The sequence below is a fragment of the Mustela putorius genome, unplaced genomic scaffold (genome assembly GCF_011764305.1).
Source record: "Mustela putorius furo isolate JIRA1106 unplaced genomic scaffold, ASM1176430v1.1 tig00003867_pilon_pilon_pilon, whole genome shotgun sequence".
In the NCBI taxonomy this organism is placed as follows: Eukaryota; Metazoa; Chordata; class Mammalia; order Carnivora; family Mustelidae; genus Mustela; species Mustela putorius.
Genome location: NW_025422019.1, coordinates 31557303 through 31701481, shown reverse-complemented (window position 1 = coordinate 31701481; position 144179 = coordinate 31557303). Strand labels below are relative to the sequence as shown.

The following is a 144179-nucleotide window of genomic DNA, read 5'->3' as shown; positions in this document are numbered from 1 at the left end:
TTTATTAAATAAATTATAATAGTAGTTATAAAATATTTTAAGTACCATATGTTATAATTTTTCATGTGACAATATTCTTTCTATTATTTAACCTTTTGTTGTTTTGGTTATATTTCAGTTTCTTAAAAAATTGATATTCATTACCCTGGATCCTGCTAGAAAATATTAATTACATTTTAAAAATTCTCTTCCATTCTTTACATTACCTCTATATGTTTTGGAATCTGGTTCAACTTTTTTGTTCTGATCTTTCTCTTTCTGCTGCTGGCTATCTTCAAATATCTGTTAATCCTCAATTCTAGTTTTCAATATTTACAAATGAAGGACTATGTTGTTTAGTATCAGTACTGTTATTTTATTCTTCTGCAATAGTGGAGGGTTGCAAACAAATTACAATGATGGGAGGTTGCAACTTTCTTTGCATTATGCAAGGAATAAACCCAACCTGAAAAATGGACAAGTTCTAAGTTCAGGCAGCCTTCTACTGAGGGTATGTTATTAGGGAGATGTGTAAGACCCTTCAAATAATAATAATAATAGCGCTATTCTAGGACTAGCATACTTAATATTTATTTCAAAGGTGAGAGACATGAAATCCTTTTTTTTTCTTCTTTGACTAATTTTGGGATTGAAAATTGTCTTAACCTCTGTCTGCTCTCCAATTCTCACACTAGTACCCTTCTGTGAAATGGCTATTTAGAAAGTATTTCTTGGTTTTAGCTAAGGGCAAATGTTACAGCCTGTTGTTCCTTATACACAGAACATATACACTTCCAAAGAGAGGCCTTTAATTTATTACCATGAATTCTTCTCCAATAGTCCATCACTGCATTCGGATTCTCTACTGCATTCTCTTCTATGTAAAATCAGAATTACACATTCTTTTCAGGGGTCTCATTCAATAATCATCCACTCTCTCTCTCTCCTCTAGAAATCTGTCAATGTTTCTCTTCTGTTGATGGCACTATTTCTTATTTAGAAATGGATTTATACTTTTATTATTAGTATTTTGTATATATCAACTCTCACTTCACTTAGATTTTATTGAGGAGAAAGGGTAAATTTGTACTCTGTTAGCTTGAATCAGATACTCATTTGTTTTTAATATTAATTTTTGATGGTTTGTCTTGACCACTCATTTTTTAAATGTGTCTATTTTTTTAGTTTCTGTCTTTGTTGTGTCTATTAGATTTTTCCCTCTGTAATAATACATATTAATTATAATTATTTCAAGGTTTTATCAATTTTTTTCTCTTCTATATGATGATGAGAAACACAATGGGCAAAATTAATTAATTAACTAATTAATTAATTATGGGCAGTAACATATGATTTAACTGGCTCCATTTGATGAAAGAATTAGGGAGAGTTCTGGAGGGTAGTGCGTAATGAAGAAAGAATAAAATAGTAGTGCGTAATGAAGAAAGAATAAAACCAGAATGGCATGGACCTGGGTTTTAAGTAGATTATACTATAATGAAAATGCAATTAAAGCATTTATAGGATATCACAGCCCTATAGGTCTCTGAAGTGGCATGGGTTATAATCAATGTGAATAATTTAAATATTAAGAATCTACATATTTACATCCTCTATCTTGGCATCACTTCCAGAAGGAAACTACAGAGTGAGGAAATGATGGTGCAGACTCCTTGGCTTCACCTGTCATCTGGCTTTGGGCTATTACCATCTTGCTGATTCATTTAATCTTATTCCAAGTTTTTATCAAAATAGATCAAATAAATCCAGAAGAAAAGTCACTATACTGACCATACAGGGTTTTTTCCCGAAATTTTGGATTCTGTTAAACTCTCTATGGAATTTTTTTTTAAGATTTTATTTATTTATTTGAGAAAGAGACAGTGAGAGAGAGCTTGAGAGAGAAGGTCAGAGGGAGAAGCAGACTCCCCATGAAGCTGGGAGTTCAGTGTGGGACTCAATCATGACCTGAGCCGCAGGCAGTTGCTCAACCAACTGAGCCACCCAGGCGCCCTCTCTATGGGAATTCAATGAATGTTCGATTTGACATATTTATGAGATGAGTCTTTCTTTGTCCAACACTATGAGATCTTTCTAAATTTTCCTTGGGACAAGTCTTCTTTTAAAAGTAAATGGTTAGTTTAATTTAGGCATGCCACATTAAAAATTGCATGTTATTTTTTTTTACTTACAACTATTATTCAAAGCCTTTAAGGTTCAAAACAAAATTCAGGGGAAGGTACAGAGATTTCCCAAATACCTTCTGTCCCCACACAGTTTTTTTAAACCTAAGAATCTTGGTTTCTCCATCTTCACCCTGATCCACCCCATCCCATCCCCATATAGGAGACCTCATTCAATTACATACATATTAAGTGGTATACCCAGACTTGCTTTTTATATCTTGGTTTAGTCTTTCTGGTTTTAGGTTCTTTTGCTTTTTGTCTTTATGTGTTTCATTCTTTCCAAATATAGATTGTTTTGAAGCTTTACTAAATTTTGTAGAAAATTTATTTATTATTTTAGAAAAGGTGGGAGGGGCAGTGGGAGAGGGAGAGAGAGAATCTCAAGCAGATTCCCCACCAAACATGCAACCTATGTCGGGCTCAATATCATGTCCCATGAGATCACGACCTGAGCCAAAACCAAGAGTCGGATGCTCAATGAACTGAGCCAACCAGGTGCCCTTAAGCTTTACTAAAGTTGAGAAGAAAACCTTTTATGTTATTTAAGCCAACTTGAAACTAAATTCTGCTGATCAGCAATATCATAAATGAAAGAAAATCTATTGGCCAATCCCACAAATACTCTCTAGCTACTTCCTAGACTTTTATGATATATACTGGAAGTTCGGTGCTGATGAATAATAGTAAAATATCTTGTGTATTTTATATCAGATCATGTATTTTCTTTATCAAAAATAATAGCTTCTTTAGTTTGCCATTTACAGTCAACAATTCAACAATCATATAGACATTTATAACTTTGTATTCTCTTTAAATGTTGTCAATGTACATCACCATTCATAATTTCTTTTATTTTCCCTTTCCTCATCTACTCCTAGCATACATTTTGTCCAAAGTGCTCTTTCTTCTCAGTTACCTCTTTTCTGAATGAATTAGTTGTACAAGCCAGAAATATGGAAGTTATTTTTGATGGCTCCTTCTTCTAACTTCAACATTTAATTAATCAGTGAGTAAGACCTCTGTATCATTCAAATCCACCTATTTTTCTCCTTTACATGGCTATAGTTTAAGTTCCTACCACCATGTTTTCTTGTTTTCTGAACCTCAGTTTCTTGCATTACTCCTGTTTACATAATTTCACACACTGCAGCTACAGACATTTCTTTCTGTATTATTTTAATCTATAATTAAAATATATTAACCACAAAATAAATTATTTTCCTAATAACCATACAAACTTAATCAATAAAGTGTGTTTATCATGTTTGTATTTATGGATTTTATTATATATCTTTTTCACTCCTACACAATTGTAACTTTTATATATGAGTACATTTTGTTAGTAATTATTTTTATTAAAGTTGAGGCATCTCGTACAGTAGAATCAAGCATTAATATATGAGAAATGTGCTCAGGTATACACTTACTAAATGTATTTTCAAAACTGTTAAGTAAAACTCATTTCATTCTTTAAAAATTTGTGAATATTTATTTTTTAATATGTCATGATAAATTGAAACTGTAATTAAAATTTCATGATATTTCAGAACCAGTACCATGGTAACATTATATTCAGGGATAATTTAGACATAATGAGAAATATGTATTTTCTAGACAATTATGCATAATAACCTTGATCAAAATTTATAACAAAATAATATTCTGGGAACTAAACTATCACGAATGAGAAGATGAGAATGAGAATGAGAAGTGAGACTATAAGAAAAATTATTAATTCTGCATATTTCTATATAATCTAAATCTAAAAGATTATTATAGATACTATATATTATTAAGAGATTGTTGCTTTGGATCTACTGGCATCAGGGTATAATTCTTAATTATTTAAATTTGCAGAAATAAAAGAATGACTTACTATTGCCCACCTCCTATTTAATAATGAGCTGTATTAATTTCCAATTATTTCTTCATTTAACTTGTCAAATTGTAATATTGGATATTAACATTGCTATTGCAATTTTGACAGTAGTTGTACATTCTAGCAAGGCTATAAATATCATAATATTTTAATAAACTGAACTTGAAATTCTATTCTGAATGTATTCCTATAATATTAGGATTAATAAGGGAAAAGCACCTTTTTAAAAAATTTTTTGTGAATGCTCTTTTAGTGTCCTTTCCTTCAAGTGCAAATTCTGGGACATTTCCTTCAAGTAATTTACCTAGGGAAACAAATAAATTTGAGAACCTGGCTTACTAATAAAATAATATATTCAAAAATCAGTTTTCTTTTTTTTTCCTGATTTACCGAGTCTTTACAAGAAATCTAGTTCAACCACAAAAAAAAAAAAAAATTACCAAAAATGAAGCATCATAGAGAAGGAAATTATAAAGACAACTCCAGAGGTCAACAGCTTTTTGACAAAGAAGCTACAGCAATTTAACTAAGAATAGTCTTTTCAACAAATGGAGCTGGAACATCTGGACATCCATAAGCACCCCCCCAAAAAGAAAAAAATTCCCAACGCAAAACCCCAAAAAAAACCCAAGAATCTAAACTTTAAACTTTTCCAAGAATTAACTCAAATGGACATAAATGGAAAATGCAAAGCTACTTTTACTCCTAGAAGATAGGAGAAAATCTAGCTAACCTCGGGTCTGGTGATAACTTCTTAGGTACAGCCCAAAGTATGATCCATGAAAACCAAAAAATTGATAGACTGAAATTTAATAAAATGAAATACTTCTCCACTGTGAAAGACAGTTAAGAGAATGGAAAAACAGGCCACAGACTGGAAGAAATATTCATTAAACACATAGCTGATAAAAGACTACTATATATATGCAAAGAACTTAATAATACAAAAAATTTTTTAAAAAGCTCATCAATAAGAAAACAAATAACTCAATTAAAAAATGAACAAAAGATTTGAACCAAAAAAATATACAGATGGTAGATATACATATGAATAGATGTTCAACATCACATATCATGAGGGAATTACAAATTTAAAAAACTAAACTCCACTACACACGTATAGAATGGTTAAAATCTAAAACTGACCTCAAATCTTAGTGAGGATGTGGAGCAACAGGAACTTCTAGTCATTGCTATTGAAAATGTAAGACTGTATAGCCACTTGAAAGACACTTTGGTGAGTGTCCTACAAAATCAAACACACTATTAACCACATGATCCAGCAGTTGTGTTGTTTGGTATTTACCCAAATGAACTGAAAATTTATATTTTCACAAAAGACTGCACACAAATGTTTATAGCAGCTTTTTTCATGATTGTCAAAACTTGGAAGCAACCAAGATGAACTCCAATAAGTGAATGAATAAACAAACTGTAGTATATTCACAAAATGGAATAATATTCAGCACTAAGAAGAAATGAGTTATTGAGTCACAAAAAGACATGGGAAAATTTTAAATGGATATTGTTAAGTGAAACAAGCCAATCTGAAAAGCCTACATACATTTCCAATCATAAGACATCTGGAAAAGGCAAAACCAAAAATACAATAAAATCAGTGGTTTTCGGGCGTTTAGAGGGAGGTAAGAAAGGGACACAAAAAGGAGGGAGGAAGGAAAGGAGGGATAAAAATGTGAATTACAGGGATTTTTAGGTCACCAAATCTACTCCCTCTGAGACTATAATGGTGGATACATGTTATACATAGGTTAAAAATGATAGAGAATTTAACAAAGTGAACCCTAATGTAAATTATGTACTTCAGTTAATAATAATGTATCAATATTGGCTCAACCATGTTAACAAATTTACCACAGTGATGCAAGATGTTAATAATAATGGAATGAGAATGTATTTGGAAATTCTCTATTTTCTGCTCAACTTTTCTGCTCTATACACCTACATTTGTTCTAAAAAATAAATAAATAAAACCTTTAACCTAAAAAGCAGGGGAACTGCACAAAGAAGATAAACCAAAGGCCAATAAGCATATGAAAAATATTCATCATCATTAGTCATTAGGAATATTTCAAAACCACAGTGAAATACAACTTCATACCCACTAGGATACCTACTATGAAAAAACAAAAATAAAAGACAAGTTTTGGTAAGGAGGTGGAGAAACTGAAAGCTTCATACAGCACTGGTGGAAATATGAAATGGTATAGTCTCTATGTAAAACACTTTGACAATTCTTCACGAAGTTAAACATGGAATATACCATTTGACCCAGCAATACTGCTTCTAAGTATATATCAAAGATCAATTTGCATCTTTATTGATTCACAGTCTTATATGCTTATAGGATTCTTACACTATGCTATATAAAGTTGTTTAGTAGTATTTGCGGGTAGAATAAAGATGCAACCTGTATTCTTCAGAGCATTGACTAAAAATATATCAAAGAGATACAGATATGAATCCATAGAGGAGATAGCATGGAACGCTAAAGTTTTTTTTTTTTTTTTTTTTAATAGATGGGGCAAATAGAAAATCAGAGCAAACAGTGAGTCCCAGAAAAATATATCCTAAGACAGGTTCTTCCTTGAGCCTTAGTGTCACTTCTTCTTTCAAGATATGTTCAGTTGTCTCAGTTTCAAAAACCTTTTATAATTTTTTTGGTCTATATCAGCTAAAATCTCTACCTCACCTCACTTCCCAAAAAGTCAGGATTCAGCTCCTATAGCTGTAAAGGGAATTTCCTTCTCGACTGAAATAGCCCTTTAAATTAACTCTGAACCATCTGTTACATAAAGCTCATTTAAATCCTATGTATACTCATCCTATGCTCAAATATTCTTTTTTTATTTTTTTAGGTTTGCATTTCTATACAATAAGTATTTTGCTATAATTATCTAGATGTAAGAGGTAAATCTGAAGGTTATTTTTGAGGTACTACATTAAAACTAATTTCCATTTAAACATAACTCATATTTTTGTTTCTGTTTTGTGCTAATTGTTTGAATACTATCACTGTTTTCCTGAGTCTCCGGAATCCAAGCTTTATATTCCTCTTTTTGTTTCAGAATTTACTTCTGGATATTTGGTCATCCTTTCCCTATCAATTTAACATTGGATTTAGTTTAAAAAAGAAAAGAGAGAGAGACCTGCTTACAGAAGCTTTAACAAACAAGACCATTTTTCTCACGCAATTAGAAGTCTGGATAGGAAGTCCAGAGCTCATTTAGCTGTCCAAAAAAAAAAAAAAAAAAAAAAAAAAAAAGTCCTTCTATCTTTCAGCATTTGAACTCTGTGACTTTTTTCCCTCGTGGTCCAAGAAGAGTATTCTGACCAGTCTATCGATGTTTCAGGTATAAAGAAAACAACAGGAAGAAGCCAAATTCTTCCTAGAAACTCAGATCTACTGATTTTACATCTTTTTATCCAGAACTGTAATACATGACCACACTAGCTGCAAGACAGTCTGAGGAGGTGAATATATTTAAATGAACATATGCCTCCCTGGACAAAAGTATGGGTAGTAAAGAGAGAGGGGACACTGGAAATCCAGGATGTAATTAGTATACCCAAATGTTTATTTTAGTAACTTCTTTCTGGGTTCCTCCATACAAAGTAATAGAATCTCCTTTTATCTGTATTAATAGCTTTTGTTTTCCAAGGCAAACAAAGAAATCCCTTCCACATAAACATTATTCTCCTGTCAAAATATCTGAAGGTCCACTAAATGTTCCTGTCGTCCATCTGAGGACATGCATATACTCAATAGTGGTATTGCATTTTCTTTCTTCATGAAACCTCAAGTTTATATGAAATTAGAATCCAGATAATTCAATTTCTGATTCTTTTTCCTCCAATCGTATATTGTCCATTTCAGAATGCTACCTCACATCTGAACTGTAAAATCCTTGATCTATAACAAGAATTTATTTAATCTGCCCATATGCTATATCATGAGAATTTAAAAAACACTATCTTGACTTCTACATAGATATTCTTAATATTCTAAAGTTCTGCTGAGAACAAGTTGATGTATCTTACAAATTCAAAATGTGTAATATCTGGTTATTATTTGATTTGTCATTTGTCATTCTCCATCAGTCTGAACAACAACTTTTTCTTTTTTCTATTGGGAGCTGACATAACAAACTGCATCAAACTAAAATAAACTTTTAAATCAAATATTCACGGGTTTTCTTCTTATAATTTTCTTACCATTTAGCTATTTGTGGCTCTTTATTTTAAATAGGTATCCCATAATTCATTTTATCTTTTCCTTCATGCATTTCAAAGTGAATGCAAGTATCATACTTATCTCTGAATACTGGAGTATGAACAAAGTTCAATATTTGCTCAAGCTTTTTTGATATAATATTCACATGCAATAAAATACATGAATCTTAAGTGTACCTTAGTTGAGTTTTAATGAGTGAATATTCCTGTGTAACCCAAATCCTTATCAAAATAGAGAACACTATCATCAGACAGAAAGTTCCTTTATTTCCCTTCCCACTCAGTTCTCACCCACATTCCTTCAAATGCTTGCACTTGCATTGCCATGATTTTTCCTCCATAAGCATTAGTTTTACTTGTTCTACAAATTCATGTAATTGGAATCATTCAGTATACATTCTTTACAGAAAGCTTATTTCACTCAACAAAACGTTCTTGAGATTGACCCTGCTGTTGTGTATTATCATTAGTTTGTTCCCTCTCATTGCTGAGTAGCATTCCATTGTGTGAATATACCACATTTGTTTAGCAATTGTCCTATTGTAGGACACCTGGTCTGTTTCCATGGTTTTTCGCTATTATGAAACAGAGCTGCTATTAACATTTATCTACACCTATATTTTAAAAATAAGTTTCATTTCTTTTGAATAAATACCTAGGTGGGGACTGCTAGGTCAAAAAGTAGTTTATTTTTACTTAAAAAAGAAAAGAAAAACTTCCACATTGTCTTCCAAAGATGTTTCACCATTTTATATTCAACCAACTCTATACTGGCTGGCTATGCCAATCAAAAATCAAATAGGTCTGGTTATTTCACATTCTTGCTGACATTTAATGTTGGCAGTCATTTTAACTGTAGACATTTTGATAGATGTGTAGCAGATCTCATTGGAGTTTTAAATTGCATTTCTCTAATAAAGAATCAAGTTGATCTGTGCTGCTTTGAGTCTGCTTTAGTTATGCATGGTTTCAAAGTCAGTCAGGGACTTTTTTCTAAATTTATACATAGGATTGGAGCTCCTCATTTCTGAATTTTCAGATCTAATATTTCCACTGGATTTTTTTTTTTTTGCTATTTCTGCTGATACTTGCTATATTTTCTTCCATTGTTAATATATTTTTCTTTACTTCAATGAGCATAGTCAAAATAGTTGTTTTAAAGTCTTGGTCTGACAGTTTCAACATCTGAGTTAATTAGCATTTACCATGTGTTGATAGTTTTTTGATAGTAGATTACATTTTCCTGACTGAATAATTTGATTTTGTTCTAAGCATTACGAATAGCACATTGGGTACATCCTAGATTCTGTCATCTTGCCTAGGATATAAAGGTTTTTGTTTTAGCTTGTTTGATTTAAACTGCTGACTCATCATACCTGCACTGAATGGCAGCTTGGATTTCTGTTCAGTTTCTTAATTGTTGGTTGCAAGTTGTTTTCAATTTGACCTTCATATGTCTTGTTCAGGGATCATTCAGAGAAATGGACTGTGTTTAGGAAATAGTCAGGAGTTTTCTCCTGGCTTTCTTTTTTTCTGGTGACTCCTTCCCCAACTCCAGTAGCTCTGGTTTACTGGGGTTCCTTCATTGAGTTCCTCCAGCTTGAAAGATTTCACATTTTCCTTTAAACTTTTGGAATCTGGTGCTGCCACTTTTGGAACTATGGTGGGAATTATTCAATTTTGATTGATTCTCCTAAGTTTTGCCTCCCCCCACCAAAAAAAAAAAAATCACCTACATTTTTTAAGTTATTGAGCACTAAAGTAGTGTTTTATTTTCCCCCAGCGTTACTAATAACTTACCAGTGTAAGGACTAGTGTCTTAGATGCTCATTCCTCCAAGCCAAACAACAAATTCTGGCAGAGTATGTATAAGCTACTTTTAGCATTGACTAAAACCTTAGCATTTAAAGTGTCACAAATATCAGCTAATTAGTAAGGAGACTAGCCTATCTAGAGGAGCCTGCTTCCTCCTCTCTCTCTGCCTGCCTCTCTGCCTACTTGTGATCCTTCTCTATCAAATAAATAAAATCTTAAAAAAAATTTAAAAAAATATTTGATGAACCATTGTCTAACATGCTGATTAAAATCAATTTCAAGTGTCAATTTCTTTCATTTTCATATCAAATGGATTTTATATCTTGTGAACTAATAAAGACATGTCTAATCCAGAGGTATTTTTATGGACCTTTTTCTTTCATTTAACTATATTACTGAACCACTGTCAAATGAATTCAAGACCTTTATCCTGTATCTATTATAAACAACCATTCTATCAGTCCAACTATTTCAGTAGTAGCATTTATCGCTACAACTCTTTTTTTTTTTTTAAAGATATTTACTTCAGCGATACAGACGAAGAGAATCCACGTGTGAGCACATGGGGGAGGGGGTAGAGGGGGAGGGACACAGAAGGTCTAGCAGACTCCAGGCTGAGCCCCACGCAGGGCTCAGTCTCACAAAACTGAGATCATGACTTGAGCAGAAAACAAGAGTCAGATACCAAACTGACTGAGCCATTTGTATGACTCTTACATTTAGACAAGTATGACATTAAAAAAAGGAGACAGGATGCAGATAAAGGAACTGGGAAAAATGAACATTAACATATGTCTACAATGTACTAAATATTTTGTTAGAGATATGAACCCTAAATGTCTGCTACTGCCTAAACTTAACCTACCTACTGAATTTTTCCACATGGCTCTGATAGCAAAATATGCAAATATGTGATATACAAACAGGACTTAAGCAGAATAAGTAAATATATTCTCTTTACTATGTAACTGTCAACTTAAAAAGTTTTCACAGTAATTTAGTATTTTTTTAATCAATGTTAAGTTGGAACTTTAAGATACACTTCTGACACAAAATGGGTTCATAAAATAAGTAAACTTATAGAATAATGTCCACATACAAAATTTAAAAAGTCAAAAAAAGAAAGGATTTTATTCATTTGTATACAATATGACACCAAGAATAAATATGCCTTAAATTTTACCTAGGTTAATATTTGATGAACCTGGGCATCTAGGTGGCTCAGTGGCTTAAAGCCTCTGCCTTTGGCTCAGGCCATGATCTCAGGGATTAAGTTCCGCATCCGGCTCTCTGCTCAGCAGGAAGCCTGCTTCCTCCTCTCTCTCTGCCTGCCTCTCTGCCTACTTGTGATCCTTCTGTATCAAATAAATATATAAAATCTTTAAAAAAAATAAAAAAATTTGATGAACCATTGTCTAACATGCTGATTAAAATCAACTCAAGTGTCAATTTCTTTCATTTTCATATCGAATGGATTTTATATCTTGTGAATTAATAAAGACATGTCTAATCCAGATTTTAGTAATAATGGACTTAAATATTATTTAACTTAATATAAATCTCAGACTTCCTGTGATTATTTCATAAGTATACAACTTTATGTATTTTGCAATAAATTTAACTTAAAAATGCAATTATTCTTTTGAATTATTCTACTACTATTTTAATACATTAAAAATCACATTAAATTTAATATCAGTCTGAAAAAAAAGTCCTTCTGCTTAGTGAAATCCAATCATTTTTGCTTCATACTACTTTCATAAAACCTTTACATATGCTCGCTTATGATATCATCAGACGTCATTCACTTAGAATTAATCATGTGCCACCTGTGATCTTTCATTTGTGGCATTATTTCTATTTTTCACACAGTTATGTTCTGTTTTCCCAAATGAATTTAATGTCAGGGAGTTTACATTGTCCTTCAAGTTGTTTCTATACAGAGACACACAACAGACATACATATATAATCTAGTGCCTACATACAAAAATGAAATATATCTCGGTTTGAAAATATGAAATGAGGTCCCTGGGTGGCTCAGTCATTAAGCATCTGCCTTTGGCTCAAGTCATGATCCCAGAGTCCTGGGATCCAGCCCTACATTGGATTCCCTGCTCAGCTGGAAGCCTACTTCTCCCTGCTTTTGTTCCCTTTCTCACTGTGTGTCTCTCTGTCAAATAAATAAATAAAATCTTTAAAAAAAGAAAAAGAAAAAGAAAATATGAAATATCAATGCATATTTTGGTTTGGATAGAAAATTTAAAAGAAATATTACATTTCTAAAGATATAAATAAGAGCATTCTATAATCTCTAAAGCTGAATTTAACTGGTTATATATATTCTGTCATCTTAACTGTTTTTAATTCTTAATTTAAATTCAATTTAGTTAATGTACTATGTTGTTAGTTTCAGGGGTAGAATTCAGTGATTCATTGCTCATTATATTAAGTATGCTCTTAATGCCCATCACCCAATTACATCAACCCCCACACACCTCCCCTCCAGCAACTATCATTTTGTTCCTAGAGTTAAGCATCTCTTATTCTTTGCCTTTCTAGTTTTCATATTTTATTTTTCATTCTATTCCCATATGTTCATCTGTTTTGTTGTTTTGTTGTTTAAATTCCACTTGAGTGAAATCATATGGTATTTGTCTTTCTCTGACTTATTTTGCTTAGCATAATACTCTCTCACTCCATCCATGTTGCTGTAAATGGCAAGATTTCATTCTTTTTGATTGCTGAGTAATACTATATATATATATGTATATATAAAATATTTCTTTATCCATTCATCTGTCAATGGACATCTGGGCTCTTTCCATATTTTAGTTATTTTGGACATTTCTGCTATAAACATTTGGGATGCATGCATCCCTTAAAATCACTATATTTGTATCCTTTGTATAAACACCTAGTAGTGCAATTGCTGGGTCATAGGGTATTCCATTTTTAACCTTTTGCAGAACCTCCATACTGTCTTCCAGAGTGGCTGCACCACTTTGCATTCCCATCAGCAGTGCAAGAGGGTTCCCCTTTCTCTGCACCTTCACCAATATCTGTTGTTTCCTGAATTACTCATTTTAGCCATTCTGACAGGTGTGAGGTGGTATCTCATTGTGATGTCGAGTGACATTGAGCATGTTTTCATGTATCTGTTGGCTATTTGTATGTATTCTTGAAGAAATATCTGTTTATCTCATCTGCCCATTTCTTGAATGGATTTTTTTTTTTTTTGTTTTCTGGGTGTTGAGTTTGATAAGTTCTCTATAGATTTTGTATACAAGCCCTTTATTTAATAAGACATTTGCAAATATCTTCTCCCATTCTGTAGGTTGCCTTTTAGTTTTGTTGACTTTTTCCTTTGCTGTGCAAAAAGCTTTTTATCTTGATGAAGTCCCAATAGTTCATTTTGCTCCTATTTCCCTTGCTTTGGTCATATGTCTACCAAGAAGTGGTTGCAACCTAGGTAAAAGCGCTTGCTGTTTGTGTTGTCCTTTAGGATTTTGATTGCTTCTAGTCTTACATGTAGGCTTTCATCCATTCTGAGATTTCTTTTTGTGCACATGTAAGAAAATGGTCCACTTTCATTCTTCTGCATGTGGCTGTCCAATTTTCCCAATATCATTTGTTGAAGAAATATAAAATATTTCTTTCTTTTAACTAGAAGACCAAATATATATATAATAAAACACAATACAATGAAAGGAAACAAAAAATAAATATATATAGCATATATATGAAAATACAAATTGAATTAAATTAATATGTAAATAAAACTTTAAAAATTAAAAAAAATTAAATAATTGAAAACACAATACTTAAAGACTAAAGAATAAAAAGAAAGAATGCTATGTACTGTTTTCCCCCAGAAGCTGAAGTTTTGCAGTCCTCTATGACTAGTAAACTCAGTGCCAGCCAGTTGTTCCTACTGGTCTTCTGGGAAAGGGGCTTGTTGCACTGATTCTCAGGAGCACTTGCCCTATTGCAAATGTGCATTCCTTGCCAGGAGGTTACATGCTGTGTAAGCAGCTGTGAATTCCACTAAGTGGTGCTGTTTTGTTCCCTGAAGGCTTTCAGCACTGAAGGTGGGATGAATATGGTGGTGACAATGCTCTAGTCCCAAAGCTGAAAGTTCATGCCCCACACTCTTCAGTGAGCCCTCACAGAAATGTAGTTATCACTCTTGTCTCTTTGGTTCCCATCAGAACTCTGTGTTTCCCTGCCTGTGACCAAGAATTTTTATCTCAGGTATAGTACTGAGTTTGAAAACTCCAAATCCCAAACTCTGAAACTGTGCTGTGGATCCATGCTACTCAAGCAGGGGTCGTGACATGCTTCTGCCTTTTGCTAGACTCCTGCCATGAAAGCAGTTGCACAACTCTGCAGTGGTTCGAAGTTTATGGCAACACAAAGCAGAAAGACAGCACCTAGACTCACTGTTTTCAGCTGGCCTCCTCACTCCTATGCCTGGAAACTGCCACATGCAGGTACCCCTATTTCTCTTATGACCCTGGAGATCCTAAGACCACCTGTCACACCTGGAATTCTTCCCTGCTCTGCCACCTGAGTACTTTTAAGCCTATAGCAGACTTCTAAAAGTTCTGATTTTTGGAGTACTTTTGTACTTTTGTACAAAGTACTTACAGTACTTTGCAATAGCCTCTGTATTCACATGTATATCAGTCTGGATTCAAATCTCCACACCTCCTACCTTTGAAAAAGTGGTTGCTTTTCTACTTGTAGTTTTGCAGCATTTGTGTTCTCAGACCACTCACTGATTGATTTCTTAGTGTTCAGGAATGATTTGACAACTATCTAGCTGTATTCAAGGGATGAGACGAACTTAGCATCCCTTAATCCTCTGCCATCTTAACTTCTCCCCCATCATCCTAAATGTGTATATTCTTTACGTTATTAGTTGGTGTGGTTTTTCGGTGGGTTTTTTTGTTTGTTTTTTAAATAATTTTGACATGTTATATGTTGTAAATTCAAGGAATACAGCATGCTACTTTAATACATTTATATATTGTAATATGATTGCCATTGAAGTAATGTTTATCACATTATATCATTATAGTACAATGTTATTGTCTATATTAATCACACTGTGCATCAGATCTCTATGGCTTATACCTTTAAACACCATTAATTTAATCCCCTCACACTCCATTCCCTAGTAACCATCATTTTACTATTTTTTACAAGTTGGACTTCTTTAGATTCCACAAATAAATGATGTCATACCGTATTTGTCTTTCTCTGTCTCACTTATCTTGCTTAGCATGATATGCTCAAGGTCCTTCCATGTTGTCATAAATGATAGGATTTCCGTTTTTTCATGGTTGAATAATATCTTATTGTGTATAACATACCTTCTTTATCCATTCATCCATCAGTTAACAAGTTAAGTTTAATTTGTTCCTCTTTTACTATTTCTTTGAGATACAAAGTTAGGAGATTTATTTGATATTTTTCTAATCTCTTTATACCAAAATTCCTATAAAATTCCTTCTCAGAACTGTTTTTGCTGCATGTCACAAAGTTTGACATGTTGTATTTTCATTTTCTTTTTTTCAAGATAATTTTATTTCCCTTTTGATTTCTTCTCTTATCCATTAGTTGTTTAGAAGTATGTTGTTTAGTTTCCCATAGATTTGAAGATCTATTCGCTTTCATTCTGTTGATTTCTAATTTCATGCCACTGTGGTCAGAGAAGATAGCCAATATGATTTCAATCTTCTTAAATTTGCTAAGATTAGTTTTATGGACTAATATTCATTAGGACCTATCCTGGAGAATGTTCCATGCGTGCCTGAGAAGAATGTGTATTCTGCTGTTGTTGGATGAAATGTTCTATATATGTCTACTAAGTCTATTTGCTCTAAAGAGTTGCTCAATTCCAACATTTACTTCCTAATTTTATGCCCAATCTACTCATGCTGACAGTGGGTACTAAAATGTCCTACTGTTATTATATTGTAGTCTACTTATTAATTAAGGTCTATTAGCATTTGCTTAATGTATTTCAGTGCTTGGATGGTAGGGAGCATATATATAGTTGATCCTTGGATGGTAGGGAGCATATATATAGTTGATCCTTGAAAAAAAGAAGTTTGAACTGTGTGGGTCCACATTTTTTTAATATAAATATAATATGGTACTGTAAATGAATTTTCTGTTCCTTATGATTTTATTAATAACATTTTCTTTTTTCTGGCTTACTATATTGTTAAGAATACAGTTTGTAAAAATATACAAAACACATGTTAATCAATAGTTTATGTTATTGGTAAGGCTTCCCATCAACCGCAGGCTATATATAGCTAAGTTTTAGGGGAGTCACATAGAACAGATTTTCTACTCCATGGGGGATTCATAATCCAATCCCCTATTAAGAGTAAGCTATATTTATGTTTGTTATATCTTCTTGATGTTTTGACCCTTTTATCATTATATGATGACTTTTTTGTTTCTTGTTACCATTTCTGGCTTGAAGTCTATTTTTCTCTAAGTATGACTACATCTGTTTTCTACCATGTGATTTCTACCCCTTTACTTTAAGTCTGTTTCTGGACCTAGAGTACACTTGTTTTATCATCCATCCAGCCATGCTGTGGCTTTTGACTGGTAAGCTCAATCCATTCACATTTAGGGTGATTTTTAGTATATGAAAACTCACTAATGCCATTTTATCTTTTGCTTTCTGCCATTTTATATTTTGTTTTCTTGGTATTGCAAGAAGCCCCATTGTTTTTCTTTGTGTTTTTATTTACTTTTTTGGTTGGTGATTTTCTGTGATGATTTACTCAATTTCCCCTTTTCACATATTTGCTTTCTTTCTTTCTTTCTTTTTTTATTTTTTTTTTTTAGATTTTTGTTTTGTGGTCACCATAAGGTCTGTATAAAATGCCTCATAGATAAGATAGTATTTTTTCTGATCACAATTTGTCTTCATTTGCCTATACAGGTTCTGTCATTTTCCTTCTACGTTTTTATATTTTTGTTGTTACAAATTATCCTTTTTACGCTGAGTCTGTTACCAATTGTAATAGCTATACTTATTTTTTAAAAAGATTTTATTTATTTGACAGAGATCATAAGTAGGCAGAGAGGCAGGCAGACAGAGAGGGAAGCAGACTCCCTGCTGAGCAAAGAGCCCAATGTGGGGCTTGATCCCAGGACCCTGGGACCATGACCTGAGCCAAAAGCAGAAGCTTTAACCCACTGAGCCACCCAGGAGCCCCAATAGCTATACTTATTTTAAATGTCTTTTTTCCTTTAACCTTTATACTACTCAATTTACTCAATTAAATTTAAATTTAAATTAAATTTAAGAGTATTCTTGGCTGGCAATTTTTATCTTTCAGTACTTTAAATATGTCATTCCACTCACTCCTAGCCTATAGAGTTTCTACTGAGAAATCTGCTGATGGTTTAATGGGAACTCCTTTGTAGATTACTGTCTTTTTTCCCTGGTTGCCTTTAAGATTTTTTTTTTCAATCATTGACTTTTGACAGCTTCATGTGATAATGTATGTTGGAGAGGGTCTTTTTGTATTGAGATAGTAAAGTGACCTATTAGCTTCATGGACTTGCATGGTTAATTATCTGCCCCCATTTGGAAAGTTCTCAGCTATTATTTCTTTACAAACCTCTCTGCCTCCTTCTCCTTCTTCTTCTGGTATACCCACTATTCCTATAGTGACTTTCCTAATGGAATCTGATAGCTCTTATAAGGTTTTTTCTTTATTTTAAATCTTAGTTTTCTCTCCTCTTCCACCTAAATCGTTTCAAGATTCCTATCTTCTAGATCACTTACTCTCTCTTCCATCTCATCTGCTCTATTTCCAATGCCTTCTAATGCATTCTTCATTTATTGAGTTCTTAGTTCCAGAATTTGTTTGGTTCTTTTTAAAAATTTTCGGTATCTTTGGTAAGGTACTCCTTCTGTTCATTAATTTTATTCCTGAGCTCATCAACTTGCCTTTGTTTTTTCTTGTAGCTCACTCAAATTCTTCATAACATCTATTTTGAATTCTCTGTCAGTTAGATCCCACTCTTCTATAAATTTGATTTGGGTTGCTGAAGAATTTTCATTTTCTTTATTTTTTTAAAAAAAATTATTATGTTCAGTTAGCTACTGTATAGTACATCATTAGTTTTTGAGGTAGTGTCCAATAATTCATTAGTTATGTGTAACACCCAGTGCTTATCACAAAACGTGCCCTCCTTAATACCCATCACCCTGTTACCCCTTTCTTTACACCCTCCCCTCTGAAACTCTCAGTTTGTTTCCTGGGGTCCATAGTCTCTCATGGTTTTCTCTGATTTCTCCCCATTCAGATTTCCCTTCCTTCCCCTATGGTCCTCCGTGATACTGCTTATGTTCCACATATGAGTGAAACCATGCTTGACTTACTTCACTTAACATAATCCCCTCCAGTTTCAACCATGTCGATGCAAATGGTTGGTATTCATCTTTCTGATGACTGAATAATATCCTATTCTATATATGTACCACATCTTCTTTATCCATTGATCTCTTAAGGGCATCCTGGCTCCTTCTACAGATATATGAAAAAAATGCTCAACATTACTAGCCATCAAGGAAATATAAATCAAAACCACAATGAAATACTCTTACACCAATTAGAATGGCAAAAATTAACAAAACAGGAAATGTGGAGAAAGGGGAACCCTCTTACATGGTAGGAATGCAAGCTGGTACAGCCCCTCTGGAAAACAGTATAGAGGTTCCTCAAGATGTTAAAAATAGAGCGACCCTACAACCCAGCAATTGCTCTATTAGGTATTTACCCCAAACATACAGATGTAGTGAAAAGAAGGGACACATGCACCTCAATGTTCATAGCAGCAATGTCCACAAGTCATTTTCTTTTTGTAATACTGCATTACTGTAATTTTTTATGGTACCTGATGAAATATGCCTCTGCCAGTGCATCTTTTATTTATGTAAAGTTTTGTTTGATTTTAATAGTTCTACAGGTTGGGAACTAGAGGCCTTTCTTTTATTTTCTAGCAGATGACACCACGGCACAAGTCTTTAGTTTCTATTACCTAAGCTTGTATTGTGACTGTATTTGGAAGTGTGCACTTTCCCCTTTCCACCCCCTCTGCAAGAAGGGCCACTGGCACCAAGGTCATTGCTCATGCTGCTAGGGTCCTCAATGCCACTGCCACTGCTGGGATAGTCAAGAGTTGTGGGTACTGTTTCTGTTACCAAGGTCAGAGGTACCGTTGGTGCTCCTGGAACAGACACCAGGTGCTCCTGGTTTACAGACACCAGTACAGTCACTACTTCCCGGCTATGCTGTCTCCATGATGTCTAATCCACCCACATTCAGATATATATATCTGTGCATCTCTTCAGCATCCAGGTATGCAAAGAAACTTTTGTTGGGTTGTGTGTGTCCTACCTGTTGTAAATTTGAAGGAGAGATACAAAGGGAATGACTTATACAGGCATGATGCTGATGTCACTGCTGAATCATCTGTTCTATTAAACTATATAGTATGTTTAAAGAACAACTGAATCTATATACCTATTATTCATAATATGTTCCATCAATCAACTCAGTACAAAAATGTGAAGACTAGCATGATAAATCATTGAAATAGTTGGGTATTAAAAATATCTCATGCTTAAAATACGTGGAAACCAATTTTTAACTGACTTGGATTACTTCTTTTGTTATTTAGTTACCTATATAAATTCAACATTGAAAGGAAACAAAGATCTCATGGCTGGGTATCTCAGAAAATTTCTCTTTAAAAAACAAAATAAATCAAAACATAATGATTCAGACATAAGGTTCTATCTGCTACCAGCCTGGGTACTGCAAAAATACTTGTTTTTCAAAAGAATCAGGGACCAGTTTAAGAAAAAAATGGTATTCATTTGATATTAAACGGTCTCTGAAAACCCATTCCTATCATAGAACAAGAACCCAACTTAAGATCAGGTCCCTATATTGGTTCCATAAGATGGTGTCAATAATATAAATGGAGTGTTCCAAATATGATTTTGCATGTCCATGGTTAGTCACCAAGTATTTACAATGGGATTATATATTGCACAGATTAAAGGAGCATTTTTGTTTAGAGAACATAATAGTTAGAATTTTCTTTGATCTAACTTTTTAGAAGTATAAAACTTACTTCAAAATATCAACTTCTTGTGAAAAATCTACTAGTTTTATTGTTTTACTAGCTGGTTAAATTACAGCATTCATAATAGAGACTGTTATATATATTACATAAGACAAGGTCTGCCCTCACATTTACCCACATAGAACTATGTCATATATAGAGTCAAACATAATTACATATTTAGAGAACTATACTCTTAAATCCATGTAAGAACCCTGTTGCTAATATGTAAAACCAGCACACTATAATCTGAATTATGAATATAGTACAAATATATATTCCTTACTTGTTTTAAAATGTTAGACACTAATTAAAACTTGAATATTATAAAACAGAAATGTTTTTATCCTATAAAAACTCCCACAGACATTAAGCTTTAATGAAAGTATCATTGGAATTTCTCTTCACTGATGCTCATATCTTCTCTTCCCCCATATTTCCATTCTCTGTAACTTGTTTAAGCCACAAATGTGGATGTGATCTTAACTCCTCTCTTTGCTTTGTTTACACTTATGCTAATTAAATAAATCACAAAGTATTCTTTATTCTACTTCTTCATTATTTCTAGAATCTATACCTTTTCTCCATCAGCAAGATAATATTCAACTAACCCCATGATCCCTAGCTTGTTATAGCTAGCTTACTGCAACAGCATGTGAACTATAGGCTACCTATTTCTTATAACTGGACTCTTGTAATTCATCTTTGTACTGCATTCTTTCGCTCATTCATTGAATCTACTATTTATTTAGCTATATACTATAAGACAAGGCACTGTGTGACTAATCTTTCTAAAACTCAAGAGTTGATCATATTATCTTCCTTAAAACTCTTCAATGAGCTCACCTTTTTCTATGAAATACAGTTATTTTGAATTCTGTATAGCTCCTCATTACTTTGATTTCTCTCAATACTGATCCATTGCAAATGTTTAGATGTCTTCTCTGGCTAAAATCTCCTTTTCCCCCAGTGCTTTGTCAAGACTCTTCTATATCCCCACATAGTATTCATGAAGAGCAGTCACTGTACTTTAAGTGCCTAGCTAAAATGTCTCACCTATTGAAAATAAGTTCCTTGAAAAGGAGAATGTGTCTTAGGTGGACTATTTAGTAAGGTCTGAAAACATTAGAATCCCAATAAATAATTACTGATTAAACAAAGTCCTGCCTACCTGAGTTTTATAGAATATGTTAAGTTTACTTTTCCAACATTTATGTTAAACTTTCAAATCTTAAATACAATTTTAAAGTATATACTGATGATACTCTCAATAGATGCAGAAAAACCATTTGACAAAATATAGCATTCCTTCTTGATCAAAACTCTTCATGGTGCAGGGATAGAGTATACATACCTTAATATCATAAAAGACACCTACAAAACATGCACAGGAAATATCATTCTCAATGGGGAAAAACTGACAGCTTTTCCCCTAAGGTCAGGAACATGGCAGGGATGTCCACCATTACAACTGCTATTCAACATAGTACTAGAAGGCTTAGCCTTGACAATTAGACAACACAAAGAAATAAAAGGAATCCCAATCAGCAAAGAAGTCAAACTCTCACTCTTTGCAGATGGTATGATACTTTATGTGGAAAATCCAAAGGACTCCACCCCAAAATTACCAGAACTCAAACAGGAATTTAGTAAAGTGTCAGGATATAAAATCAATGCACAGAAATCAGTTGCATTTCTATACACCAACAAGATGGAAGAAAGAGAAATTAAGGAGTTGATCCCATTTATAATGGCACCCAAGACCATAAGATTCCTAGGAATAAATCTAACCAAAGAGGCAAAGAATCTGTACTCAGCAAAACTATAAAACACTCATGAAAGAAATTAAGACTCAAAGAAATGGTAAAACACTTCATGCCCATGGATTAAAAGAACAAATAATTGTGAAAATGTCTATGTTACCTAGAACAATCTACACATTTAATGCAATACCTATCAAAATACCCAAAATACCATCAACTTTTTCTACAGAGCTGGCACAAATAATCCAAAAATTTGTATGGAAACAGAAAAGACTCCAAATGCCACAGGAATGTTGAAAAAGAAAAGCAAAGCTGATGGCATCACAATTCTGGACTTCAAGCTCTATTACAAAGCTGTAATCATCAACACAGTAGGGTACTGGCACAAAAACAGACACACAGATCAATGGAACAGAATAGAGAGCCCAGAAATGGACTCTCAACTCTATGGTCAACTAATTTTCGACAAAGCAGGAAAGAATACCCAATGGAAAAAAAGACAGTCTCTTCAAAAATGGTGTTAGGGAACTTTTGTATCAACAGGGATGGGACTGGAAGAGATTATGCTGAAGGAAATAACTCAAGCAGAGAGAGTCAATTATCATATGGTTTCACTTATTTGTGGAGCATAACAAATAACATGGAGGACATAGGGAGATGGAGAGAAGGGAGTTGAGGGAAATTGGAAGAGGAGGTGAACCATGAAATACTATGGACTCTGAAAAACAATCTGAGGGTTTTGAAGGGGCGGGGGGTGGAAGGTTGGGGGAGCCAGGTATTGCCCAGGAGGGCACATATTTCATGGAGCACTGGGTGTGGTGCAAAAATAATGAATTCTGTTACTTTGAAAAGAAATTAAAAAAAAAAAAGAAAGAAAAGAAAGAAAGAAAGAAAACAATACAAAGTAAAAAAAAAAAAAAGGTGTTGGGAAAATTGGACCACCACATGCAGAGGAATGAAACTGGACCACTTCCTTACACCACACAAAAAAAGAGACTCAAAATGGATCAAAGACCTCAATGTGAGACAGGAATCCATCAAAATCCTTGAAATGAACAGAGGCAGCAACCTCTTCAACCTCAGCCACAATAACTTCTTCCTAGAATCATCGCCAAAAACAAGGGAAGCAAGGGCAAAATTGAACAACTGGGACTTCAAGATAAAAAGCTTTTGCACAGCCAAGGAAACAGTCAACAAAACCAAAAGACAACCAACATATTGGAAGAAGATATTTGCAAATGAAATATCAGATGAAGACCTAGTATCCAAAATCTATAAAGCACTTATCAAACTCAACACCCAAAGAACAAATAATCCAGTCAAGAAATGGGCAGAAGACACAAACAGACATTTTGACAAAGAAGACATCCAAGTGGCCAACAGACACATGAAAAAGTGTTCCACATCACTCAGCATCAGGTAGATACAAATCAAAACCTCAATGAGACACCACCTCACACAAGTCAGAATGGCTAGAAGTAACAATTCAGGGAATGACACATGTTGGCAAGGATGCAGAGAAAGGGGGGCCCTCATATATTGTTGGTGGGAATGCAAGCTGGTGCAGCCCCTCTGGAAAACGGTTTGGAGATTCCTCAAAAAGTTGACATAGAGCTACTGTACAATCTGGCAATTGCGTTACTGGGTATTTACCCCAAAGATACAAATGTAGCGATCCAAAGGGGCATGTGCACCCCAATGTTTATAGCATCAATGACCACAATACCAAACTATGGAAAGAGCCTAGATGTCCATCAACAGATGAATGGATAAAGAAGATGTGGTGTATATACACAAGGGAATATTATGCAGCCGTCAAAAATGAAATCTTGCCATTTGCAATAATATGGCTGGAACTAGAGGATATTATGCTAAGTGAAGTAAGTCAATCAGTGAAGGACAATTATCGTACAATCTCACTGATATGAGGAATTTGAGAAAACAGAGGATCATGGGGGAAGGGAGGGAAAAAATGAAACTAGACAAAACCAGAGAGGGAAATAAACCACAGGAGACTCAGGAAACAAACTGACAGTTTGTTTAGAATGGAGAGGGTGGGAGGGATGGGTGGCTGGGTTGGACTTGGGGAGGGTATGTGCTATGGGGATTACTGTGAATTGTGTAAGACTGATGAATTACTGACCTGTACTCCTGAAACAAATAATACATTATATGCTAATTTTAAAAAGTATATACTGACAATGTTTATTAAGCAAATTCCTAGTCTCTTTTTTCCGTAGGGTCTCTGGACCACTCAGGAAGGACAGTAAATGAAGAGGTACACAATCCTCATAAGAAAGGCAAAGAAAAATTCTTGGGAGTGGCAGAATCCTTACTATTTAAGTGCAATCTAGGAAGTCATATATATTGTGGTAGTATGAGAACTCACACTTCACTGTTCCTATCAACAGAGGCTTTTTATTAGAGAAAACCGGAAATACTACCTTCACTAGATAACTAAGTAGTGGGACCAATTAACTTCATCATCTAATAAGATATACTGAGAATAATACAGACAGCATTTGTGGTATTCTAGTCAAATATGCTTAACCTGAATCTAACCACAAGGAAATATACAAAAACAAAATGAGGAAAATTCTACAAAATAACTGTCTTCACCTAAAATTATATCAAGAACTCAAAAGACAAGTAATGACTAAGGAACTGTTACTTATTCAAAGTAGTGAGGGACACAAAGTAGACATGACTTCTTTAACACATGATCCCAGATCCTGGAATCCTGGATCAGATCCCAGATCCTGAGGCCTGGATTAGAATTTATTTATTTGCTTGTTTTGTTTTGTTTTGCCATAATAGCATCTTCAGACAACTGGCAAAATTTAAATGAGATATTTGGATTAGAAGGCAATATCAGTGTTAATATCAATGTTAAATTTCTGATTTTGATTACTGTAATATTTATATAGAGAATGTCCTTGCATTTTAAGTAATTATACACTTAAGTATTTAGCAATAATGATCTATCATGCTTTCAAATTACTATCAATTGATTGAGAAAAATCTAATAGGGGCAAATATCTGGGAACTTACAGGTGTGTATGGAGAGAGAGAGAATAAATGGAAAATGGAAAATACTGGAAACAATTGGGGAAACCTCGAATTTCTTGTGAGGTGGAGAGTATTTCAAAATTTAAAAAGTATAAATAACATCAGAAAAATGAAAAAGCAACTTAGTAAGTTGAGAGAAATACTTGTAAATATCCTTAAATGGAAAACTTTACAGGGAGTAAAAGACAATACCATAAGATAGCCATTTGCTTCAACTTGATTTATAGCTTCAATGCAATTCCAATCAAAATTATAGTACAATGTTTATTCTTCCAATTCATGAGCATGGAATGCTCTTCCATCTTCTTCAATTTCTTTCACAAGTGTTCTGTAGTTCCTCAAGTATAGATCCCTTACCTCTTTGATTAGGGTTATTCCCAGGTATCTTATGGTTCTTGGTGCTACGGTAAATGAAATTGATTCTCTAATTTTCTTTTCTATATTTTCAGTGTTAGTGTATAAGAAAGCAACTGATTTCTGTACATTGATTTTGTATCCTGCCACATTAGTAAATTGCTGTATGATTCTAGTAATTTGGGGGTGGAGTCTTTTGGGCTTTCTTCTCTCTGCGAAGAGAAAGAGTTTGACTTCTTCTTTGCCAATTTGAATCCATTTTCCTTCTTTTTGTTGCCTGATTGCTGTTGCTAGGACTTCTAGTACTATGTTGAATAACAGTGATATTGTTAAAATGTCTATATTACCTAGAGCAATCTATAATTTCAATGCCATCCTGATCAAAATTCCACCAGCATTTTTCAAAGAGCTGGGACAAACAATCCTAAAATTTGTATGGAACCAGAAGAGACCCCGAATTGCAAAGGAAATGTTGAAAAAGAAAAATAAAACTCGGGGAATCACGTTGCCTGATTTCAAGCTTTACTACAAAGCTGTGATCACCAAGACAGCATGGTACTGGCAATAAAAACAGACACATAGACCAGTGGAACAGAGTAGAGAGCCCAGATATGGACCCTCAATGCTCTGGTCAAATGATTTTTGACAAAGCAGGAAAAAATATACAGTGGAAAAAAAAAAACAATCTCTTCAATAAATGGTGCTGGGAAACTTGGACAGCTATGTGTAGAAGAATGAAACTCAGCCATCCTCTTACACCATACACAAAGATAAACTCGAAATGGATAAAAGACCTCAACATGAGGCAGGAATCTATCAAAATCCTAGAAGAGAAGATAGGCAGTAACCTCTTCGACATCGGCCATAGCAACTTCTTTCAAGACATGTCTTGAAAGGCAAAGGAAACAAAAGAGAAAATGAACTTTTGGGACTTCATCAAGATCAATAGCTTCTGTACAGCAAAGGAAACAGTCAACAAAACAAGAGGCAATCCACAGAATGGGAGTAGATATTTGCATGTGACACTACAGACCACAGGCTGATATCCAAGATCTATAAAGAACTCCTCAAACTCAACACACACAAAACAGATAATCACATCAAAAAATAAGCAGAAGACATGAACAGACACTTCTCCAAAAAAGACACACACATGGCTAACAGACATATGAAAAATGCTCATCATCATCAGCCATCAGAGAAATTCAAATCAAAACCACATTGAGATACCACCTTACACCAGTCAGAATGGCCAAAATCAACAAGACAGTAAACAACAAGTGTTGGAGAGGATGTGGAGAAAGGGGAACCCTCTCACACTGTTGGTGGGAATGCAAGCTGGTGCAGCCACTGTGGAAAACAGTTTGGAGATTCCTTAAGAAATTAAAAATAGAGCTACCCTACTGCCCTGCAATTGCACTACTGGGTATTTACCCCAAAGATACAGATAGAGTGAAAAGAAGGGCCATTTGTACCCCAATGTTCATAGCAGCAATGGCCACTGTCACCAAACTGTGGAAAGAGCCAAGATGCTCTTCAACAGATGAATGAATAAAGAAGATATAGTCTATATATACATTGGAGTATTATGCCTCCATCAGAAAGGATGAATACCCAACTTTTGTATCAACAGCGATGGGACTAGAGGAGATTATGTTGAGTGAAATAAGTCAAGCAGAGAAAGTCAATTATCATATGATTTCACTTACTTGTGGAACATAAGTAATAACACGGAGGACATTTAGAGATGGAGAAAAAAGTGAGTTGGAGGAAATTGGAGAAGGAGAGAAATCATGAGAGACTGTGGACTCTGGGAAACAAACTGAGGGTTTTGGAGGGGAGGGGAGGTGGGTATTAAGGATGGCATGTATTGCATGGAGCACTGGGTGTGGTACATAAATGATGAATTCAGGAACACTGAAAACAAAATAAAATTTAATTTTAAAAAATTTAAAAACTACAGTATAGGAATGTAAAAGCTAACTCTAAAATTGATATATAAATGCAAAGAGCTAATATAGCTAAGATTGTTTTGAAGAAAAAAACAAATCTGGAAGTTGTACAATACTAGATAAGTCTACAGTTATTAAGAGTGTGTGGTAAAGGTGCAAGGATAGACAAATAGCTAAATGAAACAGACAAGCAACACACTGATTCATGTCTTGTCACCTGATTTATACCAAATGACCTCTGCATGAAATGAGAAAAGGTAATCTTTTCAATAAGCAGTGCTGGATCAGTTGGAATCTATGTGAAAAAAATAGAGTTTTCACCCCCACCACACACAAACATCAATTCCACATAGATTATAGACATAAATTAGAAAGTGAAAATATAAAGCTTTTAGAAGCTAACATAGGCAAATATCTTCAAGACCCTAGGATAGGCAACAAACCTCTGAATAAGTATATAAGTTGTAAGGTATTAAAGGAAAGATAAATATATTTAATGTCAAAAACTAAAAGACTCTATTTATCAGAAGACACCTAAGAGTGAAAATCAAGCTACAACTGACAGAAGATAGTTGCAATACATGAAAACAAGAAAATACATATCCAGTTACACGAAGAACTGCTAAAAATCAATAATTATCAGGCAGATATCCCAGTAAAAATTCAAAAAACCTGAACAAACTCTTCACAAAAGAATATATACAAATGGCCAAAAGCATGTGAAAAAATGTGTATCATTAATCATCAAGAAATGAAAATTAGATACCAATGCATGTCTACCAGAAGCGTAAAACAGAACAACAACTGATTATACCAATTTTGGGTGAGGATGTAGGGAACTAGAACTTTTTATGCTACTGGTGGGAGTGCAGATTAGAAATCCACCTAGGAAAATAGTTTGCAGTATTTCCTAAGGCTGAAAATACTCATGCTGCTGCTCACCAATTCCATACCAGGAATATATATGTGCATCAAAGAGCGTGTGCCATAATTTTTATAGCAGCATTATCTGTAATGTCTCTAAACTAGAAAAAATCCAAATGCTCATCAATAATAAAATGGAAAAGTACAGTTTGCTATATTCATACAGTGAAATACCATTCAATGAATTACTCGTATATGTAACAACAGGGATTAATTTTACAAACACAATATTGAATAAAATAAGCCAAGCACAAATGATACACTCCATTTATATAATATATAAAACATTCAAATTCCATCAATAATGGCAGATGTCAGAATATTTTTCTTGGAGACATCATTGACAGTCTTCTGGGGAGCTGTTAACATTCTACATCTTGATGTACGTGACAGTGACACAGGTGACTTAATTTTGTAAAACTCAAGAGACATACGCCTAATATTTGTGTATTTTACTAGATATAGAGTATGCTTCAATAGAAAACATTAAATGAACAATAAGAAATCAAGACCCAGCTTCTGCACAGTTTGGTCAGCTTCACTGTAATCTGTAGTTCAGCAAAGATTGACAGCACTAAGCAGAAATCTTCTATTTATTTTAATAAGTTAAAGAAGCTGTTATAATTCTTTTGAAAATGAGAATCAAAAATGTGAAATGCGAATTGATGTTAATATATGATGCTCAACATTTAACTAAGAAAACATTTTAAGACTGCAACTTGGACTGACTTTTATACCCAAGATACAAATACAAATACAGGAGGAAAACCTGGAAAGGAATTACTAGCACAGTATCATATTAAAGTTCTGATCACTTATTATTTGATTATTTTTATTTCATTTTTTATAAGTACATACTGCATCATTTTTCCTAGAAATAAGGCAAAATGCTTATTTGATCAAATATAAAGAAAACATAACTGTGCTAGATTATCTCTTATCACTTGTCTCTATCAGAAAATTTTGGTAAGGATAAAAATTACTATTTCTGAAAGCTTCCCTAAGTGGCTCTAGGTTAGAATTTGCAATGCAAGTAATCTGTGTGAACTATGGAAGGCAGAAGTGAAGAAAAAGCCATTATTTTCAGAGATCAGTTATAATGTTTTAATCAGAGTGACTTAGCAGATGACTTTATAGGCTCACAATGTCCATTGTGGCAGACTTTGCAAAACTCTCCATGAAATGCCTCTTCATGTCCCCATCTTTTGGCTACACATATCTCATTTTTGGATTTCCTTTTGAATACTAGCTTTTCCTCATGTTCCAGTGCTTTACGCTAAAGTTGTTATTGTTTCACTGCTCTGGAGCATTCCAGATATTCATACTAGCTCATCCTGCTTTTGTGTAAGCTCTAATTCCTTTTATTAAATATCTTACTCCCATAAAATTTTAGTGGCTCAGTATTGCCTGAGAAACCACTTTGATATTTCACATTTTAAAAGTTTTCTAACTTTACTGCCACATTTATGTATTTTTTATTAAGAAAAAGAGAACAGGATAACTTATTGACAGATTATTCAAGTACTTCAAAATAATTTAAAGATATACAACTCAACAATGTATGAATGGTAGCAGGGAAAGAATATTTTCTATATTCTATATGCCAACTTCAGCATTCATTATTGTCTACATTTAATAATGTAACAATCTTCCTACTTATAAAAGTGACTTGGGGTGGCACCTGGGTGGCTCAGTTGGGAGTCTGCCTTTGGCTCAGGTCATGATCCCAGGGTCCTGGGATCCAGTCCTGCATGGGCTCCTTGCTCAGCAGGGAGCCTGCTTCTTCCTATGCCTACTTCTCCTTCTCCCTCAACCTGCTGCCCCCTCAGATTGTGCTCTCTCTCCCTCTCTGTCAAATAAATAAATAAAATCCTTAAAACAAAAAGTGAGTTGGTTTCCTTTATCAATCTATCTTTTACAAACTGCAAACTATAACTGTAACTAAGATGTACTTAGTTTTGTGAAATGTGAAAACTGTTGATAGCGTCTTGCATTTATTTTGGTCTAATGACTTAGTGGAAAATATGTTCTTAGCAAGCATATTTCAACAAAAAAGCTACAAACCACAAACTACTACTATCTGGGTATTCTACAACAAGCAATGAAAGGAAGAAATAAGGAAAGAGAATGAGTGGAGAGCGAGGAGACAGGAAAGGAGAGAGAATGAAAGAGGATAAAAATCAATAATGTGAAAGATTTAGATAATTCAATTTATGGTAACATTGCTATGCTGGAGTAACACACAAAATTTTGCGTTAATTTGACACTAACCTTCTTCTAAATGTTTAATTCAACGGCACATCACTAAGAGTTCACATTTATTTAATAATAATATAAAATGTACTTCCTTCACATGTCAACTACATTGTTTAATATTACCAACTCAGAGAAATTATAAAGTAATTATCACTATTTTTATAATACCAATAATCATCATAAAAATTAAAAAAAAAAGAATATCTCCGTTTTGTTCCTTTTTTTTTTTTCATTAGTCATTGATCTCTGAGAAGTGACCCTTCTAATTGACATAGTCTCCTTTTAGATAACATCCCACATTTTTAACTCCTGGATTACTGTTTTCGTATATAATGTTAAGAACATAAGCTATAGAACAGTAAAAATCTGTGTCATGGCCTGTCATTCTTTTCTCTCATTCATTATTTCAAGAGTAGGTACATCATTAAATCTGTAGTAATAACTTTGTTGCATACTTTCTTTGACTGACTGAATCAGAATATATTTTTTTAATTTTTTATTTTTTATAAACATATATTTTTATCCCCAGGGGTACAGGTCTGTGGATCACCAGGTTTACACACTTCACAGCACTCACCAAAGCACATACCCTCCCCAATGTCCATAATCCCACCCCCTTCTCCCAAACCCCCTCCCCCAATCAACCCTCAGTTTGTTTTGTGAGATTAAGAGTCACTTATGATTTGTCTCCCTCCCAATCCCATCTTGTTTCATTTATTCTTCTCCTACCCACGTAAGCCCCCATGTTGCATCTCCACTTCCTCATATCAGGGAGATCATATGATAGTTGTCTTTCTCTGCTTGACTTATTTCGCTAAGCATGATACGCTCTAGTTCAATCCATGTTGTCGCAAATTGCAAGATTCCATTTCTTTTGATGGCTGCATAGTATTCCATTGTGTATATATACCACATCTTCTTGATCCATTCATCTGTTGATGGACATCTAGGTTCTTTCCATAGTTTGGCTATTGTGGACATTGCTGCTATAAACATTGGGGTGCACGTGACCCTTTGGATCACTACGTTTGTATCTTTAGGGTAAATACCGAATAGTGCAATTGCTGGGTCATAGGGCAGTTCTATTTTCAACATTTTGAGGAACCTCCATGCTGTTTTCCAGAGTGGCTGCACCAGCTTGCATTCCCACCAACAGTGTAGGAGGGTTCCCCTTTCTCCGCATCCTCGCCAGCATCTGTCATTAACTGACTTGTTGATTTTAGCCATTCTGACTGGTGTGAGGTGATATCTCATTGTGGTTTTGATTTGTATTTCCCTGATGCCAAGTGATATGGAGCATTTTTCATGTGTCTGTTGGCCATCTGGATGTCTTCTTTGCAGAAATGTCTGTTCATGTACTCTGCCCATTTCTTGATTGGATTATTTGTTCTTTGGGTGTTGAGTTTGCTAAGTTCTTTATAGATTCTGGACACTAGTCCTTTATCTGATATGTCGTTTGCAAATATCTTCTCCCATTCTGTCCGTTGTCTTTTGATTTTGTTAACTGTTTCCTTTGCTGTGCAAAAGCTTTTGATCTTGATGAAATCCCAATAGTTCATTTTTGCCCTTGCTTCCCTTGCATTTGGCGTTGTTCCTAGGAAGAAGTTGCTGCGGCTGAGGTCGAAGAGGTTGCTGCTTGTGTTCTCCTCAAGGATTTTGATGGATTCCTTTCTCACATTGAGGTCCTTCATCCATTTTGAGTCTATTTTTGTGTGTGGTGTAAGGAAATGGTCCAATTTCATTTTTCTGCCTGTGGCTGTCCAATTTTCCCAACACCATTTATTGAAGAGGCTGTCTTTTTTCCATTGGACATTCTTTCCTGCTTTGTCGAAGATTAGTTGACCATAGAGTTGAGGGTCTATTTCTGGGCTCTCTATTCTGTTCCATTGATCTATGTGTCTGTTTTTGTGCCAGTACCATGCTGTCTTGATGATGACAGCTTTGTAATAGAGCTTGAAGTCCGGAATTGTGATGCCACCAACTTTGGCTTTCTTTTTCAATATCTCTTTGGCTATTCGAGGTCTTTTCTGGTTCCATATAAGTTTTAGCATTATTTGTTCCATTTCTTTGAAAAAGATGGATGGTACTTTGATAGGAATTGCATTAAATGTGTAGATTGCTTTAGGTAGCATAGACATTTTCACAATATTTATTCTTCCAATCCAGGAGCATGGAGCATTTTTCCATTTCTTTGTGTCTTCCTCAATTTCTTTCATGAGTACTTTATAGTTTTCTGAGTATAGATTCTGTGTCTCTTTGGTTAGGTTTATTCCTAGGTATCTTATGGTTTTGGGTGCAATTGTAAATGGGATTGACTCCTTAATTTCTCTTTCTTCTGTCTTGCTGTTGGTGTAGAGAAATGCAACTGATTTCTGTGCATTGATTTTATATCCTGACACTTTACTGAATTCCTGTATAAGTTCTAGCAGTTTTGGAGTGGAGTCTTTTGGGTTTTCCACATATAGTACCATATCATCTGCGAAGAGTGATAATTTGACTTCTTCTTTGCTGATTTGGATGCCTTTAATTTCCTTTTGTTGTCTGATTGCTGAGACTAGGACCTCTAGTACTATGTTGAATAGCAGTGGTGATAATGGACATCCCTGCCGTGTTCCTGACCTTAGCGGAAAAGCTTTCAGTTTTTCTCCATTGAGAATGATATTTGCGGTGGGTTTTTCATAGATGGCTTTGATGATATTGAGGTATGTGCCCTCTATCCCTACACTTTGAAGAGTTTTGATCAGGAAGGGATGCTGTACTTTGTCAAATGCTTTTTCAGCATCTATTGAGAGTATCATATGGTTCTTGTTCTTTCTTTTATTGATGTGTTGTATCACATTGACTGATTTGCGGATGTTGAACCAACCTTGCAGCCCTGGAATAAATCCCACTTGGTCGTGGTGAATAATCTTTTTAATGTACTGTTGAATGCTATTGGCTAGTATTTTGTTGAGTATTTTCGCAAATGTGTTCATCAAGGATAGTGGTCTATAGCTCTCTTTTTTGGTGGGCTTGTCTGGTTTTGGGATCAAGGTGATGCTGGCCTCATAAAATGAGTTTGGAAGTTTTCCTTCCATTTCTATTTTTTGGAATAGTTCCAGGAGAATAGGAATTAGTTCTTCTTTAAATGTTTGGTAGAATTCCCCCGGGAAGCCGTCTGGCCGTGGGCTTTTGTTTGTTTGGAGATTTTTGATGACTGTTTCAATCTCCTTACTGGTTATGGGTCTGTTCAGGCTTTCTATTTCTTCCTGGTTCATTTGCGGTAGTTTATATGTTTCTAGGAATGCATCCATTTCTTCCAGATTGTCAAATTTATTGGCATAGAGTTGCTCATAGTATGTTCTTATAATAGTTTGTATTTCTTTGGTGTTAGTTGTGATCTCTCCTCTTTCATTCATGATTTTATTTATTTGGGTCCTTTCTCTTTTCTTTTTGATAAGTCAGGCCAGGGGTTTATCAATTTTATTAATTCTTTCAAAGAACCAGCTCCTGGTTTCGTTGATTTGTTCTATTGGTTTTTTTTGGTTTCTATTTCATTGATTTCTGCTCTGATCTTTATGATTTCTCTTCTCCTGCTGGGCTTAGGGTTTCTTTCTTGTTCTTTCTCCAGCTCCTTTAGGTGTAGGGTTAGGTTGTGTACCTGAGACCTTTCTTGTTTCTTGAGAAAGGCTTGTACCGCTATATATTTTCCTCTCAGGATTGCCTTTGTTGTGTCCCACAGATTTTGAACTGTTGTATTTTCATTATCATTTGTTTCCATGATTTTTTTCAATTCTTCTTTAATTACCCGGTTGACCCATTCATTCTTTAGAAGGATGCTGTTTAGTCTCCATGTATTTGGGTTCTTTTCAAACTTCCTTTTTGGTTGAGTTCTAGCTTTAGAGCATTGTGGTCTGATAGTATGCAGGAAATGATCCCAATCTTTTGATACTGGTTGAGTCCTGATTTAGGACCGAGGATGTGATCTATTCTGGAGAACGTTCCATGTGCACTAGAGAAGAATGTGTATTCTGTTGCTTTGGGATGAAATATTAGAATATATCTGTGATGTCCATCTGGTCCAGTGTGTCGTTTAAGGCCTTTATTTCCTTGCTGATCTTTTGCTTGGATGATCTGTCCATTTCAGTGAGGGGAGTGTTAAAGTCCCCTACTATTATTGTATTATTGTTGATGTGTTTCTTTGATTTGTTATTAATTGGTTTATATAGTTGGCTGATCCCACGTTGGGGGCATAGATATTTAAAATTGTTAAATCTTCTTGTTGGACACACCCTTTGAGTATATAGTGTCCTTCCTCATCTCTTATTATAGTCTTTGGCTTAAAATCTAATTGATCTGATATAAGGATTGTCACTCCTGCTTTCTTCTGATGTCCATTAGCATGGTAAATTCTTTTCCACCCCCTCACTTTAAATCTGGAGGTGTCTTTGGGCTTAAAATGAGTTTCTTGGAGGCAACATATAGATGGGGTTTGTTTTTTTATCCATTCTGATACCCTGTGTCTTTTGACAGGGGCATTTAGCCCATTAACATTCAGGGTAACTATTGAGAGATATGAATTTAGTGCCATTGTATTGCCTGTAAGGTGACTGTTACTCTATATGGTCTCTGTTCCTTTCTGATCTACCACTTGTAGGCTCTCTCTTTGCTTATAGGACCCCTTTCAATATTTCCTGTAGAGTTGGTTTGGTGTTTGCAAATTCTTTCAGTTTTTGTTTGTCCTGGAAGCTTTTAATCTCTCCTTCTATTTTCAATGATAGCCTAGCTGGATATAGTATTCTTGGCTGCATGTTTTTCTCGTTTAGTGCTCTGAAAATATCATGCCAGCTCTTTCTGGCCTGCCAGGTCTCTATGGATAAGTCAGCTGCCAATCTAATATTTTTACCATTGTATGTTACAGACTTCTTTTCCCAGGCTGCTTTCAGGATTTTCTCTTTGTCACTCAGACTTGTAAATTTTACTATTAGGTGACGGGGTGTGGGCCTATTCTTATTGATTTTGAGGGGCCTTCTCTGAATCTCCTGAATTTTGATGCTCGTTCCCTTTGCCATATTGGGGAAATTCTCCCCAATAATTCTCTCCAGTATACCTTCTGCTCCCTTCTCTCTTTCTTCTTCTTCTGGAATCCCAATTATTCTAATGTTGTTTCGTCTTATGGTGTCACTTATCTCTCGAATTCTCCCCTCGTGGTCCAGTAGCTGTTTGTCCCTCTTTTGCTCAGCTTCTTTATTCTCTGTCATTTGGTCTTCTATATCACTAATTATTTCTTCTGCCTCATTTATCCTAGCAGTGAGAGCCTCCATTTTTTATTGCACCTCATTAATAGCTTTTTTGATTTCAACTTGGTTAGATTTTAGTTCTTTTATTTCTCCAGAAAGGGCTTTTATATCTCTCGAGAAGGTTTCTTTAATATCTTCCATGCCTTTTTCGTGCCCGGCTAGAACCTTGAGAATTGTCATTCTGAACTCTAGATCTGACATATTACCAATGTCTGTATTGATTAGGTCCCTAGCCTTCAGTACTGCCTCTTGTTCTATTTTTTGTGTTGAATTTTTCCGTCTTGTCATTTTGTCCAGATAAGAGTATATGAAGGGGCAAGTAAAATACTAAAAGGGTGGCAGCAACCCCAGGAAAATGTGCTTTAACCAAATTAGAAGAAATCCAAAATCATGAGGGGGGAGAAAGGGGATAAAAAGAGGTTCAAAAAGGAAGAAAGAGAAAAAAAAAGAAAAATGAAAAAAAAAAGAAAAGAATTAAAAAAAAGAAAACACCTAAGAAAAATGTAAAAAAGAATATATATATATTAGATAAACCAGTAAAAAATCATTAAAAAAGAAAAAGGTAACAGTTAAAAAAAAAATTACCCGAAGGCGAGAAAAAAAAAAACAAAAAGTGAAAAAGAAAAAACTTAAATTAACTGCAAGACTCAAAAAAAATCACAGGGAAAAAGCCATGAGTTCCGTCCTTGGCTTTCTCCTCCTCTGGAATTCTGCTGCTCTCCTTGGTATTGAAACCGCACTCCTTGTTAGGTGAACTTGGTCTTGGCTGGATTTCTTGTTGATCTTCTGGGGGAGGGGCCTGTTGTAGTGATTCTCAAGTGTCTTTGCCCCAGGCGGAATTACACCGCCCTTACCCGGGGCCGGGGTGAGTAATCCGCTCGGGTTTGCTTTCAGGAGCTTTTGTTCCCTGAGCGCTGTCCATAGAGTTCCGGAGGACGGGAATACAAATGGCGGCCTCCTGGTCTCCGGCCCAGAGGAGCCGAGAGCCCAGGGCCGCACTCCTCAGTGCGCCCTCAGAGAACAGCACCCAGTTACTCCCGTCTGCCTGACCTCCGGCCGCGCTCCGAGCTCACCGAGCCTGTGACCAGTTCAAGGTAACCCAGAGCTGCGAGCTTACTGTCGGCTCTGTGTCTGTAGCCGGCTTTCCCGTTCCAATACCCACAAGCTCTGTGACACTCAGACACCCCTATCCTTCTGTGACCCTGCGGGACCTGAGGCCACGCTGACCCCTCATGGGCTTCGCCCCGGTTTAGCCTCTGGAGCGATGTCCCTCAGCGGAACAGACTTTTAAAAGTCCTGATTTTGTGCGCGGTTGCTCCGCCGCCTGCCGGGAGCCGGCCCCTCCCCCTGGGGTCTATCTTCCTGTCGCTTTGGATTCACTTCTCCGCCGGTCCTACCTTTCAGAAAGTGGTTGTTTTTCTGTTTCCAAAATTGCTGTTCTTCTTCTCTTCGATCTGCCGATGGATTTTCAGGTGTTTGCAATCTTTAGATAAGCTATCTAGCTGATCTCCGGCTAGCTGAAGTAGTCTCAGCCTGCTACTTCTCCGCCATCTTGACTCCTCCCCCAAACGGAGATATTCTGAAGTAACCATTGGCAATGTCTATTTAAGAGGTGATGAAGGAAAAAAAAGATAAATGATTCATTCATTTACTGAAGTTCTATTTGTTGAATACATACTATTGTGTTTTTTTTCCTTACTAATAATTACTGGGCACTGTTCTAATTATTGAAGAGTACACTGAAGGAGACAGACAAAAATCTTCCCTAAAGAAATTTCATTTTCTGAGACATTGCCATGTCTTCACACGGTCTTCCTTCTGTATCTGTTCCTAATATCTTCTCATAAAAGTAACAGTTGTTTTAGATTAACACCCATCTTAATGACCTCATTTTAACTTAATTAACTCCTTAAAGACCCTCTCTCCAAATACAGTTAATTCTGAGCCACTGATGGTTAGGATTTCCACATATGAATTTTAGATGGTCACACTTCAACCTGTAACAATGCCCAAAGTTTTATGGTGGTTGATCATATAAGTACCTGCTGCCTAGTACATACCAAATGTCCAGACTCCCACACAGAAAGCATGCATAAACCACATTGGTTTTATAAGCAGTCTAGGCACAGTGAACCAGTGTTATCAGTTCTTGAACAGTCAACTGCCAAATTCCCCAATCCCAGTCAAGAGGGAACCTTTCAAGCAGACTTTGTTTTTTAAAAATACCAATCTCAGGTCTACTGCATTAACTCTTTTATGCATAGTCAGGCTGACAAGTTCAGTGCTATTTTTAATTTGGAATACATTTTAGGCCAAATATATACGTATGTTTATTACAATTACTAAATTTTGCATTGATTTAAAAAAAAAAAAACAATTTTCACATTGTTTTGCAATTAGTCCATAATAAGCAACTTGGCCACTACTTTCATTTTACTTATCCCATAAGCTTATGTAAGTTTTAAAATAACAGAAAATTATCCAGTGATTTTGCTTAAAGTCAGCAGAGTAAAGGTTTCAAAAACAAAACAAAACAAAACAAAAAACCAGAAAAGAATCTCTATTGTTTCTGAAACAAAGAACATTAGAAAAACTAATTCTAGCCATTTCTTAAAACCACAATCTATGAGAAAGGATTATCCAGGATAAAAAGAAGACACTAACAGCAGGCATATACCTTATCAAGTCTCTGTTTGTGGGAGGATAAATCAGTGTAACTGCTTTGAAGGAAACAACACTATCTATAAGACATATAGATGAAATCAACACACTTTCAATCCAGAAATCTATGTAAAAGGATGCTCATTATAGAATTTTTGAAACAGAAAAAAATCTAGAAACTCATAAATAGGAGACTAATTTTAAAAACTATAGCAATTACAGCATTAAATAGGACTTTATGCAGTTCAACTTTTTAATAAAATCAGAATATGCACAGCACCTGCAATGTTAGCATCTAAACTAACACAATAAGCAATTACTAAAGCTATAGTGATTGGAAGTTCAATCTTTACGTTCAGCAAGTTTAAATCCATTCATATGTGATTTTTGAAACTTTATTTATTCATTGAAAATATTGCTTGCTGACAAAACTTTCTCAAACGCTACAGTTGAATGTACAAGTCAAGTCACTGAATTGCCAATACAACAAAGATAACCACATGTTTGAAGGCTGCAATGTGCCAGAAATTCACTGAAAAAAAAAAAATACAACTAAACAAAACTCATGCAACAAACATCTGAGAATCTGGACACTTCTTATCAGTATTTTTGAAGTGTGTCATTAACATCTTAAGACAAGTGTATCAAAACCTTGGCATGATTTAATATCAAGTCATCGATTTTATTTTGCCAACATCAGAAAGTTATGTTTACAACGCTAATGCTTGGTCTGCTTAATTTGACTTAAGAGTTTAGTATGACTCAACATTAAAAGCTCACACTATCCTGCAACTAATAACTTCACAAATACAGTGACATTCAACATTCAAGTGCCAGTGTTTTTATATTGTCTTTTGGTCACGTTTCTTTAAATTTTCAAAGAATCACTTTTAGGCTTACAAAAATAAACATTTTTCAAAATATTTAAATTAAATTAAAAAATTAAATCAGTGTACTCATATGGAATGATCTTCAAAATATATCAGTTAAACATGGAACATGTGGAACTCTAAACACTAAATGCTTGATAATATAAATTTGTATATGTTGGGGAGGAAGAATTTCCTCCGCCCTTCAAAATCCTTCTAGCTGGACTAAGAATCAAATTGACATGAGACATATTAATGGGGGAAAATCAAATTTAGTAGCATAGGTATGGGGAATCCACACAAATATGGAAATTCCAAAGTGGGGCAACATGATGCTTACCTGAACTAAAAAGAGGATAGGGGCCTGAAAATTTAAAGGTGAGAAAGATCATTAGGAAGGTAAAAGGAGATGCTTAGAAACCAAAGGTTGACTATTATTGAGATAAAGTTTCTTAGGTATAGAGGAATCTCCGTTAATAGCTTTCTTCCTGGTACAGACAGCTGAGGGGGAGGTAAGAGCTTTTCCTGAATCTGCTGTGTCTCGATTGCTTTTAACTCAAAATAATGTTCATGCCAAAGTGGCTCACTGAGCAGAGGGGCTTCCCTTGGCCCCTATACATATATATATAATGACACACAGAATACTGTTGTTTGATTCTAGGTTGAAAGACTTAGCATCTGGCAATAAGGGTAAATTATTTTACTTTACATTGCTTTGATTTTTACCCATACATGTTATTACTTTACCATTATAAAATTCTGCCTTCTGTGCTTCTGAGGGACACCAAAATGATTAAATCAATTATTAGAAGGGTGAAATTTGAGGACTTCCATAGAAATCAATATGTCCTACACCTTAAGATAATGTAAAGGGTCAAACTGATAACTCAGACTTAAAGGACTCAAACATCTTACTAAAAATCAAGTTTTACTAATAATTCCAAGAATACAGGTAATTATAGGCACAGGTGGAACCAAGAGGTCCAGGACCCCTAGTGCAGTTCCCCAAGTTCTATCATATTGCATCAGAAGCACATGTTACCCCTGGGGATAAAAATATATGTTTATAAAAAATTAAAAAATAAAATATTTTAAAAATAAATAAATAAATAAATATGATTATCCTAAAAAAAAAAAAAAAGAAGCACATGTTAATAGATGAGATTTTTAGGAGGTTTGCAGTTACTTACTTTACTTTCATATAACCCACTCAGCTTACGAGACACTTATATTTCATATTGAGAGGGTTGTATTGATTATGTAACGTTTTTCAACCAGGCATTATCCATAACTCTATATATTACAGTTTATCATTAACAATTCTAGACAATAAGGTGCATCCTGCTAAAAGAATTCCATATAAAGTCTCTTCTGTAGCAAAAACCTTTGTTGTTTCTGGGCCAGTAAGATTGCCATCAGTATATTTATAAGGGGATTAGCTCAGGTAACTTGCCATCTTTCATTCCCTGGAGCACCCCCAGTAAAAGAAGAGACTGTATTACAGACCTGTAACTTAACTTCTTTCTTTTCATATGAGAAGCTACCTTGGACATACTATCAAACATATTCACACTGAAATGAGAAGAGTGGTGGTTAAATCTTAAGAGCCAAGAAAGAAATTAGAATTTAATCCAGAATGTATTCTGGATTAAATTCATCTGTATTAAGAACAGAAAATGACTAAAATAGATAAAAGTAAAATCTTTTTTTAAGATTTTATTTATTTGACAGATGGAGATTACAAGTAGGCAGAGAGGTAAGCAGAGGGGTGGGGGAAGCAGACTCCCTGCTGAGCAGAGAGCCCGATGCGGGGCTCTATCCCAGGACCCTGAGATCATGACCTGAGCTGAAGGCAGAGGCTTATTAACCCACTGAGCCACCCAGGTGCCCCAGTAAACACAAATTTTGATTAACAGATATATGGGATCATAGTGAATTACTGTAGTATAGAGTTTAGAGATTATATCTTTAACAACTGAGATAGAATTAAGAAGAGAAATTGGTACATTAATCCTGTCCCTCATGTTTTATTCAAGTTCTGTCATGGTCATAACGGTACACAGTATAGATAATGAAGTCAGTACCATGTGGTGGTTTTATTGTTGGTTTTCTATTATTCTCCCTAATTTTATACTAGTGCAGTACAATGTGAGAAGTACATAAGTGCACAGTTTGTCAAGGTTCAAGGGTAGAGAGAACTGGAGAAAGGTGGTCAAAAGGTACAAAGTTCCAGTTATAAGATAATATAAGATAACCATTATAATTATAATTTATAAGATAATATAAGATAACCAGGGATATAATATACAACATGATGACTATAGTTAACACTGCATGTAATATATAGGAAAGTTGCTAAGTAAGTAAATCCTAGAGTTCTCATCACAGGAATTTTTTTTCTTTGTTTCTTTTCCCTTTTTATTGTATCTACATGAGATGATGAATGCTAACTAAACTTACTGCAGAAATCATTTCACAATATATGTAAATCAAACTATCATGCTGTATGCCTTAAACTGTTACCATGATATATGTCAACTGTATCTCAATAAAACTGAGGAAAAAGATTTAAGATGTAAGAAATTATTTTAAAAATGATGAGGAGAAAAATAATTGCTTACCTATTAAGAATTCCTTAAAACAAAGCCAATTTCAAAGTTTTATGAGGACAGGCAAATTAATTTTTCCAAGCTCAAATTTCCTCTTTGTAATAACTGTCTTACATGTTGATGAAAGGTTTTCATGATACACACCTTGCTAACTACCTAACACAATGAATGGTAGGTACACTGTAAGCATTAGTTTTCTATGGTTATGTAATAAATTGTTCCCAAATTTAACAGCTTAAAACATCAGACACATTTTGTATCTCATAGTTCCTATGCCACAGAAATCTGGGCATAGTTTAACTGTTTACATCTAGTACAAGGTCTCTCAGAAGACTGTAGTCAAACTGTTGGCCAGGGATGATATTTTAAAAACAAATTTCAGTTACTTGACTAATAGAGTAAAAATATTGACAAACCATAAGTGACTCTTAATCTCACAAAACAAACTGAGGGTTGCTGGGGGGAGGGGGGTTGGGAGAAGGGGGTGGGATTATGGACATTGGGGAGGGTATGTGCTTTGGTGAGTGCTGTGAAGTGTGTAAACCTGGTGATTCACAGACCTGTACCCCTGGGGATAAAAATATATGTTTATAAAAAATAAAAAAAATTTTAAAAAATTTATTTTACTGAATAAAACTTTTCAACAATTTCAAAAAAATTTCCCCCAAAACACCAAATGTATTCATCATAATCCCATTAGTAACAGTGATTAAGATTGTGAGGGCAATGTATTCCAATAATCAAAATGAAAAGAAAAAAATCTTAATTATCAAAAAGTCCAGTCTCTCAATGTCTCTATGATTTTAAGCTAGAAGACAGGGTACTGTGCCTCGTACTACACTGAGCAGGGCAGATTGCCCACTATTAAAATTAATCATGCCCTCATTCACCATGATCAAGTGTGATTTATCCCTGAGATGCATGGATGATTCAACATATGCAAATCAATCAGTGTGACACATCACATTGACAGAATGAAATAAAAGAACCAAATGATCGCCTCAATAAACACCTAAAAATCATTCAACAAAATTCAATATTCATTCATGATAAAAACTCAACAAATTAGGCACTGAAGGAATATACTTGACATAATAAATGTTATCTATGACAAGACCACAGCTAACATTATACTCAATGGCAGAAGGATGAAAGCTTCTCCTCTAAGATCAGGAACAAGACAAGGATGCCCACTCTCATCATTCCTATTCACCATAGTACCAGAAGTCATAGCTAAAGCAATCAGAAAAGAAAAGGTATCAGAATTGGAAAGAAAAAAGCATAAATGTATCTATTTGCAGGTGACATGATTTTATATACAGAAAATTCTAAAGACTCCACCAAAAAAGTGTTATGTCTAATCAATGAAGTCAATAAATTTGCATTATAAAAAATTAATACATAAAAATTAGAGCATTTCTATATACTAACAATGAAATTTCTGAAAAAGTAATTTAACAACTAATATCATTTACAGTAGCAACAAAAACAATAAAATAATTAGAAAATTTAAGTAAAGAATAAAAGATCTCTACACTGGAAATACAATAGTACATTGATAAAAAATAGAAGACATAAATAAATGAAAAGATATCACATGTTCATTGATTGGAAGAATTGATGCTATTAAAATGTCAATACTACTGGAAAGCCATATGTAGATTCAATACAAGCCTTATCAAGATTCCAACAGCATTTTTTTAAGTAGAAAAAAACTCTTTTAAAAATTATATGAAACCACAAAAGACTCAAAATAGCCACAAAAATCCTGAGAAAGAAGAACAAAGCAGGAAGTATCACACACTTCCTGATTTCAAGCTATAGTATAAAGCCATAGTTATCAAAACAGTATGGTACTGAAATAATAACAAATAGGCCATCAGAAGAGAACTGAGGGCCCAGAAATAAATCTAAACATATAAAGTCAACTAATACTTGACAAGGAAGCCAACAATACTCAATGGAGAAAAGAGAGTCTTTTCCATAACTGGTCCTGGAATAACTGAATATTCACAAGTACATGAATAAAACTCGAACCCATATCTTATATACTCACAAAAATTAACTCAAAATGGAAGACCTGAAACCATGAAAGTCCTAGGAAAAAACTAAAGAAACAAAGCTCCTTGACATGGATCTTAGTAATGATATTTTGGCTATGACACCTGAAAAATAAGCAACAAAATAAAAAATAAAGTGGGGCTACATCAAACTAAAAAATTTCTGCATAGCAAAAGAAACCATCAACAACAACCTACAGAATGGGAAAAAATATTTGCAAACAGTATTATCTGTTAAAGGGTTAATGTCCAAAATACAAAGAATACCTATAACCGAGCAGCAGAAAAACCAAATAACCCAATTTAAAAATGGGCAGAGGACCTGAATAGACATCTCTCCAAAGAAGACACAAAAGGCCAAGAGTAACATGAAAAGATGTTCAATATCACTGCCATAAGGGAAATGCAAATTAAAACCACAATGAGGTATTAAATCACATCTGTGAAAATGGCTACTAACAAAAAGACAAGGAATAACAAATGCTGGTATGGTTATGGAGAAAAACGAACCCTGTACACTCATGGTGGAATTGTAAATTAGTATAGCCACTACGGAAAAACAATATGTAAGATCCTCAAATAATCAAAAACAGAACTACCTAGGATCCAGCCATTCTTCTGAAAATATATCCAAAGGTAACAAAAAAACTAACTCAAATATCTGCACCACCAAATGTACTACAGTATTATGTACAATAGCCAAGACATGGAAACATCCTAAATGTCCATCAATGGATCAATGGATGAATGGATCTCTTTCTCTCTCTCTCTCTCTCTCTCTCTCTCTCTCACACACACACACACACACACACAGAGGAATATTATGTTGTCAGAAAAAAAATGAAAATGCTACCATTTGCAATAGCATGAATATGCCTTGAAGGCATTATGCTTAGTGAAATAAGTCAGACAGATAAAGACAAATACTGTATGATCTCTCTTATATGTGGGATCTAAAACAAACAAAACAAAAAACACAAAACTCATAGAAAAAGAGATCAGTCTTGTAGTTACCAGAGATAAGGGCAAAGGGAATTAGAGAAAGGTAGTCAAAAGGTACAAACTTCCAGTTTTAAGATAAATAAATACTAAAGATGTAATGTACCACATGATGACTATGGCTAACATTGCCAGAGAACACACAGTTAACACTATATAGAAAAGTTGTTAAGACAATTTTCCTAAGAGTTCTTATCACAAGGAGAAATTTTTCCCCTTTATTCTTTTCCTTTATTTATTATATCTATATGAGAAGATGGATGTTAGCTGAACCTACTGCGGTGATCATTTCAACCCAATCAAACCATCATACTGTATGCCTTCAACTTATACAGTATTATGTCAATTATTTCTCAATAAAACTGGGGGATATCTTTAAATTAATTAATTAATAATTTCCCTATTAATGCTACTCAGTCAAAATGATGCTAATAATTAAACTGTCATTGATTGAGCATTTCTATAGACCATGCATTTTGCTAAGTGCTTTTATAAATTTAACTCATTTAATAGTCCTATAAGTTAACATTATACAAATTTCATTACTTTTTATTTAATATTTCACAATGATTTATTTGTGCTGCCACCAGAAACACATATATTGAGAATATATGAATAAATATCCCAACCAATATTTAATTTGGTCCCCTTCTTTCTGCATAGTCTGCACCATTTAACAAATCAGGAATCTGTATTCAGTGTCAGCTTTTCATCAAGATAAGTATGATATTTTCTAAAACAATGCAAATATAAAATATTTAAATGGGTGAAATACTAGCAAAGAGATATACCTTATAATATTAAAAGATACTGTGCAGTCCTTGCCAGATGTGTGTGTGTGTGTTTGTATGTGGGTGTGGGTGCATGTGCACGCACTATTTAGCAATGACTAAAAGGTAATCAGGAAATCAGCCTGAGTGCCTAATAAGCACTGGGCACTGTTGACCCAGGGGATCCAAAAAATGTAACTCCATCAAAAGCACCTAGAGTCTTATTGGGAGCATAAGACCCAAAGAGAGTCATCAAGTAACGAGAGATAAGAGCCAGGCAATATAAAAATCAGGGGCTAATTTGTTCTGCTGTAAAGGCAGTGCTGTATTAATAATGATAGGGGCAAAACTTCTCTTAATAGATTTTTTTAATATAAATTTTCATTTTTTCTTTTGGAAAGATGACAATTACTTAAAAAAATCTAAAGCATTAGTAAATAAGATACTTTACAGAAATACAGGAAAACAGTTAACATTTGATAAGTTATGTATCTTGAGAGGATGGGTTACTTTAATATTTGAGTCAGTTTTGTCAGCAATATAAGAAGTAATGTTTAATCGGAGGCAGTAACTAATCAGAAGCTAAGTAAGCTTTTATCTGGCAGAAACAGACCACTTCAGAAAGCATATGAGGGTGATACTTATTTATTCTTTTTGCCTACCTTTACTGAATCAATTATGGGAGGTTAGATAATTTTATTCTATCTAAGTTTTGAAATCATTTAGAAACCATACACATCATGATGACTCTGATATTTATAATTTTTGCTATTTCTAGACAGATTCTCATTTTAAGTCTTCTGTCTAATCAATAACCTAATAAAGCCTTTTTGACATATCAATATATCAAACCTCCTCCATTTGCAGGATATTCTGTAACTTTTTGTACTTGGTTGAATGGTGTCCCCCCCAAAAATTTAGTCCACTCAGAACCTGACTATGACTATTACTTAGAAATAGAGAATCATCGGCATCCTTAGAAAATGTTACACTAGTGAAGATTTGCACCAAAGCACACTAATGTTCATCCCCTCTTGATGCTGGAAACCCCAAGACGTCCATGTAAAAAAAAGTATGATCTAAATACCTAGAATATGAAAAGAACATCTGGAGAGAGTGTTCCAGCAATCCCAACCATTACAGCCATCCCAGCTGAGGCCCTGGACATGTGGCTAAAACCATCCTAGATGATCCAGCTCAAGCTGAGTCAACTCTGACTAAAAGAAATGTCAGCGAACTCAAGGTTGTAAGAAATAATCATTATTTAAAGCCATTAAATTTTGTGAATGGTTTGTTATGAAGGAAAGGGCAAGATTGCCTCTGAAAAGAACCCAAAGTTTGTAAAATTTCAAACACATCCTCCTCTGTCATCTCCAAGAATACAACAAATACTTCTTTATACATACACAGCCAGAGAAAGATCTGAAAACACTACATGCTGGATTTGAAGTGGAGGACAGGGAAGCTTCTAGAAGCCATAAAGAGAAAGGACACAGATTGTGTCCTACAGTCTCCAGAAGAATGCAGCCTTGTCAACACCTTGATTCCAGCAAAATGGGATTCATTTCAGACTGCTGACATTAATTATTGTAAGATAATACCTTTGTGTTGTTTTAAGCCACTAAGATTGTGGCAATTTGTTACAGCAGCAAGAGAAAAATAATACAGGGACCAAGTCTCAGAGGCTGTTACATGCTTTGTGTTATTTTTTTTTAAGATTTTATTTATTTGACAGACAGAGATCACAAGTAGGCAGAGAGGCAGGCAGAGAGAGAGGGGGGAGCAGGCTCCCTGCCAAGCAGAGAGCTGGATGTGGGGCTCAATCCCAGGACCCTGGGATCATGACCCCAGCTGAAGGCAGAGGCTTAACCCACTGAGCCACCCAGGTGCCCCATGCTTTGTGTTATCATATGGCAACCAGGGTTTACTAAAAGGGAGATAGATGGCATCAGAAAATATTTTGATAAAAGACGGACTGTTGGGTAAAAGGAGGCAGAGATGAGGCTGTGGTGATCACACAGACAAAAAAATGATGAGCGGCTTAACTGGGGGAGTAGTGTACAGACGGCAGCGAGGAGAGGACCAATTGATTTCAGTGATAAAATCAGTAGGACAAAGAGATCAACTGAATGTGGGGGAATAATGGAAAAGGGAAGTATCCAGTATTATCTCACAGTTTCCAGCTTGGGTAGATCCTGATAGTGTCATTGAGATAGGAAATGAAGAATAGGACCTTAGTTTTGTACTGTTTTAGTGACAGGTAGATTGAGATTTGAGCACACTGAATTTGTAATGACTGTGAGAGTGCGGGCAGTGGACGATATCCCAAGGACTATATCCCAATTTTAAATTTAGGAGTCCCATGCATATGAGTGCCATTAAAACAAACAGAACAGACGGAAAACTAGTGCCCTAAGAAACGGTCTCTGGGGCCATGATTTAATAATAACTATCATTCTTCTTTAACCTTTGGAAAACAGAGGTCCTTATTGGCAAGGCTGTTACAAAGACTCAATGTGGTTAGCTCCGTATCTGGAGTTAGTAAATTCTCAGTAAAGAGTAGATATTTCTACTCAATGTCCCCGAAATAAGAAACAACAACAATGGGTTGAGTGATCTTAAGAGTCTCAGTCCACACTGCTGACAAACCAGGTACATTCAGTAAGCTCAAAGTACTCTCTAGGTGGCTCCCTGAAGGAAGAAGGGGCCCCATTTTACTCACTGCCATATTCCCAGAGCCCCCTTTGAATGACTGGCTCCGAGGAGTCAGGCGTGCGCTGACAGGACAAAGAGGGATCTAGGAGAAAGCAAGGGAGGCCGAGAGCAGGGAGCAGGAGAAAGAGAAGAGAGCTAGAAAGGAAAGAGGGAAACTACAGGAGGGAGGAGGCCAGGAGAAAGGCAGAGCAGAGCCCCCAGAGGAAGCCGAAGTACGGTTATGTGGACCTGGAGTGGAGAGAGGGCGTGGGAGCCTGTGTCGGGGGTGACCACAATCTCTATACGGGGCACAGACAGAAAACCAGGCCTTTGCCCCTAGAATGGGCTCTCCAGTCACTTCTGGATTTTTAACGATGTTTTTTGCCTTCCCCCGCCCCCCACCCGGGCCAAACCAGAGCTCCTTGGAGGCCAGGGCAGATTAGTCAGCTACCCTCCCGCAAAGGTTTCAAAGTTCGGATTTGGGGTGTGTACGTCTGAGAGGAGCTGGTTTCTGAGAGAAATCAGATTTCGACTGTGGCCCTCGCCGACCAGGCCCCTAGGGCTGATTTCCCCACATCCGGGGCGCTGCAGGCCCAAGCCCTGCGGACCAGCCCTCGGGAGGGCACCCCCTTTCGGGGGCCCCCAAGTTCGGACGCTGGAACGCCGCGAGGGTGAGGCCTCGCGGAGGCGGGGTACTGGCCATTCCGGGTCCAGTCGCAACGGAGGGACGACGACGGGGAAAGGGGTGCGAGGGAAGGAGACCGGGGCGGGCGGAGCGGGGAAGAAGGGCCCAGGCCGGCGATGGAGCTGTACCTCAGCGCCTGTTCCAAGGCTGCCAACGTCGCTGCCTCCAAGACGGCCACCAGCAGCCTGGCCACGGACAGCCAGCAATGCGGAGACGTGAGTGGCAGCTAGCCTGGCGTCGTGGTGCTCCGCCAGGCTTCCCGCCCTCTAGGGCCGGGGCAGGGAGAGCCGCAGACCCGTCGCGCGCTTCCTAACCGCCCGCTTCTGGCGCCCTCGTGCGGGCGGCGGGTGGCAGTGCTCTCGGCCCGCTCTGGCCGCAACTGGCTGCGGGGCCTTGGCGAAGCGGGTGACCCGGGAAGCGGGAGGAGGTCTTCAGGGCTGTCTGGGAGGGCGCGACCCTTTGGCCCTGACTGTATAACTCTTGACTGGAGTAGGAGCAGATTGGCCTAATACCTAATACTAAAAGGAAAGGCCAAACTCTCCAATTGCATCTGACAGGGCGTGCACAAAACCCACTTACCAGGGGTCGGAGCGGGTCAACTACTGGATCTGCCTCTCGGGGTCAAGCTGCCTCTGATCCCAGGAAGCAAAACTTTATATTATACTACGAAGTTAAGTGAAAAGGTAAAGTAATTTTTAATGGTCTTATGTTGGTTTTCTTGGCTCTTTCCTACTTGCCGTTAGATACAAAGCCCACTGGGGGAATTTGCACTACCATGCACGGGAAAAAAATAACCAACCCCTCACCTAACCTAGGATGGATACCAAGCAACTTCATCTAGTAGAGTTTGCACAGTATCTTGGGCTAGAAAGTTTAGATTCTTAGTTATGTCTTAATTCATAACTTACAGAACCACATTAACTTTTCTTTACAATAACTGTGTGTATACCTATTTAGTGAGGTTTTGTTAAAAAACATTTGGTTGAAAGGTAAAAGCTTATTGGTGCTAGTTGGGCATTTAATTGTGTTATGATTTCAACCAATAATAACTTGGACAAAACCTGCATTACAGAATACTTTTCTGGGATTTTGTTAGGACTGCATTCTATTTCATACATTCAGTGAGAAAACAGTGACGTTGAAATAAGTTAACATGTTTAGTACTCAACTACTGACTCCATGATTCGCTTCAACCTCCTCATCCAGCCTTTTCTCTAATCGAGAGCCTCAGCGTCTTCTACCTGGGGTCTCTTATGCCATGTAAGAGACATACCACGTTAATATTTCTGTGCCTTTCTTCATCTTGCTTTCCAAACCGACATATTGTCTCCTCTTCTGCCCAATCTGTGAATCTGAACCATCTTTCAAGGTTCTTTCTGAGCTATTACAGCTCCCAGTTAGCTTATATTTCCTTAAAGTTTGCATTGCCCTTGGTTTGTGTAATTTTACTCAACACTATAATTAGAATTTTATAATGTAAATCACACTGGGATATAGTGTGCCTGCCTCAAACTTTCATGTTTTTAGTCCTCAGCATTACCTAGACCCTTAAACATCCCCAGCCTTTGACTCAGTGCTAATGCTGAAGGAGATTCAACACATTCTTTTTTTGAGTGTTTGTTTTGATCAGTAGTTCAAAAAATTTTATAAGGAAAGAATTCCGAGTGACCCTTCTGCCCTCCTTCTATCTATGATGTCATCAGAAATTAGTAGGGTCCCTTGGTATTTGATACTTGCCTAATAAATATGATTACTCAAACTTTTGTTTCTGAGAAATATATAATTCCCCCCTTGTTTTACTACAATAGAGCAAACTAACGAAAAATAGGCCACCTCACACTGTTTGGCTAAGTCACATCCAAACAAACTAGCTTTTCTAAACTATGCTTGAAATCTCTTCAGGGTATAAACTTAGCCCTGTCTTTTGTCTGCTTATTCAAGTATATTGTTTGCTGAATTACCATTTCTGTCAAATATTAATTTGCTTGTCAACTACTTTTTTAAAAGATGTTCTCTCTATTTTTATTACATTTATTCCCCCAAAACTATCTTTATGTAATCATAATCAAGCACCAGACTACTTCCCTGAAGACCGACTTTGGGAGATCTTCTTTTTCTTTCAGTACAATCTCAAAAAAGAGATGGTTTATGTTTACACTTTAAAGTTTTTTTTTTTTTTAAAAAGAAACCAACCACTTTAATTGACAAAGGGATGCACACACTGGCTCTAATGAATGGATATGTCTAAAAGATGTTCCTTGTTTACACACCAGTAGCCCAAGTTTGGTCCTGAGAAACATAACGCCCTCACAGCTAAAGTTCAACAGCTAAGAGATATTGACAGCTAAATGTCAACATCTTTAAAGAAAAAAAAATCAATCCATTCTTGAGTCATGATTGTTGATTGTTCCCCTTGCAAGAAAAGTATGGGCTTTGTACCTGGTCTTACTGAATTCAAGACACTGTCCTAAGAGATTCTTCTCTTGGCCTTCTCAGGGAAGCATTAGTAATGAGGGGATTCGGTTTTACGATGTACATCCTTGGAAGAGATTGAAGCCTTGCATTAAGCAAGAAGTCAGAAACTTATCAAGGAAGCTTTTAAATGGAAAAGGAAAGCTGGCATCCTGTCATATTCCTGCGGTCTGCCGCTTTGCCCACATATGAACCATCCTCTCACCTATAGCTTGAGGGGGTTCTTTTGAGGGTCCCACCTAGCCAGGCTCCTTAGTGTTCAGAATCTGACAGAGGTGGCTCCTGCCAGACTGAACACAGAGGTCACAAACTGGTACGTGCAGCCAGACCTCAATTGGTGAACAATGCGGAGGAACTCTCAGGGGAACTGAATATCTGCCAGCAGGGCAGGTGCTCTCGGGTTTGCCACGTCTTCCACACATTCCAGTTGTCTTTCCCTTGAGCCGAGTACTTTTTGACTGTACTTTAGACTAACTTACACTTCTCTGGCCAGGAAAAATTAAAGTAATGTGAAAAGAAAGAAAAAAGAAAAGAAAGAACACAAAATATTAGGACAGCTTCCACACCTACTTCATCCTCCACTTTTTCCCTTTCAGAAGTTCCCCAAAATCCATTATCACCATCCTGCAATTGGAAAACGGGCTGAAACACACACACACACACCACCACCACCACCACCACCACCACCACACAAACCCACCTCACTTTGGTAATGTTTTAATTTACAAATGGATGAGATAATTCAGCTGTTTCCTCTAAGGTAACAGATAGATAAACATGACTATTAGCTGATATTTTCTTTCGTTTACAGGCTAATGACTACTGTATAAGGTTGTATGTGGTCTTTACACATATAAAGAAACTTCAATCCTTATCAATATCTTTTATAATTGGTTCTTCAATATGTTGAACTTTATAATACAGACCTTGATTTTTTTTTCCCCTGACTGTACCACTCTCAAAGACCACTGGATTTCTTGCCTTACATAAGACCCTAATACAAAATAACCTTTATTCATTATATTTGATATCTAAGTTTTACTTCTACTTTTTTGGCTAAAGTTGTTTCCATGAATCCTGGTGAAAGACTTTCTTAATTTTATTCATTTTCAGATTATTGGTATATAATAATCATAATTACTATTATCCCTTTATCCTTTTAAATCTAGTGATTACCTTGACCTAGAAGTGGGAAAAGGAAAAGGAAGAATCATAACATTCACTCTCTTTATACATTAAAGCAAATTTCATTCTATTTCCTTTCTTTTCCTTCTTTCTTCTCTGACCCAAGAGCCAGAGACTGATAGTGATCTGGGAGGAATTAATTGAGTGAAGGTAGGTTTTTAGAATAACTCAGGTGAGTGGGGAAAAAGAAGTTAGGATAATATAAATTTCTGTTGCCTAATGCAAATCTTTCTGTTGCTGCTTCTTCCCCACTTTAAATTCTTGCATGCTTATTTTCAGTGAACAATCTAGTCATTTTAATAGATTAACATTTAAAAGTGAAATTCATTAGTTTTACCTTTATAATATTTTAAAATCTGTGTTTGCAGCTTTTTCAACCTTCTTACGGTTTTAACCTGACTGATCCTTATTGTCGACTTTTGGAAAACCAATATAAAAGTCTTCATGATCCACATTTAAGAGCATACTATAAGCGCAAAGATATCCTGAGAAGATTAAAGAAAGGTGGCTATATCACCAGCAATAATAAAGTGAGTAGAAGATTAATTATTTTTAATCATTCTAAACCTCCAAGACTTGATAAAGCTTGCTTCTGTAACTCGCTGGGGGGTCTATATCACCTCTAACTTGGTCATGAGAAATACTTAATGGGAAATTTTATAAATTACTCAGTATTTGGGTTAAAGGAAAACAGACAATAGTTTCTTCTAAATGAAACTGCTTCCCTCATCTTTTTTCTTTATAATATCAAAAGATGATAACCAAATAATTTGAGGATATAAAGGTAATTTTCCCAGATGTATAATAGTCCTCTTTCTCTGTCTCTAAGGTCACTGTATGCTTGTCAGGGACTATGTCCCCTAAGCTTTGTAAAAACTTGAGATAACACACACCAAATCACAAAAAAAAAAAAAAAAAAAAAACTTGAGATAAAATAGGAACCTAGTAATAGATAGAATCTTGATGAACTATATTCTTATTGGGACAGAACATTATTATTACATTGGTATTTTTTTATTATGTTATGTTATTCACCATACAGTACATCATTAGTTTTTGATGTAGTGTTCCATGATTCATTGTTTACATTTCTTCTAATAACTCAGTTGTGTGTACTAAATCCCCTAGCATGGCATAATGCATATTAATAAAGTAATGATAACTGGTTAGAAATTTCCTGTTGATTAAAAGTTGTAAAGAGTTAATGCAATTTATCACTCCTAATACAAAAATATTGTCAAGTGGTATGCTATTACTATTTTTCCTCAGAAAGAAAGGTGCAGGGTGCCTGGGTGGCTCAGTGGGTTAAGCCTCTGCCTTTGGCTCAGGTCATGATCTCAGGGTCGTGGATTGAGCCCTGCATCAGGCTCTCTGCTCAACAGGGAGCCTGTTTCCTTCTCTCCCTCTCTGGCTGCCTCCTCCTCTCACTCTCTGCCTGCCTTTCTGCCTACTTGTGATCTCTATCAATTAAATAAATAAAATCTTTTAAAAAATAAATAAATAAAAAGAAAGTAATTGCTATGATTTTTAAATATTTGTATTTATATATTTTTGTCATTACTGTTGTTTTGTTTTGTTTTTTAGATTGTATGTACCTTGAGAGAACTGAATAAGTACAGGCAGTATCTTACCAGTTTAAAGTTAGACTTTGAAAGAAACTATATAAGAGATCAAGTAAGTTAAACACTTAAATTTGGTTTCTTTACATAGGGCTTAGAAGAAAGCGTTATTCGTATGCAAAATATTTTCACATAATATTTTTACCTTTAATTTTGACAAACTACTTTTTTGAAATGAAAATTTAGAAGAGGAATAAATAATATTTTGAGATTGCTATATTAAGCCAAGAAAAGGAACCAAGTCATCTATTAACAAGCCAATAGTAGTTTGTGTAATTTAGCAATTAAATTACTACTCAGATATGTCATTTCTACCTGAGCTAAGAGCAATAGGAAGAGTCTATTGTGGCAGCAAGATTCTTCAGCTGGAGTCCCCCAAAACATCTTTTGTAACAGGAAAGAAGGAGTATGAATAATTACAGTGTCCTATTGGTGACCGTAATAATATGTACACTGTGCATGTGTACCCACACACATGCAGCTGTCTTCATTCAACAAAAGATGTTCTTAAATGTGAAGTGGAATGAGCTGCTGTAGAGTGGATATAGACAGTGACTTCCTTTCAATTTTTGACAGTGGGTGCACATGTGCATGAGTGAACACAGGTTTTAGGGTCAAGAGAGTTGGATAAAAATGAGAAATGTGTTGTGTGTGTGTATGTTTACAAATTTATGTTCAAAGGTTAAAAGAGTTGTAGAGGGACACCTGGGTGGCTCAGTCAGTTGAGCATCTGACTCTCGGTTTTGGCTCAGGTTATGATCCCATGGGTGGTGGGATTGAGCCCCATCGTGGTCTCCACATTCAGCGTGGTGTCTGATTGAGAATTCTCTCCCTCTTTCCCTCCTCCCATTTGTGCACTTGTGCTCTTTCTCACTCTGAAATAAATAAATAAGTCTTTAAAAAAGAGAGAGAGTTGTAGGAAATAATGACTTTCGTACACTATTAAGTTTTCTATATTTTACCCAGTTTCCCCCTTATGTTTAGAGCTTCTCCTCCCCTCTTTTCTTATTATCATTTAATTTTTTCAGAATGGATAGAAAAATAAGGTGAAATATTAATCATTTATTTTCAGAGAAAGATCTTTATTTTGGGTTGGCTGTCTTGTCTATAATAGCTAAACAGAATTAGCTATTCACGAAGTACAGGAATTTTACTAAGCATGTGATAGGACAGCTTTACTTCTGGGAATGTAAAATGAAAATTTTATATATACATAGTCAAATTTGCATACATTTATGTTTCTGTGTATATATGATAACACAATTTTTTTTTTATAGGAAATGCTTGCAAAACAAGTAAATAGACTACAGGAAAACAGTCAAATACCTAGACGTTCTGATGTTGCACGGTTCCAAAATTTTTTGTTACAGGAAGGTACCCAATCTGTTAAAGATCAGGAAAGATTAATAAGGCACAGGTGAGACTAAAGTTAATGTGTGTTGCATTTATATATTGTGGACCCAGATATGTAGGAAGATACTAGAAAGAATTGACGGTAGGATTTTTAGAGAACTAGACACTACTTAACTCCACTACCGTCCCCACTCTGGAGAGGAAAGAAGACCAAGAGTTATGGGAATTGGGAAATTATGGTGGCAAAGCTGAAAAGAGAAATTTCTGCCAGAAAAGACAGGGTTGTTGCAAGTCCAAAAGGTAATCTAAGCTGATAACTGGAAAAGCAAAATCAGATCCAAAGTCCTTCCTATTGTAGGAGATGGAAGAAAATTATCTTTAGCACATGCTTCTACAGTAGCTTCTTATGATCATCTTCAAGGACTGACAGCATTAAGTTTGAATAAATTAGTGAAAAGTCAAAAAACAAAACTTTATCTAGGCTAATATAAATATGCATCATCTCTAAATTGTCTTAAAGTCTTTGGATATTACTTACTAACATTCAATCATTACCATTCTGTGATCAAGAAGAAAGGGAAGGGATATGATTGGTCTTTTTCCTTCTCCTTCATTAAAGTGAGAGATTGGGCTGCAGTGCCTGACTTTTTATATTCCATATTTTTATTTCATGGTCGTTCCATAAAACAGATTGACATACCAGAGACCCAGACTCTTCGTTCAAGGCCTGGTAAATTACAGCAGACCTAATACATGTCTTTTTCTTAGGAAACTCAGATCTGTTTTTTGGTTTTTGGTGTTTTTCCAGATTTGAAGTCAGTGTTTCAGTTATTTTAGCTTTCATTTGCAAACCCATATTCCTAAATGTACAAAGTTACGAATACTTACTGTGCAAATTTTTTAAAATAAATTTGCTCCACATTTTATCATTGGTCGTACCATAATAAGAGATACTTATATACTAGGGAGATTTGCATAAGGAGTGAAGTATGGTGAGTTGGTGGGTCAGGCTGGTCTAAAGGTCCATGAGCAGAGCTGATAAGAAAACTGTAAAAATTCCTGCAGTTTAAGAAATAAAAAGTAGGGGTGCCCGGGTGGCTCAGTGGGTTAAAGCCTCTGCCTTCAGCTCAGGTCATGATCCGGGGGTCCTGGGATCAAGCCCCACTTCTGGTTCTCTGCTCAGCACGGAGCCTGCTTCCCTTCCCCTTTCTCTACCTGCCTCTCCGCCTACTTGTGATCTCTCTCTGTCAAATAAATAAATAAAATATTAAAAAAAAAAAAAGACATAAAAAGCAAGCTAGAAGGTGGTTTGGGAGTATCAAAGCGGAAATGATGCCATTATAAGGGAAAGAAGCAATTCACCTTTACTTGTATTTGCACTTTTACTTAGATATTTGGATATGATAAATAGGGAATTAGAACAACTTGAGCACACAGGAGAAGAGCAACGCCTAATTCGGATGGATAGAGAAGAAAGACGACAGAGAGAATACACAAGGAGAAAACTTAGCCTTCGTAGAAAAATTGAAGAGGTGAGATAATAAAGTTAAAATATTTAGAGAAAAATTGTATACAGTTGCTTCATTTGTAATTAATTTACTTCCCTATTATACTTCTTGAAGTAATTTCAGGTCTGAATCATTTATCCACATTAATCTTTTTTCCCAGCTATAATATACAAGTTGTTACATAAAATAATGAGGCTGACACCACAAACTATTTATCTGAGCTAATCTCTACTATTAAAGAGATGATTGTGAAAGTCACTAGCCACTTTAACTCCCCAAAAGTCCTCATGAGAGGGTGGAAAATTCTTTAAATTTAGCTTTAGTAAAAAACTAACCATGCCTGCATTCGTAATAGGAGTCTGTAAGAAAAACCCATCCTAAAGCCTATGTATGACTTTAATTATGCCTGACCAGATTGCTGTTAGGTCCCTTGCTTGTTCTAATTTGCTTGTTGGTGGTGGAAAGAATACAAAGGTTTATTGTGAACAGGTACTGAGTACAGTAACATTCGCGCTCTCTAGGAATGGAAGAATAAAGAGATGTTACTTCTGACAAGGATTGGAGAAGATGTTAAAAGAGAAGCTAGGATAGAGGAACAACGGCGTAGAAGCAGAGAAGAGAGTGACAGGAAGGTAGGATGAGCTTTAACCTCTAACTGGGACTGTTTAAGAAGCTTCTGCCAGCTTTGATATTTGGTAGTACAGTTTGTGAGGTAACAAACAGCGAGTTACCCCAAATGATATGCATTACACAAAACTGAAAGTTATGAAGTTCACTATATTTTGTCCCATTATATTCTGACAATAATCTGAAAAGTACTGTCCTATTTGATACAACTGCTTTTAACTTTATCTCACACCATAAACTATATTTGTAATTCCTCTAGAAAAAAATGATAAACTGATTTTTCTGACACTCAGAATTTCTTGGAAAAAGTTCTCAATATTTCTGACACTCAGAATTTCTTGGAAAAAGTTCTCAATATCTCCCACCAGCTAGGTTTTTTTTTGGATTAACTGTTTTTAATTTTAAATACTACATAATATTTTATGATTGTAGAGTATAAACCATATAAAAGAAAAGAAAAAAAATATTTGTAACCCCAGCATCACCCTATTATGTGGCATACACACACATTGTGTAATATTTCTATGAGAGTTTATTACAATAAATAAATTATGTTATTATGCCTTATAGGGTGTTTTGTAGATTGTTTTTTATTTAGTAAAATAACAGTGATAACTATCCATATCACTTAATGTTTGTCTAAAATTCTAAGTAATTTCAGTGGCTTATTGTTGACAAACCCAGAGGTGGCATAAGATACACATACTTTGGTTATATTGATACATACCACTACATCGAAATTTTTTAATATTTTGAATTTAAAGATGTATGATGAGCTTTTATTCTAATTTTGTTACATACACCTTTTAGTATTGTCAGTGCTGGTATGGTGAGCTCAGCTTATTCCACTTTACTGTAATTTTTATTTTCCAGTATTTACCCCTCTTTTCAGTGAGCGTTCTCTCCATGTTGATTTTTTTTTCTTCCAAACATCTCTGGAAGTATCTGGTTTGGAGAGAAACAGAATGTCCCAGGTCTCCTCTTTTTTATCAGGTCTCTGATACCAATTACTATTCAAGGAGTCCTGCCCAATTTTAGTGGCAACTAGTGCGATGGGACAAGTTCCGGCACTGGGAGAGCCCATTAGACATGACCACTGATTTTAGGCATGGTAACACCACAGGCTGCCTGAGCCAGGTTATTGGCAGAGCTATTTGAATTCTAGATATTTCCAGTGGAGTTATTCTAAATTGTTTCTTTTGAATCATGTCTTAATACAAGAGATTAATCTTTTTCACATTGACATGTTGTTGAGATATATACATACATATATATATATATATATATATATATACACACTCCAAAGTATGTGCTTAAATTACAGTTATCAAAATCTTTAAAAGATATTTCCTTTGCACCTTTATCAAAAATCAGTTGTATAGACTGATTTTTGGACTCTTTTCTGTTCTTTGACCTATTTGTCTATTATACTGTCTTGATTATTATACCTTTAACAGTTCTTTAAATTAGTGGTGCTGACCTTCTAAGCCTGTTCTATTTTAAAGTTGTATTGACTAATCTAAGCCCTTTACGTTTCAATATAAATTTTCGAATCAGCCTTTCAATTTCTACAAAGAAATTTTGCCAAGATTTTGATTAGAATTATGTTGATTCTATTGTCAATTTGGGCACAGTTGATGTCTTGATAATATTGAGTATTCCAACCCATGAACTAAATATCTCTCCATTAATTTAGACTTCCTTAATTTTTGCAGTTTACAGGTGTTACACATCTTCTGATAGATTCATCCCTGGATATTTCATAATTTTTATGTTATTATCATTGGTATTTTTTTATATTTTTTAGTTTTTATAAACATATATTTTTATCCCCAGGGGTACAGGTCTGTGAATCACCAGGTTTACACACTTCACAGCACTCACCAAAGCATGCAACATGGGGGCTTAAGTGGGTACGAGAAGAATAAATGAAAGAAGATGGGATTGGGAGGGAGACAAACCATAAGTGACTCTTAATATCATTGGTATTTTTACCAACTATTTAAAATTCTGATTATTTGATCTTAGTATATAGAAAAGCATATTTTTATATTCATTTTGTATTTTTCATCGACAAAATCACTTATTCTAGGAATTTATTTCTAGATGCCGATTGATATTCTACAGAAATGATTATCTTGTCTTCAAATAAAGGTGGTTTTATTTCTTCCCTTTGAAGGTGGATCCATTTTTCACTTATTTTGCCTCATTGCCCTGACTATAACCTCTGTTATAACATAGTGCAGAAAAAATGATTATGGACATTATTATCAAATATTTCTTTTGCCCTTTCTTTTTCTCTGTAGGCATATTAGGCTGCTTGATGTTGTTCCACACATCACGAATACCCTTCATTTTGTAACTTTTTTTTCCCTTGTTTCCTTTTGGATGGCTTCTTTTCCTGACTGTGCATTAATTAATCTCTTCTTCTGCAATGTCTATTCTACTATTAATGCATATCTTATATTATTCACCTCATACATTTAAAAAATTGATTCTGTTCCTTTTTACACCTTCTATATCTTTTCTTATGTTTTAATAGTCTTATCTTTAATTCTAACATTTGTGTCATTATGGGTCAGTTTTGATTGATTGATCACTCATTTTATGGGTTATATTTCTTTGCTACTTTTTATGCTTGGTATTTTTTGACTGGATGCCAGATATTGTGAATTTTACATTTTGGTTGCTGAATATTTTCATATTCTTTTAAATATCCTTTAGCTTTTTTCCTTGAATGTAGATAATTTCTTTGGAAACAGTTTGATTGTTATAGGTCTTACTATTTAAGATTTGTTAAGAAGGTCCAGGGCCATGTTCAATCTGACACTAGTTATTCCCCACCACTGAGGCAAAATTCATTTTAGAAATCTACACAATGTCCTGTGTCCTGTGACTGACAAAGTTCTTCCAGAAGAAATGGCTAGTGAAAATAGGCATAATAGATAGGTGCCAAGCACTCTTCTCCCTAATGCTTTTGTACTGTCCTTTCTGTGGCCCTGCTTAGTTTCCTCACACACCTGTACTGATCCATCTCTTGCTAATAATACTCTAGGGAGCCCTTTGAGGATCTCTAAGGTTCTTTCTCTGCACAGTCATTTCCTTTCTGAGACATCTAGGGTCAATATTAGCCCAGAGATTCACAAAGGGAAGACACGTTTCATGTATTACGTGTATCTTTGGTCGGCCTGGGTGTTTTTGGTTAAGTTACTCAGGAATCCCTCCCATTGAGGATGATTTAGAAATTCCCTAAGCTCTGCAGGATAGCTATGATTAAGAGACCCCACCTCATCTGTGATGGGACCAGTTCCCTGAAGGTGTACCTTAGGTAACTGTATCTAAGTGCTCATGTTTGATTACAGATGGAAATTTACCCCTCACTGCCCTCCTAAATTTGTACATGTAACTTTACAAGTCACAAGACAGGAGTGACTTTTGATTTCTAATATACGCTCTCACACTTTAAATATTTGTCTTTCATTTTTAAACAGGAAGCTGATGTTAACTTATATGTATATATATATTAATATTTTAGAAACAAGCCCTTCTAGAGAAAAAAATGGCTTATCATTTACAAAAGATGCAAGACAACAACTTTAAAGGAGAAGAGATGAGAAATGACACATTTCATTACAGAGGACAAGGTGGAACATATTGTGAATGTAAGAATATTAAAAGCTGATAGAGCTATGTAGAAAATTCTTATTTATATATTTACATAAAAATCTTTTTGTAAAATTCTGTTTGCTTACAAAATTCTGTTTGCTTACAAAATTTGTTTGTAAAATTGCTATATGCTTTGTGCCCGGCACAGTTCTAGGCATTTCTCTATTACAGTTCAAGCTGAAAAGCAGACATATATGTAAAAATTAAAACAAAGTAAAATAATCTTATCAAGTGGTTCAGTAGACAAGCTCACCTATATTGCAGTTCTAACCAACTTACATATGCTAAAAAAAAGTGTATTTTTAGCATAAAATAATAGACTTTTTAGCATAAAAAGTATAAATGAAACTTTAAAAACTTGCATGTAAGATAATTGCTAATATATAATAACATGGTAATCTACTATGTTGCCAGCCAGAAAGGGCAATACCAGAAGAAAGTGGTTGGGGGTTGGGGGCAGGAGGTTGGGGAATAAGGAAAGGAGGAGGTAGAGAAGAAGGAAAAAGTAAGGAAAAAAGAAAAAAAAAAGGAAATGAAGAGTTTAAAGGAGGGACATCCAGTCATGACTTTGCCATGCCCAATCTCTACCAGCTTTCTTTTATTTATAACATTATAAAATATAGTGAGTTTATTAAATTAAATAAATTAATGATATTAATTACAATTTAATGGCCAGAATAAAAAATGTAGCCTTGCTTGAGTTATCATGACTATGTAGTATTAGGAAAGAATAAAATCATCTTCCATCCCATCAATCCTATCTCTATCCCATCAATCCTGTTTGTAGGCGAGAGCCTCCTCCTGTTTCTCCAGTAGATTATTAGCTAGTTTCCATCGGCTCTTTTTTCTACCTACTTCAAATCCATTTTTCATGTGGCTACTCATTAAACTTTAAATCTGTCCTGAGGCTTTCTTCCAGCCCCAAAATGTAAAAATCCCCATTACCTCTTAAATGAAGTTCAGACTTTTGAGTCAAATGTTCATCACCATTGAGAGCCCAACCCAAACCTGACTTTTTTTGTTTGTTTGCTTATGTTACATATTGTTTTTTATTTAATTTTTTATTTTTTATAAACATATAATATATTTTTATCCCCAGGGGTACAGGTCTGTGAATTGCCAGGTTTACACACTTCACAGCACTCACCATAGCACATACCCTCCCCAATGTCCATAACCTCACCCCACTTCTCCCAACCCCCCTCCCCCCAGCAGCCCTCAGTTTGTTTTGTGAGGTTAAGAGTCATTTATGGTTTGTCTCCCTCCCAATCCCATCTTGTTTCATTTATTCTGACTTTTACACTTCATTTCAAAGGTAGCTACGACCTAGGGCTGAGGTGCTTAGGCTCTGGAGCCAGACTGCTGAATCCCAAGCACTGCTTTCCCATTATCTAGCCATGTAAATAGCTTGGACAAATTACTTAACCTCTGTGAGCTAAGTTTCATCATCTGAAAATGAAAATAATATTCCTAGAAGTGCCTGGGTAGCTCAGTGGGTTAAAGCCTCTGCCTTCGGCTCAGGTCATAATCCCAGGGTCCTGGGATCGAGCCCCACATTGGGCTCTCTGCTCAGCAGGGGGCCTGCTTCCTTTTCTCTCTCTCTCTCTCTCTGCCTGCCTCTCAGCCTTCTTGTGATCTCTATCTGTCAAATAAATAAATAAAATATTTTAAAAAAGTAAAGAAAAGAATATTCCTAAATTCTCATAAAAATCTCAAAACCACTAGCTCATAATAAGCAGTCAATTTATTTCATTGTCCAATCAAATGAGACTACTGACTATTCCTAAAACACAAGTAACTTTTCTTACTTATGTGCCTCTCTTTGTCCAATTTTCTTAGTCTGGAGTGCTGTGCTCACTGTCCATCTAACCCTATCCCACAGTTCGTTTAGCTCCACAATAAATGACACTCCACAAAGTCTTTCTTAATATAACCCTAATTGCAAGATCCTTCTCTGCGGCTCCTGGCTGGCTTAGTTGGTTAAGTGTCTATCTTCAGCTCAGGTCATGATCCCAGGGGTCTGAGATCCAGCCCCACGTTGGGTCTCTACTCAGGAGGAAGACTGCTTCTTCCTCCACCTGCCAACCCCCTGTCTGTGCTCTCTCTGTCAAATAAATGATCAAAATCTAAAAAAAAAAAAAAGGAAGTTCCTTCTCCTTTAAATCCTTTATAGTACTTTGTATCAGTCTCCATACATTCATTCATTACATACTTTCTGTGTCTTAATCATCCATAATATTCTAACTACCACTTTTGTGTTCACAGAACAAAGAGTACTGTGTGTGTGTGTGTGTGTGTGTATAAAATATATATATACTAAATGGACTAATTCAACCTATTCAGCTCATTGAAATAATGACAACAATCTCTTGCTTCAGAAAAGAAACCACTTTAGGGGCCCCTGGGTGGTTCAGTCAGTTAAGTGTCTGACTTTTGATTTCAGCTCAGGTCATGATCTCCTGGTTAAGAGATCAAGCTGTGCTCAGTGTAGATTCTGCTTCAGACTCTCTCTCCTCCCCCCTTCCTCTCGCAAATTAAGAAAATGTTAAAAAAAAAAAAAAAAAACCACTTTAGTAACAATATACATCCCTACATCTTCAACTGCTAAATTTCTAACTTAGTAGGAAAGGAGTTTCAAGTAGACATTTTAGACATTTGTTACCTCAGAACCCCTCTTCTGAAGAAGATGCAAATGAATTTAATTTATATTACCAAGGTGACAGAGAATATCTATTTTACAAATGAAATTGAATTATACTTCCAAGTAACATTGTCATCTTCCACTAAGTTGACAGTTTCCAGAGAGACAGAGAGAATGAGAAGGGAATATTAGGTGAATTTTCCCCAATGAGACAGATCACTCTCACATTTTACATCTCTAATGAAAACTTCTTTGATGAAAGTATAATTGAGTACACTTGATGTGAGGAGCTTTTGCCCTAAGTAAATGGTTAGAAACAGGAAATACAATGACCTTTTTCATACAGGAAGAATATGTATGCAGGTGCTTATGCCAGGCTGGAAGGCACACCCAAGAACTACAAGAGTCACTATGGACTAGTGGGTCTTAAGCCAGTAGCTATGATGGTAGGCATTCCCCCCACAGACAGGAAATGATATGGTACAGTTGGTCTGTGTGTCACCTTTCTCTCTACGAGAAGAAAATTCTGTCCCTCCAAGTATATCTTTTAACTGTGGATAATGTTTAAGAGTAATTGTATATATATATATATATATATATATATATATATATATATATATAATATATATAATCTGTATTAATAAAATAATATAATATAATTAATAATATATATAATGATAACAATAAAACTGAAGGATAATATTTCAAGAGTAATTGTCTTCCCATTTCACATCTCTCCATTTTCTCCAGTACTTCCCCACAGTGCCATATTTACAAATTAGCATAAGGCTCACTTCCCCTTGGGCATGAAGAAATAGACTATCTTGGGTAATTCTGTCATCATTATTATTAAAAATAAATGTTTTATTACATTTCTTTAGCTTATTCTCCAAAGAAGAAAAAGAAGACTTACAATAATATAAACTTAATTTACACTGTTGGTGACCAGAGAGCAAGTAAAGAAGCATATGGTAATTGCATATTTTGATAAGAAATACTAAGTAGTAATTTGGAGAAAGACTGAGCTTGGATAGCATCTTTTGCATAAATGCTTTCAATGCTTAAATCTTCTGTTTTTTGTTGTCAAATAACTGATTTAGAGTGATGCATACCAGTAATGACAAAATCTCTATTGCTTTCAGAATCTGATCTCTAGTTACTGATTTAGTGTTCTAAACTTAACATTATGTCATCATTTTAGAAAAATCAAATGAAGAGTCTATTGCTGTTAAAGAAGCAGTATATTAAACCTAACAAATTGCAAAACAGTTTTAATAACACTCAAAATGATTTTAGAAAACTCTTAAGTGGGTCAGAAATTAACTCCAAAACCACTGTGAACCCTATTTATTATTTGTCTCATACTGTGTTACTTGATATTGTCTAGTAGGCTCATGGATAAAACAAGGAGCCCAAATTACAACATAAAACTCCTCCAAATAATATACTATCAAAAATATGAGACTATTAAAAGTTGAACGATATGATCCTCCTCCCACTATCAAGTTTCCAGGGAAAAATTAAAGTATAAAAGCTAAAATTCCAGATGGGATCAGGAGGGAGACAAACCATAAAAGACTCTTAATCTCAGCAAACAAACAGGATTTCTGAGGGGTGGGGAGGTAGGGATAGGGTGGTTGTGTTATGAACATTGAGGGGGGTATGTGCTATGGTGAGTGCTGTGTAATGTGCAAGCCTAATGATTCACAGACCTGTACCCCGGGGCAAATATACATTATAAGCTAATAGAAATAATTTAAATACATAAATATTTGAACTTAAAAAAAAAAGCTAAAATTCCTTTGGCCTTATCAGTTCAAATCTAAAGAAAAAAAGTCCAAAATCTTTCCTCCCTGTTAATGTAATGTGATCAGTCTCATCAAGACTTAGAAACCAAGGAATGACAAGGTTGCTTTAGTGGAAGCTGTCTTCCACTCAGGACCACTGAGTTACAGTTAATTCAATACTAAGCTTCATGGGTCCTATTTTTAAAGTTCAACAGTTTTTTTTAAAAGACACAGTAGTTATTACAACATACAAAATTATGACAATACCAGCCCCATCTCTACTAAATATAGACAATAAAACTAAATTCTCAGTTTCTACAGCAGTTATCTCACACAGAATAATCTTCTAAAACTCTAGTGTTTAATGCAACACAGACTGGTTCTATTGATGGCAAAAATTCTAGCGTTATTAGGAGAGGATGGTAGATGTAAAATATTGTTTTCAGCCAGGATATCAGTCTGTGACAATTGTTCAGGGATCAAACCTATAAATTTCCTTTTGCTGTCACACCTTCCTCCCTCCCACTAACAACGCTAGGTAACCACTGATTATTCTTCATTACTATAGTTCTTTTGTCTTTAGAGCATGTCTTATAAATAGAATCTAAAAGTAGACATTTCATAATGTCTTTCTTTGTTCACTCAGTGTTTAAAATGTATTCAAGTTATTGCATGTATTGATAGTTTACTCCTTTAGTATTTCTGAGTAGTACTCCATTGTATGTATGCACTAGAATTTGTGTATACATTCATTGTGTATACATTCATTATCTGAAAAAAATTTTGGTTATTTCCAGGTTTTGGTGTTTATGAATAAAAAAATCAGAAGTATTTATAGTCAGCTTTTTGTCTAAACAAGGGATTGTCAAGTCATATGGTAAACATATGTTTATATTTATAAAGAGCTATCTAACTGCTTTCCAGAATGCCTATAATATTTTGCATTCCCAGGGCACCTGGGTGGCTCAGAGGATTAAAGCCTCTGCCTTTGGCTCAGGTCATGATCTCAGGATCCTAGGACTGAGCCCTGCATCAGGCTCTCTGCTCAGCGGGGAGCCTGCTTCTGCCTCTCTCCCTCTGCTTGCCTCTCTGCCTACTTGGGATCTCTGTCAAATAAATAAATAAAATCATTTTAAAAATCTTATAAAAATTATTTTGCATTCCCACTAGTAATGCATGAGAGATGCATTTGCTGTGCAGTCCTGCAACCATCAGTATTGTCATCAATTTTTTTAAAAGATTTTATTTATTTGGCAGAGAGAGAAAGAGAGCACACAAGCAGGGGGAAGAGTAGATATAGAGAGAAGCCACCCAAAAAAGACCACCCAGGTGTCTTAGCAAGTTTTTATTTTAGTCATTCTAGTACATGTTGTGGTATCTCATTGTGATATTCATTTGCATTTCCTTAATGTCTAACGATGATGACCATCTCACATTTGTTTGCCTTTCATAAATTCTGCTTGGTAAACTATCTTTTGAAGGTTTTTGCTCATTTTTAATTTTTGCTCATTTTTAATTGGGTGGTTTTCCTACTGTTGAGCTTAAGGAGTTATTTATGTATTATGAATACACATCTTTTTCAGATATGTGAGTTGCAAATATTTTCTCTCAGTTATTTGCCTTTTCATTTTGTTCCACTGATCAGTTTATGCATCTATCTCTTTGCCAATACTGCGCTATCTTGATTATTGTAGCTTTTTACTGTCTTAAAATCAGGTACTATAATTCTACTATTTTTTCCCTCAAAATTTAAGAACTGTTTTAATTCATTTGCCTTCTGCATATAAATTTTATGATCAGCTTGTCTGCAAAAAATATCCTGGGACTTTTGAATGAGGTACATTAGATCAATCTACAGATCATTTTGAAGAGAAAAGAAATCCTTAAAGATTTTGGTCTTCCAGTCATTAGACAATATCATATCTCTTACTGTTTCTTTAGGTTGTACTTGATTTCTGTTGTCTTTTCATAGTTTTCAGCATAGATATCTTGTTGTGTTATATTTGTATATATATATTTATGTTATGTTATATTTATACATAAGTACTTCATTTCTTTGGTACTATTATACATGACATTTTTAAAATTTGTTTTCCAATTGTCCGTGACTATATTTTTAAAAGATTTATTTATTTATTTGAGGGAGAGAGTGAGTGTGAGCCAGGGGAGGGGCAGAGGGAGAGGGAAGGAGGGAATCTGCCAGCATACTCCCTGCTGAGTGCCAAGCCACCCTGAGATCATGACCTGAGCTGAAATCAAGAGTAGGATGCTCAACTGACTGAGCTATCCAGGCACCCCTGTCCATGACTATTGTTTTACTATGCCTCCTTATACAGATTTTTTTTTTTTTTTTTAGTGGTTGGTCCAGTTAACAATGTACTTAGCTTTTCACAATCAACTATTAATAGATATTTAACCCTTTAAGTGGAATGCGGAAATTTTGCCATTATATATGACTCCTTATCCCTCTTCTCTTTGTTACAGTTGTCCTTGTATTACATCTACATACATGAAACATCCACTCAGACAATATAATAAATTTAAATAACTAAGTAGAAGATTAGCCTATTATATTCACTCAGATAGTTACCATTTTCAATTCCCTTTAATTTCTGATATCCCAGGTTTCTTTCCAGTATCATTTTTTTCAGCCTATAGAATTTCCCTTCGGATCTCTTTTAGAACAAATTTTCTGGCACTGAATCACCTTAAATTTCCCTTCATCTAAGAACGTCTTTATTTTATCTTCATTCCTGAATGATAGTGTTTGCATTTGATATAGAATTATACATTGACATTTTTTCTCAGAACTTGAAAACTGTTGTTGCATTTCATTGTGTTTCCATGGTTCTGATGAGATATGAGCCATATTTGAATTGTTGATCCTCTGTAAGTAAGGTGACATTTTTCTCTGGTTGTTAAGATTTTGGGGGGTGGGAAATAGATTTAGCAACTTCATTATGATATGTCTTGGTGTGGATTTCTTCTTTTCTTTTCTTTTTTTTTTTTTCTGTTTTAAGTTTCACTAAATTTCCTTAAGCTGTAAGTTTATATCTTTTGCCAAATTTCTTTAAAGCAGATTTCCTTCTCCCACAGAAATAACTACAAATCTGGTGCAAATCTGGTAATTGTCTAATCATTATTTTTAAAATATATTTACTACAAACTACATATATATATATATATACAGACATAGATACTGTTAAAATATTTTAATGTAACTTATATGCTGCTGTATCCAGTCTCATGTGACTTGCTTTTTACACTCAGCATTTCAGAATTTTTTTTATCTCTGTGCTGCCTGACATTTTATTTCATTTCACTGTTGATCTTATCCATTATGTGAATATACCACAATTTATACATTTGTTTTTCTGTTGATGTAAGTATCTATTATTAGGACAATATTGCACTGAACATCCACATGTGTGTGTGTGTGTGTGTAAAATCTCATGGTACTCACAGTGAGGAGATTCTTTAGGGGGTATAAGCCTAAATCTAGGATTTCTGGGTCATGTTTTCCCTTCTGAGAAGTTATCTTTTCAAATCTTTTGTCCATTTTTCTTTTGGGTTTTCTTTTTCCTATGGATTTTAAAATCGGTTAAAGCGGGACGCCTGGGTGGCTCAGTTGGTTAAGCAGCTGCCTTCGGCTCTGGTCATGATCCCAGCGTCCTGGAATCGAGTCCCACATCGGGCTCCTTGCTCAGCAGGGAGCCTGCTTCTCCCTCTGCCTCTGCCTGCCATTCTGTCTGCCTGTGCTTGCTCTCTTCTCTCTCTCTCTGATAAATAAATAAAATCTTAAAAAAAAAATAAAATAAAATTGGTTAAAGCCATACTAGACATTTGTCTATTATATACATATATGTAGTATAATAAATAACTTCTAATTTCTATTTTTCTATTGTTTCCTTTTATCTCTTGATGACAGAAGTTCTGAAATCAATAAGGCTGATGTTAATTTTTTTGTGTTATTTAGAGCAAATATTTCCAGTCTTGTAAATGACTTTTTTAGCTTTTCTCATTAAACATTTCAAAAATAAATAAAAACCAGCAGTACCCTTAATGTGTCTATCATCAACTTCAACAATGACTCATGAATAATTTTTTGTCTACACGCTCAACCTCTCTTCACTGCCTTGTTTTTCCAAAGCACAGCCCATCAATATGTAAATATGTATCTAAAAGATAAGGATTTTTTTAATGCATTACAGCAAAACCATTATCACATGTTATAAATAATCCTTTAATATAAGAAAATATTTAATCCCGATTCAACTTTCCAATGATGTCATAAACGTCACAAAAATATTTTGATGTTAGTTTGAATGTACATTGACATGCATTGCAATAATTTGTTATGTAACCTAATAGATTCTCCTTCCATATACCCTCCCTGCTTCCTTTTTTTCTTTTTTTTTAAAGGTTTATTTATTTATTTGACAGACAGAGATCCCAAGTAGGCAGAGAGGCAGGCAGAGGGAGAGGGGGAAGCAGGCTCCCTGCTGAGCAGAGAGCCTAATTCGGGGCTTGATCCCAGGACCCTGAGATCATGACCTGAGCTGAAGGCAGAGGCTTAACTCACTGAGCCACCCAGGTGCCCCGTCCCTGCCTCCTTTTTTAAAATTCATTTGTTGAAGAAACTGAGTTGCTTGTTTTGTGAGTTCCTCACAGACTGGACTTTTGCTGATTGTATCTGTATGTAAAAATTGTATTTTATTTTTTTTTCTGTATTTCCTGTAAAGTATTAATTAAATCTATACACTTTTTTAATTAATTTTTTATTTTTTATAAACATATATTTTTATACACTTTTGGGGCACCTGGGTGGCTCAGTCATTGTCTAATTGGCATCCCAGTAAAACTACCAAAGATCCTTTAATCTATCTTTTTAAATGTTTGTTTTTTCTTTTTTTACTGCTCTGTTTGGGTGAGTTCCACTGCCCTGTATTCCAGATCACTAGCCCTTCCTTCTGTTTCTTCCAGTCCGCTGTTGAATCCCTAGAGTGCCCTTTTCATTTCAGATACCATATTCTTCAACTCTGTGACTTATGTTTAACACTTTTCTCTTTGTTGAACTCTCTGTGTTCATGCATTCTTTTCCCAAGATCCGTGAGCATCTTGAACTGTGACTATTATCTTGAACTCTTTATCAGGTAAATTACTTACCTGTTTCATTAAAGTTTTCTTTGGGGGCTTTTCTTGTCTTTAATTTGGAACACATTCCCATTTCCTCAATTGGATTGATTCTTTGCTTCTATGTATGAGACAAAACATCTATCTCTTCCAGTCTTAAAGGAGTGGTTGAAAGAAGACTGGGGATGTGTTTCACCTTTTGTCTGTGCAGCATCCTGTCAAGAACTCTATGATTGCTTCAGTCCCGTGGGACTCCAAAACAGAGGGCCCCTTGGCCACCAGAGACAGGCATTCAAAGGTGTCCCCTGTGAACTATGTGTACTTGCTGACTTTGGCACGGCCACAGTGGAGCGTTGGGGCAGGCAAGTCCACCCACTGGCTTTCATGGGGCAGGGCCATAGAAGCAGTGCTAAGAGGGTTAAGAGAGTTAAAAAAAAAAAAAATAGCATTTGGCATTGCTAGCACTTAGAAATGGAGGAGAGTATAAAAATGGCACCAACCAGCACCTCCTTCCCTAGAGAGAGTTGGAATAGACCTTGCCTGTCCAGCAGAATAGCCAGTGGATCTCCACCACATATGGTCTAAAAGCATTTTCAGCCTGCTGCTTTCATGCTGGATCTCAGGGTAAGTAGTCTGTGCACAAGCCCTTTAGGAACAGAGTTTGTTTCTCAGTGTCCTTTGAATCTCCTAGACATAAGCCATGTTGACTTTTAAAGACAAATACTTGGGGCTCATATTTCCAGTGCAGGTCCCAAGGTTACAGAGCTCAAACTCATTGATGTGCTCCATATTTGTGAAATCCTTCTAACCTGTGGGTTGCTGCACTAGGGGTGGGGTTCTCAGCTTGACCACGTCTCTGCCTCTCCTCTCAACCAAATGTGGCCTTTTTACCTCTTTCTTAGAAAGAATTGTTCTAGATGTAGCTGGAGATTTAGTGTGTCCAAGGGAGGAGGTGAAGTCAGGGTCTTCTTATGCAGCCATTCACAGGTTGTTTCTCTAACAAGACTGATTCAAAGATAGTGGTTAGTCTCCCCATCAGGCAGCATATAATATCTCCTTTTCTTTCTCTTTGTAATGGAGCAGCCATTTATTTTCAAGGCCTAGATCCATGAACTAATTACAGGTTGCAAAGTTGGGGTATTTTTTTAATTATTATTATTTTATTTTTTATAAACATATAATGTATTTTTATTCCCAGGGGTACAGGTCTGTGAATTGCCAGGTTTACACACTTCACAGCACTCACCATAGCACATACCCTCCCCAATGTCCATAGCCCCACCCCCCTCTCCCAAACCCCCTCCCCCCAGCAACCCTCAGTTTGTTTTATGAGATTAAGAGTCACTTATGGTTTGTCTCCCTCCCAATCCCATCTTGTTTCATTCGTTCTTCTCCTACCCCCTTAACCCCCCATATTGCATCTCCACTTCCTCAAGGGATATTTTAAATCTATGATTCCTTCTTCATGGATTAACTGTAATACTTGTATAAAATGAACTTCCTCTTAATTACTACTTCACTACAATGTGGTGTATAAGATACTTCAGAAAAGCAGATTGATGCTTAATATTTTACCACCATTTATCAGTTTTCAAAATAGTTAATTGTTTCAGTAGCATCCTCCAACAGTGAGCAACCAGTTTTGTTTTATGTCATTATGAATTTATAGATTTAAATAAATTGAAAGTGCTTCAATACAGTTCTCTTACCGTGCTTATTCATGCTGAAAGTTTGATAGCTTTGGTGAGTGGGATCTCCGTTTAAGATAATTCTTGAGTCCTTTGTGACATAACCCTAATGATTTCTGATAGCTTCCTTGCTATCTGGGAAGACAGGATTATTCAACCTTATAGTGTACACATTCAAATTGCTTCAATATCATTGAGTTTTACTGTCGTTTTTGCAAAGATAAAGTGAACATATATAGATGATAGATATACAGACAGAACTGTTAGTGAAAATTCTGTTTTATTTATTTGTTCTTATGTGGATACAGTGTTCTCTTAATTACTGTAACTTTATAATAAGTCTTGAAATATGGCAATTTGAGTTCTCTAACATTCATGGTTCTTCTAGGCTGACTTGCTGATTGTTGGACCCTTATATCTCTAATAAACTTTAGACTGAGCTTTCTAGTTTCTACAACATATTCTTCTGTGATTTCTTTGAAATCACTTTTCTATTTCTTTTTCTCACTGGCTAGCACCTCCATGATAGTGTTGAATAAAATTATGATTATGTACAACTTAATCTTGTTCCAAACACCTAAGGGAAAGCTATCAATATAAATTAGAGTATCATCTTTAGATATTTGAAGATAACTTTTATCATAGGAAGGACATATCCTCAAATTCTTCATTCACAAAGAGGTTTGATCATGAATGTGTATTGAACTTTATCATATTTTTCTCTGCATTTTTTGAGATGACCATCTAAATTTTCTTTTTTATGTTTTAATGTTGTTCTGAATCACTTTGGCTTATTTTTAATGAGTAATGGATTAACCTCATTCATTATGCATTAACTTTATCATGTATTGTTAGATTCAATTTATTTTACTTATGATTTTTGTATCTTTGCTAATGGGGAGATGTTTACTGAGGTTTTCTTTTCCTGTAATACCTTTCAGTGATTTTGGTATCAGAGTGATCTTGATCTCAAAGTATGAGCTGGGAAAGAAATTCATTCCTCTTCAATTTTCTGGAAGAGTTTGTGTGGAATTTATGTGATTTCTTCCTTAGATCTTAGGTATACTTCAGAAATGAAGTCATTAGAGCCTGGAGCTTTCTTTCTGGACATCTTTTTAACATATTCAATTTCCTTTGTAGATATGTAGTTCTTCATATCAACTATTCATGAATGAGATTAGTTTGTGTTTTTTAAGGAATTAGTCACTTGTATATATTGTTAAACTTAACTGCCATGCATTTTTCATAATATTCCTTTATTATTATTTTTAGTATTCTCTATAGATTGTTGTTGTGGTGTTATCTCTAATCTTCCTGATGCTGAAAATTTGTCTTCTCTTTTCCCTGGTCAATCTGGCTTTTGTTGAAGTTTTCAAAGAATCAGTTATTAGGTTCATTATTTTCTCTCTTTTTTCTATTTCTTTGATTTTCACTTTGATCTTTACTATTTTTCTTCTGCTTATAAATGTGGACAAGAATGTGAAAGAATTGAAATTCTGATGCACAGGTGAATGATAGGTAAAAGGTATAGCCATTTTGGAAAACAGTGTGGTGTTTCTTAAAAGTTAAACTTATACCTACCATATGATCCAGTCATTCCACTACTAGGTATTTACCCAAGAGAAATGAAGACTCATGTCTACATAATTGACGTGTACATGACAGCTCATAAAGGTTTATTTGTGAAAGGCCAAAATGGAAACAACCCAAATAGTAGGTAAGTGGATAAAAAAATGTGATTTATCCATATAATAAAACACTTCTCAAGAGATGAAAAAATTTTAATGGTGTTGTAAAAGTTATTTTGATTGCAGTGATAGCCTCAGAGTTGTAGACATATTTTAAAATTTAAAAAAAATTCAATTTAAATAAGTGTGGTTTGTTGTATTTCAGTTACACTTCAATAGGTTGTTTTTAAAAAACTATGGTGTCTCTCTCTCATTTACTTTCAGGACCTGCATCAAATGTTATTTATCAATCTTTAAGTAGTTCAAAGACTGTTGTCAAAAAACCAGCAACTTCAGCTGGCCAGTTAGAAGTGCAAGTTAATGGTACAGAACAAAAGGTATAATATTGTCCCAATCTTTTGAATGGTGATTATTTATCTAGTTAATTTTTCACGTCTATGACCTATCTACTTCACTAGCATGATACTGATTGGCTAAGGGTATTATGATCTATTCATGAGGCCAAATCTCTCCTTAAGAGTATTGAGTCACTGTGTAATTTAGCAGAAACTAATTCAAACATTTAGCAATTGCAATAATAATAGCCAAAATTTATTGAACATCTATTGTTGACCAAGCCCTGTGCTCAACCAGAAGGATGGGAAAATGAGCAAATTGGGACACATAACGATAAAAACATGAATAAAACATAATCACTCCCCTTGAGGACCCATTACCTGATGGTGCAGACAGACACGGGAAAAATATCACAATGAAATGATGATCTCAAAATAAAAATAAAATTTTGGCCAAAATTTTGAGAAATATGTTTGCTAAGCTAGAGGCTGGATTGGAATGGGTTATATTTATTTCCCTTAGACAGATTGATGACTCTAAACTTTTTAGAACCAACCACTGAATGGATTACTATGCCTTTAAGCAACGTATGGAATACTAGAAAAGGAACAATGGTACATTGCTACATAATGAACTCAGTTTTAAAGTAATTAAATTTGAGATTCCCTATAGAAGATAATCTAGAAGGTTGTTAATATATATTTTCCCTGAGACAATTTTCATGTGAAAGTTAGGGGATAAATGGGGGAAATTTTTTATAAATTTGGTTGATTGACAGAGGCAAACTTTCTTTTAGAAGTACAGTTGCTAATGAATGTTTTTCTCTATGCCATATAGAAAGACAGAGTAACCAGAAAATCAAGTACTTTTGATGATAGAGGTAAAATAAAAAATAGTCATACTTGTTATTTTGTTAAGTTCATAATCATGGCTTTATCATATAGTTTTTCAAATTGTTCTACCTGATTATAAAATCCATGGTTATTTTGGAAAGCAAGGCATGGTATAAAATTATTTATGAATATAGATATTATAATTGGCTCATGTATTTCAGTGATTGTTTGATGAGTATAGCTTTTGCATTTTGCGAACTGTAGAAAATTTAGGGTCCCTACTGTGGCTGTTTATAGTGCTACAACACATTACTGATATACTTGATTCAGTAAGGTATAGCACAGAGAACTATCTCCAGGAAGGTCCCTGTACTCCACTGCCATCAATTCTCCACAGATAATATGTCTTATTTCTCATCTCCCCTTCAGTGGACTACACATTAGCTAAATTTTTCTGTGCCTTGTTAGATTTCTGGAAGTCACTAAAAATACTTCCATACATATCCTTCATATATATACAGAAAATATTAGACACCCCCATCCAGTGGCCAATGATTCCTGCAAATTCAATACAATATCAAAGTCATCATCTTCCTGATCTTTCTTCTGTTTTCACCCAGGCACAAGATGTGAGTTATCTTTGACTCCTTTTTTTTTTTGTATTTGCAATCCAAAGTTGCCACTTTCTATCTCCTTTTCTTTTGCCCTTTTCTATTTTTTTCATTCCCACAGTTTCTACCCTTGTTTCCTTCATTCTTGACTATTTCAGTAACCTTCCTCCATTCTCCTCCTCCTCCTTTAATCCACTATAAATTTTACTGTGAAAGCAGTCTTCCCTAAAACACAGCTTTGGTTATTCCCCTACCCAAGTAGTGACTGGTCTTCCATTGCAGACTGAATGAAATGGAAACAATTCTGGCAGTGGTCTGTGTTTAATTATAGGCATTAAACTGGCATAATGTTAAATAAATTAGGATTAGAGGTTAAGGATTTCAGACTTGTCTCTAAAGGCAATGGTGAACCACTGGAAATCTGCAGCCAGTGAACACTTAAAAAGGTCATATTATTCTTGGAGATACTTCCTTAACTCAGATATATCCCTAATTGTGGTAATTTAGTGATTGTGCTGGCTCAGCAGAGAGCACTGGATCAGATATATTCATTAGCATTCACCCTTGCTTCAGAAATATGATCTTCTCATATGTAAAATTCTCTCTTCTTTCTCTAGGAGCTGTATTCACCTCAGCTCAAAATTCAGTTATTTCACCTCAAGCTTCACCCACAAGAAATTATCCAAGAACTTCACAGTCTTACTTGGATCCTCCAAAAAATGAGGTATATAATATTTCTCTTGCTCTAAATGCAAGTAGAATAAATGAATAAAAAGTGAATAAAAAAAGAATAAAGTTGGTATAAAAATTTTCAATCATGAAGGGACCATAACAAACTGCTTCACTCCCTGAAATTAGTCATATTATAATAAGATTTTAATAGGCCTCAGATAATTTTTCTAAATATAATTCACAGTACATACCTGAGCCTTTAGAGGAAATATTAATGTGGCCTTTGATTGGGCTTTGACTAATACTGGTGGACTGGTCAGAGAAAATCATGCTATCAGTCCTCTTGGCTCTTGACCAGCCATCAGAGTCCTGCTATTGGAAAGTTAAACCCAAAGATTCAGGGTATGTCTTCTTACATAAACTAGATTTTTTTTTCCTCTGTGAGTTGCCTTCTTATTATAGGAGTCAAAACCACATCATCCATTCCATTAGTAGCAAAGTGTTAACTGTTTAACCATGTTAAAGAAGTTAACGTGATTTGAAAATGGCAATTTATTAAGTTCTTTCCAAATGAATTCTACTTGACTTGGGTAGGAAGTGGCATCATTTTCTGTTTCTTCTAATGCATAATAATTGACAGACTACATTACATATAACTTCTAAGATATATGTTTACTATAAAATGCTTCTTTATAGTACAGTTTTATTATTCATATTTTATAGCTCAGTGTTCTACTATGTCATTATCCATTTCAAGTATGCTAAGAGTCAAAAAAAATCTTAACAACTTCAATATTTAAAATCTTCAATCTGCCCAATAGATTGCAAAAGCTATGTCCTTTACTAAAAAACAAATAAACAAACAAAAACTCCTGTAAAAACAGTATTTAAATTTTACTGCTGACCTTTTTTGTTCAATGTGTTTATTAAATTTTCCACTTATGTTGATCTCAAAAGAGTACCAAATGTCCAGAAGTTCCTAATTTATTATGAGAAACAGCATGGCCATCTTATTATACAAAGTATTACACTCGGCTTCCAACATGTACACAGGCTACCACTGTCAGAAAATGTATTTCTAGCAACCTTCAGCTCTCAGACCCGGGGTGCAAAAAAGAAGCCTATTTATTTCACTGGATTTACCTCCTTGAACATGTTGAGTTCTTGAACAAGTCTAGAGAATGACATTCCTCTATATTCACAGAGCCTGTTCTGTGCTCCAGCTCTACTTAAACTTTTCTCCTATTGTAGCTTTGTTTAAAAACACGTCTATGTTTTTGTTCCACTGAGTTTACTTTCTAATCAGCGCACTCCACAGATAGTTTATTTTAGGATGCCAACGAATACTACTGTGTAGGAAAGAGTTAACACAGCAGGCTTGAGACTGCTGTCTTTAGAAGGGCCTGCTTTCAAGGTTGCCCTTTGTCTAGTGTTGGGAAGGTTAGCTTTTCTAACAGTCCCTAAGTGATACAGAACTTTCCCTACCTGAATGGATGGTGCATTCTATTGCAAATAATGTGATTTTTGCCAACCATCTGATTTCTTTTTAGGTTAGAATTTTGATATACATTAAGATGGAGGGTGTCCTTATGATCAGTCTTCAATACAGACTCAATAAAGACTGAGTACTAACTTTCTAATTGATTTCTTTGGGCAGAAACACTGTACATGTTACTGCATTTTTTTTTTAATTGTTGGAGAAAAGTGTGTCCTCTTAAGTGTGTTCTTTCACAGGAGGAGAGAGCATAAGAAAAACTATGCATGGATTTTTCTATACTCAGCCTATGTCTTCTACCCTTCCTTATCCTATAGTGTATGCTTTTACTGTAATAAATCTTAGATGCAAGTACAACTATATTCTGAGTTCCATGAGCCTTAGCAAATCACCAAATGTTTAGGCGGTCTTGTGGACCTCCCATGATACAACTGTGAACTTTTAACTTCTGTAAATAGATTTAATATAAATATCACAAAATGTGTGCATTTCTTTCTCCGCTTGACTTATTTGGTGAGTGCTGTGAAGTGTGTAAACCTGGTGATTCACAGACCTGTACCCCTGGGGATAAAAATATATGTTTATAAAAAATAAAAAATAATATTAAAAAAAATGTGTGCATTTCTTAAAAATTGACACTTAAGAGAAATTCTCAAAATCTTAAATTTCTGTATTTTAAATATGTAAGTAATAGTTGATGTTCAAATGCTGGGGGAAAAACTCCGTTGAGGATGTTTGTTTTGTTGTTTGGATTATGTAGAAGGAGATAAATGCTGATTGGAATGAAAGAACAAACAAGAGATCAAGCTACTTCTGTGAATCAGGTAAATATCAGTAACAGCTATTAATAAGTTATGCAATCTCTTAATTCACTTTTTCAACTAATATGTATTGAGCTCCTGCTTTATGCCTAGTATGGTGCTGAATATTCCTTGAATGTTTGGTATAAATCACTGGCAAAATATTTAACCTGGTCCTGGCTCTCTTAGTGAGAAAAAATTTAAAGCTACAGATTCAATTAGATTTGAAACTATGTATTTTGTTTCTTTTTAAGTTTGTTTTCACCACTACACTTTTCTTATAAATTTATTCATCTAAATTTTCAAATTTCTTGGCATAAACTTATCATATATCCTATCCACATGGATCAGATTATCAGAAGGCAGTATAGCATAATAGGGAGGAACATATATTCGGGCAAGACTACTTAAATTGAACCCATACTCCAACACTAAAAATTTATGTCTGGCCAAGTTATTTAATTTCTCTGTTCTTCGATTTTTCCAACTATAAAATGAGAATGTTACCTAACACGAATTCACTGCCCATCTCTGGAAAGGCCGATTGAGAGATGAGTTTTGATTGGAAAGGAATCTTTGAGCTTTATTCAGGAGGCCAGAAATCTGCAGAGAAGCAGACTCTTGTCAGAGGTTTCTGCTTGGCCATAAGATTTTTAAAGGGGTTTAATCAGTTAAGAGAGTGCAGGAGTCTGTGACATTTTTTGATTACCTGCAGACTCAGTGATGCCAGCTACAGTTATTTCAGAGCTCAGAAGCTGTGCAAGAAGTTCTATTTCTTGGGTGTCCAGAGTGGATGTTATGCAAGAAGGTCTGGTTTCCTGGTACCCAGGGGATGTGCAAGACTACTCTGTTCCTTCTACAAAGAAGGGCAAGGTCTACAGATGCACAAAGTGAGGTCAGTAAAGTCACTGTGTGACCTTAAAAAAGAAAAATATTTTGCTGAAAGATTTTTTGGCTAATCAGAGTCCAGGTGGCTTCAAACAGGTTTCTGGCCTCTGTGGCCTGGGAATGCTCTGGTCCTTCATTCCCAGGCCAGTGGTTTGCATATCTCAAAGAAAGTAAATTAGTAAATTAGTTCTGTTACAGATCAAGGACCTTAGGTCAGTAAGCAAAAAGTGGGTTGATTTGAAGCAAGTTAACCTTTAAGACTGGCTGGAGTTCTGTTACATGAACAGTAATAATAATACGTCATTCATATGATTCCTATAGCAATTCATTATGTTAGTATTTATAAAAGTGCTTAGAATAGGGTGTGGTGATATGTAAGAGATTTTGAAATGTACTGTAAAATTTAATGTACAATATTTTCATTTTTTTCTAGATCATATCTAAATTCCAATTTTTTGTTACTTTGTATTTATAAATGAGTTTTGTAATTTCAAGTATATTGGATTTCTAGTTTCCTTTTTGTTATTGATTTCCAATTTAATTGCTTTGTGGACTGACACCATGGCCTTTATGGCACCGGACTTTTGAAATATCTTCAGAATTGCTTTATTGGCTTAGCACACATGATTAATTTTTTACATGTTCTGTGTGTTTGAAAATTATAAATATTATTAATTTGGTGGTGCCATGTTCTAAATATTTTCATTCAATCAAACTGTTGAATTTTGTAGTTCATATATCTTATATATCAAATATATTATATATATATGTACTATATACTTATTTTAGTATATTATGTATTATATAATATGTTATATAATATATAATACACTATATATAATATATATTTTAATGTGTATATATATGTACTATATAATTATTTCTACTTACTCTGTTCTAAAAATCATTGGGAATGATTAGTTTATCAATTCCTCCATGTAGTTCTGTCCATTTTTAATTTTTATTTTTTGATCTAGGTTAGCAGGCACATCCAGGACTATCCTGGTGAATAGAGGGTTTTTTTCATTTAAATTTCAGTTAGTTACCATACTGTGTAATATTAGTTTTAGGTGTAAAATTGAACTTTTTGTTATTATGTATGACCTTTATCATAAGTGATGCTTTTTGTCTCAAATTTAGTAGATCTGATACTAATATAGCTATATCATCTTTCTAGTATCTTTTTATGTATAGATGTGGCTTTTATAAACACTCTACATCTGCATCATCTTGTTTTATTTTATTTTTTTTTTTAATTTTTTATTTTTTATAAACATATATTTTTATCCCCTGGGGTACAGGTCTGTGAATCACCAGGCTTACACACTTCACAGCACTCACCAAATCACATACCCTCCCCAATGTCCATAATCCCACCCCCTTCTCCCAAACCCCCTCCCCCCGGCAACCTCAGTTTGTTTTGTGAGATCAAGAGTCACTTATGGTTTGTCTCCCTCCCAATCCCATCTTGTTTCATTTATTCTTCTTCTACCCACTTAAGCCCCCATGTTGCATCACCACTTCCTCATATCAGCGAAATAAGTCAAGCAGAGAAAGACAACTATCATATGATCTCATCTTGTTTTATTTTTATTGAGTCTTGGAGTTCGACTTTTATTTGAATTTAAACCATTTACATTTATGTTTTTACAACGTTTGGAAGATTTTTACTGCCTTATTGGTGCTTTGCTTTGTTCTACTTTTTTATATTTTCCTTTAATTTCTCCTTTTTGCTTTCTTTCAGTGTTAAGCTATTTTTTTCTTATGTTATGTAGGTCATCATACAGTACATCATTAGTTTTTGATGTAGTAGTCCATGATTCATTATTTGCATATAACACCCAGTGTTCATTGCAACACCTGTCCTTCTTAATACCCATCACTGGGTATGAAGGGGTATCTCATCCCCCACTCTGAAACCCTCAAATTGTTTCCCAGAGTCTGTAGTCTCTCATGATTCATCTCCCCCTATGAATCTTCCCACCTTCTGTTTTCTCTTCCTTCCCCTAATGTCCTCCATGCTATTCCTTCTGTTCCACGTATGAGTGAAACCATATTATTATCTTTCTCTGCTTGATTTATTTCACTTAGCATATTCCCCTCCAGTTCCATCGTGTTGATGCAAATGGTGGGTATTCATCCTTTCTAATGGCTGAGTAATACTCCATTGTCTATATGAACCATGTTTTCTTTATCCATTCATCTGTCAAAGGGCATCTCAGCTCCTTCCACAGTTTGGCTATTTTAGATATTGCTGCTATGAACATTGGGGTGCATGTGCCCCTTCTTTTCACCATATCTGTATCTTTGGAGTAAATACCCAATAGTCCAATTGCTGGGTCATAGGGTACCTCTATTTTTAACTTCTTAAGGTACCTCTATTCTTTTTTCCAAAGTGGCAGTTCAACATGCATTCCCACCAGCAGTGTAAGAGGGTTCCCTTTTCTCCACATCCTCATCAACGTTTGTTGTTTCCTTCCTTGTTAATTTTTGCCTTTCTAACTCATGTAAGGTGGTATCTCAATGTGGTTTTGATTTGAATTTCCCTGATGGCTCATGATGTTGAACATTTTTTTCTGTGTCTGTTAGCCATTTGTATGTCTTCGATGGAGAAGCGTCTCTTCATGTCTTCTGCCCATTTTTTTAACTTGAGTATTTGTTTTTGGGGTGTTGAGCTTGAGAAGTTCTTTATAGTTCTTAGATACCAGCCCTTCATCTATAATGTCATTTGCAAATATCTTCTCCCATTCATTGGTTGCCTCTTGATTTTGTAGACTGTTTCCTTTGCTGTGCAGAAGATTTTTATTTTGATGAAGTCCCAAAAGTTCATTTTTGCTCTTGTTTCCCTTGCCTTCGGAGATGTGTCATGAAAGAAGTTGTTGCAGCTAGTGTCAAAAAGGTTGCTGTCTATGTTCTCTCTTTGATTTTGATGGATTCCTGTCTCCCACTGAGGTCTCTCATCCATTTTGAGTTTATCTTTGTGTATCATATAAGAGAATGGTCAAGTTTCATTCTTCTGTATATAGTTGTCCAATTCTCCCAGCACTATTTATTGAAGAGACTGTGTTTTTCCATTGGATATTTTTTCCTGATTTGTTGAAGATTAATTGACCATATAGTTGAGAGTCCACTTTTGGACTTTCTTTATTATTTTTTATTATCTTCTTTCTTCTAAAACTTCAGTTATGTATATTTAGAGCTTTTTTTTTCTATATCCTTTAACGACTATCGTGCTTTCCATTTCTCCGTGCTGCATTCTGGTTAATTTATTCAAATTTGTCCTCCAAACCTCCAATTCTTTCTTTAGCTTATCTAATTTACTATTTTATCAATTCAATGTATTTTGAAATTTCTCTGATTAAACATTATATATATGCATACACACACACACACACACACACACGTAATTCCTGAACAATTATTTTTCAAGTTTAACTGGACTTTTTTGATAAGTTCTTGTTCTATTCCCATGTTTTCCAATCCCTTCTTTAAATATTTAAACATATAAGACAAACTTTTTGAATATTCTATATCTGGTAATTCAAATACCTGAAATCACTGATGTCTAAGTCTAATGCTTTTTTCCCCCCCATTAACAGTCATGGGGTTTGTTTCTTCATATTTGTCTCTGTGTGTGTGCGTGTGTATGTAGGGGGTATTATTGTTATATGTGAGCTCATTTTTGACAGAAATGTATCATTGAGAATTCTATATTTCGATAGTATGTGTTGTTCTATAGAAACAAATTCAATCCATTAAATATGTAGAGCTTTTTGAACACCAATTAAACTTCTATAAAGCTGTTTAAAAATTCTCCATATACTTTTGCTAGGCATCCAAAAGTTATAAATACAGATTCATTTTAAAATAATTTCTCAATTGGAGTTTTATGGCCATGCAGTAGATTTGAACCTCAAAGTCATATAGGAATCATAATCACAGATTATCTCTTAAGAGATATTTTAATTTTCTTCCTCTTCTTCCTTTATCCACAGCTGAAGCCAAGACATAGTTTATTTGTGCTGCTACCTCCGTGACATGAGTTTTGTTTGTTTTGTTTTCTTTTTTGTTATGACAACTCTTCAACCAATGTATAGCTCTTTGGCATCCAGTACATTTTTAGAGGCTCTTACTCCGTTTTGATTCCCCATTTTGTTTGTAGGTATTGCCAATGCGCATAGAGCAAGCATCAGCTGCAAAAGTTGCTTATCGCTCTAGATTTGTGTTATTCCAAATTTTTTACTCTGAACGATTTATCTTAATATGTTTAAAAGCTTAGCTGCTTTTAAGAGGGTGGTTTTAATGATTTATATAGAATTCTAGGCAAATATTTTAGATATTTACTCTAGCATATCAATGGAAACCGAAAACCTTTTTATTTATTACTTTGCTTTTAAAATAGTATTGACTTCACACTTAATTTCTCAGATCTGTGCACTCTTAATTCTAGTTACTTCTACCAAACTGCACACAAAAACGTATCTACAAAAACAAAAACAAAAAACAAACTCAAAAAAGTTTCACAGGGTTTAAGTAAGTGTTTTTATAGACATGGTTAGTACCTATTGGTTTCTCATTTGCTGGAAGATACAAGAGTTACCATCTAAACTTAACTTTGAACTAGTTCTAATTACTAAAACTACTTTCTGAATTTAGGGCAATCTTTTTATCTAAAACTTTTATTAATTTTTGTTTTTGCATAATTGACATACACCAAATCAGTATGTCTGTAGAGATGGACTGCAGAAAGACTTCCTATATCACTTCAATCCCAAGTATTTCCCAAAACTCAGCAATAGAATCATGCTGGATTATATATAAAGTTAGATAATATCCGGGGCACCTGGGTGGCTCAGTGGGTTAAAGCCTCTGCCTTCGGCTCGGGTCATGATCCCAGGGTCCTGGGATCGAGCCCTGCATCAGGCTCTCTGCTCAACGGGGAGCCTGCTTCCCTTCCTCTCTCTCTCTCTGTCTCTCTGCCTTCTTGTGATCTCTGTCTGTCAAATAAATAAAATCCTTAAAAAGAAAAAAAAAAGATAATATCCAAGTAGGAGGAGATTAATGGCAGCAAATCAATCAATAAATGTTTAGGAATATATTAATTGAATAATGGATTCAACAAACAAATGTTACTGGATACTTACTATGTGTTAAGTGCTGAGGATATAGTGGTAAATTTATGTCATAGTCAGGAACACCGAAGAGTAAACATTTAATTATGATATAACATAATGAGTTTTATAATAGAAACGTGTAGAATGCTTCAGGAGCACTAACGAAGGATATTTATTTACTTAGGCAAAGTTTTCTAGTGGAATTAATACAAACTGAGTGAAGCCTAAAAGAAGAGAAATTGAAAAGAAGGAATAGGATGCTCCAGACTAAGGAAATGGCAAAAAATCAAAGGCCCAATAGCATGAAAAACATGATATATTTAGCAAATTATGTCATTCTGTGTCTATGGACCATAGAATATATATGAATGGATAGAGACTAGCCAGAGTAGACACTGCTGAGGTGAGAAGATCAGATTATATGGTATATTTTATGCCTTCCTAAGGAATTTAGGCTTCATTGTGGAGAAACTCTGGAGGCCTTTAAACAAGATAGCACCAAAGAATAAAGATCTACTAGAGGATATTAATTTCCACTTTACAAGTTGCCAGAGAAGTATATAAACTAATTATAATTTTATTTTTCTAATAAATAGGACCTCATGTTCATGCTACAGCCCATGGTACTCTCCCTTCTCATGCTTTCTCAAATACGTAAGTATCTAAGAAAATTAATGTGTAAATATAAATTAATATTTTAATAATTATATGAGTGCTATTCAAAAGCAAATGATTATACGGAATCCTCTAGTAGTTCTACTTGGATTTAGTGAGACTTCTGTCTTTTGCAAACTCTCAGCACTAAGCTTAAATTGTAAAGCAGACAAGAGAATGTTTTTCCTCTTCTCTGTTTCCTTATCCCCACTGTGGTTCTATCTTCCCCCTTCACTTCAGAATCTTCATACCACGTCTGAATATATCCAACAGTAATCCCTCCTCTTCAGAAGGCTTCCAGCATCTGGATCTTGTTTCTTTGCTTTTATCTCCTTTGAAACATTTATCATTTACTAGGCCTTTTGAGATTATTGGCTTCCGAAGAATGGTAACTTAGTTTACTGCAAATATTGACGACATAATCAATTATTCTTCTCCTAAAGGGTATTTGCAATATAATCCCAAATCCTCTGATGATGGAAATTGTAAGTCTCTGGAGAAGAAATTTGGGAGGCCTCAGGGATTTTCATTCCTCAAACCTCAATGGCCACCTATTATGGTGGTTAGGTATGGTTTTCTCAACTCTAGGGGGAAAAAAAAGAAACCTATTATTTTAGAACCAATATCATCACCTTCTTAAAAAGATAATATGACAAATAATGTTTGGGATATATTTTAGAAACCCCAGATCCCTATGAAAATGGTAGGCCAGAGTTAAGTGATGTATGGTGATAAAGGGTATCAAAATATTCAGATCAAACTTCCTTGGAGGAAGTATCGTGATGCTGTCAATTTAACTGACTACTGAGAATTCATAGGATATGTAGCAGTGTAATAGATGCAGAAGGAAGAAAACTGACAAGTTCAGTTTAAAGCACAAAGTGGAGGAATGACGATCACGTGTAAACAATGACTATATATATTTTACTTGTTGAATAAATACATATAATATAAATATTAGTATAAATACTTGCCTCTTCATTAAACAAGTTAGAAGAGGCTCCTAATGAAGTCTTAATTCCTGCCTCTTCATTTTCTCCCACCCAAGATTACAGACCTACAGAATCAATTCATAGTAAATATTTTGGCTACTCTTAAATTAATAATCTTGGCTCAGCTAAGATGATTAACTCTAGGCATGGTCTGGGTTTCTTTCACCAGTCCCTCCCAAACTAACAGGAATAAAATACATTTAGCTTCATGTACCCATCCCAGTCTCAGGTCAGAGTACAAATAAAGCACAACTAACAATACTTTCCATTCTGGCTCTGGCCATCATACACATATTACGTTCCTCTTGTTCTGATTTAACTCCAGATTTCGTAAGACTCTATGAAGAATCACCACATCTGATCTACTGTCCACCTCATATTCCCTCTCTTTCCTCTATAATTTAGTTCTATCTTTTTCTAATGTTAATATAAAAGGAATACAGAAAGGTTTATAAAATAGACATGGAAATTCAGGACCAAAAGAATGAAGACAAAGCCAATACCATAGCAGTAGGGGTATAAACGGAGTTGAAATAATTATGTACTGCAATTAGGTAATGAGTAAGTTCATATTATTGGGATGGAAGACATAAAGAGTAACAGAGTGAAGAGGCAGTATGTCCGCAGCTGTGCAGATTGTGGTCAGGAATTTGTAGTTTATTTAATAGGTAGCACTCTGATGGTTTGGAAGGGGAATGTAGTGGTCATATTGGCAGGCATGATAGACAGTCTGTCAGAATATATAAGAAAAACTGAAGGCAAGAAACCAGGAACTAGTTCTAGAAGTCCATTAGTGACCTGCATGAAGGCTTCATTTTGTATTGGAGAGTAGGCCTAGATCCAAAAGACTTTAAATGAGAATTTATCAAACATTTATTAAGAAACTTTATGTTTTTTTATGTTCAAAACATAATGCTAAGTGTTAAGCAGAGACCACAATGAACAAAGCCATGCCCCTGTGATTGCAAGGTGTTGTTTATTATGGATACCGTGGAGCTGGAGAAAGGGGATAGAAATAGAGCAAGTTAAAACACCACAAAGCTCACTGTTTTTACCTAGATGAACTATTTTTCTTGAATAAACATTCTCTGGAATGCTAAAAGTCTTTGGTTAATTTTCAGAGTTCTGAATACTGAAAAAAAATAACTATAAAAACATTTACTATGAAATTGTTTTAAAAAAAAAACTTTTTTTTTTTTTTTTTTTTGGCTGGTTTTCCCATTGCTTTTATGGAGGAGTAAGTTTTCAGAGATCCTCATTCTGTTTTTTTCACTGATGTCATACTTTATCTGGTTATTATAATTGTTCAAAGTGGTCTTCATTAAAGCTTTCTATTACTTGGTCAATTTTATTCTTAGGTCTTTGCTTTTTGGATCTATGTGCATGCCTTTGGGGCAGAGAGCCTGTTGGGAACAGTTATCAGTTAATAGGTTGGATTCCATGAGTTCTGTTAGGTACCTACCAGTATATGTGGGGAGAATAGAAAAATGAATCTGGGAGAGTTAGATTGGAGAATGACTAAAAAAGAAAATTATGCTTAGGTTGACCTGAGAAACCGAATCCTGAAAAAATAAAGAAGGCCAAAAGATAGAAAACATGTCACTGATATCAGCTTTCATGCTCCAGGTTCCATCCCGCAAAAAGGTTTTAGTCTAAATATGTCTAATTTCTAAGCTGAAACCAGTAAAGATGGGTTTTTTGGGTTTTTTTTTGTTTGTTTTGTTTTGTTTTCCTCCCAAGATTTAGGATGTAATTCTCAGTCTTGCTGTTTCTCATGACTGAATTTTAGACTTTAGGAAAAACTGAATGTTATCATGTATAGCACAGGCCTATAAAAATGAAAAAAGAATGTCAATTTTCTTTTAAGGAAGCAGGAAAAGAACTGAAATACATAAAAGTATCGTATATCTGATTATAAGAAAAGAGCCTGTGTTGAAATTTATGAAAGTATTATATGGTCTTTGATCTGGTTTTATTAACTACTTATATTTTCTTTAATTTTCATTATTTGTTACAATTCAGAATTTTTTTTATTTCATTAGTGTATGTTGATAAATAATTCTAATTAGAACACATGACATAATATTTTCATATGAAGAAAAGGTCTCCCTCTAAATTAGTACTTCATATGGCTAGGAACCTATTGTTTTAACCCACAGTTAATAATAATCATTATTACTGAATAATCATTCACATATTCCCTTCTTGCTGTTTGGTGAAAGAGTAGGTGGGACCATGGGATTTAAAAGAGTAGGTAAAGGATTATCAGAAAGCTCTGGTCAAATACTTTACTTCATGTTGCCTTTTACCAGGCAGAAAGGACTAGCCCACCTTCTAGCTCCAATTCAGTGGCGTCCCCAAGAGAAGCACAGAGCAGGCATGGCAAAGGTGGCTCAAAAGTAGACTTTTCAGATAGATACATATTGTTATGCAGCAGCCACAATTCTATTCTCCTAAGCAATAAAGTAAGTGGTTATCAAAGGAGCAGGATAAATTGAGGGGGAGGGACAAAAAAAGTTTATTTCACCTTTTGAATTTCCGGAGAAAACCCTGAAGTATAAGGAGAAGAAACAGATGATTCAATGATTAGAACTTTTGGGAAAAGTTATATGAATTCTTCACCCTAGGTAATAACTAAATGCTCAACCTTTCTTAATTTTACAGAGAACAGAACCTCCTACAAAACTGCATGCGAGAGAAAGTATGTATCATAAAATCATTTGATAAAGCAACATATTTAAAAACTGTGAATCAAATGATGAGTAATTACCTATCGATATTGGTTTATCTCTTTGACCTTTTTTTTCTTTAAAGTTTGCTTTCAGTTAATTCTTAAATTTTGCAGTGATCTAAAGTTCTTATCAAAAGATAACATTGGCCCTTCAGGAAGAAATCTCATGGGCATAGAAGTGTATGGAATGACATTAAAGGACCTAGCCATCATAACAGCATCAAATACCACAAACTCATTTTATCATGGGAAGCCTTTGTGTGACAAGCTTTGCAGACTTGGCTGGTGAGCTGGAATGCCTGGGTCTGGCTTAGCCATTTTAGTGGGATGACCTGGTCATCTAAGTAACTAAAAAAGGTGCCCTGGTCACCTGGTCACATAAAAAAGTACCTGGTCACCTATGAGCTGAGCCTTGGAAGAGGCAGTTCCATTAGAGAACAACACATACTCTTATATACTTTTTTACACTGACTCTTACTCAAGTCATACAATGTGTAGCAAATATAAAAGCTCTGATTCAAGGGAATATTTCTGTTTAATATTTAAATGGAAAGCAACTGAAAACTAGGTTCTAATTACTAAACTTCAATACATAGAAAACTTCATGAATATCTCTCTTTCATATATCAAAGTTGGAAAGCTTCACAACTAGCCTAGGAGTAATAATGTAGATTTTTTTTTAGTATCTCCAATAATAAGAAAAATAATATATATTGAATGTCTTAGTTTATATGTGCTAGAGTAGATTAGAACAATTGCTTTTTCTGTTAAAATCTGATTTAGGATGCCATTATATAAAACAAGTATTTTACAACATATGCTGCCATCCAAAATGTGTTTTCAAAGCACTAGCCATTGTACAGTAAAGTAAAAATTACATTAGGAGACTCATGAATTACAGCAAGATAGAATTGCTTTTCCTAAGGTGCCTCCAAACACTCTCAAATGTGTCAGGAAAGAGTATGTTACACAGGTGTTAAATTTTCTTTGAATGTTTGCCTGAACTGTGACTATTTCCATGCTAATCTAAGGTAATTCTTTGGTTATGAACAGCCCCATTAGAGCAATCATACTGTTTAACCTGGTGTCTGTGTACCAGCCTTCCAGTCTTTGCTGCCAATTACTCAAATTTACAGCCTTTATGTCTTAAGAGTAATAACAATTTAAAAACAGACTACTCATTTATGACAGGCAAAAGGATTTTTACAAGCCTAAATTCATTTTCAGTAAATAAGAAGTGGTTTATAGAATTCTACAGATGCATTGTTTCTACTTTTGGTCCATTTTAAGCTGTGACATTACCACTGATTACTAAGAAAATGGTTTTCCAAATCTGGTCACTGGGTTTCTATTTCTGGCTCAAAAAGGAATTCAATTTCTCTACCCTGTTCCTCTCCTGGCTCTTTCAGATCCCAGTCTAGGAGGAGCCCTTTGCCTCTATCTTAACTAGTTTGTTCCTTCATTGCACCATCTTTTCTCAGCCTTCCTATCTAAAACAGTTTGCTTTGATACTCTTGTGGAATACAAAGCCAGTCATCTCCATAGACATTAAATTTTCTGTTGCCTATCAAATAACTTTTAACAGTTAGCTGCATTCATTTCCATTTATGCAAATCATAGGGTCACCTCTGCAGCAGAGAATGGGAAGAAATGGCTTATTTTTAATCCTTATATCTTAGCTAGACAGATGTCTCTGAAGGCACCCAAATGTTTTGACCACATCTGTTTTGAAAAATATTTTGTAATAAATAACCTGGGATATTATTAAACAATACCATTGGATTGTAGACACTGCTTTTTCTTGCCAAAACTCGTGTTCTTTGGGAGACAGCAATTTGGTGATTTTTGTTTTCTATTTTTAAGCATAAAGTCATTTATCTCAACAACAAATGTTGGGGGAAGACAACAGAAAACTTGGAGGGAATGTGAATCAAATAGAAACTTATAAAAAGAAATTTACTATAGTACAGAGTAAGCCAACTTGAAAGTAATCTGAAAGTCTAAAATAAATTCTTTACTATGTTCTTTTTATAACCATGATGGTATCCTGCTAGGTACTGTTTGATATAAAAAAATTAAATGTTACCCTCTGTCCCAGAATGGAATAAGTTGTTCCATGATTTTCTCTTCATTCCTGCTTGCCTCTTTTCCAGGTAACTTCTGAAGAACTGAATAGTATAATTCAGAATATAATGACCTGGGTTGTAGCTACAGTGACCAGTATATTATACCCAGCCATCACAAAGTATGAAGAAAGGTTGCGAACGAAAGCATATCCAGTGTCTGATGAATCTATCCTCTCATCAGACAGTTCAAGTTTCTGTAGCACATGCAGTGAAGAGTTTACATATGGAAGCTACACATCTGCTACAACTAAAACATTTCAGGGAGAACCCTGTACGTTTACAGTTGACCTATCAATAAAGCAGCCAACCACACCTTTAAAACCACCTTCTGCCCATGTGGAAAGAATAACTGTGGGTAAAACATATCACGTGGAAGGACAATCTATATCATCTGAACTCAAATATAATAAAACCAGTATGACATGTGCATATCCTAAGCTCAGAATTTGTAAATCTGATAGTCACCTTTTAGCATCATTTGAAACAAACACAAAAAAATCTAAGGATGCCACCACTGAAACAGATGGCTTAGAGAGTCCACTGTTTCCTGATCAAAAAGCAAAAGCCATGAATGAAATGAAGAATTTAAAGAACGTTTTTGTTAACTTTAAATGTCACTTAAAAGGGGAAACTGAATTAATTTTAGAAAGTATTTTTCAAGAAATAATGTCTGATTTAACGCAGGCTATTCCTTCTATTTCTTCTGTTACTGCTGAAGTCTTTGTTGAGCAAAATGAACCTGAAAAAAGAGACTTGCTTTCCAATGTTGATATCTGCTCAGCAGCTTCAGAGATTGTGGAGAATATGCTTGAGAAGCTACAGTCTGCAGTTGAGAAAAAATGTGTTGAGATATTTTCACAAGAAGATTTGTCAGTTGACATTAAACCAAGCTTGCCACCCAGTAGAAAATATCTCAGTCCATCAAATAGAAAATCTGTAAAGGCTTCACAGCCTTACAATTTGGAACCCATGTGTGATATTGCTGAGGATATGGTACATGCCATTTTAGAAAAGCTGATGACTCTTGCATCTTGTAAAAAAAATGAACTTCCATATCTTGAAGATGCAATTAAACTTTCTGATCAGCAACCTATGACAGACCCAACATACATGTCCCTCGAAAGAGACAACAAAATGAAACATAGTCCTGAACCTGATGCAGCTAATTTAATTGTTAAAGATCAAATACAAAATTTAATGTCAAATATTTTTTCCCAATCCTCTTTGGTTGGATATATAGAGGAAGCAATCAGCACTATACTAGAATATGTACAAACTGAACTTAATAATGAGAGACTTACTGCATCTGAAGAAACAGTAGTGTTCCTTCAGCTTCTTGATGATATCTTCACTCAGCTACATCAAGAGCGAGTAAATGCAGATATTCAAAAATGCAGACACTCTAGACCAAGAAATCTTTCTGACACTGAAGAAAAGTACAGACTTACTGGCACTAGATTAGCTAATGGTCTTAAATCTAGAAGATTGTTTCCACCTATTAATGTTCCTGGCATGGTCCTTTATTCTGAAGATGATAATGAAGAAATAGACAAAATTGTGGAAAATGTGCTTGATTCATCTTTCAAAGATGAAAAGCCAAAATCACAGAAAGGAGTTCCTGAGAATTGGTTTACAAAAGGAAACACCAGTTTTGAATATAAACGAAATAGCAAACCACCTACAAATGCTGCTTCTCAAAGAAGCAAAGTTGCATTTTGTGATGGGGGATTAAAAACTGAGCTACCATCTTTTAATAATAAAGAAATTTTAAAGGAAAAACCCTGTCTGAATACAGACATGTTGATTTTCAGCCGAGATCAACAGCACCACATACAAAAAGCTTCAGAAAATGTAGTTAAAAGTATTTTAACAGATATGCTCAAGGACCTATCTTCTGTTCCTCCCGGTCCCTTAGACAATAAAACTGGGAAAGAAGCTTCAGTTCTTGTTTCAGAAAAATCTCAACGACTATCATATCAAGAATGGATGGACCAGATGTTTTCTGTGTCAGAAATTAGAGCAGTGTCTCGAGAAATAACAGACGCTGTGTTAAATATACTTCATAAGGCTTCAAGATGCATTCCCAATACGACCAAAAGTTCTAGTTCATCATCAGTTCACACTTCTCTAGGTACTTCTGATACTCCACACATGGTCAAAGAAGCACCAAATAAAAAGTCATTAAAAGTATGGTTTGACAGTGAAAAGAAAGTGAAATATTTATCTTCATTCAATGTAGATCCTGCAAAACCTTCTGTGTCACAATCTGAAATAAGTGAACCACAATCTATAGATGGCATTACTGATAAGATCATTAATACAGTTTTTAAAAGGCTGAAGTTATTTATTTGTCCAAAATTGCAAATGGGCTTCAAACCTTCAGTTGTGGAGAAATCTTCCTTACAATCTCAACTTAGTACTTACACAACTAAAGTGGTAAACATTGTTTTGCGTGCTATCCAGAATGAACTAGAACTCAGTAAGAGAAGCCTAAATCATAGGGAAAGAGACGATACCAAATCCCTGACAGGTAAAGGATTTTTTGCTGATACTGATAAATTAGAATCTCTTGTCTCAATTATGGAATCTCCATTGTTAACTTGTATTTGTGAACTGTTATCAAGTGGACATTCTGATCAAAGCAATATATCACTCCCTTCAGATAAGCCCAAGCCTGCAACTTCATATGGATCTGACAGTACTGATAAACAAAATATTTTGCCAAATAGGCAGGATAAAAAATCTTTTTATAAATATTTGGCTACTCCATGTGCTCTCCATAGTGTTGTAAATGGAAAAGATGTCAAAGACAATGCTAGATTGCAAGTGTTAGACAGCATTGGGGAAACACTATATGAAATGTTACTTAAGCTCATAGGAGCCCATCCACACCATCAGCCACCTAATAGTAAACTAAACAGAGAAAAGAATGAAAATCCTGAAATGGCTACTCCATTGCAGTCTAATATTCAGCTCATTTCCAAAACAATTTTGGAATACATCCTTGCAAAATTATGTAGTGTTGATATGGATACCAGTTTTGCAAGTTCTGGATTTAAAGCTGTCTCCGAGTCTTTTGATATCGACAACCTATCATTTGCTTCAATTATTGAGGAAATAGCCAAATGCACTGACATAATCTCCAGGATCATTTCCAGGATGATTCAGGAGGGTAATAAAGATGTGACAAAACATAAAGAAAAAACTATTGCTCTAGTGTCTTCCAAAACAGGGAGCACAAAAGAAACACATTCAAATGAACTGAAAGCTCTAGCTTCGGATATTCTAAATGTGGTTTTTGCTAAACTGGAAGGGTTCGCTAATGGAAATTTAGAAACTCTCGGTTCTATTAACAACAGAAATGAAGAAAACAATAAGACAAACTTGGAATATGAAAGTCCCAGTATTTTCACAGACACACATGAGGAACTATTGCAGTCTGCTTTATACATGAATGCAAAGAAGATATCAAGTACTATTTTGAAAGCTATTCAAACAGAGTTAAATATGAACTCATTAGATTTGAGGACAAGTACAAATACCCCACCACCTGAGAAACAAACGCTTAAGAATATAGTCAATTTAATTTTAGATGCAGTATCCGCAGATATGTTTAATGAAACTGAATCTGAAGAGGGGAGCATTGAAACTTATCGATACAGGCCATCCTATGGAAATTTTCTTCCTGGAGGAGCTGAATCAGATTCATTTCTAGAAGATGTCTCACATACAGAGAAAGAATTCATTGGGGAAAGAACGTTACTAAGAGAAGAAGCTAAATCAGATTCTCTTAAACAATGGGTTCTAGAAAGAATGTTAAACAAAATTGAAGTTAAACTCAAAGAACCACAGAAATCTCCAATTGTTCCCATTATAAGAAATATTTTGAATGAAATTTTTCAAAATGCTTTGGTCGACCAACTAAATGTGCTTTCTCTCTCCCACTCTCACTTAAACAGCATCATTCACAATGTTGAGGGGCCAATTCCTCAAACATCTGTTCAATTTATAGATAAAGTCATAGGCTCTTTAGTGTCTGAAGCAGATGTAATCGTAGTGGCAGATGATGTTGTTAGAACGGTATTTCATAAACTTTACTCAGCTGCTATGCCGGAAAGAAATACAAGTGAAAATAGGTATAAAACCATCACCTTTAGAGCAAATGTTTCTTTACAAGAACACACCAGATTCAGTGTTGACAAACAGGCCAAAGTAAATGTAGTTGAAGATATTGTACAGGCAATATTAACAAATTTAGAGACTTTTGCTACTTCCAAAGTAAAATCTCTCTTCTGTCCCCAGATCAGCTTCACTGTTCCAACAGCTTTATCTTTTCAGCAGGATAAAAGTGCATTAAGCAAAGCATTATCAGCCAAAGATTTGTATTCTGATGATCACTTGTCCTCTTGCTCAGTGGATCATCATATTACATCAGAAAAGACCAACTCAGTGTGCCAACTCTCTTTGAATAAATTAAATACGTATGCAACAGAAGTGGCTAGAAAAATTTTACAAGGAATCAAACATGAGTTAGATAAAGAAAGGGAAAGTCCTTTCTCAACTCATAACATTGTGGTTTCTGAAAGTATTGCAAGCCAAGTTGTTAACACAGTATTAGATATCGTATCATCAAAAGGCATGTGTGACAATTCTGAGAAAGAGATTAATTCAGATCAACAAGAAGGTATTATTGAAAAGCTGTTTAATAAGAGTGAATATAGAAAAGTACTTCAGTTTCAAATACAAGGTATCATTGAAGGTATCTTATGTGATATTTATGAAAAAACACTGTATCAAAATAATCTAACATGTGCCACACCCACTCTGAAATGTAGCATAACTGGGAAACATTCCAGAGAAAATTCTGAAATATTCATCAAGGATGCAAATAAAATTATTCCAAAACTTTCAGTTCCTAAATCAGATGTCATTTTCATATCTAATGATATAGTGGATGTTGTTCTTCATAATCTCAGTTCTACTGTCCGGCTTAGCATAAATGCAAAAAATCCTACATCTGCAAGATTGCCTCTGACCTTTTGTGACATATTTTCAAGAGCAGAGTGTCAAAAGCCTCCTCTTATGGGGTCAAAAGGTGAAATAAAGACAGAGTATTTGCCATCCTCAAGAAATCTGAAATCAGCTTACGCTGATGGTTGTCAGATAACTACAGTAGAGAAAGAAGATGCCAAGAAAACTGCTCCTGACCCATGTGAGGAAAATGCTAACTTCATTACTAAAACTATTTTCAATCGGTTAGAAGCTTTTGCCACAGAAAGAATAGACTCATTAATTACTCTTGCTTTCCAGTCTAAAGAAAAGTCAATTGCTAGCCTGGAACAGGAAAATTATAAACAAGAAGATAGCCTCTTTCATGAATCAAGCCAACAGGAATCAAATGCGAATGCCCTGAAAATATCCACTAAAACAATCCTCAGCCAAGAGCTCACAGATTCCACTTTTGCAAATTACAAAGAAAATGTTGGGTCCACAATTCATCTCTCCCAAGCTAGTCTTAAGGAATATGCGGACATCATTGCCAGTGCCATTTTGAAGCTTATTAAAAATGATTTAGACTTAGAAATTCAAAAGATGTATCCATATCCAAACAGCATTTCATTCCAAGAAAATATTATTGTGAGTGGAATTGTCAGTAGTATCTTAAAGAGTTTATATGATAAAAGATCTGCAAAGGAAATAAGCGTTTACTCAAAAGACAATCCTAAATTGTTTTCACAACTAACAGCATCAAATGAAATATTGCTGGGACAAAGAGAGCAGGAAAAAAACAAAGTATCTCCATTTTCAAAATATCCATTGGAACAAAACCAAGTAACATTGGGAAAAGAAAGCCAGAGAACTGTTTTGGAAGAAATATTTATGAGAAATGGAGAATCGAAACAAAAAGAAAAAACTGCATTGCTCAGTGGAGTGCAAGAGATTTTAACTAAATTGCATCAAAGAATAATGGATATCATAGGTCATTTGCCTCCATTTAATGATATCCCCCATTTAACATCTAACTCTAAAATTAAAACATCAGATATAACACAAAAAAACTTCTTTCAATCACAGATTAACAGGGTAACAAATGACATAGTTGAAAGTGTTTTGGGGAAAATGTACTCTATAGTTGTTACATCATTAAATGAAAATAACAAAAAAGTAGAAGCACCTGACAACAAAGATACCTTGTCTAAGAAAGCAACCTGCATCAAAGAAACTAAACAAGCAGGAAAAGGAAATAATCCCCCCAAATATGTGACACCACAAGGTTATTCTTATGCAGGCAGGCAAAGTGTCTCTCTATTAGAAGACAAATGTTTGCAGTATGCACCACTGCAATTGGGGAAGGATTTAGTCGAAATGGTTCTTAAGAAGATCATAAATTTTGCCTCAATTCATCTAGAAGAGACTTTGTCCCCTGAAAGTTTTTCTGATGAGTTGCTACCTGTAAAGTCACATAATTCCAAAGTGAGCTCTAAGAGCAGCTCTAAACCAGATTTTAAAACAAGTTTAAAAGCAAGATCAAAAGTTATTCCTTTGCCTAAATTTAAAACAAAATCATACCTAGGACCTAGTGGTGCTAAGGTCAAAAGCAAGACCAAGTTAGGTCCTGGAGAGAAGACTCCAAGAGACAGCCAGTCCAAGACTACCATTGGGCTGCCACCCACACTATCAACAGGAGATGCCAAAAACTTACTGGAAATGAGATTGCCCAATTCAGAACTAAGAATGTATGCCAAGGATATAGTAAGTAGTATTCTGGAAACAACTGTGAAAGAATTTGAAAAGGTGAAGCAAACTAAAGCAATGATAAATGTTAAAGCCTTACCATCTGATCAAATCATGGCAGCAAATAAAATAGTTAATGCAGTTTTGCAAGGATTATATGCTACAAGTAACCACAATTTGGCTTATCCAATCAAATTCTCGCATGTGGATGATCTCAGACTTTCACAGGGGAATTCAGATGCAGAGTATCTTGCCAAACCACAAGCATGTTTTTACCTGGAAAATGTTTCTTCACAGCTCGAACAGATTTTTCCTAAAGAAGGTATATTTAAAAAAATGTTTGACAAATGGCAAGCAGAATCAAATGATATGGAAAATGAGAAGTGTAAGCTAATGATGATAGCTGAAAATGTTTTGACTGAAATTCCAATAAAAACAAAAGAATTAGAATATTCTCTTTCACTTTTAAATTTGCATCAACTTGAGGATTGTGAAAGCAGGTGTTATAATCATTTCAAAGGAGCTTCTACTAGAGTTGACGATACAAAAGCACAAATTAATATGTTTGGAAGAGAAATTGTTGAAATGCTATTTGAAAAATTGCAGCTGTGTTTTTTGTCCCAGATACCCTCCCCAGATAGGAAAGGAACTCTAGGAAAGAGGAAAGAATATATTAGTACTAAAAGTAAATATGATTTGCCAGTCAAGGACATCCTTAGCAGTGTACCAATATATAACACAAAGACAGTAGACCAAATTTCGTTGGGCTCCAGCAACCAAATTGTTCAAGATATTGTAGAGAGGGTTTTAAATATTTTAGAGTCATTTGTAGACTTACAGTTTAAATATATCTCTAAATATGAGTTTTCTGAAATTGTGAAAATGCCTATAGAAAACTTTTTTCCTCTCCAACAAGGACTAGTAAGCAAAAAGATGTTGCCAAAATTACAACCACTAAAAAAGTTTCCTGATGAATCCAATTCAAATACTATTATTTCCAAAGAAAACATACAGAACACCATCCTACAGATTCACTCATTCCATTCAGAATTAGTTACATATGCTATTAATATTGTCAGTGACATGCTCTGTATAATTAAGAACAAGCTAGACAAAGAAATAAGCCAAGTGGAACCATCTTCTATTAGCACATTGAAAGAGACCGTTATAGCAAGTGAGATCATTGGCACACTGATTGACCAGTGTATTCATATCAATAACCTTCCAAAGAAAAGTTTGTTCCAAGGAGCAGAAAATGCCTATATTGTTAATCAAGTTGAATTAGCAACTTATATGAAAATGCCCACATCAAAGTTAAAGGAAGATAGTTCTGGGAATAATCCTTCACAAATCAGTGTACCTGGTTTTGTGTGTTACTCAGAGGAAGGTATGAAAAAAAGGTATAAGCCTTCATCAAAATTACCCTCACATCCCAGAGCCTCTGTAGAAGATACAATTAAAAGTTCAGAGCCAATGGAAAGGCTTGATTCAGAAAATATACCATCATTCTTTAAAAATGAAGTACAAAACTATAGTCCAAGGGAATCAAACTTTGGCCATTTTGACCAACTAATGCAAGGAAATAAGTCTCTCCCTGAAGGCAGTGTCTTACAAAAACTGTTTAAGAAAGCAAATGAGTCCACAGAAGCAGCATTAAAGCAAGTCATGTCATTCATAGAAATAGGAAAAGGTGAAAATCCAAGAGTATTTCATTTTGAAACTCTAAAGCCAGTTGAGACAAACCAAATTCAGACAACTGTTTCTCCACTCAAAATATCTTTAGCTGCAGAAAATATTGTCAATACTGTACTGTCAAGCTATGGCTTTCCAAGTCAATCAAACATTCATGAAAACATGGAAACAAGGAAACCATTTTTCCTATCAAATCAAAACCCTTTGTCTGTAATATCCGGAGGACAAAAGAATGAGGAGAAAAGTTTGCTTAGAATGTGGGATAAAAAAATAAGCTATATACCTGAAGAAGAAAATAAAAAACCTGAAGCCAGCAGGGAAGATTTTTCTTTATTGCAAAAATGGGAAAGTAAGAGATCCCCAAATGGAAAGGCTCTGAAGGAAGTTAAAGTAATTGCTTTTGCTGATCATGAACTGGGTCCAAAGGAAATTCATTTGGTAGCAAGACATATCTCCACATCTCTGGTCACATATTTCAAGAATTTTGAAACTAGAGGTAAGCACGAAATAATCTGGAATAACAGAAAAAAACAGGTATTTTTAAAACAATTTACGGGTTTCTTTTTTCTTTTTTTTATGACAATAGCATTGGAAATGGAGTATTTAATTACTTCTTAATATACCAGGATACCAGAAAAGAAAAAAAAAAAAGTTTGACATTCACATGGTTTGGATCTGAACAAGTCTGCTGTTCAGTTTTCCATAACTACAGATGAGAGAAAATGGCATTACTTTAAAGCAGAGCATTGTGGTTGAGTGTGAGATAGAAGCTCCGAAAAGTTTTTAAAGTTTTTTATGCATGACTTCTTTATGATCATGCCAAATATACATGTAATTGATTGAAGGTTAGTGATTCATCTTTTCAAGGTGAACAGTTGAACTCTTTGCCATTATTAGTCACAATGTATAAGAACAGTGTATTAACCATTTATTTTGTTCGTATTCCAGTATTCTTAAATTCTTTAAAATCTGAACATCTCCTAACAGAGCCATTTTCATTCTTTTTCTAAGAAGTTGAATCATATGTAAGAGCCATTTTTTTTTTTGTATATCAAAACCTGCTGATTATTGGCAATTTCTTTACTGGCAATATTCCAATAAAGCATAGTACCCCTGAACTGGATCAATAATTCCAGTTACCAGTAACCAGTTGCTATAATACCAGTTCACATACATTACTTGCCAATCATTCAAACAGGAATACACATCCTACCAGTCCTAACCACCTGCATGGGCGTTCATTTCCCATCCTTAAAACTGTCATTCTTTCAAGATGGATAGCTGTGTGTCTGCAGTTTCAAGCTCATAAATGTATTTTCTCCAAACACAGCCTAACTAAACTTTGAGAATTATAAAGAAAAACAAAACAAGAGAAGATCCATGATTTCATCCCACTGGTATTTTTCTCTACCAAATCTATTCTCTATTTTCAGACACATTCAGGGCCTTCCAGTGATTTTACTCCTGCTCCTTATTCCTTTTGGAATACTCTTTCCTCACTTTCTTCATCTCAACATAGCCAAAGTCTGCCTAGCAGTCAAAGCTCAGCTCTAAGCTTCCCATCTCCACAGTTTTGCCTAATATTACATGCAGAGGTATAACAGATGATTAAGTGTTGAGGAAGTTTTGAGAAAAAAATAGTGTGTTTCTCTGGCTGCCAGTTGAAGAAGTTGGCCATCCCAGGTAGGTATATGATTTTCAATAAATACTATTTTGAATAGAAAGAAAGAAGAGAGGTGTGACACACTAAAATCTAAGGGTTAAAATACTACTGACACTGCAACCTATCCCTAACCCTTCTGGAGTTTAGCACATTTTCATTTCAATCAAGTTATTGTTGCAACACATCTCTGTAGCCCCCTAAAAGTAATAGAGGGATGCCTGGGTGGCTAAGTCTCAGGTTACATGTCGGGCTCTTGGTTCCAGCTCAGGACATGATCTCACGGTTGTGGGATCTAGCCCCCAGTTGGCTCTGTGTGCAGCGTGGAGCCTTCTTGTCTCTCCCTCTCTGCTCCTACCCCGACCCAAACATATAAATAAATAAATTCTTTTCAAAAAAGTAACTGTTAACCTAACACTAAATATTTTCACTAAAAAATAAATTTTAAATAATTGCATGAGCTCTCTAGAGATTACTGCAGACAAGCTAAACTGTAACATCAAAACTTGGAAATCAGTTTTCTGCTCCATGATTTCCAGCTTCTTAGAGCTCCTAACCCATCTAAGAAGACAGATATCAGCACTTAATTGAGAGACTTAAATTCTTTAGGGTTATTTTCTCAATTTTCTGGCTAAAATTAAGATTCCACAGGTGGGTAATAAATGTCTGAAGAAAACCCAATTTCTTTCTTGACTATGTTTTTCTTTAGGGAGATATTCCATAGGTGAAATTCAAATGTAAATAATTATCAATATATTGAATTTTATATATTTCTCTTTATGCATGCTAAAAATGGTAATTTTTCTTCCAGTTTCCAGTGAGGAGAAGGTGTCTATTATTTCTACATTGTCAAGGAAAAAATGTGAATCAAAACAGCCTCTAAGAAGTATCTACAATGATTCTTCACTTAATCAACTTTGTGAACATCTCACTGAGTCTATCATTTGCCATTTAACTTCAAGCATTTCTGGTAACACCAAAGATATTAGAGAAAGGGAGAAAATACTGGAAAGCCAAAATGTAGGATTTAATAGGATTATTTCTATTGATTCTCAAACGTTTGAAAGCAGGTCAATTTCTGTTGGAGAACTTGCTTTAAGAATTTCTGATATTGTTACTGAAATCCTTTTTAACAGTAACATTATAGAGGTTGACAATGCACAGCAAATGTTTCCTTTAAAAACAAAGTATATTTACTGCCCAAGAGCAGCTTCTGCTGACTTTGATAATCTCTTTCAGGATCTCTTAACAGGAGTGATTCATGTAATGTCCAAAGAAATAGGAATAAACCATCATCTTGAAAGCAATGGAAGAGAAAAATCATTTTCCATGTTTAGAAGAAATAGTGTGACCATTTGCAATGAAACAAATACCATGGAAAGACAGAAAGGCTTCAGAGATCGGAAATCATCTAATTACCAAACTGATCATCTCCTTCAAAAAAGTAAATTAAATTATCTGGCATGTAAGTTAGACAATCTGATTGGTACCCTAAAAACTCGTGAATCCAAAGAAGTAGTCAATAAAGTTTTTAATATTGTTTTAGATTTATTTTTACCAGATGAACATCCAAGCGAAGCCATGAATTGTGATAAAAAAGCAGGAACATTTTTTCCATCCTCAGACCATCAGCAAAGTAATAGCCTACTTGGAAATAACTTAGGCCTCACCCCCAAATCAGTTTTTCTTCTTAACATTGTGTGTGAGAAACTTATCAGAACACTTTTGGAAAAATGCACAAACACTGTTTTACTTGATAATAGCCCTCTTTCCAATGAAATATCAGCAGAAGAATGTAAACTTTTAAAAACACTGCAAAGTGTAGAAGATGAAGAATTTGATTTCTGTAAGGGAGAAATGGACTGTGAACAATTTCAAGGAGATTATATGTCAGACTTTTTAGAAAATCTGGCAGAAATGGATCAAGATTTATTATCATCAGACTCTATGCTTACTGTTATTTCCCACAGCTTGGTTAAATCATTGATGGACAAACTATGTCACAGTGTACAACTCCCCCAAAGTCCACCTTCTGCAAATAAGCCTTTGAAGTATACAAGAAAAGAAATGCAGTCTAGTTTCATAAATGCAAAAGGGCCAGAATTAACAGAATTAGGACAAGGTAAAGCCTTTTTAGGATTCATGAGTTACAATGGTAATGCTTTGACAGGATCCCTGAATAATCCCAGTGGGGTTAGCTCCAAAGTAAAAGCACCATTTGGCAAGAAATGTTCAGTAAATTCCGCCTCTGTGTCACCTCTCAAAAGACAGGGAACAAAAGATGTGGAGTCAATACCCATCCATAATAAGCTCTATCCAGGAGATATAAATACAGGTGTGTACTCAGCCACGTTTTTGGAGGAAATAATTTCAGAACTGTTTTTTAATCTCTCTACTTCACTGTGGGACAAAAACAAAAATATCACTGAGGACTGGCTCTATGAGATGAATACAATATTTGTTAACAATGTAGTCAATGAGTTTAATAAGGCACAAGTTACCGTTTTACGGAATGTTGAAGAAAGGCTGTGTTTTCCACCAATCCATAAAGAAACTATTAGTAGAATTGTTGACTCAGTTTATTATGATGTTTTACAGCAATATAAAGTGAAAGTGACCTGTGATGATAATCAAGCATGTGACAATACCTCAATAGCAGAACAAATAACTAATGGCATATTGTCAGAGATTTTAGATTACCAACTCCCATCTTGCTTCAGAGGAAAGCTCATTCCAAATTCCTATTACCCTCTCCAAGCTGAAATTATACTGCAGAAACTTCAAAATAACATGAGAAAATTTACTTCCCAGTTTAGGTCTTCAACAAGCTACAGCACCATGTTGTCCCACTCATTTTTGGAAGATATCATCCGAAGACTTTTATCTCAACTCATTCCTTCACCCAACAAGGCTTCCCCTTTGGGAAACAAATATTTCATGAGTTCTGATTTCAATGAAATGTCTACCTGTATAATAAATAAGGTTATATCGGCCATTTCAAAACATAAAATTTGGTTCACTATATATGATAATCAGTATCTATGTACTGGAAAAAACCTCCAGAAGATGGTGGATTCTGTTTATAGTAATATTGTGCAAATGTCTGAGTCTCTTGTTTCAATACAGAAAAGTATAGTCAGCCGAAGCCCAATTATGACTGACCGAATAGCCAGTTTTATTATCCAAGAGATTATTGAAAATCATCTTCAGCCATTTTTGTGTGGAGAAGGTTTACCTCGTCCAAAGACTCCATTGGATGCAGTATCAAATATGGTTAAGCAGGTTCTTAATGAAGTCAGAGAGTCACACAGATTCCAGACACCATCACCCTTAGGTATTTATCCAGAGACATTTGTAGGGGAAATTGTTGCCAGACTTTTATCAAAGATTTTTAATCCAAAGCACGACACTGAAATTGAACTGGAAAATATGACCCAAAAAATAGTGAACTCAATAAATAGCCATTTTAGCAAAGCTAAAATTCACTTTCTATATGATGACAAAGAACAATCTTATACCTCTGTAAATATAGATATTGTGGATGAACTTGTCACCTCAATTTATAGAAATGTTTTAAAACAGCATGGGCTAGACCCCGAAGTTGATAAAGAGTCTAAAGACAGTGATATTTTTGTGGAAAATATTACCAATTTAATTATAGCAGCTATTTCAGATTACCTTCTTCATCCACTCTTCTCTGGCGATTTGTCATCATCTTCTCATTCAATTTCAATGGCTGAGAATATTGTTCAGGACATTCTTGGTAACATCAGTAAATCTACCAAGCCAAGTCAGAGTTTATCTCCATATAACACTTTGCTTCCATACACGTTTTTAGAAGACATGATAAGAGTACTATTATCTAGAATCTTTCCTTCTGCATCTAGCATTGTTCCAGACAGAGAAACTCCAAAAGACAGATCCAGAGCAAATTTCAATGAAATTGCTTCAAAGATAATCAGTGATATTAGGATGAAAATTTCCCAACATGAAATTCGATTTTCCAAAAACGAAGAAGAAACTAAGTTTGTTTATTCAGAAGACGATGTTCAGCATCTCGTTGACTCAGTATTCAAAAATATTTCACAAAACTCTGAGTCTCAAGAACCATTTGAGCAAAATATCACAAGCAGTAGTGATATTTTCATTGATAGAATAGCAGGGTTTATCATTAAACATATCTGTCAACAACATCTTCAGCCATTTGTGGATGGAAATTTATTACCTTCTTCAGCATACACATATTTGGACAATAAGAAAAAGCAGTGGTTTTATGCCACTGTTTATTCCTCAACTTTTTTGGAAGATGTAGTCTCTGGGGTTTTAAGCAAAATACTCCACAGGGTAGTAGGCATTGTACAAACAAAACCAGTAAGAGATTCAGAAGATGAACTGTTTGATAAAGCTGAGAAACTCATACATTTGATAGCAGAGGAATTCTCAAACTTTGAAGTTAGCATTCTAGAAAATGCTGAGGAACAATTGTGTTTGCCTCCAGTGGAGAGAGAGATAGTCAAGAACATTATTGATAAGGTGTACAGCAAACTGCTGCAAGAACATGAGATGGAAATAACACCTGACAAAGATTTTCTAAATGACCCAAAGACATTAGCTGCAAGGATAACCCAAATCATCCTTGCTGAGACTTTTGATTTCCAAATTCATCCAAACCTTGTAAGAAAGCTTCCTTTAAAGTCACACTCCAAACTCAATACTAATGTTTTGATGAAGAGGGTTCAATGTAACATTACCAAATCAAGATTTCAAAGGCAGACATCAACAATATATACTACCATGTTATCACATACTCATTTGGAAAAAATTGTCACTCAGCTTATATCTCAGATGAGTCCATTGGCATGCAGAACAGAACACCCAACTACTACTCAATCAGATCTAAGTAATACAGTCATAAAACTGATAAATGAAATTATGTCAATAATTTCAAAACATGCAATATGTATTATTAAACATGGAAATGGAAAACAATGTATGATTTCAGAAAAAGATATCCAGTCTATGGTTAATTCTATCTATGCTGATCTTTCATATTCAAATTTATACCAATCTCTTACAAAAGATAAAAAAGGTATAAGTAACATACCTGTCTCAAAAATAGCAAGTTTTATAATAAAAGAAATCTTTAACCACCATCTTCAGTCATTTTTATCTGGAGATAAAACTCTTGTTTCATCTGCAGTTGATCAAACAGATAAACAGAATGTAGCAGATCCTAAACAAAGAGAGTTGTCCTTCATTGTGAACTCAGCTTTCTTTTTGGAGGAAGTAATTTCTGAGCTTTTATGTAAACTCCTTTATGCATTCTCACATAATTTCTTGGCTGCTGAAAACCCAGATACAGTAAAAACCAAAATTACCAGCATTGTTACAACCTTAGTAAACTCAATTGTTCAGGAGTTTACCACATCAGAGATTTTAGTTGCAGATAACTTTGATGATGATATGCGTTTTTCAGAAGGATATAAAGAAATTGTTCAAAAAACAGTCAACCTTATTTATGAAAAAATTTTAGATGAATATAAATCTCTGATTCAAGTATACAGGGCTATACAAAGTGACACTGTTTGTTTTGGAAGAAAAATATATTATTTGCTATTAGAGGAAATTTATGATTATCAGGTGCAATCATTAGTTTCTGGAGAATTAGTGTCTTCTTCTTATTCTTCCCCGCAAGCTGATAATATCATCAGAAATGTGCTCAATGTAATCACAAGTGATAGCCATACCTTACCATCATGTATTACTGTGCTGCCTCGTTCTCTTCTGGAAGATATGATTTACAAGCTGCTAGTGCATATCTTCCCTTCACCTGACACTGAAAGTGAACTAAAAGAGGAAGAAGTTACCTCAGATTATGAGTTTGTAGATGCAACTTCAAAGCTGACAGATGAAATTATCAAAGAAATTTCTGAACATGAGATCCGTCTTGCCACAGCAGAGGAGAATGCAGAAACTATGCAATTAGAAATGATTGAGAATTTGGTTGACTCTATATGTAATAATATTTTGAAAAAATCTGAATTTCAAGCTGAAGTACAGAGAGGTGAAGACAAAAAAGGAGGCTCATTCCTCAGTAAAATAGCTGGATTCATCATGAAGGAAATCATGGATCATCATCTGCAGCCATTTTTACATAATGAAGAATCTTCCAGTGATGTATCTGAATATGGGCAAAAGCCTGTACTTAGTAAACCTGGTAAAGAAAAGACACAGCCTGCTCTATATTCAGCTACATTTTTGGAAGATGTAATTGTTGACCTTGTTCATAAATTTTATTCTCTTCCAAGTATTACTGAAGATTCTAAGAAAAAAGAAATGCTAGAGCCTGACATTGTGGGCTTAGCTATAAAATTTGCAAATTCTCTGATAGGAGAATTTAAGAAAAGTAAAATTAAAGTTCTACCAAATGCTGAGGAAATGTTTTCTTTTCCACCAATTGATAAAGAAACAGTTGACAAGATATCCAATTTTGTATATGATCAGTTCATAGGAAAATATGGCTCTAGTGATATTCAGGATGACAAAAATAACGTTGTAGCAGAAATGATTGTTGCTTTAGCTCAGAAGGCAATCTCTGCTTTCAAGATTCAACCACTTTTTTCAGGAGACTGGTCTTCCACCTTCTTTTCATTTCTAAATCCGGATAACATCACCCAAAGGGTTCAGCACCTACCACAGCAAACCTCGACACAGATAAACAGTTGCTTGAAAGGGAATGAACTTGCTTTACCAAAACAATCATATAAATACACCTCTGTAACCACAGGCCAGAAAAATGTGTCAGACACTTTGGAAATAGATAGCAGTACAATAAGTAGAAAGAAAAGTTTCAAAACTGAAGAGACATCAATGAAAAAAGGTGACATTCAAGATCCAGTAGTTACCTCTATAACTACAATTATGAAAAGCAACATGAATAACATGTTATCAGTGCCCACTGCGAATGTGACAAATGAAAATAAAGAGACAGAAAATAAAATGGAAATTTCAATAAAATACGAGAATGTATCAGGAGTCACTTGCCCAACTACTAGTGTGAAACATAAAGACAGGCAGGAACCAGATTTGAGGGTAACTCTTAAAAATAATGAAATTGAGAAGATAAGCATATCAGCTTCAAAGGATGAGAGGAGACAAGGTAATAAGTTACACACACAATCTCTAGTAGTTACTGATGTTACAGTATATGAGGAGGAAATACCTGGACCAAATTTTGAAATAAACAATGAAAAGAAGATTGACAAAACAAGGGAAAATACATCAAAAGAGGAAGACAAGCCCTTTCAGTTATCCTTGACATCCAAAGTGAGGAATACAGAGACCACAACAGAAAATATTTTGAAAACAGTTATCCAGAAGCCAAAAAAAGAGGATGAAAAAAACCTTTCATCTCAAACAGATATAAATGAGAAACAGTACTCAGATTATGAATACGTTCAAAATGTCATTGAAAACATTTATGACAATATTTTAGTAGTATATCCTTCTCCAGAATCAGCAGATTATTCAAAACCCCAAACTCCCCTAAATGATACAACATCACATGTAATTCAAGAAGTTCGCCAAGATTTTACACAGTCTGTTTCAACAAAAGATTCATCCCTCTCAATTAACAGTCTTCCAATCAAAGAGAAAGAGGAAAAAGAGAAAGTGAGAAGTACAGAAAGAAGTAAAGAGACAGAGAGAGAGAAAGAAAAAGAGAAAGAGAGTAAGAGAGGGAAAAAATCAGAAATTTTGAATAATAAGGAGATTAAAAATGAACCTAGTAAATCAGACAGTCCTCAATACACATCAAAAGGTAAACCTGGAATTGTCCCTGCTAAATTTTTAGAAGATGTTATCATCGAGATGGTTAACAAATTGCTCTTTTCTTCATCATCAGAAACACGAATAGGTGACAGATGTCAAAATGTAAGTGATGATGGTAAAAATCAAGCTGAACTTTATGATATAGCTATGAAATTTATGGAGTCACTATTGAAGGAATTTTCAGATGCTCAAATTAAGGTTTTTAGGCCACATAAAGGAAATCAGTTTTTTCCACCTGTTGATAAAGTGTCATCAGTTCCTAAAGCACTTCCCAGGCAAAAAGAAACAACTACGGACGAAACATCATCCAACATTAACAAACTAATGGTGGATAAAGTGCCACTTATGCATAAAATGACTGAAACACTATCATCAAATAAGATACCCTTCCTAGATAAAATACAAGGAATTGATAAAACACTGGTTAACAAAGTAGTCCATTCTTCTGTGTGCAATATTTTGAAGGAATATAAATCTCAAGACTCGATCTGTAAGAATATTAAAAATAATGGGGAAAATTTAGCACGAAGACTAACCAGTGCAGTGATAAATGAAATTTTTCAACATCAGCTTAATTTCATATTTTGTGATGAGGTTCCAACTTCAGCATGTTTGCCTCTGGAATCTAAGGATGTTGTTAGAAAAGTCCAAAAGGTGGTACAAACAGCCAGCAAAGAATGTCAACCATTACCACCATCTACTATCATGCTGCCTCATGAATTTTTGGAAAATGTTATTTCTGCTCTTTTAGCCAAAATTTTTTCAACAGTATCCAACACTGAAGTAGAAACATCTGAGTACAATTGGTTCACAGAACTGGATTTCCTTAAAATGAGATTATTAAATACAGTTACAATAGCAATCTCCAAAGATAAAGATATGACCATACAATATGTGGAACCTTTACATCCCAAAGACGATGAAATTATTCAATTAGTGATTCATTCCATTTATAATAATCTCTTGTCACAGTATGGATCACAAGAGATAATACAAAATTGTGTAGCCAGCGGATGCAGAATCCTTTCAGAAACAATAGTTGACTTAGTTCTGAAAGAAGTGACTGGCAGTCAATTGCAAAACTATTTTTCTGGAGAGCTAACTCCACATCAGTGTGCAGAAGTTGACAGTGTTGTTGAAAATATTCTTAAAGATGTTATCCAAACTCCTGATGCTCTCCAGCCTCAACCATCACATGTTCGTATACTGCCTTATAATATAATAGAAGAAACTGCTGTAAAATTTTTATCAAAACTTTTATCTGTGTTTCCAAAAGTGGATAAGGAAAGAACCAAATCTCTAGAAACTGACATGCAAAAAATAAGCTCAAAAATATTAAATTCAATACAAGAATTTATCTCCAAAAGTAAGATTAAACTTGTATCACCAGCCAAGGAATTCCCTACTGTACCTTTAGCTAACAATGAAACTATTGAAAAAGTAGTTAATTCTGTTTATGCCAGTGTTTTAAAGCACTCTGGTTCACACACTTCTGTATTTAAAGATTTAATGAGTAAAAGTAATGTCCTCTCTGATATAATAGGTCTTTTAATGGTGAAGGAAATTTCTAATTCTGAATTTCAACCTCAAGTAGAGGACAAAGTATCAAGTTCAGGATTAGTTCTGGAAGCTGTCAAAATTATGGAAAAAGTGCTCAAAACTGCTGATGAATCTAAGTCTCAGGAAAAGTCTTCATCCAAAAAAGGTTCTATGTTAGATGCCAGGTTTTTAGAGGAAGCATTGGCCTTGTTTTTGGCTAAGATAGTAAAGTTGCCAAGTGCCTCAAGCAAAGATGCAAGAAATTTATCAAAGCCCGAGTTAAATAAAATCGCATCTCAACTGACAAAATCTGTGACAGCTGAAATTTCCCAAAGTAATATTAATCTTGTTGCTGCTAATCCTGAAGAACACCTTTTAAATCCAGAAAGTATAGAAATGATTTCTCAGGTTATTGATTCTATTTATAGTAATGTACTCCAACAGTCTGGAACCCAGGAAGAACTTTATGATGATATAAAATGTACAAACACTGTTTTCCCTAGAAAAGTGGCTAGTTTTATTATTAGTGGAGTTTCACAATTTCCATTAGATACAGTTACCAGAAAGAATTCAAATGCTAATTTCTTTGGAAATCTGGATGTTGATAGAATTATTCAAAAGGCCCAAAAGCATGCTGCTATTGATATAACACACGAGTTAGAGGAAGAAGAGTCATATCAAGATTCAACTGGAAATTCTCCAATCAAAATAGTTCCTCATTTTGGGAATAAACCCATCAAAATAGATCCAGAAATTATCTCCGAACACTTAGCAGTAATTTCTGTAAAAACTCAACCTCTTGAGAAACTCAAGATGGAGTGTTTAAGAAACACTGGACATAGTATAACAGAACTGAGAAAGGCATCAATAAATGGGAGAAGCTACTCCTTACCAGACACATCCAATATAGAAAAGATAAAGAGAGAAAGACGTTCCTCGTTGAATAAGTTGGGACGACTGGATGTAAAACCCTTTGAGGTAAGTGCAAAAGCAATAGTAAAAACAAGTGAATAGTGAGACATAGTGGTTCTGTGATTCCCTTCCTCCAACAGGCATATGGGAATGCATTTTTCTTGTTACTATCAAGCCCTATAGGAGAACTGGTTGCATGGGTTCATCCATATAGTCATATAATTTACTGGGACTTGCCATATCAGTTTAGGGGCTCACTCTAAAGGTCTCAGGCAAGTTTTCTTATGAAAATCAGTTCATAGTGCTGCTGTTTTTTTTTTTAAAAAAGGTAGTAAAATAAGGCTGACTATTTATAATCTTCAATTGCCAATTCAGAAGAGACACAATCCTGCATAGCTCCTGTAAGTTCTTTATTGTGGATATCAAAAGCAGTTTTAAAAGGCCAGTTAATGGAATATCAGGATATATGAGGTTTCAAAAACTATCTACAAAAATTTAAAACGGTTTAATTTCTCAAACTTATCGCTTATACAGTGGTAATCTTTTTACTTTGAGCAACATTTGTTAATAAACATTCCACTAAAAATCCTAGATTATACTGGTTTCTTATTATTTCACTTCAATTATATTAGCCTCTTCAAATTTTTCTATACTCTCAGTAAATGCCCAGTTTCCCCTTTTACCTGTATTCTAGACCTAGGGCAGCTACCCTAATGCTGCCATTTTGATGAACCAATTTTCTCTTGCTATGGACCTAGCTCTGCCTTAATGCTCCATACTAGGGCCCCAAATACATTAAACTAAGTAGGACTTTAAAATTATCAAAACTATGTCCTTGTTACATGGAAACTATACCACTGAGGACAGAGGGATTGTCTGGCCTATACATTTACATTGACCTACACATTTTGATTTTTGTCAAATCCCCTTATATTGATGGTGTTCACTCATTAGAAAACTGAGTGTACTTAGGGAAATAATCTGTGGCCTGGAGCAAAGTTTTATAGACCTTTTCTCCCTCGAGCATAAACTTGAGTTTTTTTCCAATGCTGTTCTGCAATACACTGAACTAAGACTTAGGGCTGGTAAATATGTTAATTAGTGCTTTATGTTTTCATACTCAAATACTGAGATCATCATGAACTGAGGCATAATTTAATCTTCTTTGCCCTAAACTTTTTGGATCAGAGGACAGTCCTTTTCACCCTTAAGTTTTGTTATTATATATGTGTTCTTATCATTCTATTAGCATATTATTTAGCAGTCTTCATTTATATACAAATAACCCCTTGGGGGTTTAATTTGCGTGAACAGATTGTAGAATAACATTACTCAAAATTGGTTTTTAATTATCTGTAGGATTTTCTGTCACAAATCTTACTTTTAGTCATTGCCTCTCTTTATTTAAGTCATTTGTAGACCACACCAAGCAGGAAAGAGAATATTTAATAAACCAAAACAATCACCTGTGTCTTTTTAAAGGGAAGAAAAGCCATCCTAAAAAAATTTTTTTTAAAGTATATTAAAGAAATAGATACAGAGAACTCTATTAAGACACATGATTTTTACCAATCTGGGTATCAACACTGTCTATCTGTAGCATAGGGACAAAGAAGAGATAAAAGAAAGGTAGATTGGATCAAAGAACTTAGACATTTGATGGCTCTATAACAGGGCTTTGTTTTCTGTTTTGAGTAGTATAGATTCCCAAAACACTAGGCATATACATATCAAAATTATGTACAGTAATAAATTCCAACACCATATGGGATGATTTTTTATTTTCTAAACCATTAATTACCCTTACTGACACAGAAAATCAAAATTGATTGTGTTTTAATTTCTTTAAAAAGCTGTTTCTATATTTTTCCACAGAAGATATTTTTTTAGGACACCATTGTCTGAAAAACTGGCTCGCAGTATTACAAATGATGTTGAGGTTTATGACTATTAAGTCAGTTTGGAGGTTCTGTGGTATCATCAAAAACAACAGAAATTAGAGAAATTCTGTTATCTATAATTGTCTTTTCTTTGATTTGTCTTTAGACATTGGAAATGGGAAGTAAGACTTGACTAGAAGGGTTAAAAAAAAAAAAATTTAAGACTTGTTTTGACAATTCTTTTGGAAAATATAACCAAAGGTTCAGGAGTGGAAGAATAAGGATTAAGGAGTCAAAGACCTTCACAAGTCTGGCTATTCATCATTTTTAAAAGCCAAGATCAGACAATATCTTGATTTTTTTTATTGACTATACGTACATTTAGGATTCTCTATGATTGCCTATCTAGAATTTCAAAAAATAGATTATAGTATCTATTCTGTCCCAGAATTTTGAAGGTCAATGAAAAAACAAAATGTAAATTATGAAGCAACAAAATTTAGGCTTAATTTAATTTAAGTTTAAGAAAAAAGAAAAAAGAAAAGAAACCAGTGTTAGATGTTCCTCTATACTTTGGAGTAAGTTCTGATAGATTAATATGATCTCTGGAATATAAAAGAAATGCTAGACACCACAAATATTTTTCATAACTTTCATTTGTTTCCTCTTTTTAAAACATTGTTAATATACAAATAGTGGCATTTGAAGATAATACTCTTTAAACTGAAACTATAAATCATATTAAAGTAGTTAAATTATAATAGAACCACAGGAGATTGATTGAAGCATTTGTTTTTAATATGCAATGTACTTTCAATTCCAGGCTGTTTGCAGAAATTCATTTCAGAATATAAGAAAGCCTGATATCACCAAGGTAGAGCTTTTAAAAGATGTTCAGAACAAAAAAGATCTTATCATTCGGTTAGTAGCTCATGATATTGATCAAGAAGATTCAGCAAGTACCATAGAAGAGGAACTAATGTCTGAAGATGAAGTTGTTTTAAAAGAGATTGTACAAGAAGAATGCTTAAGAGAACAATTTGAAGACCAAGTGAAAGAAGCCATGAAGCCAGTAGAAAGCAAAGTTGTCTCTCCCAAGCCAACAATAAGCACAAGCAGCCTGAAAAAGTTTTTGTCTCTAAGCAAATGTTGTCAGCCCACATCCAGTATAAATATTGAAAGTACTGAAGCAACCTCAAATCATATAATAGAACCAAAAGAGAAAAAAGTTAAAAGAGCAATTGCTGAGATTGACATGGCCACATGCTCAGCAACCATGACTGAAACGGGCTCTCAGGAGAAAAAAACACAGAATAAGGTGAATGAAAAACATAGCTGTCAGTGACTGATATCAATGGAAAGAGTAGAGATCTTCAGAAATTCTGTCTGAGAATGTATCTTAATTAGTCATAAATGAATAGTAAAATGGTTCCAGTCTCCTCCTAAGCCTAATAATATTTATGGTATGAAAGAAATCATTAACAGATGAACCCATGAAACTCAACGGAGGGAAAGCAGATAATGGAAAGAGACCTAAATTAGTTAGAAGCCCAAGGAGAACATAAAATATAAACCATTGAAAAGAAATGCAAGCTAATTATTTAATCTATAATTTAATAAATTTCAGTCCCTTTGTATTTTGGCTGGTAAATATCCATTGAATATTTTGTGTAAAGAAAACTTCTACAGGTAGGATAGGACTAGACATTGGGTCAATGTAGGAAGAAGTAAAAAAAAAAAAAAAAGATTCATACAAATTTAGATCGTCTGGGTCTAAATCCTGACTCTCACTTAATAGCTATGTGTGCTTTGGGCAAGCTACGCAGCCAGCTTATTTAGTTAATTAGCCAACATGCCCCAAATTAACAAGCTAATCAAAATATTTTAAATGTCACCCTTATAACCAGCCCATAAGCTCCACTATTATCATGGGGTATAGCTATTGTCGCTAAAATCACACCCCTCAAATGGTGGTCTGAATTTCAGTGATCATTGTCCAAAAACTGGTACCAAAACCTGTTTTTGGAAAGGGTATATGATTTAGGATATCCTGGTAAGAAAATTCTATTGTGTATCCACTTGACATGATTCCTGGGTATGTATAAAAGCTGAGATGAACAAGAGAAAAAGAAAAGAGATACAATTCTGTTCAATTCAGAAGCTTAACAAGTAAATTATCTTAATGCATATTCTGATCTATCTGTTGGGAAGCTATTTGTGATTTCATGACCAGATGCAGTCTTCAGAATAATTTTCTTGAGCCTCATAGTCAGAAATGCTGGCTTCATAGATAACTAAAGAAATATTATAGCATAACATTTGAAAAACTCAAAATGGAGGGATACCTGAGTGGCTCAATGGGTTAAGTGCCTGCTTTCAACTTAGGTCATGAACTCAGAGTCCTAGGATGGAGCCCTGTGTTGGGCTCTCTGCTCAGCAGGAATCCTGGTTCTCTCTATCTCTCTGCCCTTCCATCTGCTCGTGCTCTCTCTCTCTTTCAAATAAAATCTTTAAAAAAGAAACTCAAAATGGATTATATGAACAATAATCCCAATAATAGTAGCTTTTTGGGATTTTAAGAAATATCATAATAAAGATATACTCATTAAAAATATGGTCATGAAATCACATGACTTCCCAATAAACAGAGTACATATTAAGATGGTTGACTTGAAATACTTCTGAATTGACCAGACTTATGTCTCTGTTCTTTTTCTTTTTGTACTTAGTAAAATAAGATTTAAAATATTTGTAAAGTACAGAAATGGAAAACTATATTCTTCAAATACTGTTTAAATTTATATTAAAAACTATTCAAACTCCAATATAAAATATAGATCATCAGCACTGAGTCATTTCCAAAGAAAAAAAATTATTTTGGAAAGAGACCTTTTCATTAGAATTAAGAGATTCATCTTTTAAATAATCTCTAGAATTTTTTTATTATAGTTTAGATTCGAGTGCAAAGTATGCCAATAAGGTGAGAAAGTACATGTCAAACTCGACTTTATGTAATATATGTTTTTCACTTCTCCAGAAAGAAAAAAGGAATCCTAGTACTGAACCAACACATTACTTCATACATAGAATCATGAGTTCATCTTCATACAACCAAGAAGATCTGATTTCATCTGCCAGGTATATGAAATTAAAGCAATACAAAAATAGAAATCTGAGATGAAAATAATACTTATGGGAAGAATAGGGTCCCTGGTAAAACTATGGTTGGGCAAGTATTCAGCATTGGACTTTACCTTACTCCTTATTCTTCCCTCCTATACCTTCTCACTGTGGAGAATTCCTGAGGCAGTCCCCTTTTCTACCTGATCCCTCATTTTCAGTTACCTGGTTTCTACATCTTTTATAGTATAGCAGTGTCTTGGATCAAGAATTTGCTAGTGTATTTGATATTTGCACTATCACCCCAAGGAGTTCCTGCTCAATCTGCTTCAATAGCTAAATGTTCCAGTGTATATAAATGCCTGTAAGAAGAATTAAAAGATGAAAGGGGGCATTGTAAGGTAGAGCATTCAGAGATGAAATCTGGAAAACAACGGAGTTTGATATGGGCCTCTAAGTATAGAGAGCATTTATATAAGAAGATAATTCAGGTTTGGACAACTATAGGAATAAAGTCGGGAGTGTGTGGCAATTACAGAGGACAGAGACAATAAAATATACTGTAGACTTGAAATCTAATAACCATATCTACGAGAGTTAAAAGTTGTTTAAAATTGTTAAGTTTATGAATATTCTTATATTCATATATTCATAACCCAGAAGAGGTAACATTTTCAATTATAGGCGAAGGAATGGGTATAAAGAGAAAAATCTGCCTGGTTACATTTCTTTCCACATAGCATGAAGGAGTTGTTTCTTTTTGACACTGACTCTGACATTATTTTGGGGATACCCATCATTGCCTCTCTTTCCTACATAATGGTTATTTTAAAATACATTATTAATGTGAGCACCTCTCTATTGTTTATATCAATGATGAAGACAGAGAGCATAGATGATATCAAACAAAAGTCAATTTGGAGCAATATGGCAAACCAGGAAACTACAGGCCCTTGTCTCCTCAGGGAAACAAACAAACAAAAACTACAGGCTGATAAAATAACCTTCTATGAGCTCTGAAAAATAGTCAAATATTTGCAGTAATCGAGTGAATGTGTAATCAAGGTAAAGCCACATTCAAAATGGTAGGAAATTCCAGATTTTTGCTTGCCTTTGCACAATCCCCTCTGCAACATGACAAGACACAGTTGGAAAGAAATGGCCCAATTCCTAGTTCCCTCCCTTGGGATGGAAAAAGCAGACTGGAACTTGTTTGCACTGTTCTGCTAGCTGTGGGCTGGCTGAGGGAATGTTTCTGTTTCACCTAAATAGACTGAGACAGTGGCATAGTTTGGAACTATGCCTGGAAATCACAGAAGGCAGCTGATGGGTCCCACAGTGCATGAAAATCACAGAGGACTACAAGATGCACCTGAGAGCAAGAGATTACTGGCAAAAGAATACAATGAATATTGAAGGCCCTGAAAAGAAGCATGATGGGAAGCATTCTTGGGAAATAAAACATTTAAAAGAAGATCTGACAAAAGGGAGTCCTTGAAGTTTGGCTGGGAAGTTGGCAGAAGGAGGACCCAAAGCTCACCTTGTCCCCTGGATATAACTAGCAAACATCCATGCCAGTGTAAATAACCCAGGAAATGACCTGAAGACTGGGACAAGAAACTCCACAACTAAAGGCAAAGAAGAGTCCACATCAAATAAGGTAGGAAGGGTAAAAAGGGTCTGGGAACAAAATGGACAATGGCCTTCTGCAGGAAGGAGGGAGCCAATGGCATAGAGAAAGGTCAAAGACAGACTTTTCACAATGGGAAACTCACAAATCGGGAGCTTTAATCTACATAATGTTTGCCTTTGAAAGTGAGAGGGGTTGAATTTCATGAGTTCTTAAAACCAACAGGACTTAAAGTCTATTATTTTAAAAAATCAGTAGGCTTGGCTGTGGTAGAGCCCAGAGGTGTTAAGAAGTGGAGTCCCTGCCCTTAAAAAGATAGCATGACAAACAGCCCATGCAGAAACAGCATAGAACCAGCAGTTTGAAAAATGCAGGGGACAGACAGGAGGGAGACTGCTCTGTTCATATCAGTGTACAGCCCAGAGAGACAGGGATCATGGGGAAGCCCCTCCAGGAGCAAAGGTGCCAGCAGGTACCATTTCCCTCCCTTCATCCCCAGCATAAACAATGGCCACCTGTGGGAACCAGTGCAGCACCAACACTCCTTACCTTCCCCCTACACACACACATACTTTAGCATATCTACCCTTCTCGGTCATGCCCACCTCAGTACTGGTACTACAGGCCCCTCCCCAGAAGACCAGCTCAAACCCTGTCAACACCACATCACCTGACCCCTGAGTATTTTGCAGGACCTCAGTTCCAGCAGGAGTGGAGGCACGTCTCATTTTGCAAGCAGACAACTGTACCTTGCTGTCCACAATAGGCAAAGATAGCCTCTGCAAACAATTGGACTAAAGAAAAAAAAAGACCAAGACTCAACAGCAGAGCACACACAGCACACATAAGAAATACTCCCTGAAGTGCCAGGCCCTGCGGAACAGGAAATACTGTGCTGCAGGGCACTACAGGACATCTTCTTCATAAGGCTATTATCATTAAGAGCAAGTGAATAGCTAACTTTTCCTAACACATAGAAACAGACACAAAAAGTCACACAAAATGAGGAAACAGAAAAACATCTGCCAGATGAAAGAACAGGACCAAACCATGGCAAGAGACCAAAGTTAAATGGCAACAAATAATATGCCTGATAGAGAATTTAAAGTAATGATGACAAAGATACTCACTGGACTACAAAAACAAAACAAAACAAAAACAAACAAACAAACAAAAAAACCTGTGGACACTGGGGACACCTGGGTGGCTCATTCGGTTGGGCATCTGACTTTTGATTTCAGCTCAGGGTCATGAGACCAAGCTCTGTGTCAGACTCCATGCTCAGTGTGGAGTCTGCTTAAGATTCTCTCTCTCCCTCTATCCACCGCCTTCTCTCACTTGTTCTTTCTCAAAAAAAAAAAAAAAAAAAAAAAAAATGGCAGACATCAGTGAGATATTTAATACAGAGATTTAAAAAAAAAAAAAGTACCAATCAAAGATCAAGAACACAATAAATGGGGGTGCCTGAGTGGCTCAGTGGGTTAAGCCTCTGCCTTTGGCTCAGGTCATGATCCCAGGGTCCTGTGATCAAGCCCTGCATCATGCTCTCTGCTCAGTAAGGGAGCCTGCTTCCTTTTCTCTCTCTGCCTGCCTCTGCCTATTTGTGATCTCTCTCTCTCTCTCTGTCAAATAAATAAATAAAATCTTAAAAAAAAACCCACAATAAATAAAGTTAAAAATACACTTGATGGAATAATTAGCAGGCTAGGTGAAACAGAGGAACAAATTAATGACCTAGAAGACAGAGAATGGAAAGTAATCTACTTGACAAAAGGAGAGGAAAAAAATATGCAAATTGAGAATAGTCTTAGGGAACTCAGTGACTCCATCAAGCATAATAACATCCACATTCTATGGCTCGAAGAAGGAGAGAGAGAAGGCAGCAGAAAAATTTATTTAAAGGAATAATAGCTGAAAACTTCCCTAATTTGAGGAAAGAAACAAATATCCAGATCCAAGAGTCATAGAGATCCCCTCAAAAGTACCACCTAAGGAGGTCCACACCAAGACACTAATTAAAATGGCAAAAGTTGTGATAAAATATTTTAAAAGTAGCAAGAGAAAAGAAGACAGTTACATACAAGGGGAAACCCCCATTAGGCTATCAGTGGACATTTTAGCAGGAACTTGCAAGCCAAAAGAAAGTGGCATGATATATTCAGAATGCTGAAAAGAAAACATCTGCAGCCAAGAATACTTTTCCAGCAAGACTATCATTCAGAAAAGAAGAAGAGATTTCTCAAACAAAGAGAGTTTCTCAAACAAAAACTGAAGGAAGACATGACTGCTAAACCAGCCCTACAAGAAATATTAAAAAGTACTCTGTGAGTGGAAAGGAAGACTATAAAGTAGTAGGAAAAGTAAAAAAAAAAAAAAAAAAAAAAAAACCACACACAAAAGCAGTAACAATAAATTTCTATACAATCAAGGGATTCATTTAAAAAAATGTAAAATATAACACCATATACCAAAAACATGGGAGGGAGAGGAATAAAAAAAAATGGATTTAAACCTAAGCAAACATCAATTTAGTATACACTGTGCTTTATATGTTATATGTAAAACTAATGATAACCATAAATCAAAAACCAGTAATAGACATGTAAAGAATAAAGAGAAGGGGATCCAAGTACATCACTAAAGAAAGCCAACAAATCATGAAAGAAAGCAAAAGAAGAAAGGATCAGAGAAAATCTGGGTTTTTTTTTAAAAGATTTTATTTATTTATTTGATAGCTCAAGCAGGGGGACCAGCAGGCAGAGGGAGAAAAAGAAGAAGCTCCCCGTTGAGCAGAGAGCCCAAGGCAGGACTCTGACCCGGGACCCTGGGATCATGACCTGAGTTGAAGACAGGTGCTTAACCAACTGAGCCACCCAGACACTCCAGGATCAGAGAAAATCTATAGAAACAACCACGAAACAAGTAAAAAAAATGGTAATACATACTTATCAATAATTACTTTAAATGTAACTGGACTAAATGTTCCAATCAAAAGACATAGGGTGTCAGAATGGATTAAAAATTCATATGCTGCCTACAGACAATCAGGACAAAAAGAAACCTGCAGTTTGAAAGTGAGTGGATAGAGAAACATTTATGATTTAAAAAAAAAAAAAAGCTGGGGTAGCAATAATTATATCTGAAAAAGAAGCCTTTAAAACAAAGACTGTAACAAGAGGCTAAGAAGGATACTATATAATCATAAAGGGGGCAATCCAACAAGAGGATATTACAATTGTAAATATTTATGCATTCAATATGGAAGCACCCAAATACATAAAACAAACATAAAAGAAAAATTTTGTTAATAATAAACATAAAAGAAAATAAAAGAAATACTTGAGAGTAATACAGTTATAGTAAGGGATTTTAATACCCCATGTACATTGATGGACAGATCATCCAAACAAAATATCAACAAGGAAACAGTGGCTTTGAATAATATACTGGACCAGATCGATTTAATACACATACTCAGAATATTCCATTCCAGTACAGCAAAATATACAGTATTGTCAAGTGCACATGGAACACTTTCCAGAATAGATCACAGATTAGGCCACAAAACAAGCCTCCACAAATTAAAAAAAAAAAAAAAAAAAAAAAAAAAAAAAAAAAAAAGTTGAGGTAATAGCATGCATCTTCTCTGACACCACTGCAAAACTACAAATCAACCACAAGAAAAAATCTAGAAAGACCACAAATACATGAAGGTTAAATAATATGCTATCAAACAATGAATGGGTCAGTGAAGAAATTAAAAATTACATGGAAATGGGAAACAAATGAAAATGAAAACACAATGGTCCAAAAGCTTTGACATGCAGCAAAAGTTGTTCGAAGAGGGAAGTTTGTAGCAACACAGGCCTACCTTAAGAAATAAAGAAAATCTCAAATAAACAACCTAACCTTACACCTATACGAGTTCGAAAAAACAAACAAACAAACAAAGCCTAAACCCTGGAACACAACAGAAGGAAGGAAATAATAAAATGTAGCACAGAAATAAGTGATACAGAAACTGAAAAAAGAAAAAAAAAAGAACAAATCAAATGAAATCAGGAAATTGTTCTTTGGAAAAATCAACAAAATTGATAAACCTCTAGCAAGGAAAAAACAAAAATGAGAGAGATAGAGAACCCAAAGAAATAAAATTAATAATGAAAGAGAATAAATAACAACCAACACCATAGAAATACAAATAATGGTAACAGAATATTATGGAAACGTATATGCCAACAAATTGGATAACTTAGAAGAAACATAATATTAGAAACATATAACCTACCAGAACTAAAGCAGGAAGAAATAGAAAAATTTGAACAGAACAATTGCCAGCAATGAAATTGAATCAGTAATTAAAAAACAAAACAAAACAACCCAAAAATAAAAGTCTAAGTCCAGACAGCTTCACAGGCAAATTCTACTGAACATTTAAAGAAGAGTTAGTACCTGTTCTTCTCAAACTATTTCAAGAAAATACAAAAGGAAGGAAAAATTTGCAGTTCATTCTATAAGGCCAGTATAATTCTGATACTAAAAGTAGATAAAGACTATACACACACACACACACACACACACACACACACACACACACACAACAACTGCAGGAAGATATCTCTCATGAATATGGATGCAAAAATATTCAACAAAATCATTTCAATGGATGCAAAAAAAGCATTTGGCAGAGTACAAAATATATTCATGATAAAAAACCCTCTGCTAAGTAGGTCTACAGGGAACATAGCATAATAAAGACCTTATATGAAAATCCCACAGTAAACATCATACTCAATGGTGAAAAACTGAGGGCTTTCCCTTAAGGTCAGAAACAACACAAGGATTTCCACCACCATCACTTTTATTCAATAATGTACTAGAACTCCTAGCCATAGCTATTAGACAAGAAAAAGAAATAAGAGCTATCCAAAACTGGTAAGAAAGAAGTAAAACTTTCATTGCAGATGACATGATAATACATATAGTAAACCCTCAAGGCTCCATCAAAAAACAACTGGAGTTGATAAATGAATTCAGTAAAGTTGCAGGATATAAAATCAATGTACAGAAATATGTTGCATTCCTAAACACTAACAATGAAACAGCAGAAAATGAAATTAAGAAAACAATCCCAGGAGTGCCTGGGTGGCTAAGCATCTGCCTTCTGCTCATGTCATGATCTCCAGTTCCTGGGATTGAGCCCCACATTGGGCTCCCAGCTCAGCAGGAAGTCTGCTGCTCCTCTCCCTCTGCCTCTCCCCTTGCTTGTACTCTCTTTGTCTCTCTCTCAAATGAATAAATAAAATATTTTTTAAAAAGAAAAGAAAGAAAACAATCCAATTTATAACTGCCTCAAAAACAATACTATATCTAGGAATAAATTTACCCAAAGAGGTGAAAGACCTGTACTCTGAATACTATGAAATACTGATGAAAGAAATTCAAAATAAAGCAAAGAAATGGAAAAACATTCTATGATTGTGGGTTGAAAGAACAAACGTTAAATTATCTATACTACCCAAAGCAATCTACAAATTTAATACAATCCCTATCAAAATACCAACAGCATTTTTTCAACGGAACTAGAACAAACAATCTTAAAATCTGTATGGCACCACAAAAGATCTAAAATGGCCAAAGTAATCTTAAAAAAAAACTGGAGATATCACAATTCCAAATTTCAAGTTATATTACAAAATGGTGGTAATTAAAACAGTATGTTACTGGCATAAAAATATACACATACATCAATGGGATAGAGCAGAAAACCCCAAAATAAATCCACAATTATACAATCAATTTATCCTTAACAAAGGAGGAATGAATATCCAATGGGAAAAAAGACAGTGTCTTCAAAAATGGTGCTGGGGAAACTGTACAGCTGAGGAAAGAAAAAAGAAAAAAAGAAAGAAAGAAAGAAACAAACAAACTGGATGAACCACTTACTTTCATCATACACAAAAATAAACTCAAAGTGGATTAAAGACCTGAAACCACAAAAATCCTTCAAGAGAGCACAGACAGTAATCTTTCTGACATCAGCCATAGCAATATTTTTCTAGATATGTTCTTTTGAGGCAAGGGGTGATAAAAGCAAAAATAAACTACTGGGACTACATAAAAATAAAGTTTCTGCATAGCCAAGGAAAGAACCAACAAAACTAAAAGGCAACCTACTGAATGAGAGAAGATATTTGCAAATGACATATCTTAAAGGGTTAGTATGCAAAATATATAAAGAACTGATACAACCCAATACCCAAAACACAAAAATTCAATTAAAAATGGGCAGAAGACATGAACAGATATTCTCCAAAGAACACATACAGATGGCCAACAGACACATGTAAGATGCTCAACATTACTTATCATCAGAGAGAGGAAAATCAAAACCTCAATGAGAATATCACCTCATAGCTGTTAGAATGGCAAAAAAAAAAAAAAAAGAATACAAGAAACAAGTGCTGGCAAGGATGTGGGAAAAAAGGAACTCTCTTGCACTGTTGGTGGGAAGGCAAACTGGTGTAGCCATTGTGGAAAACTTTTTGTAGGTTAATCAAAAATTAAAATAAAACCACTCTACAATGCAGGAATTGAATTACTGGGTATTTACCCCAAAAATACAAAGACACTAATTCAAAGGGATACATGCACCCGTATATTTATTGCAGCATTATTTATAGTAGCCAAACTGTGGAAGCACACCAAGTGTCCACCAATAAATGGATGGATAAAAAAGAGGTGAGATATCGAGATCTCTCTCTCTCTCTCTCTCTCTCTCTCTCTCTCTCCCTCACACACACACACATCCAGTGGAATATTATTCAGACATAAAAATTAAAAGTAATCCTGCCATTTACAGTAACATGAACAGGGGCACCTGCCTTGCTCAATCATTAGAGCATGAAACTCTTGATCTCAGGTTCATGAGTTTGAGCCTCATGTTGGTCCTAGAGCTTACTTTAAAAAAAAGAAAAAGAAAAAGAAAAAAGAAAGAGAGAGAGAGAGAGAGAAAAGAAAGAAAAAAGAAAAAGAAAGATTCATGCAATAACATGAGTAGTGTTAGAGAGTATAATGTTGAGTGAAATAAGTCAGCCAGAAAAAGACAAATATCAGATTATCTTACTCATATCTGGAATTTAAGAAATAAATGACCAAAGGTGGGGAAAAAAGAAAGAGAGAAAAACCAAGAAACAGACTCTTAACTATAGAGCATAAAAACTGATGATTATCAGATGAGAGGTGACTGTGGGAATGTGAGAAATATGAGATGGTGATTAAAGAGTACACTTACCATGATGAAATAAAATAAAATGATTTTTAAAATAAGCAATAAAATGAAAATAAAAAACCAACAAAAAGCAACCAGCAAACAACAAAAAAAAGACCAAGAACAGACTATTTATAATGGGTTTATCAGGATGTGACCCCATTATAATTCAAAGATCTGTATATACTGTCTTTAAGAGACTCACTCTAGCTAGAAAGACACACATAGGTGGAAAGTGAAAGGATAGGAAAAGATACCCTATGCAAACAGAAACCAAAAGAGAACAGAGTTAGCTATACTAATATCAAGGAAAAGAGACTCTGAGTAAAAAACAAGAGACAAAGAATATTATTATAATGACAAAAGGGTTCATTCACCAAGAAGATGTAACAATTATAAACACATATGGAACAAACTTGAAAGCTCCAAAATATATGAAGCAAACACCAACAAAGTTGAAGAGAGAAACAGACAGCTCTAGCTCTCCAACAGTAAGAGAGGTCTTCAATAAACTACTTTCAGTAGTAGACAGAATAACAAGATGGAATGTCTGGAGGACTTCAACAAGATGATAGATCAACTGGAACTAACAAACCTATACAGAACACACTCCACCCAACAACAGCAGAATATTTTTCTCAAGTGTACATGGAACATTCTCCAGGAGAGACCATATGTAGATCATAAAACAAGGGTTCAAAAATTCTAAAATATTAAATTCATACATAGCATCCTTTCCAATCACAATGGAATAAAATTTGAATATATAATACAACATATTTTCCAGAAGAAAAACTGAAAAAAATTCACAGATATGTAAAAAGTAATGTATTCTTAAACAACCAATGGATCAAAGAACAAATCACAGAGGAAATCAGAAAATATCTGAGACAAATGAAAATGAAAATATACTTAAACTTATGGGGTGCAGTGAAAGTAGTACTAAGAGGGAAATTTATAGCTGTAAATTCTTAATAAAGATCTTGGGGGCCTCTGGGTGGCTCAGTGGGTTAAAGCCTCTGCATTTGACTTAGGTCATGATCTCAGGGTCCTGGAATCCAGCCCCATATCGGGCTCTCTGCTCAGTGGGGAACCTCCTTCCCTCTCTCTCTGTCTGCCTCTCTGCCTACTTGTGATCTCTGTCTGTCAAATGAATAAACAAAATCTTTAAAAAAAAAAGTTCTTATAACAACAACTTACCTTCATACCTTAAATAACTAAAAGAAGAAAAACAAACTCAAAACTAGTATAAGGAAGGAAATAATAACAAGCAGAGATAAAAAATATTCAAAATAGAAAAATAATAGATAAAACCAATGAAACATAGAGTTGGTTCTTCAAAAAGACCAGCAAAATTGACAAAATTATTGTAAGATTGTCTAAGGAAAAAAGAGAAGATTCAAAAAACTAAAACTATAAATGAGAAACAGAAACATCACAACAGATTTTACAGAAATGAAAGGATTAGAAGAAAGTACTATGAACAGTTATATGTCAACAATTTGGATAACTCAGATGAAATGGATAAATTCCCAGAAACACATGGCTATTATGAAATTGAATTATGAAAAAAATAGAAAATCTGAGCAGACTTATAACTGGTAAGGAGACTAAGTCAGTAATCAAACACCTAACAAAGAAAATTTCAGGACCAGATGGTTTCACTGGTGAATTCCAGCAAACATTTAAGGGAGAATTACCATGAATCCTGCTCAAACTCTTTCAAAAAAAAAAAAAAAACTGGATAGGATGGAATATCTCCAAACTCATGAGCCAAAATTACTTTGATACCAAAAGCTAGAAAAAGGCACTGCAAGTAAACTTCAGATTAATATCCCTGATGAATATTGATGGAAAAATCTTCAGCAAATTACTGACAAACAGAATTCAACAGCCCATTAAAATATTTTACTCCATGACTCAGGTGGGATTATCCCAGGAGTACAAGGGAGGTTCAATATATAAAAAAATATAATACAACATATTAACAAGATGAAGAAAACACACACATTCTCATCTAAATTAATGCAGAAAAGCCATTTAACAACACTCAACATCTTTTCAAAATAATAAAACTCAACAAACTAAAAATAGAAATTACCTCAAAATAATAAAAGCCATATATGGAAAACACAACTCAGAGTGAAAGCCTATAGGATTTTTCAAGATCAGAAATAATTTCCCACTCTTACCACTTCTATTTAACGTGGTCGAAGTCCTGGTCAGAGCAGTTAAACAAAAATAAAAGGCACCTAAATTGTAAGATAAGAAGTATAATGTCCTCTATTCACAGATAACATTATCTTATATGTAGAAAATCCCTAAAGATGCCACACAAAAAAGACACAAAAACTTTAGAATAAATGAATTCATCGAAGTTGTTGGATACAAAATCAACACAGAAAAATCAATTGCATTTCTATACAATGACAACAAAGAATCCAAAATGGAAAACTAAAAACTACACAACATACCTGAAGGAAATTGAAGGAGACAAAAATTAATGGAAAAATTATGTTTCATGAAGTAAGACTGAGAAAGAAAAAATACCATATGATTTTACTCATAAGTGGAATCTTAAAAAAAATGAATGAACAAAAAGCAGAATCAGACCTATAAATATAATACAGAGAACAAACTGATCCTTGCCAAAGGAGAAGGAAGTAAAGATAAGTGGGAAATACACACTTTCAGTTATGGAATGACTGTCACAGAAATAAAAGGTACAGCATAAGGAATATAATCAATAGCATTGTATGGGGTCAGATGGTAGTTACACTTGTGGTAAACACAGCATAATGCATAAACTTGTCAAATCACTAGGTTGCACACCTGAAACTAGTGTAACATTGCATATCAACTATACTCAAATTTTAAAAATTTAAAAAGCACTTAAAAAATTCATGAATTAGAAGATTTACTATTGTTAAGATGTCAATAATTACACAAAGAATTCTACAGATTAGCATTTTTATAAGAATTACATTTGATAGCATTTTTTACAGAAATACAAAAAATTTATTCTAAAATCTATAGTTTTTCAAGGGACTCCTAATAACCAAAACAACATTGACAAGGAAGAACAAAGTTAGACTTACTGATTTTAAAACTTACTGCAAAGATATGGTAATGAAAACACTGTGGTACAGACATAAAGACAGATATATAAAAAAAAAAAAATAAATAAAATAAAAGGCCTATAAATAAATCTCCCATATGTGGCCAAATGTTTTTTGATAAACATGCCAAGGCCACTTAGCTTCAAAGGACAGAGTGAAAAGAATGGGAGAAAATACTTGCAAATCATATATCTATAAGGGATTACTACCCAGAATATATAAATAACTCTTATAACTCAGTAACAACAAAATAATCCAAAAAACTGATTAAAAATTGAGTAAAGGACTTGAATAGGTATTTCTTCAAAGAAGATATATAAATGGGCAAGAAGTACATGAAAAGATACTCAATATAACTAATCATTAGGGAAGTGCAAATCAAAACCACAATAAGATGTTATTTCACACCCATCAGAATAGCTGTTATCAAAATAGAAAACAAAACCAACCAGAAACAGAAAATAACAAATGTTGGCAAGAAAGTGAAGAAATGCAATCCTTGTACATTGCTGTTGGGTATTTAAAATGGTGCAGTTGCCATGGGAAACAATATGACAGTTTATCAAAAAATAGAGTTACCATATGATCTAGCAATTACACTTCTGGATATATACCCAAAAGATTTGAAAACAGTCACTCAGATATTCATACACTCATATTCATAAGCAGCATTATTAACAACCGCTATATCCTGGAAGTAATTCAAGCCATTCAAGAGAATGGTTAAGCAAAATGTAATATATACATTCCGTAGAATATTATTAAGCCTTAAAAAGGAAATTGTGACACATGCTTCTCGTGGGAACCTTGAAGACATTATACTAAATAAGCCAGTTCCAAAAGGACAAATACTACATGATTCCACTTATATGAGATAACTCAGTTAGTCAAATCATGGAAGCAAAAAGTAAAACGTGGGAACAGGGGGGTGGATAATGTGGAGTTACCCTCAGTTGGGGAAGATGAAAAATTCTGGAGGATAGTGGTGATGGTTGCACAACAAAGAGAATGTCCTCAAGTACAGAACTTAAAAATGGTTAAGGTGGCAAATTTTATGTTATGTATATTTAACCAAAATTAAAAGTGAAAAGTCAATTTAGAAATAATTTTCATTTGATTTTGGAACTGAGTGATAAATTATTCCAGGTTTACTTCCATACAAATAATAATTGTTAATAATAATAATTGTTCTTTTGCTTAACCAGTAATTTCTTTAGTCAATAAATACACAGAAAATGAAATGTGCTCTTTCTTTTGTTTTAGTGAGACTGAAGATTTTACCTCAGATTCAAGTGACAAATTATTACAAGGTTAGATTTATTATTTTTCTTAAATTAGAAAGCATTCAAAAGACTGCTTTACTGCTTTAATGAATTTTTCAGCTATTGCTTTTTGTTTGTTTACTGCTTTGATGATATTTTTAGTTATCAGACCTGAGGTTGATAATTTTTTTTCCTGGGAATTTACCTATTTTTTGGAAAATAATCCACTACTACATCACTCAGGTGTTAAAATGAACCAACTAGTTTGCCTTTGCTGAATTATTATCAAGATTTTATTAATAATTTTGATCAAGAAAATGGTGTGATGTTATGAATTCACATTTACTATGCTCCTGTGAAAAATATTCATAAAATAAGGATGCACCATACAATAGCTTTTATCTGAGCCAGAATCCATTATACTAGGATTTAATGATTTCTTATCCTTCCTTTGTGCTTAGTCCTACCAAAATGTACAAAAAGTGTGTGGGGGTAAGGGAGTTTTTAGACCTAAAGTTGTTTGCTCACATTAATATCTGACTAGTATAGACTTCGGTATTTTTAAAATAGTACCTACTCCTTAGAATATTTAAGAACTTTTTGATTCTCTATTTTTTGAAACCTCAGAGGATCAGTGTGGTTCCAACAATGACCATATGTATAAGAGGTAGAGTGTCATGTTGATTGTAAAGTGGCTTTAAAACTCAAACCACACATTTGGCTATTTCAGACACACAGCCCACTCAAGGAATTACTTTAAAAACAAATTGTCTCAACTTGGAAGTGAAATTGTTTTAATTAAGATGATTCCTAGAATAGCAATAAATATGCCAGAATCCCATAAACACACCATAATCAGAAGATGTCACAATAATCACTAATCGTACCGGTAGTATGGAATCATTCTATACAAATCCCTTCATGTTTTCGTGAGGAAACACAAGCTAAGAATGATGAAGCAGTTCTGCCAAGGTTACTCTGAGTCTGAGGCAGAGCCAACTCTGGATCCTAAGTATCCTGACCATAAAAGGAGTATTGTTGTTATTGTTTTCTTTTCCAATTTTGTGCAATGATCATGCTTAATTTTTACATCCTTCAGTAATATTTCACTTGCCCAGTTCAATCCTTATTCATTCATTCATTCATTCATTTAAATACTTAGTGAGTATCTCCTTTGTGTTCGAGAATCCCACAACACTAACACAGTCCTTAATCTCATAGAATTTACACTGTAACCTGGGGTGGGCATCAAAGAGTAACCACATAAACAAGATAATTCCAGCTATTGATAGGTGTTCCCCATCTCATCTGGGACAAAAGTGAAAGAAACCACGATAGCTTGCAGAACCCTACCTCATCTGGACGTCACCTCCCCAACCTTACCTAACTTCCTCAATCTCTGTCTCTTTCTGGCTCTCTGCTCCAGCCTCATGGGCCTTGCTTTCCTTAAACATTCCAGGTATTGAGGGCCTTTGCTTTTGTGGATCCTTGTGTAAGGTGTCCTCCCCCTACATCTACATTGCTAATCCCTCACCTTCAGGTCTTTGCTCAAATTTCACCTTCTCAGTGATGTCTTCTTTGACCATACTCTGACACTGTGGCCTCATTCCCACCATGGTACTAACTATTCTGCATCTGTGCTTATTTTTCTCACTGGCACTTATAATTATCTGACAGAACATTAATTGTTTTTTCACTCTCTCCTTCTAGAATGTGAGGTCCATGAAGATTACAGCTGTATTCCCAAGAACCTAAAATAGGCAATATAATAGAAGGAGCATTTAGTAAAATAGGAGGGACAATGGGACTAATGAATGAGAGGCACAAGAATTCTGTTTTGGGGGGCACCTGGGTGGCTCAGTCAGTTAGGCGACTGCCTTTGGCTCCGGTCATGATCCTGGGGTCCTGGGATCGAGCCCCACATCGGTGCTCTGCTCAGCGGGGAGCCTGCTTCCTTCCTCTCTGCCTGCCTCTCTGCTACTTGTGCTCTTTCTCTCTGTCAAATAAATAAATAAAATCTTTAAGAAAAAAAAAAAAGAATTCTGTTTTGGTTATGCTGAGCTTGAGGTACCCATTAGATATTCAAGTTGAGGTATCACATAAGAAATAGGATAGTTAAGATTGGAGTTTAATGGAGAGATTAGGACTAGAAAATTAGATTCTTTGTTTCATTTAGATATACAATAAAATAAATCTGAATACCTGAGACCCTCAAATATCAGGGTTTTTTTCTTTGACTTTTCATCAAAACAAATTCCTAGTATATCCTGGGAAGTTGATAGTCATTTCTCCTAGAAACTTAAAAACCTAGCATTTGGAATGACAGCCCTGGAAGTAAACCCAATACCCTTAGTCATTTAAAAGCAAAAGTCAGTTAGTTCAATTATGTGCAATATAGAGTCAGGCAGTTTAAAAAGATTATCAACCAACAATAAAATTTTATCAATATTGTCAGATAAGTGCAATCATCAGTCCCTCTCATATCGGAGTTAATTGATGTTCTACTACAAATTTTTTTCCCCAAAACCTACATTGATCCGAAGGATAATGCGGAGAATGACCATATATTGGCCCCTGATGATTACATTTCTATAAAATGCACAATATATTTTTTTAAAGATTTTATTTATTTATTTGACAGAGATCACAAGTAGGCAGAGAGACAGGCAAAGAGAGAGGAGGAAGCAGGCTCCCCGCGGAGCAGAGAGCCCGATGTGGGGCTCGATCCCAGGACCCTGAGACCATGACCTTAGCTGAAGGCAGAGGCTTTAACCCACTGAGCCACCCAGGCAACCCAATGCACAATATTTTTATATAAGATATCTCATTGCATCCTTTTTTGAGACAGCCAGGGAAGACAGTCTCATTCACATTCTACATAAAGAGGAAACAGAGTCAAATAAGTTAGATTCAACTTGCCAATGTTCATACAGCTCTAAGAAATGAACCTAAGACACAGACTCAGATTTTCTGCCTCCCCAGTAGACCGTTGTTGTAAAAATTTTCTCATCATTTCTAACTCCTTAGTCTAAATTTGTTTTACAGGCTAATTAACCTCTCCTGGAACTTGGGCAATTTTTGGTTCTGTAGCAATTCCTCCAGATTTCCTCTTTGTATTGCTTCAAAATTCTCCTGGTTCTCACTCAAATTATTTCATAAGACCAGCATTTTCCTGTTAGTGCCAATTATCTGCTTTTAATTAGCTATGTAGACCATTAGAGCTGCAAGGCCCCTTGGAATCATCTATGAGGTAATCTCTCATTTTACATGTAAACAAATGAGCCTATAGAAATTGAGTAGTTGTGCATGAATATGTGGCTCTGAACTTATGGAGTCTGCCTCTCCTACCAAATCATATTTCATCTTTCATAATTCCGAAAGGAAGATCTAGACATGCCCCATAATTCCAGGGATCTTACCTATTTCTATGTTATTCTCACTGTCTATACACTGAAAGTAGTAGTAATTTTTTCTACCTGCCTAAATTCTAGAACTTTCTGGTGAAAAATAATAAGACCAGGTTTGTCTCAGTACTATTCATGCCCCCCCCCAAAAAAAAAAAAACATTTTTCCTTTTTTTTTCCCCCTTCCCAACAGGAACTTCTCAAGAGCAAACACCAGAGAGTTCGAACAGTGTCAAGGTAAATATTTTTCAATAAACTATAAATGGTATACATGGGGTCCAGTTGAATATAGCTCAATTTTCAACATCAAATCTGGGCTTGGGTGGTACGATCTGAGGAACATCAGGAAGAGTACCCCTATGCACAGTTTCTTCCTGCTCAGGTATCTCCCTCTGGCTGAGACCCGTGCATGGTACTGGAAAAATCCCCTAATCAAAATTCTCACTTTACAATTAAATTATTCCTTGCATATGTGCACAGAATAGGCCACTGTTCTTCCCTAGCACCTATGTGCAATTCTGTTCCTAAACTCTGTTACTGTAGTCTCTGAAGAAAACCCTACAGAGAGTCACTCCATCCTGTTTAGGGCAGGTAGACTCCTCCAAGTGAGGAACTTGGAGGAAGCAGGGAGGGAATAGAAGCTTCAAAAACAGAGGAAATGGGCTTGCAGAAAATTCGTACAGATTCCATCTATTTTTCTGTGTTCCTAAAGAATGATTGTTTAAAGGCAGCTTTCCAAAAGGCCCAGCTACTCTCCACCATAAACTCAGGAAATTTCCTCTTCCTTAACCCTTTTTAGAAATTTCCAATAGAGTAGTGTTCAGAACCAAATCTTAAAATTCTTACTCATGCCAATTCCTGAAGATGCTAGGCTAGTTCCTCATTCAACCTAATGCTCATTTATGAATATAAACATCTATTTGACAACCTCGGGCTTCATTTAGACCATATTTTCCAAGTAAAATCATTTGGAAATAACAGAGAGAGAATCTCTGAACTGACAAGCTGATTACAGACTGGTCCTTGTGCCAGGCTGAATCCCTGATTAAGCTGGACCCTTTTGGCTCTTTGCCTTTCCTCTCTCACTTGCAGCTTTTTCCATGGTGAAACATGGTTGAAATTGGTATATCCAACCCCGTTCAAAGTAAGATGGAGTAAGCACATTTTACCTCATCTCTCTCGTTTTACAACTAAAAACGCTGGACAACTACTGAGGATGCTGAAATAATAATAGCTGGAGTTTGAGGAAGGAAGTAAAAACTCAAAGAATCACCAATACCATTATGAGTTTCCTGCTGTCCCCTGCCCACCTATCTCCTAGTTTAGTTAGATCCAGAGAAGTTCAAATCCTGGAATTACTTAGAAAGAATAGGCAGAATAAATCTTCAGGAGAAAACATTGCTCTCCGATGAAAATTAGGAACAAGTTCCTGTGGACTGTGAAGTAGAAGAAACTCACTTTTTTCGCACTTTTCCTGCTTGGTTCTGCCTCAAGGCAAGTTTCAGACATGAAGCTACAGAGCAATGGCAGCAGAGGCTGCTGAGGCACTTAAAGCTCACAGAAAATCCTTCCTTCTGACCAGAATAGGAAAAGTCTCCAGTAACCTGAAGAATATTAGAAGGAAATCTACTTTTTTCTCTGCTGTCTTTTGTCATTTCACCCTAGACAGGGATACAGTTATGGGATGTGTGAGATAGCACACAGGGAGGGTAGCCACAGCATTTAGCCATAGAAACAGAAAAGGGGACTTATGAGTGTTAGAGATATTTAAAAAAAAAAAAAATTAGAAGGATCATCAAAAAAGGAGTCCCTAAAAATCTGCTGAAAAATCTCTCCTGAGCTGTGCATGTATGGAACTGACATGAGCTTGTATAAACAAAAGTCTTTGAGAACTTGAACTATAGCTTTAATAGTGGTGCATACACAGAGATTTAAAAAAAAATACTGCCAAGGCTTTGGAAATTGAATTTACATTGGAAGCACTGCCATAGAAGGCAGGGTAGGATATGTGGTCTGAATCTAAGCAGGTTAGCTACCTAGTTAAGCAAAAAACAAAAACAAAAACAAACAACAACAACAAAAAAAAAAACAGACAAAAAAACTCAACCATCTCCAGAGGATACTAAGAGTTCTTGGAATCTCATAAATTATTTTAAATGCCCAAGATAGAATCCAAAATTACATAACATGTAAAGAAATAAGACAATGTCTACAACTTCTAAGGGAAAGGATATGAGATGCCAAGTGCAATGCAGCCAAGATTTTAGAATTTTCAGAAACTTAAAGCAATGATAATAACAGTGTTCCATCAAGAAATGGCATATACTCTTAAACCTAGTGCAAAGATTCATGTTTCCACCAGAACTTACATTACTTACTCATCTGAGACACTTGGTGGCATCTGCCCTCTGCTTTTAGATTAAGGATTCTCAAGTCAGTCTCACACATGCAGACATTTTTTTTAAAGATATCAATATATGCCTCATCCTCAGAAATTTAAGTTCAATTGGAGATGTGGGACCCAGGGATTCATATTTAAAAAAAAAAAAAATCCACATGTAACTATTGTAAGCCAATACTGAGAATCAGTGCTTTACATAGTCTCAGCTCCACTTCATTCCTCAGCTATCCAGAAATATATTAATAAATAAGTTGCATCAAGTCCTCATGAAGGAACTCTGATAAAACTCTTATAATATCTGATGGTCTTGGGGTACCTTGGTAGCTCAGTTGTTAAGTGTCTACCTTCAGCTCAGGTCATGATCCCAGAGACCTGGGATTGAGCCTCACATCAGGCTCCCTGCTCAGCGGGAAGCCTGCTTCTCCCTCTCCCACTCCCCCTGCTTCTATTCCCTCTCTCACTGTGTCCCTCTGTCAAATAAATAAATAAAATCTTTATAATATCTGATGATCTTTACATAATCTATGTATCACATATTTTATGTTTCTTTATTTAGGCCTTTATTCATTTCTCTTCATTGATTTCCTTATTTAATAACTAGTATTATAAAATATTTACAGGGAAGCCCAGCAACATACCTCAGTTTATTTTATACATTTCTGAGAAGATTGCTGCTGCTATATTCAAAGAAGTGATCTAGACCTACAGAGTAAAACTAGTATCTGAGCCATGTTCCTTAACTGACTAGGTCCCCATAGCCACTTCATTGCTCCAGACCCCAAAATGCCTAAGATTTCCATAACAGGGAACTGGAGTTACACAGTGAACATCCATTTTCCTTCCCCACTTACCATTATCTCTCGCATTAGAAAAGAATATATAATTCGTTGTTTATTTCAATCCACCCAAAAGAGTGAGGGGGCAGACAGAGCCGGTATTTTTTTGTGATGTAAGATGCCTGGTCATCAGTTAATGGTGGCTAAGGCCCACATCTATGACAAGGGTCAATCCTAGGTGCCCTAATTGGCAAAAATTATGAGCCTAAGACTCAGAGAATAATTCTAGGGCTTCAGAACATAGATGCTATTTATGCAGTGGTTGTACTACATCTTTTGGGGGTTTCTAGGTATCTCTAGTGTGTAGTGTCCAAAACACACTAACTACATAATTTGCTTTGTCTTGGCAGTTTATCACCATCTTTGAAGGAAACAAGAATAATACTGAGAGTGCATGTTCCTCAAAAGAATTCATTCCAGGTACAAAATTTGCCATACTTTAGCATTCCTCCTGGAATGACTGATTTCTCCCTTCTAGTACTGACACCTGAGATTGAGTAATGAGACTGAAATAATATACTTAACTATGTATATGTATGTGTGTATAGTCATTTTCAGTTTATTATGTTTATTATGTAGTTCTTTTACTTTAACCTCAAACCACATAACAAATAATGGAGCTAACATTTATTAGGTACCAGTTATCTCCATTTTATTAAAGAGGAAAGTGAGAGTCATTGAAGAGGAAAGCAAGAGTAGGTTACTCAAGATCACCTCATAGCTAATAAGCTGCAGAGCTGGGATTCAAACACAGAACTGCCCAACTTCAAAGCTTAAGCACATTAAATATGATGATAATTTATACACTCAAATACCACAGGAGCCAGACAGTTACTACAAACAAGAGGAATAGGTTGAGCAGGGGTGTGGATCCACTGGAGATGGGGTGTCCCATCTAAAGGAGGAGATGATAATCCAATCACTGACATCCTGGGTTGTTGCTTGCTTTTCCAGTTCAAGTCTGAGCCTTTTTCTAAAGAAGCTGGAGATGAAAATTTTATGTGAAAATTCCCAACTTTTAAATTTTATCAGATCATTCAAAGCTTTGTGAAATGTTTTGTAGACAAAACTAAACTTGTCTATATATCCCCTATACCATACTACTCTCCCTCTGTCAATCATAAATCCCTAATTTACAAAACAGAAAATGGAGGTAATAATCACCTGAGTTTACACAGTCAACAAATGGAGAGTTTTTAAGGCCCAAAACAGATCTTCTGACTTTGTTCCTCCATTTTTGCTTGCCTCCATAATGTGGTTCTATATTGTTGCCACTGCTTCCCAGAATGAGCCCCATGTTGGGTAATAATCAAAGATAGTCTATAGTTTTGCTACAAAAAGAACTCAGGGTTCACTACTCTCTATAGGGATGAGCTTCATGTATGTTATTAACTTATGATACTAGCCACCATTGGTCTTGAATAAGGTACAAGGAATCTAGAATGGATGCATATTTGAGGCAGTATCCTCAATGTGTTTCCAGGAACTGCTTTGCATTAGAATCATCCAGTGTATTTTTTAACAGTGCAGATTCCTGGGCCTTCTCTTAGACTTCCCAAGTTACTATCTCTGAGTAATGGTGCCCAGGAATCTGAATTTTTAATAAGAACACAATTTTTAAGAATGGAAGCTCCTTAACTTCTCCAATGAGAGTTTCAAAAGTCTTGCAACAATGTCTCAATCATATCAATAAAAAATTTATCTTACTTTTTCAGAATGTACATCTTTCTCTTTCATCCGTGCTTTTGTGTCTTATCCACTGCAGATTTTGGCTGTTTCCTTTTAAATTCTTAGGTTATTTTTTAAAATAATAGTTATATTATTATTATTATTATTGTATATTATGTATATAATTTGTATATTATATTAAGTATGTTATATATAATATTAATATTATTATAATTAATAACTATGTAGTTAAAAACCTAAATATGCTTTTTTGTTCTTCATAGTGAAATTTACTATAAGCTATCTTAGCTTTAATCATAGAATATTATCTTGCAAAAAAGACATCTCTAAGTAACTGCAAGAGGTACAGTCATGAACTTTGGCATGCATTAGAATTAAGAAAATATTGGTTTTACTGTCATGTGTGTTTTTATGCCCCGTCATAAAGTTTCAAAAAAGTACATAAATGTTCACTTTTGTCTTTACATGTCTATATGTAAAAATCTCATTTTGTGATAATTAAAATATTATATTCTTTAAGGCCCCATGTGTTGAATAAGTCATGTAGAAAAATGAATCTAAATGAAAAATATTTTATTATCTATACAGTGTTACCTCACATAACAAAAAATTACTTAAAGTTAGCTAACTGAAAATTCACCCAAAGGAGGTGAGAAATTATACCAATTTTAATGCACTTGTACTTGCACATAAGCACTCTGAAATGGATACTCTTACTGCATAGAGTTGAAAGTTACTTTCTCATGTAAGTTTAGCTCATCAGGCATTTTCTAAGAATGTTCTGCTAGATAAAGAAAGACATTCTTTGCATACCTGACTAAAGAAGCATCAAAATACAGAAGGTGTAACTATGCTATATAGAGTCAGAAGCTGGATCCTATTCCCAGTGTAGCCATTTTCCACTCGTATGACCTTATGCTAGGTATTTAACCTTGCCAAGATTCAGTATTCAAAAAAGGAGAATTTCCTATTTCCTTCCTATTTCCCTGGAAGATATTAGCAGGGCCAAATCGAAAGAATCTTTGTGAATGTTTTTTGTTTGTTTGTTTGTTTGTTTAAGATTTTATTTACTTATTTGACAGAGATCACAAGTAGGCAGAGAGAGAGAGAGGAGGAAGCTGGCTCTCTGCTTGGCAGGGAGTCTGATGCGGGACTCGATCCTAGGACCCTGAGATCATGACCTGAGCCAAAAGCAGAGGCTTAACCCACTGAGCCACCCAGGCACCCCTGGTTTTTGTTGTTATTGTTGTTGTTTTTAAATCCCATAAAGTATTGCATAAATATCTTTTTCTGAATTCTAAATCATCAATTCTGTAATATACCTTCTCTCAATTAGAATGTCTAATAAATACCCATATTACTTTTTTGCTTTATCCACAGAAAATCTCAAGCCTAGTATTTCCAAACAAGGATCTAAAATGCTGGCAAAGGTATCTTCAGCTCTGTCAAAGGTGTTTTCTCGAACTAACACCAATATTTCCAAATCTTCCTCACCACCTCACCAGGATGAGCACTGAAGTTTTTATACCTGATATAACCATGCTTACTTTCCTTAGGAAATAAAATGGTTTTAAAAGCATAACATACTGTTCTATATGATGATATTTATAAAATTGAGCAAAATCTTAAGAGCAAAAGAAAGTCCAATAGAGAACTGGGTAAGAGAAAGTTTTAATGAATGCTTTTCATAAGCATTTTGGTATAAGAAGGGTATTAATATTACCTGTGTGTCATTAGGATAAAGAGACAAAAAGTGTACAAAGTAACCAGTTAGCACTTAAGCAACCACCAAATGTCCTTAGATGTTTCCTGTTAAGTTTTGGAGGGTTTTTTCACCAAAATACTTAGAAAATTGAGATAACACTCAAATGAATAACACAGCTATGAAACTGATTAGCTCACTGTAAAGGTATATTTGGAGGTTCAAGTTAAAGTATACCAGATATAAGAAATCAGACTTTCCCATCTGCAGATAATGTTTCATCAGTTTATAAAATATCTCCCAAGCAAAAACTCTCACTTGAAAAAAAAAATTGCAGAAAAGACAAAGGTATTTTGTGGATAAATTACCATCGATAAGTAAATTATTGATCAGTGGCCACTAAATCCTCAAATAAATATTTTTTCATAAATATTAATAAAGGCTCTATTTGTAAGATCATAAAAAGTAATGAAAATTTAACAAGAGGAATAGCTAGTACATTGACAAAAGAAACTTTTCAAAAGCAGTTAATGTGCTACTTCATGATATGAATCCAACTTTAGCATGTTTGCCACTGGATTGAAAACTCCTGTACCCCTGGGACTAATAATACATTATATGTTAATAAAAAATTAATTTTTTAAAAAATTAGAAAATTTAAAAATTAAAATAAAAAAATCCAAAACAGCACTATCTACCCTAATGCTGATTCATGAATTTTTGGAGAATGTGACATCTTCTCTTTTATCTAAAATTTTCTTGACAGCAGCCAGTGCTAAAGTAGAAAAATTTGAGAAAATGTTGCTTTACAAAATTGGATTTTAATAAAGTTAGTGAGGGCATCAGGGAGCTCCAGAGAAAGAGATGTGATTGTAAGGTGGAATTTCTACATTCTAATGATAATGAAGTGATTCAATTAGTAATTTAGTCTATTTATAATAACCTCAAATTATTTGATCTCAAAGAGCACACAAAATCATGCATCTTACAGATGCAGAGCTTTTAAAAAATGTTAGTTGATGAGAAATGACTGGCAGTCCAGTTCAAAACTATTCTCAGAAGTATTCTACCACTGGGCTTAAATTGATAAGTATTAAGTTGAAAGTATCCTTACAGATGTAATCAAAACCACATATGTTCTATATGTTTTTAAGCTGTCTTTTATAACAGAAAAGTTTGCTGTAAAATTTTTTTATCAAAGCTTTTATCCATCTTTTTAAAAGTCGATATAGGAATAAGCAAATTTCTCACAGCTGAAATTCACTCTGATTTCAAAGCACTCTGATTCACATAGTTCTGTAGTTAAATATTTAATATATAAGAATAATGTACTCATAGGAAGTTTTGTGGGTTTTTTTTTTAAGATTTTATTTATTCATTTAAGAGAGAGAATGAGCAGTGGGGAGGGGCAGAGGGAGAGAGAAAGACAGACTCCCCAGGTGAGCAGGAAGCCTGATGTGGGGATCAATCCCAGGATCCTGAGATCATGACCTGAGCTGAAGGCAGATGCTTAATCAACTGAACAACTCAACTCAGGTGCTCTTTATGAGGGTTTTTTTTTTTTTTTTAATGGTAAAGGAGACTTCCAATTTTCTCCAACTCAAGTAGAAGAAGAAGCATCAAGTTAAGAATACTTGTTAAAGTTGTCAAAATTATGAAAAATGTAGCTAAAATTATGGATAAATTTAAGTCCGAGGAAAAGCCTTAATAAAAAAAAAAAGAAAGGCTCTGTGTTAAATGGCATGTGTTAAATGAAACTTTGGGCATGTTTGGCTAACCTAGTGAAAAAGATGCTAAAAGTATCAAAGATTAAATTGAGGAAAAAAGCTTAGCACCTGATAAACTTTTTGGTAGCTGAAATTTCTAGAAGTAACATTCTTTGAGCTTAAGACATCTTAGATTGTTGATTCTGCTTATGCTGTGCTAAAACAGAAGTTGGCAAATTTTTTATATAAAGGCCTAGACAATAGACACCATAGGTTTACAGAGTATATGAATTCTTTCAAAGCTATTCCATTGGGCCTTTGTAGCCCAAAAGCAGCCACAGAAAATATATAAGCAAATAATGGAACCAATGAAAATTTATTTATAAAGAGTGAAATCTGAACTTTAATTTTCACATCACAAAATATCATTCTTCTGATTTTTTTCAGAAAACTTATAAAACCACTTTGTTTTCAAGCTGGTCAAAAATAGATGGCAGGTAGATTGATGCCATTGGTGGTAGTTTTCCCTAAAAATTTGGGACCCATAAATTAGTTGAGTATGATGTGAAGGACACAGAATAATTCTCAAAATAGTAAACTTTACTAGGGAAGTACATTAGAAAAAATGAGTGATTACAAAAAAATCACTAAACAAATTTCAAACGTTCATCTCTTTAGTACTTTAGTTATTGAATATATTGCCAAGAAGGCACAAGAGCATTCTGTTAAAATATACCTTGAATTAGAAAAAGAAAAGTTCAATCAACTTTAGTTTGGCATTGAATTTCTAGTAAAAATTACTTCTTATCTTGAGAGTAGCCAACCAAAATGGATCCAAACATAATTTCAGACACTTGTTAGTCATATTTATAAAACAAACAAACACAAAACAAAACCAAAAAATCCTCATTAACATCCAATGCAGCAAAAGGAAGTAAGGCGCTCCAAGTTCTCATCTCCCACAGAAACAGTGACAAAAAAGCAAAAACTGTCAAAATTAACTCTTTCAGAATTCTGGAAAATAGTCAAAGGCTTACAGCAATGAACTGAACATGAAAAGAGTTAGTAACTTTAAAGTGGTAGCAAAGATTTGTGGTGTATTTACTTGTCCTTGCTCTAACTGTTCCTCAATACAGTAGCAGTCTTGGAAAAGAAACCTGCAACCTAAGTATAAGTCTTTGGTCCCTAGTTCCATAGGGAGCATAGCAAACCTTATAGGAAAATTACTACATATGAATGTCCATCTCAACCTGTCTGGGAGACACTTGAATAAGGGATGTAAGACACTTGTCTAGGTTTCACATGACTTAGAAACTCTAACCAAAAAAGCAGGGGACCTTGCTCATAAAAGCGGAAGCCAAGGGACATGGGTGGCTCAGCAGGTCAAATGTCTGTCTCTTGATTTTGGCATATGTGTGTTTTAGTTCCTGGTGCTCAAGGAAATCGCTGTGAAAACTAGCTGCTTAACATGAAGATAAGAGACTTCAGTGACCATAAAAGACAAGCAACATAGCCTTTGAGAAATAGTTTGGGAAAGTCAGTAAACAAATGGACTAGTACAGTTTTCAACAGTCAAAAAACAAGCCCTGGAAAAGAGGGAGATCTGATGTCCAATGTTACCATGTTATAATATTTAAATGTCTTGTTTTCAACAAAATAACTCATGGAAAGTATGAAACAGGAAAGTATGGCACAGGAAACAGTAAAACAGGAAACAGGAAAGAAATATGGCATATTTAGAGGAACAAAGGATTAAGAAATCATGAGGAAATCCAGATTTGGGGTTAATTATACAAAGAGTACAAAACAACTTTATTAAATATGTTCAAAAAGCTAAAGGAAAATATAGATAATATGATATAATATAATATAATATAATATATAAGGAAAATATAAGAGTGAAGGAAATCAGAAAAACAATGTATACACTAAATGAGAATATCCA

General features: G+C 34.9%; 1 protein-coding gene across 2 annotated transcripts; it reads left to right on the top strand.

Moving 5' to 3' along the window:
- Positions 1 to 49229: 49229 nt before the first annotated feature.
- FSIP2 (fibrous sheath interacting protein 2) lies at positions 49230 to 140590 on the top strand. 2 transcript variants are annotated; one of them, XM_013059039.2, is made up of 23 exons: positions 49230 to 49443; positions 49786 to 49911; positions 53254 to 53415; positions 54470 to 54559; positions 55782 to 55921; positions 57248 to 57389; positions 57887 to 57997; positions 61528 to 61654; positions 65181 to 65270; positions 74860 to 74972; positions 75769 to 75811; positions 76993 to 77099; positions 79303 to 79366; positions 85941 to 85998; positions 89655 to 89691; positions 91875 to 100770; positions 102746 to 112281; positions 114919 to 115413; positions 117133 to 117233; positions 130498 to 130544; positions 134094 to 134137; positions 137488 to 137557; positions 140207 to 140590. In XM_013059039.2, the coding sequence occupies exons 1-23, from the start codon at positions 49345 to 49347 to the stop codon at positions 140341 to 140343; spliced, it is 20835 nt and encodes a 6944-aa protein (XP_012914493.1). In that variant the 5' UTR covers positions 49230 to 49344; the 3' UTR covers positions 140344 to 140590. The 2 variants fall into 2 exon arrangements, with proteins under 2 accessions (XP_012914493.1, XP_004757903.1); XM_004757846.3 differs by lacking the exons at positions 134094 to 134137; positions 137488 to 137557; positions 140207 to 140590 and adding an exon at positions 132207 to 132339.
- Positions 140591 to 144179: the final 3589 nt, after the last annotated feature.

Coding starts and splice junctions, on each gene's coding strand:
- FSIP2 (XM_013059039.2), top strand. CDS start 49,345: ATGGAGCTGTACCTCAGCGCCTGTTCCAAGGCTGCCAACGTCGCTGCC. Junction 65,271..74,859: donor AGCAAGTAAAGAAGCATATG/GTAATTGCATAT, acceptor ATTTACTTTCAG/GACCTGCATCAAATGTTATT. Junction 75,812..76,992: donor AAGTACTTTTGATGATAGAG/GTAAAATAAAAA, acceptor TTCTTTCTCTAG/GAGCTGTATTCACCTCAGCT.